This window comes from Pseudorca crassidens, chromosome 19 (assembly GCF_039906515.1).
Source record: "Pseudorca crassidens isolate mPseCra1 chromosome 19, mPseCra1.hap1, whole genome shotgun sequence".
Lineage (NCBI taxonomy): Eukaryota > Metazoa > Chordata > Mammalia > Artiodactyla > Delphinidae > Pseudorca > Pseudorca crassidens.
In genome coordinates, this window is record NC_090314.1 from 40,811,237 (window position 1) to 40,939,931 (window position 128,695).

At 52.8% G+C, this 128,695-nt stretch overlaps 2 protein-coding genes and 1 long non-coding RNA gene across 5 annotated transcripts; 1 reads left to right on the forward strand and 2 right to left on the reverse strand.

The window, feature by feature from the left end:
* Nucleotides 1–6,274: 6,274 nt before the first annotated feature.
* NGFR (nerve growth factor receptor) lies at nt 6,275–31,572 on the reverse strand. The gene is made up of 6 exons (XM_067717006.1): nt 31,350–31,572; nt 23,925–24,066; nt 20,245–20,604; nt 16,426–16,678; nt 14,828–14,988; nt 6,275–14,148 (listed from the first exon to the last, which is right to left on the reverse strand). The coding sequence occupies exons 1-6, from the start codon at nt 31,425–31,427 to the stop codon at nt 13,847–13,849; spliced, it is 1,296 nt and encodes a 431-aa protein (XP_067573107.1). The 5' UTR covers nt 31,428–31,572; the 3' UTR covers nt 6,275–13,846.
* On the forward strand, nt 26,589–116,121 carry PHB1 (prohibitin 1). 3 transcript variants are annotated; one of them, XM_067717010.1, is made up of 7 exons: nt 26,589–26,603; nt 106,615–106,731; nt 108,422–108,583; nt 110,952–111,094; nt 111,230–111,346; nt 113,538–113,633; nt 114,981–116,121. In XM_067717010.1, exons 2-7 carry the CDS (start codon nt 106,644–106,646, stop codon nt 115,191–115,193), a joined length of 819 nt encoding a protein of 272 aa, XP_067573111.1. In that variant the 5' UTR covers nt 26,589–26,603; nt 106,615–106,643; the 3' UTR covers nt 115,194–116,121. The 3 variants fall into 3 exon arrangements, with proteins under 3 accessions (XP_067573111.1, XP_067573110.1, XP_067573112.1); XM_067717009.1 differs by lacking the exon at nt 26,589–26,603 and adding an exon at nt 105,352–105,453 and having other exon boundaries at nt 106,617–106,731; XM_067717011.1 differs by lacking the exon at nt 26,589–26,603 and adding an exon at nt 105,403–105,530 and having other exon boundaries at nt 106,617–106,731.
* On the reverse strand, nt 49,704–54,812 carry LOC137212074 (uncharacterized). The gene is made up of 3 exons (XR_010937348.1): nt 54,619–54,812; nt 53,663–53,722; nt 49,704–49,995 (listed from the first exon to the last, which is right to left on the reverse strand). It is a non-coding gene; the product is annotated as an uncharacterized lncRNA (long non-coding RNA).
* Nucleotides 116,122–128,695: the final 12,574 nt, after the last annotated feature.

Sequence of the window (128,695 nt, forward strand, 5' to 3'; positions counted from 1 at the left end):
AATTGAATCCAGGGGCCTCGAGACCCAGGCCAATGGCTTTTCCCGGCCTAATTAGAAGGATTTTTTTGTTTTTGTTTTTTTTAACCCAGTTAACAAATCCATATGGTCTGCGATTCATTTCTCAGGATCTTTACCCTCCTGAAGTCGTAAATGCCGAGGGCGTTTTAGCACCCGAGGATTGGGAAGGGGGAGGGCCCACAGGCCTAGTTTTCCCGGCTGGAGCCTCCGGAGCCGGGTCCAGGAGGAGGCCCTCCAGCACCGGGGTCCTACCCTCCCCCAGCCGCTCAGCCACCCTGCTCCATGGGCCAGTCCTGGCAGGCGCCTCCGCCCCCACCCACGCCGGCCGCTGGGTCTCCCCAGGCCTTTCCTCCGGCCAAAAATTCCCGGCCCAGCCCTTCTTGCGAGCCCGTTTCGGCTCACACAGGTTGCCATCCCTCTGCCCACCCCACCCCTGCCCGGCATCGAGGCCCACTGCTCTTCCTCTCTCTGTCGACTCCAAGTGCGACCTGTTTCTGCCATCAGATTGGGAACTGACTAGAGACCAGAATCATGCCTTTCCCATCACTCTGGGGCCTTCTTAACAGTTGTTGCCAGGAATTTTTGTCTGCTCCAAATTGCAGAAGACACCGAGGTTAGACCTGAGGCGGGCAGAAGGGAGAGTGCGGCCCTTTGCTATTTATATAGGGATGGCCCTGGGTGCCAGAAAGACTGGAACCTGGGAGCCAGACCCGGGAGTCGCCTTCCACAGGCATCACTGGCTGGCTCACGGCCACCCCCCCCACCCCCGCCAAGGGCCTCAGGTCCTCCTCATCAGAGCCAAGGCAGGGAGGGAGGGAGACTAGGGGTTTGTTGAAAAAAATAGGAACGAGGAGGCCCTTCTGGCCAGTGGCCAGTGACCTTGCTCAGGGCCTCCAAAGCTAGGAGATGACTTTCGGAGACCTGGTGAGGCGGGAGATAGATGGGCTCCAGGTTAGACATTTACAAATGGCCCCCTTGCTTACATCTCCTGGGGCAGGAGAAAAGTGGGCCTCAGGCCAGACACTTACAAACTAGCCTCCTGTTTGCATTTCCTGAGACAGGAGATAGGTGGGCTCCAGGTAGGCATTTGCAATCAGCCTCCTGTTTACTCTCCGAAATGGAAGTAACAACAGGAACAGGGTAAACACCCAGGCTTTGTCTCCTGTGGACACCTTAAGATAACAGCCAGGGCAGGAACAAAGAGGGGCTAAACCTTGTCTGAGTAAAGGATCAAGAGATCACCTACCACCCCCCCACCTTGGGGCAAGGGAGACACTACAAATGCGCAAAAAAGTCTCCTTGGGGGTCAAAGATCAGGGCACGCCAGGCCATAATGAGTCTTGCTTTTCCCAGATGCCTTTGCGGCGAGATCCACCTTGGCTGACAGGTGTGTGTGCACCTGGGGTGGTGGGGTGGGTCCTGAGTCAAATTAGCCCGGGGGGGGGGGGGACGACAAAACAAGACAATTGGCCAGAGGGAAGACAAAGACCCAGAAAACTTCCCCTTTATAAAGGATTTAAACTTCCCAAAGGCATGACTCTGTCAGAGTTCGCCCGTGTGTGTTTCCCCACGTACTCTGCTTTTCCAATAAATGTTTTACTTTTCTCGTTACCTTCCACCTCCTAGTCAGAATTCATTCCTTTTTTTTTTTTTTTTTTTTTTTTTTTTTTTTGCGGTACGCGGGCTTCACACTATTGTGGCCTCTCTCGTTGCGGAGCACAGGTTCCGGACGTGCAGGCTCAGCGGCCATGGCTCACTGGCCCAGCCACTCCGCGGCATGTGGGATCTTCCCGGACCGGAGGGCGAACCCGTGTCCCCTGCATCGGCAGGCGGACTCTCGACCACTGCGCCACCAGGGAAGCCCTGAATTCATTCTTGTCAACACAGGCAAGGACTGGAGATTTAGGCCCTAGCCCCTGGCCTCTGAGGTCTAGCTTTAGGGCTCCTGGTCAGGGAACTAAGGTCTTGCTTCCAGCTACCGTTTGCTGCTGCTGCTTACTGTAAAGCTACCACTCACTGCTGCGTGCATCCGAAATCACTAGGAGTGCATGGGTGGGGAGGAAGGAGCCTGCTTTCTGCCCCTGAATCCTCCAGAACTTGCTGGCTTCAGGAGTTCGTTTGTAGAGAATATCTTGCCCTTGAGAACCTGCCCCGCAAAGGGGACTCTGAGAAGAGTCCAGAATAATGGAGGCCCAAGGTCACAGATGGGTTCCCATCTCTGCTGTGCATTCATGGTGTGACTTCATGAGTCACTATATGTCTCTGAGCCTCAGTTTCCTCATCTTTACAATGGGGTGATTGTACTAATAGTTGTTCATCAGGCACAGCGCTGGGTGAGGGGGTAAGAGCCAGTCCCTTGTTCTCAAGGAGCTTACAGTTCAGGTGAAACGAAGAAGGGACTTTAGTAAAACTCTGAAAGAGGTTGGAGTGGGGAATGGAGGGGGAGAGCAGCCCAGAAGGCAGACAGGTGTCTCATGCATTCGTCTCCAGTCCTGTGTCAGCTGCAGCCCAGCTCAGCGATCATCCGTGACTTTGCTCGCCTCAACCCTACAGCCTACACCTAGCCCCTGCATGGAGGCCCAGGCTCTGTTTGTCTTGCAGATTGGCGTCTGTGGGTGGCTTCTCCCGCCTCCACGTCAACAGCCGAGAATGGGGGAAGGTGTGAGCTGCTGGCCTGGTTGGAGCCAGAGGGACAACCCGTGAATGGCCTTTGCACAACCGTGTCAAGCTGGATTAAGTCACAGGGCTGACTCCCGTTAACATGCTGCTTTCTCCATCTTCCCGCTCTCTTTATCATATCCGAGTGCAGCTGGGTTCCAAGTTCCCTTGGAATGGCAATGCTCTGTCCTCGCTGGATGGTGTGATGGCCCCGTGTGGAAGTGGGTCTAAGGAGGCTGGCGGGAGATGGGCTGGACTTGCTCCACGGAGGAGGAACGCAGTCAGCACTCCATAGGCTTTCGGGCACCTACTGTGCACAGGCACTGGGGGGGGGAGGGTTGCAGAGATGAGTCAGCTTATAGGTTAATGAAAGAAAAAGCAAGGACCCAAAATGGAGTAGAGTCCATTCTCTGCAGTGCCAAGGAGATATCCTGCCTGCAATGGGAGAGGGAGATCTGGGAGGAATTCCAGGAAGAGCTGGGAAAGGGATGTGGCCACAGGCAGAGCTGGGGAGAGGGCCCCCCAGGACGCAGGCGCAGCAGTAAAAGCCCCAACTGGGAAGCGTAGGCTGGACTCAGGGGACACAAGTCATCCAGTCTGGCTGAAGGGTGGGAGATAAGCTGGAAGGGCAGGGAGGGTTCCTGTGGGGGCCTCTAATGCTGGGGTGGGGGCGGGGGATGACAATGATTCAAATATCTGTGAGCCAGGGTTGTGCCAGGTCTAATCTCACATATATATGCTTTAAGTTTTACAGCAAACCTCCAAGGGAGCTGCTACGTATTCCCACTCTACAGCTGAGAAACAAAGGCTCAGTGAGAATGTGTGACTGCCTTGCCCAAGATCCCAGTGCTCGTAAGTGGCCAAGCTGGGATTTGAACCCAGGACTGTGTGACTCTAAAGGTCACACTTGTGTCCCTTGGGTACTGGAGTCCAAACAACCAGCAGCAAAGGTGGGAAGAGTGTTCTGGCCTTGGGGCTTCATTTCAGGGACCCGGGGAGGGTCCCTGTGGGGTTACCCAGCAGGACCCAACAGAGCCCAGGGTAGGGAGGGGCAGGAGTGCCCAAAAGGGTGGACTTGTGCAAATCCCAGACTGAAACTCAAGCTCTGAGGACTCTCAGTGGCCGGTCAGAGAGGTGGGCAGTTGGGGATGGGCAGAGGGGCCCAGGCAGAGGTCCCCCAGGGTGGGCCTTGGGTTGCAGGGTGGTCAGGCTGGTCTTCTGCCCCCTCCACCAAGCCTGGCCCGTGTGGCTCTGTGCCAGGCTCCCTGTGGCGCCAGCCTCCTGCAGCCTGGATGGGGGGCCGGGGGGAGAGGGAAGGGGGTGCTGGTTGTGCATCAATGTGAATATACCAGGCTCTAAACGGGGATCCCCTTTCTTCCCCTCATGGGCTGCAGCTGTGCCTGCCACTCTTTGCAGGAGGGGGCAGGGGATTCTGGAAGGGGAATGAGCCTCTGGAAGTACCTAAATGGGGTCGGAGTTTATCTTCAGCCCCCATTCCCCATCTGAATTCCAGTCCCCACTCCAGCCTCCCTGCCTCCCCAGACCAGCCCCTTGCCCCCGCCCTTCGTCCTCACATCACCCCCAGCACAACCACCTCCACCCTCATCCCGTTGGCAGCAGAGGCAGCCTGGTGCATTGCGGGGGCGGGGGGCGCCGAGGTGGGGGCAGGACAGGAGACAAGGGCGCTGGGGGTAGATGTGGCTCCCAGGTGGGCTATGCCACTTCCTTATCAGGTGGCCTTGGGCAAATCTCTGGGGTTCAGTTGTCTCATCTGTAAAGTGGGTCCAATAATACCTCTCTGGGAGGACTCATGAGCCCATCACGTGAAATTACAGCTGTGAAAGTGCTTTGTCAACTTTAAAATGCTGGACGAATGTCATCTGTTATCATAAGCATGGTCCCCAGAGGCCCTGGCTAACAGGCAGCTGTGTTGCTCAGTTCAGCCCCCTCAGTGGCTCTGGTCGGCCCCTAGGCCCGAGGGTCCCCAGGGGCTCCAGGGCCTCTCCCCCACCGTGAGGCCAGACGTGGGGCCCCGAGTCCAGAGGATCGGGCTCTAGCTCCCACCGACAAACCTCAGCCCACCCCGCCTCCACCGTCATCCTGGCCGCAGGCTGGACTGTGGCTGCGCTTTGTCCTCAGTGGAAGCTCTTCATTGACAGGGGCTGCCTGGCGTTCAGGGCATCAACTCTGTTTGGTCAGCCCGAGATAGCCTCGACGCCAAGCAGACGGCCCTCCTGCCAAGGGAGGCACGAGCACGCTCCCAGATAGGGGGCCAAGCCCCTGCCCCTGGCGCCTGTGCTCCTTCCCCTTCCCCTGGCTGGCCAGGCCCCACAACCTGGCCTAGACTGCAGCCTTCCCTCGCCGCCCCGCCCCTCACCTGAGTCACCACTCTGGGTTTGCCCTGGTCCAGGGTTTCTGGCAGCCTCCCTGGAGAGGCGTGAAGCAGGCCCCAGCCTGACAGGCATGTGGCACTCTCTGGGCACGTGCCCAGCCCATGTGTTACCCCAGGAAGAGGTGGGGCGTGGTGCCCGGAGCTGCCGAGGTAGCTTCTGCATGAACCTAATGTAACTCTGGCAGCTTCCTCAGCCCTGGAAGGGATGGAGTGAGGCTCTCACTCGCAGGGCCTCACGGCTGCTTATTAAAGTCTCAAAGAGGAGGCATTTCAACAGAGGATCTAGGTTGTGGTTCTGCTGGCAGAATCCAATCCCACGTAGAATTGTTAGACAATTTCCCTCTTCGTTTTAACTGAACTTTGAACTCCTTGAGAACCAGGCACTGATTCTTGCTAATTAATCCTGCATCAGTGGCGATGAGCTGGAGGTGAGGGGTCTGAAGAATGGGTGGGGGTAGAGGGCAAAATGATCGGGGCAACAAGAGGAGCGGGACCCTGAGGACCAAAGCTGACCCCTCTTCAGCTGGCCTGGACCCTCAAGGCCACACAGAAGGGCTGAGCGGGTAGAACTAGGCTGCGGAGTCCAAGATGGGAGGGACGGCTCAAGGCAGCCTGGCTTTACCCCTCAAAGCTCCCTGAGCATGGAGATCACGTCCTCCCTCTCCCTCCCCCCAGGGAAGCCCCTCCTTGTCCCAGGGCAAGCCCTATCTCCCCCTCACGGCCAAGCTTCTAGGAGAGTTATACAGGGGCGTCTCTACTATCTCACCTGCCAGCCTCTCCTCGGACCACTGCCGTCCGTCTCCTGCACTCTCAAGATCCAATCCATTGGCTCTCCCAGCCTCTCCCTCCCAGGCCTCCCTGCAGCACGTGCATTGGGAATCACCTGCTGTTACTCCTAGAAACATGCTCCTTTCTTAGGCTCCCTTGATGTTGCAAGATCCAGGCCTTTCAACACACTGACTGGCCCCTCGAGATCATCTCTGCCTCCACATTCTCCTTGGTCACCTAAGCAGGACTACCCCCAAGGGCTCTCTCTCCCAGGGACCTCACCTAGTGAACGGCAGATGATTTTTAAGTATTCCACTGTAGCCCTCGAATTTCCCTGCTCCTGATTAAAAAAAAAAAAAAAAAAAAGCCACCTGCCTTTCTCTTCTGAATGTCCCACAAGCTTCTCAAGCTCAACATGGGAACTTTCTTCTCCCAGTTTTATTGAGATATAATTGACATACAGCACCATATAAGTTGAAGGTGTACAGAGTAATGATTTGATTTACATATGTCATGAAATGATTACCACGATAAGTTTAGTGAACATCTATCATCTCATATAGTTACAAAATTAAAGAAATAGAAAAAATGTTTTCCTTGTCATAAGAGCTCAGGATTTACTGTCTTAACAACTTTCATATATAACGCACAGCAGTGTTAATTATATTTATCATGTTGTATGTCTCTTTTTTTTTGTGGTACGTGGGCCCCCACTGTTGCGGCCTCTCCCGTTGCGGAGCACAGGCTCCGGACGCGCAGGCTCAGCGGCCATGGCTCACGGGCTCAGCCGCTCCGCCGCATGTGGGATCTTCCCGGACCGGGGCACGAACCCGTGTCCCCTGCATCGGCAGGCGGACTCTCAACCACTGCGCCACCAGGGAAGCCAGACTATTTCATGTTATAACTGAAAGTTTGCACCTCTTAATCTCCCTCGCCTATTTCTCTCCTCCTCTCACTCCCCTCCCCTCTGGCAACCACCTGTTTGTTCTCTGTATCTATGACTCTTGTTTCTGTTTCAACATGGACGTCTTGATCTTCCTCGAGAGCCTGGTCTTCCTCCAGGGATCTATCTCTGTGAACAGCACCATCATCCCCTCGGTTGCTAAAGCTGGAGACTGGGAGTCATGTACTCTCTCTGCCTTACTATTTCCCATCTGCTCCTGTGCCAAGGCAGGTTCATTCTCTCTTTTTAATATTTCCTGAATTGCTCCCCTCTTTTCTTCCCCACTGCTAGCTCCCTTGCCCGAAGCACCAACCTCGCAGTTGGTCTTCCCTGCCTCTCCTTCCAGGACAGACAACCTCCGTAGCTCCCTGATCAGTCCAAATTCCTCAGCCTGGCATTCAAGTCCTCGCATAGGATGTCCCTGCTGTTTCATGGCGATTCTGACCAGAAAGACGCACTCGGTCTGCGGGGGGTGGCGTCTCGCTCAGTTGCCTGGTGAAGAGGGAAGAGCCCAAGTGTTGATCTAGGCTGGAGCCTTACATTTGTTGTTTTTGGGGTCCCCTTTTGGTGACTGTGCCTCAGTTTCCCCCACTCTCCCAGTGCCTCAGGCGGGGCGACACCCCCGCTCCTGTGGATGGAGCATGTGACGTCCACCTTACCCAATCAGTGATCGCCATTCCCCGGATGGGCCAATCAGAACCAGGGACGCCTGGAGACTCGCCGGATGCTCACGGCATGAGTCTGAAGGTGCGCAGCCGTCTTATCACCGCAAGGAAAGAGTCTTGTGCGAGGAAAGGAGGCACGAGATGGACGGAGAAACTGGGTGGTAGGATGTTGTTTGAATCTCTGCATCAAGCAGTGCCTAGAGCCAGCCCTACCCCTGCACCTTTCACTTCAGACGGACAGTAAATTCCCGTAAACAACCCTGAGTTGGGTTTTCTCCCTTTTACAACATGAGAAATCCGAACTGGTACGCAGAGTGAAGAGAGGGGAGCTCCCAGGTGACTGGCTTCGGAGCCCTCGGCATCATCTTCCAGGAGGTCACCGTGTGATCTCCTGTGGGTCCAGGGTCGACAAATGGAGGCCTGGCTGCCCCGTGCCCCTGGCCCGCACATCTGATGTGGACCGCTGGCATCCCAAGGTGCGTAGGCGTAGAATGAGAACCATCTGGAGTGCTGATTGAAGCCTTAGGCCCTGGGGTGGGGCCGGGCCCCTGGAATGTGGACGCTGAGCCCCAGGCCCAGGCCAGAGAGTGTTGAGGGCTTCTCAGGAGGGCGACAGGCTCCTGGATGACACAGAAGGACCCCTAGATTCTATGAGTCACTAGAAGATAGGAGGGGGATGGGCGCATTCCCAGACTTTTCCAAAGGGAGCAGTCCCCACCCAGGGAGGAGACCCAATCCCACCTCTCCCAGGAGCCCTTTGGGAATGTTGTTGGAAACAGCCGGAGCAGGAGTTGCCGGGAAGGGAGCGCAGGAATGGGGAAGTGCCCAGATGCTGTGGGAAGAGGGCAGGATTGAGTGCCCTGGGAGGAATGGGGACTGAGAGTTGGAAGGTTCCTTAACGTCCTTCCATGACAGAGCCTTAGAAAGATGATCCTGGCCTCGCCTCTGAGATGACTGGAGGATTGGAATAGGTAGAACTGGGGTGTGGAAAGCCCTAACTTTCAGTGGGGCCTGGGAGGAATCACCCTGCGCGTGGAGATGAACAGCCCTACCCCGGGCCTGCCTGGAGAAGAAGGCCCTTCTCAATGAGGACGTTGCACCAAAGATCCCAAGGATGTGTGCTGAGAACTGGGGGTCTTTGATAGAGTTGGAGGGTGATCTGGAGCCTGGGGTGGGGCCCAGGGGAGCCTGGTGGGGTCAGCACGAGGGCAGGGGCGTTGGAGGGAGTCAGGGGGCTGGAGGCTGAAGGAGCCCTCCCGGCCTCAGCTCTTCTGAACCCAGATGCCTGGGGACTCAGTCCTGTCCTCTGGCCTTCTGCCCACCAGCTGCCACAAAACTGAGCGGAATCTGCTTTGCATTATCAGAGGAGCTGCCTCCCCCAGGCATATGGTCAGCAGACCCCACAGCCCAGAGCATCATGGGAGATGTCTTATGACCCCAGCTCTGGCTCAGCCCCTTCTTTCCCTGGAGCACAGGCTCAGTGGCCCCCATCAGGCCCCTCCCCTCTGGGTGGAGAGGCCTTTCCTATTGTTCCAAGTCTCATCTCAGCTTCATTGCACAGGATGAAAGAGGGGAGGGAGGCATTAGGGGAAGAGAAGGGGCCCTGATGAGCAGACAAAGATGGTATCATTCTGTAACCTAGAGAATGAAAGAGACAAAGAGTGGAGAGGAGAGAGCCTTGGGGATGGGGAGGGGAGAACAATAGGCCTCGGGCCCAAGCAGACTGATGATACAGGAAGAAGCCAGGGAACACCTATCTGTCCTCTGAGCCCACTGGGGGCTCAGAATGAGGTCTGACTCTAGAGCTAGCTGCCCGACGTGGCAGCCATTAGCCAAATGTAGCTACTGAGCACTTGCAATGGGTCTAATCCGAACTGGGTTGTGCTGTAAGAATAAAATACACGCTGGATTGTGAAAACTTAGCAGAAAAAAAGTAACATATAATATCAATAATTTTAAAATGTTGATTATATGTTGAAAAGATATGTTGGATATATTGAGCTGAATAAACTATATTATTATGCTCATCTCACCTGTTTCTTTTACTTTTGTAATGTGGCTACTAAAAAATTGAAAATCACATATGTCACTTGCAGTATATTTCTATCGGACAGTGCTACGTTAGACCACATTCATTCATTATTCAACAGATTTTTATTGGGTGCTAGCTGTGCGCCAGGCAAGGTGCGCAGGATTAGATGGTGAGCAAAACCAGACCCTGTCTCTGGTTTCCTGGAGTTTACAGTAATCAAATAATCACTCAGACGGGTGCCTAATTGCAAAGAGAGATAAGTGGTCTAAAGAAAAGGAGTGGAACTTGATGTGCTCTGAACCTGGACTCAAGAAACTTGATTTGTATCCAGAGTGTGGTGAGAGCTTTTCCCCAAGGAAGCACTGAACTGGGAGGTAACTTGAGAAAGAAGGGGGAAAGAGTCTTACAGAAAGGACAACCTATGCAAAGGCCCTGTGGCTAGAGGGCCCTGTGGCTTGAAGCTTGGAGAATTGTGAGGGGGCTGGTTTGGGGAAGAGCAGAGACTGAGGAAGAGGACAGCTGGAGCAAGGCGGTGAGTCTGGAGGGATGGGCAGGGGCGTCACGCAGCCTCCGGGGCCACATTAAAGATGGGGAGCCGATGAAGCATTTTTGCCCTTGCAGGGGAATTAGAGAAGGAAGGATGGAGGTTAGGCTGAAGGAGGGCAGAGGGGGTTTCTCCGCAATGTGGTGGGGGAGGTACGAATCTCTGGTACGATGTCTTTCAGGCTCTCTGCTCCGCTGCCCCCAGAAGCCCGAGGCCAGTGTCAGTCACCTCCACATCTCCTACCCAGTCCTGCATGCTATGCGGAGCTTTCTCAATGCCCTCTTCTCGCCATCCCTGTGGCCCATACTTTACCCCTGACTTCCACCTCCTGGCCCACCTATCCTGCCCACCCTCACCCTCCACACTGCAGCCAGAGCTGGTGCTTTCTAAGATGGAAATCTGTCTACGACACCCCCTGCTTAATCCAGATGCTTTAACATGTCTCTTTGTAAGCCCTTCCCCATCTGGCCCCACTGACCTTCCACTCACTCTCTGGGCTGCAGGCACAGGAGCCTCCCCAGGCCCCATGGGCTCTATTCTCTCTCTTCAGGGCCTTTGCTGCACTGATTCTTCTGCCAGGAACTCTCTCCTCCCCTGGCTTGTTGACTCCACTTCGATAGGGCTCAGCTTCAGTGTCTCTTTACTGGCAAACCTTCCCTAACCCCTGGTAGGGGTGAGTCTGGGTTGGGGCCCCCACTCACCCCTAGCATGGCGCTGCACACCATACAGGGGCTGTCTGCTGCCACCCCCTCAAGTATATAAGATTGTGGAAGACAGGAGTTTGTGTCTCCTTATTCCCACAGGCAGCGTCCAGCTCTCCCCCACCTAATTAGAGGCATTTCCCCCATGAGAATGGGGGCTCTTCTAGGATAGGAATTGAGCCTCCCCCACCAGATTAGAGGGATCTTCAAGTCTGGGGCTGTGTCTTCCCCATTAGGTGGGAGACTTCCTCAAGACAGTCTGTCTCCCCCATCACACTGGGGGTTACCCAAGACCCAGGATCATTTCCTATACCGGCTCTAAATCACTGCCCCCTCCCCGCCACCTTCCTCACAACCCTCACAGCCTGGGGGTGGGAGATGGAAGACAGCTTCCCTCCACCTCATGCCTAACTCTTGGCTGGGGCCCGGCTGGCCCCTCCCAGGATCCCAAGATCAGGAAGGCTTGTTTGCTGTTCTTTCTGGGAAAGCAAGCCTCCCGTGGCATTCCCTAGCAACCACGAGTCAGGCCCATCAGAAGACCTGGCCAAGCCACCAGCAGAGGCCGAGCAGCTCGGACCAGCTGCCAGGCCAGCCTGGGAGAGGGACACAGACCCGGGGCCTGGAACCCTGAAGCTCCCAGACCAGGCAGGGCTCAAAGCCAGGCTGGTAGGAGCTGGGGTTGGGACCTGCCTGGGAGAGCCACAAGGGAGGGGCCTGCCCAACTCCAGGCCGGACCAGCCAGGCTCCCGCCAGGCCATCTGGAGCCAGACCTTGTGTGTGTGCTTGTGTGCTGGGGGGTGGTGTGCCTCCCAAGCCGTGTGGGTGGCTGCGAGCCGTGGGGTTGTGACCTGGCCCTCCCAGCAAGCCTCTGGCTCCCCTGTGGTCAGTTTCACTTCTGACATCTGGTCAAGTTCACAGCTGGCCAGCTTCCTGCATGGCCGTTTTTACTTTCCCTCTCCAAAGTCTGGCGGCAAGGGCCCCCACTCCCTCTCTATCCCATTTAAATTAACTCCATGGTGACACGTGTGAATTTGCTGGATTTCTGTTAAAACTTCCCCATTGTGTGTGGGGAAAATAGGACAGGAACTCACTGAGTTGGAAATTATACCCGGGTCCCTGCCCCACACACATAACCCCCCACCAACTCAAACCACGTGTATTTCCAGAAAATCTCTGCACGATTTTCCTTTCTTTGCTATTTAATGTTCATCATTTATGTTTTATGTGTAGGTTTCAGGAGGGCCCAAGAAATGATTACACAGGATGCAAGGGGCAGGTGACAGGGAGGGTGACAAGGAGCCTGGAGTTCACAGCCCCCAGCTGGCGGGGGGAGGGGGCAAAAGGGTTCCACCTCAGCCCAAAGGGAGGCAGGAGGGGCCGCAGAACCAAACACATGCTGAAACATACTTGCAACCTCCGACCCCCTCCCCCACTGCTGGGGAGGAAAAGAAATACCTCAGACTCTGTCCCACTCCCCACATTCACAGGTGAGGGGCCAGCAGGTGAGTTTCCTCCTCCCATCACAGATTGAGGTCAAAGAAATACCATCTACGTACAACATTCCCAGTGCCTTACACAGGGCTGAGAGACCCCTGGGCTGGGGAGGGGGTGGCTGTCCGTGCACATCCTGGTCAGGGCTCGTTCATGCTAAAGAGACAGGGGCGGGGCACACTCATTCCAACATCAAGCAAAACAGAACAGGCCAGGAGGGGCTCCATGGCCCCTTTCCGGTACCAAGCTAGGGAAAAAACAGTCCTTTGTAGGGTTCTCTAAACTTGGGAGAGACCCTCTATGGGCCACAGTCTAACTCAATTCCTTCTTGCTGCATTCCCACGCTGGTCCACTTGTCTTCATTGCAGCCTCCAGGGCCCAGCCAAACCCGTGCTTGCAGGGAAGGGGTGGAACGGGGGAGCATTCCTCCACGTGCAGGCCCTTGGAAGGCAGGCGCCAGCCCAAGCCTCAGCCGTCCTTGGCCTGCCAAACCCGGGGGCGAGGGAAGACAGCGAGTAGAGTTCAATTCCCTTCAATGCTTCTCTGGCAGCTGCCCCAGGAGGATCCGGCCACAGCCCAAGAGGAAGAACTCTTGGAGAGAAGCGAGATTTCTCATCCTGTGTGTGTGTGTGCCTGTAAATCTGTGTTGCAGGTGGGGTTCCTCAGTCCCCCAGGGCTGACTCCAGGGGAAGATGCTGCCTATACTGGCTCTGGGTCTGTGCTGGGATGGTGGGTACCTACAGATGAGCCACAGCACGGATGCCACACTGACATGCCTGAGGGGACAGGTAGAGGGAAGCAGCACCCCTTGCCACAAACCCCAAACCTGACTGGGGTCAGGATGGGTCAATGGGCCAGGCCTTGGGTGACGCATCCCCTCTCCACAGGGGCTGGACAGGCCTGGAGATGGTGAAGGGCAGACTGAGTTTGGCTTCGAGACATTTCCCGGAGGGTCGCCTGGCCCCCCACTCCCTGCAAACCTGAGGCCTGCACCCCTCGTTTCGGGAGACAGCCCATCTTTGGCCTCCCCATTTCTGGGTGGCTTTGGGCAAATCGCTGCCTCTCTCTGGGCCTCACTCTGCTGTTCATAAAATGAGGGGGATGGACTAGATTTCAAGCCCCTCTTCCAGCTCTATCAAACCTCTGATCCTCTTCCTGTTAGGCCAGAGGGGAGGGGGGAGGGGGGATGAGGAAGGTTGAGGCCACGAAGGTGCTCCCTCGTTCCCCAAGATCACAGTGCAGAGCCCACGGCTCTGGTTCCTCAGTCTCTCCCTCTGAGTCTCTGGGACCCTGTCATGCCCTCAACACCATCCCTGGTGTCAGCCCCCCATATATGACAACCTGCTAAGGTGGGAGGGGCTGGCCCCCCTAGAAGTGGGGGGAGACGGCGGCAGGAGGCCTGAGATGGCGACAGGGCAGGGCAGGGTGGGAGACGCGGCAGGGGCACTTCTGGCGCTGGAGAGGGAGTGTGATCGGAAGCAATGGGGCCACACAGGAGAGTGACAGGGCTGTGGTTTGGGGGCCCGGGCTCCGAGGCCCTGCCCAGAGGCGCGCAGCTCTGACGCTGGCCTGTGGGGTTGGCTGGAACATCAGTCTTCGGAATGTGGGGGCAGGGCAGGGGCTCCCGGGCCGGCTCACACCGGGGACGTGGCCGTGGACTCGCTGCACAGGCTCTCCACAATGTCGGCTCTCTGGATGCGGCGCAGGGCGGCCAGGAGGGTGTCAAGGGTGGCGCTGTCCTGGGCGGCCCAGCTGGCCAGCAGGGCGCGGACCGGGCAGGCCTCCTGGGTGAAGGAGTCTATGTGCTCAGGCTGGTAACCCAGCTCACCGGCCAGATGCCGCCAGGTGTCCCCCGCAGAGCCACTGAGCAGCTTCTCCACCTCCTCCCGCTTGGCCAGCGGCAGGCTGCTGTAGAGGCCTCCGTCACCCTTGAGGGCTGCCAAGAACCCAGGGGGAGTCAGGCGCTACCCGCGGGACACCCTTTCCCCCACCGTGGGAGTGGGGGCCTGGAGTAAGACCCAAGAAGGGCTGAGGCATTTCTCCTCCCGATCTGGGGAGGACCCGAGGGTCTAGAAGCAGAGGGATGCCCGAGATGCAGTCGTGGATGTGGGCAGGGCTGTGGAGGCACCTGGGGGATGCTGACTCACCCACAGCTCCAGAACCATCCCTACAACCTAACCTCCTCCCTGCCCACTACCTCCCTCCCGCCCCCAGCAATTAATCAAGGCTCAGGAGACAGGACTTCTGATCTCAGACTCAACTGCAGCAAGTGTACTGGAGCTGGGCTATGGGCCACCGATTAGGGGACACAATTAACTACTTGTTCCCCAGAAGTCCTGGGCAGGAGGCTAATTGCAGCCACTTTGGGGAGTGATTAGCCCTGGGGGACAATTAGCTGGATGAGTCTAGATGCTCCGATTTGTCAAAGCTTCCGTTTCCCAAGTCATCCCCACCAGAAAGAGCCTCTCCTACCCATGCCCTCAGCCCGCCTCTCCCATCCTTCCACACAGCAGCCCGCAGCCAGCCCCTCTGCCATCCCTCCTATAGCCTAAGCTTAACCACCCCCGTTCTCCCTGCCTCGCCCCCCCGGCCCGCCGCCCGGCCCCACTGCTTACCCTGGCCTGCAGCTGTCTGTGTGTGGGACTGCTGGTCATGCAGGCTCTGGCTGTCCACAGAGATGCCGCTGTCGCTGTGCAGTTTTTCTCCCTCAGGTGGGGGCGTCTGGTTCACGGGCCGGCTGTCGGCTCCTTGCTTGTTCTGTTTGCAGCTGTTCCACCTGGAACCAGAGGACAGCCCCAGTCACGGGGCTGAGGGGCACACAGGCCACGCCGCTGAGGTATCTGTGCTCTGGCGTGTGGGTGCCGGGAGCCCAGGGGGTGCCCGTCTGTAACCCCGCGCGCCACGGGAGGCTCTCCTTCCTCTACCTATCTGCCCCTGGCCCACACCGGAAACGCCGTGAGGGCAGAGGCACCAGGGCTTGGTGTGTGCGGCCGGTATTCAGTAAATGTCCATGGGATGAATGGTGCACAAATAAATGCCTTCCTGGAGCTCCACTTTTCCCAGGCTACCCTTCTAAAGTGCCCCCACGTGTGTGCAGGGGTATGCACATGGATTCCCTCTGCTGTTATAAGCAATAAGAAGAAATGAAAAACAAAGCAAATGGCCATCGATAGGAGACTGGTTACATAAATTATGATCCGCCCGTATTACTGAACGAGCAATTATAAATAATCAGATTATCTATATGCTCTGAGGAAAGCTCTCCCGAGGGAGATGAACGGAAAGAGTAAGATGTAGAATATGTATAATGTGATCACATTGATGCTTTAAAAAAAACAAAACCCTGCACGTGTACGAATAGGTTTTCCACACACGTGTTTATAAATGCATAGAAAATGGCTGCAAGGGATCCATTCCAGACAGATTCCCAGGAGGACAGGGTAGGATTTGGGGAGATGAAAGGAGGCTTTACTGCTTTTTGCTTTACAAGACATTGGTCTTCTTTGCATTTTCCCCAATAAGCACGTTATTACTTTGATGATTTTTTTTTTTTAAGAATGGAAAATGCACTTAAACATTTACAACGCATCCTAGGACTTATCCACATCCCGCATTTCTGGCTATGGGCGCCATCAGACCCCACGTGTGACGTGGGAAGGAAGAGATACACGCACACGTACACACAGGTAACGGGGTTCAGGGAATGAGGACACAAGCTGCTGGTAAAGGAAGCTCTGTGTGCAGGGAGGCAGGTGGGGCAGAAGAATGGGGGCGGGGAGGTGCTGGCACCAGGACAGGACAGGGACGATCCCCTTCCGTACCTCCTGTTGACCTGCCACACCCTGGAGTGGGGAAGCTGATGGTAAGTGAGGATGAGCTTGGTTTGGGGTTGAGTTAAAAGCGCGTGTGCGGGGCCTCCCTGGTGGCGCAGTGGTTGAGAGTCCGCCTGCCGATGCGGGGGACGCGGGTTCGTGCTCCAGTCCGGGAAGATCCCACATGCCACGGAGCGGCTGGGCCCGTAAGCCATGGCCGCTGAGCCTGCGCGTCCGGAGCCTGTGCTCCGCAACGGGAGAGGCCACAACAGTGAGAGGCGCGCGTACCGCAAAAAAAAAAAAAAAAAAAAAAAAAGTGTGTGCGTTTTCAGGTCATGGTCGCAGCAAAGCCCTCCTTGAGGGTAAAGATCTGGCTCCCTGGCTCCCGTTCCCCCTCTCACCTCTTGAAGGCAATGTAGGCCACGAGGCCCACAACCACAGCAGCCAGGATGGAGCAGTAGACAGGGATGAGGTTGTCGGTGGTACCTCGGGTCACCACGGGCTGGGAGCTGCCCATCACTGTGGTCGCCACATCTGACACCGTGCTGGTTACGAGGTCTTGATCCGGAGGTACCTCAGGCTCCTGGGTGCCGGGGTCTGTGCTGTCTGAGCCCTCCGGGGGCGTGGCCCGTGTAATCCAACGGCCAGGGATCTCTGGGAGAAAGGGCTACAGGAGTGAGGGCCCACTCCCCCCGCCCCCTCCTATGCTCTGACCCTCAGAGCTTCTCCCCCAGCCCCCTCCTTGCCCCAGATGCTTGTATGTCCAGTGGCTACACACAGGAGAGAGGGCTGGGATTGGGTGTATGATGTCACGATGGTGGAGAAGAGCAAGGGCCTAAGAATCGGGAGCGCTGGGTCCCCTTCGGCTCTGCCACTGACTTGCTGTGTGACTCTGGACCAGTCCCTTCAACTCTCAGGGCTTCAACTTCCCCATGAATGGGGATATGAAAAGAGACGGTCTTTAAGTTCCCTTCCATCTTGGGTATAACTGTGATCCTAGAATTCTACTCTGCCTACCCTGGGTACCCAAAAACCCAGCATGGAGGTAAACACACAAAGAAGAGAGTGGGCCCTAGGACGCCTCCAGCTGGAATCAGGCTAGGGAAATGTGTAATTTCTCTGGCCACAGGTTGCCCCAGTGGCGCCAGTCACCCCTGTCCTAAAGAAGGATGAGGGTAATCAGGTCCGGCAGAGGGGTACCTTCCCCGGCACCGGCCCCTGAGAATTGGCATCCAGCCTCCTTTCTAGTCTCTGGTGTCCTGGCTCTAGGCTCGGGCAGGGTGGGGAGGTGCCCAGCTGGCTTGCTTCCCTCTAGCTGGTCCGTGGATAGTGGCTAGCCTCTATTTCCTGCCCTGCGTGGCCCCCACCCCGTCTGATCTTGCCACCCAGAGATGACAGTGTCAGATAGCCCAAACCCAACTTGGGAAGGTCGAGGACTGCTGGTGGAGAGAGGGCCCACAGAGCAGGCACTGCCACTGCCTCAGGGGAGGGAGACTGCCCTGCCACCCGCCTAGGTTCTCTCATGCCAGCTGGGCACTGCCAGCCTCCCTGGCAGGGGACCCAGCAGCCCCTGGCACAAGTGGGTGGGATTTTCCATTCTGCCACCCAGCCGGGGGCAGTACCTGGGGTTGTGGACTCTGGACGACCTGGGGGTACCTGTCTGGGCAAAGTTGCCTACCCCTTCCTTCCTCGCTTCCCACGCCTGGAGCAGGGAGGGAAAGCAGACAGGACAAGCTGATGGGGTGAAGGGCAGGCACTTTGCTCCCCAGCTCTGCCTCACCTAGCCCCCAGTTTGCCCACCCAAGCTGGAGTCGAAACTGCCCACCGGTTTCCTAGGCCTCCTTGGCTCAAGGCAAAGATGCTTCAAAGGCCCCCATTTTCAGCACATTCTGAGGAGTAAGGTCCCCACATGTGAATCTGGAATCCATCTGGTTGGCATTTGGGAGGGGGCTGCCATCTGCTGCCCCATCCCACCCCTCCCCCATCTCAGTCCTGGGAAGGAAGGCGTGGAAGAGGTGGGGCAGGGAGTGGAGGAAACACAGCCCTCCTTCTGGCAGCCCCAGACAAGGCGCTGGCCCGGGGAGGGTCTTCTCTTGCCCGGCTAGGGGACTGGGCCAGCTGGAGGGGCAGCCTGAGCCCCGAGGCTAAGGTACAGCTCTGCTCAGCTGACCCGAACCCAGAGGCTGAAGGCGTGGCTGGGTGGAGGGTCACCGAAATCAGGCATCACAGAGATTTGAGAGCAGTGGGGAAAAGCCGAGAGACGGCCCAGGCTGAAGACAGCGCCTTCCAGGGCGCTTTCTCCTCGTCTCTCCGATCCCCCGCCCTGTTTGGGGGTGGGGATGAGATCCAGATGTGGCTGTGTCCACTAGCATTCCAACCCACTAAGCCCTGGCAGGTCCTGACAGCCGTTTCCAGAATGGGAGCTGTCAGACTTGGGGGTGGAAAGAGGGGCCAGGTTACTCCTCCTAAATCCAATTTTTTCTGCTTGGGGAGGGGGGCAGGTTCTGCCCCCAGGGTGGGTGAGTCACCATGTTGACACCGGAAGCGTTTATGCAAGGAAGTACCCTGCAGTGGAGGGGAGGGGGGCAACCAAGCCACCACAAATCAAATTCCATTTCCTGAAATGTTCCCTCTGCCCTGGAGCTGACATTTACCCGTTCAGAGGCTAGAGGGTGAGGGGAAGAGGGGCAGGGATAAACGCACCCCTTCAGGGTGTCTGGGAAAGTAGAGTGGTATCTGGAAGGAACGTGGGAACGCCAAAAGGCAGAGCCCACCCCTCCCCCAGCCAGCACCTTTCTTTGCTCTAACCGCACCCCTAAGTCCCCCCCACTAGCTGGTGCCGACTTGCCCACAGAAGCGTGCCACCCACCTGCCTGCTGCAGGCGCTGAAACTCCCTCCCTCCTCTGCCCTGCGCCTGACGCTACCTGCCTGTCTCCTGGCCCAGGGCAGTGGCCACCGGAACCACCACGTTCTGCACCCCACTTCTCCACCCTGACCCCACATCCCAATGGAGCAAGCTTCACACACACGCCTGGCCTCAGTCCAGCTTAACGGCCCTTTGCACCCTGAGCTCCCTGCGCCAGAGATCACAGGATGTGGAAGGCAGGCATGCGTGTGTCAGACTGCAGGCTCCCCACGGCAGGGGACCTATCTCTCCCATCCAACTGGGGGCTGACTGAAGGCAGAGGCTGTGCTGCCCCCATCAGAATGGGGGGATCTCTTGGGAACTAAGTGCTGGGACTGCGTCTCCCTCATCAGACTGGGGCAAAGGCTGTCTCTGTCCCGTCCAACTTAGGGCTCCTGAAGGAGGCACTGCACTGCCTGCTCGGAGTGAGAGCACCCTGAGGGTTAGGCCCCAAGGGGAAACAGCTGAACGGGGGATAGAAAGTAAAGGCATTGTCAATCTCTCCCCCAAGATGGATGTCACCAACCAGGAACCAAAACGGTTCTGCCCTGACTGCCACAGTGCTTCCTCCTCCCATCCCAGGAACTGCCCCTTCTGGCTAAGGAGGGCACACCCAGCTCCCATCCACCCAGGAAGCTGAGGGCCCTCCATGTGCACCTGCCTCATCCTCGGGCTCACAAGCCCCAGGCTTGCTGTTCCGCCTCTATCTGTCCCAAAGCCCCTGTCCGCACGACCTCCTTAGTGTTCCCTGGGTCTAACTTCGTCCTTGACTAAACTGTACCAGTGACTGCTGACCCCTCCCCCACAAGTTGAAGTGAGCCAGCCCCCGGCCCAAACCCACAGCAACAGTGGAAACCGCGTGCAGCGAGGAAACTGAGGTCCAGAAACTGAAGTGACCTCCTTGACGTCGCTCAGATAGTAAGTGACAGGGCAGACTCCATCCCAGGTCCCAGAGCCATAAACCACTATGGGCCTCAGAGACAAAAGGTCCCAACTCCTGAGGGTCTTCAGACCCCCTTCTCCAGTGCAGAGAGTCTGCCTCAAGGATCAGACGTGTCCTATCTGTCCTATTCGTGCCGCTCATCTACCACCCGTCCAATTCCCAGCCGGCAGCCACAGATTAACAAAGCCCTGGGAAATGAGTGTGGCCTGGGAGGATGAGGATGGCTTAACAAACAGCCCCAAAGGGTAAACAGTGGATAGGGTCCATTGGTGGGAAGGATCGGGAGGGTGTCCACTGGCCCCGCAGGCCACGGCAGACCCTTGCGGACCCCGGGGCGCCCCCCACCCCCACCCCGCAGCCCCGACGCTCACCCTCGCACTCGGCGTCGGCCCAGCGCGTGCACTCGCGCAGCTGGCGCTCCGTGTCCTCACACACCGTGCAGGGCAGGCACGGGTCCACGTGGTTGGCCTCGTCGGAGTACGTGCCGTCGGGGCACTCCTCGCACACGGTGTTCTGCTTGTCCTGGCATGAGAACACGAGCCCCGAGCCCGCCTCGCACACGCGGCACGCCTCGCAGTGGCCTGTCGTCTCGTCCTGGTAGTAGCCGTAGGCGCAGCGGCACACGGCGTCGTCGGCCTCCACGCAGGGCGCCGACATGCTCTGCAGCCCCACGCACTCGGTGCACGGTTTACACGGCTCCGTGGCGCTCACCACGTCCGAGAAGGTCACGCCTGAGGACAGACGGACGTGCGGGGGGAGCCGCGCCCCGCGTCTAGCCGCTTGCCCTGGGGGCACTTGGGACGCAGGGGCTGGAGGCCTTCCCGCCGCATCCCGGGACACCCTCGTTCTACCTCGCCCCCTCACTGACTCCCCCGCTTTTCCCTCCGGGCCCGGATCCCCGGTGTGTGAAAGCTGGTGGCACCCGACTGGGAAGGAGGAAGGGGTCCAGGAGCCCGGTGCTCCAGGCCCCGGAAGCGTTGGCGCTGAGGTTTCAGGGGGTAACCCAGCTGGTGCCGGTAAATTTCTTGGCGGATTCTATTAGAGAGTTCCCAGCATGACTGAGGAATAATCTGAGAGTGGTTCCCACCCAGCCCTCCCCACAGGCCAGAGTTAAGCTGTGAACCCAGCCCGGGCAGAGCCGGCCTTCACCAGGCAGGCTCCCACCTCAGCTGCCCTCCCATGCCTCTCTGCACAGGTGGGGGCTCAGGTGTGGCCTGAATGGGAGTGACTAGGGATAGACAACAGAATTTCCCACCCGTGGCGCTACCCCAGCTGCTGAAGGTCTTGGCTCTAGAGGGCAGGGATGGGACTCCTGGCAAGAAAGGTACTGCAGGAGGGATTGAAGTTAGAAGGAAGGGAGGACTTGCATATATCGTCCTCTGCTCTTTCAAAGGACATGAAGGGAAGATTTCCAAGCTCACTCTTGATTCATGCTCTCTTAATTAATGGATGTGAGCTCCAGAATAAGGGGAGGGATGCCAGGGTCCTCTCCGCCTTGTGCAAAGAGTGGGGAAGGCACAGAGCCAGATCTTCTTCACCCCTTCCAGCCCAGGGTGGAGAACTCCATGCCAAATTGAATCCAAGAGGATGTATCCTTGCTCCCACGGCAGGAAGAGCACAGATTTAGAACCTGAGAACTGGGGAGGGAGGATTGCTCAGAATGTGGAAACGGGTAGAGAGATTGGGATCCCCATGGACGGAAATCGAGGCTCGCTGTGGGGGTCCTATCTTAACTTTCTTTAATGCCATCAAGAGACAAGATGGAGCACAGGGTCATTATCTTGGAGGCTGGGGTTGGAACTGCAGAAGCAAAGAAGGAAAAAGCAGAGAAGTAAAAGGGGCAGCAGTTGGGGGGGAAGAGAAGAAAAGACAGAGATGGGCCTGGAGGAAGACTTCAGTTTCAAGTCAGTTCTGGCAGAGGGACTCCTGTGTTCCTCTTCCTAGGCATCAGGCAGATCTGGATTCAAAACCTGCTTCCATCACTTTATTAGCTGTGTGACTCTCGGTGTTTTACTTAACCTCTCTGAGCTTTTTTCTTTCTCTGTAAAACAGGGAATAATGTCTCCACTCACAGGGTTGTGATGAGGAATAAGTGAAATTCCTCAGTAGCACGTGACACACAGCAGGGATCCTGTAAATGTTGGGCCCCCTGGGGTGGGCAATGATCAATTCAATGAACTTCAGTAGCAGGGATATTAGTCAGACATCAGAAAGGACTTCCAAACCAAAACAGCCAAGGCAGGAGGTCCAATTTATACCAGAGGCTCCTATCTGGGTGGCATGTGGCAGCAGGGGTGGGTCTAGTCACATGGGAGGGGAAGGGGAGGGCCCTGCCCATGGGAAAATACAGAAAATTAGCAGCAAACTCCTGGGAGAGGGTTTTGGGGGGTGGGGAAAATGTGGTCTTTTTTGGGCAGAGAATGAAGGCAGGAGCTTAATGGGTTTCCTTGCGGAAACGTTTTGAGGATAGAGGGAAAGTCCACTGGGGTCTCCATCCCATAAAGCGGACTTGTAAAGGCAGCCTGTTAACACAGCTGGGGTGCGGGGAGGGGGGTGAGGGGGAAGGGGGAAAGGGAGGGGAGCAGAGGGTGGAAGTGGGAGGGAGCATTCCGAGCTGGTCTCTGCTCCTGTCTCCCCTCCCCTTCCCCAGCGATGCCCTCTCTCAGCCTCTTCTATCCCACCGCTTGTTTTGACAGAAGGGACTGGGGTCCCATCCTGGGAGACTTCGGGTCCAAAGAGAAGAGGCCCTGGGTGGAGTCTAGGAAATAAGAGAGGCAAACGTGGGAGGTTCCAGGGTAGCTGATGGTTGGCTAACCCTGCCCTGGGATGGAAAGAAACCCTGTTAGGCCAGGACCAGGGAGGCGGCCAGATGGCAAGGTAGCAAAGGCATTATGGGATGTCCAGCCTCCCTACCTGGCATCCCTCCGCTGGGGGATGGAGTTACAGGATCCACTAGTACAGAAGTAGGACAACAGAGTGTTTGGGACACCAAGGAGTTGGGGCTGCCTGCAGGACAGATGGGCTGTGTGCAGTGAGGTGCCGCGAGGTAGCGGTGGTGGCGGCGAGGCATTCAAAGGTAAGACAGGCTGGCGGGGGCGTTCAGAGTTCCCAGTTCCTGTAGCCTTGTCCCCAACATGATCAAAGAACAATCTGGGTAGAGTTCCCACTGGCCCTCCAGGTGGGCATTGAGTGCCAGGTAGAAGGCAAGATCTAACTGTCAACAGGAAAGGTTTCCAGGCAGAGTCAGGAAAAGGGCCCATGGCCTGAAAGCAACAGAAGGGGCGGAGTGAATCCAGCAGAGATGAGACTCCTGGGTCAAGAGCAAACAATTTCAGACCCCAGACCTGCCATCTTCCTGCCTCCCTCATCCAGCACCTCTGGAAGATGGGGTTCTCTGCCCTCCCCAAGGAAATCCCAGGTAGGAATGGCCACAGCGCCCCTCCCGCTCTCGCACCCGACATCACCCCCCAGTAAGGACATCCCTGTGGTGCTCCAACCGCCGTCCCTGCTGCCTGGGGAAAGCTCTGCTTCCCCCCCCCCCCCCCCCCCCCCCCCCCCCCGTCAGAGCTGGAGAACAGTTGGCCCCGGGGGGAGGGTTAGCCACACCCTCCCAGGATCCCCCAAGGTCAGTGTCCAGGGCAGCCAGGATTTGACCCTCCTCCCCTCCCCACAAACGCACCAAGGGTAAGTGGCAGCCATCGATTTTGCAGTGCAGATGATATTTTTAGCTGGTTTTAGCATCAGCTACTCCTCCCTCCTGGCCACACTCTTCTACCAGGCCTCTCTACTTGGGGGCTGGGAAGGGGCACAGCCTGGGGATCCCCCATCTGGTCCCCCTCCTCCCTCCGCATACTTCCCTCATCCATTCTGAGCTTCCCCTCTCTGCCTCCTATGCTGGGTCAGACCCACTTCTGGCACCCATACGGTTGTGGGCAGGAGTCCCTGCCAGGGCGCAGAGCACTTGGAAGGCCTCTACTGGGCATGCCCTCCAGCCCCCTTGCCCCCCCCTTCCATTCCGCTCCCCTCGCCCCACCGGACACCCTATACTCACTGTCCAGGCAGGGCTCACACACGGTCTGGTTGGCTCCACAAGGCTGGGCCACGCCCTCGCCCAGGTTGCAGGCTTTGCAGCACTCACCGCTGCGGGTGTACAGGCCCGTGGGGCACCCCTCCTTGGCACCTCCAAGGGACACCTGGATGGAGGAAGATCAGAAGGTCAGACTGGCAAGGGAAAGGGGACAGGGTGGACTCCGAGGGAGCAAACACCCCCTCCTGCAGCCTTCTATTGGAACCACCTGGGCTGGGATGAGCTCACTAGGGAGGCATTTGCCACTTGAAAGCTGATGGGGAAGAAAGGCAGAGCGGGAGAGCACGGCCCTGCAGGCTGCTAGGGGTGTGAGATCAGAGCTTCAGATGCTGACCTTCTGCAAAGTTCATCTTGGGGTTACAGTAACTCCTGGAATCCCAAGGATACACCATGTGGGGAAGGCAACCTGAGGCCCAGCAGAGGGCCTTTGGGCAGCAGTCAGGACCCAGCAGGCAGGTTGCAGCTTACACAGGGCTCCCAGCCAAGGGGCCAACTAGAAGCTGAAATCTAGCCCAAATGCCACTTGCTAAGCTGCACATCTCCAGGGATGCGTCTACCCAGAGGGGAGTCTTTTTCTATCAAAGTCTAGCAGGGCTCTACTCCTCACCCTTAATCCTACCATTCCACGTATTAAGTATCAAATGGGAGGTGTCCAAGAACAGAAGCAGAGGGGTGGGACCTTGGGTTCAAATCCTGGTTCTGCTCTGGGAGTTCTGACCTTCTCGGCTTTCCTGCTCTGAGTCTTCATCTCTCTAGACCGATAGAGATGGAGACAGCTCAGGGCCAAATCAAATGACCAGCCGGTCATCGAGAGTCTGGCGCCAAGACTGGAGAAAAGTACGCCTGTTACCAATATGAGAAAGTGGCTGCTCTCACCACCCAGCAACCCCGCTCCCCCAGGGTTTGATTTCCGGCCACCAGCCCTCCCCTCTCCCTGCGCCCCATGCAGCCAGTGGGAACAACACTGCAAACAGGGGAAAGGAGAGTCAGATTCCCGCCGCCGAGGCATCTTTGCTCATGGATGGAAGGATTTAGCACCAGATTCCCTAGAGGGAGGGGTTGCTGGCAGATTGCTTTATATTTCTGTTCCTTAAAAAAAATCTTAATGTCTAATAAAACTCCAAAGCCTGTTTCCCTGGCTCCAGACCGCGTAGCTCCCATTTGATGCTCAGAGGAAGTATGGTCTCTTGGATCATGGGACTAGAGAGGAGCTGTAAGGGTAATTTTGGGCATTTCTCTGCTTCCATGTTGGCCAGATCATGGCCCAAAACACTCCTTTCCCTTCAGTCCTTTCTAATATCCTGAGGTCTCAGTAGGGTTTGGTGGAGGCAGGGGGATGGACAGGTTGGATCAGTCTAGGAGGCAGCCTATGGTCCTCAAGAAACCGGTGGGGAGGGTGCAGGCAGCAAAGGAGGGGAACCTTGGGTGCTGCCACCATCTCCTCCCAGGTGGCAGGAACACAGTGCTGGGAACATCTGTAGACCAGAAGCCTAGGGGCGGGGGGTAGTCCCAGATACAGGCTTTCCCCCAGGAGGTGAGCAAGGTTCCAGAAAGGTCTGTTCAGATTTCTTTTCATCCTTCAGGGCTCTGCTTAAATGTCACTTCATCAGGGAAGTGGTCCTGTGGCCCAGCCCCTCCCTGATCTGACAAATCAGGCAGAGTTGCCCTGTCACATGTCCCCCCTGTTCACTCTTCTTGTCTGGTCTGACACTCTACAGAGTCCCCCACTGGACTCTCAGGTCACTGAAGGCAGGGACTGTGGTCACCTCAGTGCCTGAGACGGTACCTGACACGTATTAGGGACCCAACATGTATACTTATGGAATTTAAGAACATAACACAATATGGCCTCAATTAACTAGAACTCCAGGGCCTGACTTTCTGGATACCTGAGTTTCTGGAAAGTCATGGCTTTGCTGTTCTTCTCACCTAATGTTTTTCACTTTAACCACGGGGGCTGCACCTTCCTCTGTCTCTGGAACGTACCTTCACGGTTTCCCCATGACTCAGGGACTCAATATTTACATCCGTGAGTATTCTGGGATGCAGTGCAGCGGAGCCCTGTGTTCTTTATCCCAAATTACCACACCTTTGTCAAGAGAGTTCTCCTGTCAGCTTTTCTTATAGTTTTTTCTGCCTCCTCCCTTCCTGTTAAAGTATCAGTTTTCAGTTCTTCCTGCTGCCAGTGTGACCGGAGCGGCCCTCCCCAGTCTTATTTATTAGGTCTAATTGAATTTTAGAAAGTGTGTAACTAGCCCTGGGAGGAAGGTGATTAAAGTGAGTGTAAGGAGTATGGGAACCAGGAGGGGGCCGTTCTCAGAGTAAAAAGTCTACCTTCCTCCTCAGCTGCCTTCATTGCTCTGAATCCTGGTTCACAGCTTAGAGCTGGGTGACCTGGGACAGGTTTTGAATTTCTCTGTGCCTCAGTTTCTTCATCATTAGGTAACCATGACAGTACCTGCCTCAGAGAGTTGCGGGAGGCATTAAATAAATGAGTGTTTATTCACTTTGGGACCCCTCTTTCCTCTTTTCCAAGGTCTTCTGTGGCTTTTGGCTGTGTTCCAGTTAGTTGAGGTCAGTAGAGACCTGGGCTCCAGATAACTGAGGCAATCTGACTGTGGCAGTTGTGGGCAGAGTGGGAGCCTCGCGCAATCCCCTCTTCTCAAAGCCTGCTCTCCCTGCTGCAGCCCGTGGTCCTCTCTCTTCTCCAAAGTCTTGCACTTGGGAGTCCAGGCCACATAATTAGTAACCATGTGTTTCCTGTGCTTGTTTTGTTTTCTATTTCAAAACATTCCAGATCTGCCACTTAGTAGTATGCTACTTGGGGTAAATTCTCAATCTCTCTAAGCCTCAGTTTTCCCACCTAAAACGTTGGGTTGGTGATACCTACTGTCCAGGTTTCTGTGAAAATTAAAAGAAATAATTTATGCAAATCTGTCTGATGCATAGTTGGATTTCAATAAATGTTGGTTATCAAAGAAGTATCTTTTTTTTTTTTTAAAGAAGATGTTGGGGGTAGGAGTTTATTAATTAATTTATTTATTTTTGCTGTGTTGGGTCTTCGTTTCTGTGCGAGGGCTTTCTCTAGTTGTGGCAAGCGGGCCCAGCTGCTCCACGGCATGTGGGATCCTCCCAGACCAGGGCTCGAACCCGTGTCCCCTGCATTAGCAGGCAGATTCTCAACCACTGCGCCACCAGGGAAGCCCCAAAGAAGTGTCTTGTCTTAGGGAGAGTGAGCTGGTGAGCCGGGGGGTAGGTAGTGGCAGAGGAGAGTTGAGCCATCCCCAAACAGGGGAAACCATCTCAGAGTAGGCAGGATAGAAATGAAGAGAGACCCACCAAGAAGCGTCTGAAGAGGGTATGGGGACCAAAGGAGGATGGAGAACTGCTAACTAATTCAACTACTGACTGAGCACTAAACTAAGAGTTTCCAATGAGACATCGTCCCTGACTCCTGAGATGAGCCACAGTCCCATGAGGGAGAGGAAATATCACCTCGAACAACTGCTCCAGAAGCCGAGGAGGAAAGACTTGAGGGATTGCCTTCATCCCCTGTCTGACAGCTGTGGAAACTGAGGCCCACCTAGGTCATTCTGCTAAGTGGCCTGATGCACCAATCTGGCCGCAGCCTCTGTGGGTCCAAGGCCAGGCAATCTTGGGAAGCAGGGAGGGATGACTAGGATTCAGGCTAATTGCTCCAAAATGATCAACTTATCAAAATGATAGGCACATTTGCCTGAAAGTTATACTTATTACACTTATTCCATTGTTTAGAATGTTTGCAATTTTTGGGGGGGGGGGTTGCCATATCCAGGCTTTCTAGAAACTAAGGTGGAAATAGCCTTCGGTTAATTGACTTTTTTAAAAAATAAATTTATTTATGTATTTAATTTACTTTTGGCTGCATTGGGTCTTCATTGCTGCACGCAGGCTTTTCTCTAGTTGCAGCAAGTGGGGGCTACTCTTCGTTGTGGTGCGTGGGCTTATTGCTGTGGCTTCTCTTGTTGCAGAGCATGGGCTCTAGTCACACGGGCTTCAGTAGTTGTGGCAGGCGGGCTCAGTAGTTGTGGCTCACGGGCTCTAGAGCGCAGGCAGTAGTTGTGGCGCACGGGCTTAGTTGCTCCGCGGCATGTGGGATCTTCACGGACCAGGGCTCAAACCCGTATCTCCTGCATTGGCAGGCGGATTCTTAACCACTGCACCACCAGGGAAGTCCTGAATTGACTTTTAATAATTAAATTTTAAAAACTGGACAAAACAGAAAATACACCAAAATAGTTGAGAGAATTTGAAACTATAGGAAGGCTTCAGTGTGATGAGTCCTATCCATTCACAACAGCTTCAGCAAAAGGTTCCTTAGGTGAATGGAGCCACTGGCCACCATCATGGGGTTGGCGAGTTTTCAAATATGCAAAGGGTCTTTTGAGACCCATGCAAGCCCTGGGGAGGCACTGGCACATGTCCCCCACTCCTTTAGATGGGGTGGATTTGGGGTCGGAGACAAGAGCTAATTACTGAGGAGGAGGATGCATAAAGACTTTGAAAGGGGGCAGGGGTCTGAGTGGGCGGTGAAGGGGCTCAGTTCTAAATTTGTGGTGCCAGGAGCATAGGACACGATGTAACCTCCAGGTCCAGTGGTGGTTCAAGGCCACGTGTCCTTCCGTGATCTGGAAGGTTGGGTGGGGGTATGCCTGGCATAAGGAGGAAAGAGTAAACTCCAAGCCAAGCATCCTGGGTTCCAACAAGGGCGCCACCACATAGTAACTGGGGGGCTTGGTTTCGTGCCTGAAGATTAGGGAGATTCAGCTCCCTCAACTGTCAAATGGGAATAACTAGATTTACTCTGCTGGGGCCTTATACGGATTAAATAACACAAGCGAAATTACCCAGGGCAGTGCGTGGCACACGGTAGGCACTCAACCAGTTTTATTATTCCCGCTTCCCCACCCCGCACCCCCAGGGAAGAATCTAGGCGCGGGAACGGGATCAGACTGGTACAGCAAGGCGGGGACCCCTTCCCTCCCGGCGTCGCCTCCCCCACCCGGCCGCTCCCGTCCTCGCATTTGCTGCCCTCGCTGCATCCCTATTAGGCGCATTAGCCAGCCCGGCGGCTCCGGTTACAGACGTCTGAATGACAGAGTGCCTCCATTACCGGCGTGGCCCGCCAGCCGACCCGCCGGGACGCGCTCTGGTTTCAGCACTCTCGCCGCGGCCCAGGAAGAAACTCGGACCGCTGCGGTGCGCAGCGCCAGCCCATAGACAGCAGCCCCGCGGCAAGGCGGAGGCGAGAGCCGCAGGGGCTGCAGGCGACAGATTCTGCGCTGGGTCCACCTTCCCGAGCCCCCAGGCCCTCCACCCCCAGATCCCCTCCTTCCTCGCCTTTTCTTTATTCGGGGCACACTCTCCAGCCCAGATCCGGAGCCCATGCCCTCGCCCCTCCAGGATCCTCACAACTGGCCGCCCCAGTCCCCCCCTCCATGCCCCCCCCCCCCCGCCCCAGACGAGATGCATCTCTAACCCGTGGCGTTAGTCAGCAAACGTGCCCGCAGTCACTCCCAAATCTCCGGACGAAGCCGGAGGTACTGCTATCCCACGGAAACCAGGCTGAGCTTCGGGGATGGGGCTAGTGCCCGGAAGGGGTCTCTGCCCATCCCAGCCCCCATATTCCGCCGGCCTGACTCTGGGGCTGGTGTCACGCCCGCCTGCCGCCGAGACACGCAGCTCTTATCCCGAGCTGGATCGCCGGGCTGCCCCTTAAGAGGTACGGGGAGTACTGAGCTGGGAATCAGGTGAGGGGCAGTCTAGCTAGGATTCTGTCTCAACTCGCTTGTGGGATCTTGACCAATTGGTTTAATCTCCCAGAGCCTCAGTCTCCTTGTCTGTAATGGGGATTTGGGAGCGCAATGCTCAGATGAGAGATGAAGATGGCAGGGAGAGTGAGGACACCTCCTCCATTGCCAAACCTTCCAGGGCACTCCCTTCATGGCCACACAACGGGTCACATCTCCTGAATGTCTTGTCAGAACTACCGGGCGGATTTCGATGCTTACGAGGACCCACAGTCCTTTGCCGAGACAGAATCCGAGGCGCCTGAGCGCCTCCGTCTTGTTCGGTGCCCGGCGTCCTTCATCGAAAGCTGGGCGGGGCGCGGGCGGAATCCCGACCCGCCTGGGCGCGGAAACGGAGCCAATCATCAGCGCGGCGCTCGGGCCGCTTAACTGGGGGTCTGGGTGGCGGGTGCGGCGCGCAGCCCCAGTCGCGCGGGGAGCTGCGATGGTTCAGCCCTCGCGCCGCAGCGCCCCCTGCGGGTTGCCTTCGCCTGCGCGACCCCCGGCTGCGCGCTGCCGGGACCGTCCCCACTTTGCGCGTCCCGCCTCTCTGCACCCCGAGAAGTGGTGGCGGCGAGAACCCGTCGGACGACGCTTGCTCCGTCCCATCCGGTCCGTGGCTTTGCTTCAAACCGCGAGAATAAGTGCGTAGGAGAAGCCCACTAGCCGCGGGGGAACCCGGGAAGCGGGTTCGCCCCGGCGAAGTGGGCACTCCCTTCCCAGCCTCGGACCCCAAGCCGCAATTCCCCGACCCCGCTAGGCCGCGAGAAAGAGCGCGCGACACGCGCGGGAAGCAGCTGTGCTTCAGCTCTCTCTTCTCGTCCTACTGTCTCTTGGCGGACAGGTCGGGGTCCGCTCTCCCTTCTCCGTCCCTTCATTTTGCTTCCATCTCTCTACCTCCCTCGCCGTCGTCCCTTTTCTGCCGTCCCTAACCCACTTCTCTCTCTTCAACAGAGCCCCCCTCCACGAACCTCCCCCTCCCACGCCCCTCCCCCCCATTGTCTGGCCGGTCCTCATTGTCCGATGCCCGGTCCCCTTTGCCTCCAGTCCCTCCATCCTCCTCTTACATTGTTCCATCCCCTCGTCCCCCGTTCCCCACCCCAACCACACTCTCTCCTCACTTCTCTAGTTCCCGTCCCATTCCTCCTGCTTCTTTAGCCTGGGTTCCGTCCCACGACCCTCCAGAAATCAAGATGCTCAGGGGGAAAGTCGCCTCGAGATCCCAGCATTCAAGCGCCCTCTTCCGAAGAACCCAGGCATCCGAGAGCCCCACGACTCCCTCCTGAGCGACCCCTCCACACACACACCCCCATGGTACATGAGGACCCGCATAGGTGCGCCCCTCTTGTCCGCATCTCCACCCTGAATCTCAGGGTCGCCTCTTCGTTCTGAGAACCTTAGGCGCTCCTCCGTGGATACTGGCATCGGCGCTCCTCTCCCGCCATCCACCCCCAGCATCTGGGATCCCAACGCTCTTTTCTCTTTTCCCTCGGGAAAACCTGAACTCCTTGGGGTTCCGGTCCCGGGAAAGGGAGCGGGCTCCCCTCCGGCTAGCACTCACCCCCAGGAGCAGCAGCAGCAGCAGCAGCAGCAGCAGGCGCGGCCCGTCCATGGCGCAGCCGGCAGCACCTGCCCCCATCACCCGCCTCCCGCGGCAGCGCTCGGCTTCCAGTTCAGCCCTCTCAGCGGACAGACACGGCTGCGTTGCGCTGCGCTGCGCTCCACCGTCCGGCCCGCAGACCTGGCGGAGGCTCGACTCCCTCTGGATGCTAGCGGGAGGTGCTGGGAGAAGCCAGTGCATCGGCCCCGCCTCCTCCCCGCCCAGCCCGCCCACCCCCCGGAACCGCGCCCGCCCTCCCCGCAGTCTCCGGGAGGGTAGAGGAGGGAAGGGAGAACGTACGGGGAAACGCTCCCGCGCGTCCCGGCCCTCAAAGCCTATCCCCCACCCCGCCCAGCTACCCCGCGCCCGGGCCGCGCTATTGCGCGTCCGTCCCGCATGCTGTGGGCTCGAGTCGTCCCCACTGCGGCTCCCTTGGGCTGCGGCCCCTCTCACGGTTCACTCTCTTGCCCATCTTCTCCTGCCTCCGGCTTCAGCTTCTTCCCCGGTGCCCTGCTCCCTACCCAGCTTTTATCAGCAATAATGCCCACTGCCCGCCCGCCTTTCATCTCCTGGTCTATACCCCACCCCTCCCTCTGCCCCAGTGGGGGGTTCTCTCTCTGCAGAGGCCTAGGGGAAGGGGAGGGGAGGAGTAGTAGGTGGCCTGACCCCGACCGCACGCAGCGGGACGTTCAAGGTGGAGACATCATTTGAATTCTCAAAAGGTGGGTTTGAGGGGGTCGCAGGTGTGCACACACACAAAAAGGAATACACACACTCCCAAGCTCACATATATATGTGCTTGTGCATTCACCTATGCCCACACCATCCTCACGCAGTCCTGCAGACCCGTGCATTCTACACCTGCCTGCGCACCTCCATATATGCACACTCATCGCCCATGTGCTCATGACATTCAGACCTGTGTACTCACCTACACATTCACACATACATGTGTATGTGTGCAGTCACCTCCTCGCAAGCCCTCACATGTACAGTCTCTCACACAGTGCACACACACAGTCATGAACACACACACTCACACTCATATGCACACACAGATGTATCCTCAACAATTGGCCTTCACTAGATTGTGTTTCCATTAGCTGATGAGCTCCCTGCAGGCAGGGACGATGGTTTCTTATCTGAATGCGTGGTACACAGTAGGTGTTCAATAAAGGTCTGTAGAAGGGAATAAATGTAAAATTGGTTGGATGGACTCACATTCATGTACCTGTCCATGTACTATGCAGGCACCCCCAGGACCACACTCACCAATGCCCTAGAAACCTTGGCAGGTCCAAATCACAGGCCCTGGCAGCCCAGAGAGCGCGCCACCAGTCTTTCGGTGGGAAGCTTTTCCACCTCCACCTTGATGCTCGCTGCCTGCCTGTCCCCACCCTTTCCTGGTTCCCAGACAGGAAAGCCTTGGAGCACAGAGCTTTGGGGTGGGGGGTGGGGGGCAAGTCTACAAAGCCCATCCCCTCACCCTGATCTTGGCCAGGTGTGGACCTCAGTTTCGAACTGAAGATAAACTGAGGGTGTAACTGTAGATACCCTCCCACCTTACGGGAAGAAGAGGGAGATAGACACTTGTGAAGAGCTTACTGCTGGTAGGTGATTTCCCAGATCAGCTGAGCTAATTCATCCATTCATGGGGGAAAAACTCTGTCTGCCCTGTGAATTTCTTTCCTGTGTAACCAACAAAGTCCAGTGGATATCCCAGAAAGGACAGGTAGACATCACTGTGGCCTTGACCATGAGCGTGAATTAGCCACCTCCTTGACTGGGCATAAGAGGCCAGGCAGCTAGCCCCTCTTCAGAAATCCCTGAGGATTCCCTCCTCCCAGACAGGGATTGCCTCTAAGCTGTCTCCTCCTGCAGCTTTTAGAGCCCTGCCTTTCCTCGCAGCTGAATTCATGGAAGGCAGGAAGGGGCAACATTAGTACTAAAAGCAGTGTTGAGCTGCTTACTACCAAGGGTATCGACAGTATGGCATTAATTTAAATACTCTTTGTTATTAATTTATGATCCCGGTTACTATTATTGCTAAGGTTATGCAGCTCAACACAATTTAATATGACCCACGCCACCATGGCTGGGCCTGGGTTATTAAGAATTTCCGTGGTCTTGATCATTTAAGCCTTACTCCAACAATTACAAACAGCAATTGTTACTATTATTATTACAGTATTTCTATGATTAAGCCCCAGCACAAGACCACGATGTAATGCTGAGTGCTGGTGGGGAGGCAGCTGTGAATTGTACAGAGAAAAGAGCACTGAACTGAGAGTCAGACAGGCCTGGCCACAAATTCCTACACCTCCCACCCCACTCCACCCCCACATCAATTACTCCTGCATGGTCTGAGTTTACGTCATCTTTCTCAGCCTCAGTTTCCTCATTTATAAAATGGGAATTAAAAAAAAACTTCTATCTTGAACGGCAAATAAAGTTCATCAAAGAAGAGACTCAATCCCCTTCATTCAACATGTATTTATTGAGCACCTACTATAGGCCACACCCTGTTCTAGGCACTGGGGATACAGCAGTGAACAACAGCAGCTGCCTTTATGGAGCTGATGTTCTAGCATGTTAGTGATTTGATATGAAGGATTATTTTATAATGTGCCATTAGATAGATGGCATGGCTGTGATCAGAGTGCTCCTTTGCTGGGACCACCACCATCACAATCTCCACCATCGTCACCATCACAGCCACCTATACCAGAACCAGCACCACCATGACCACCATCACCACAACACCAGCATCACTACAAGAAGCACCACAGCTACCACTGCCATCACTATTGCTCCCCCAATCATCCCCATCACTATCACGATTACCACACCATCATCACCACCATCACCATCACCACCACAGGTGCCAGGGCCATGGCCGCCACCACTTACCTTTTGACATCTGCACCATAAGCAGCAGGGATTCCTGTTCCTAATGAGCGCTGAATACTCGGGTCCATCCCTCTTCCTTGGAACATTACTGGAGGCTCTGTGACGCCACTGCCTGCCTGACCCTAACTCCCTAATTGTCATGATTCCTGGCCACAGACATGAGTATCCTTCAGAAATTTCTCTCTGACCCAGCTCCCTTTCCCTTAGTCCTCAGCACTTGCAGCCACACTGTGGGAGGGGGCATGGGGAGAGGGCTTTGAGGAGCTGGCCAGCAAGTAGGACCAGCCAAGCAGCACCAAGGGGGCAGCAGTTTTCATTGGAGGGTTCCCCAGAACCATCTCCTGTAACAGAACTGCCTGTATAAAGGGCCCCTCCCCCCACCACACACACACCAAGTCCTCCTGGACCTAAGAGGGACCCTAAGATGAAAAGGTGGAGAATCTCAGTGCAGATCTACATGAAGCTGGGAGTGGTAGTGGTGGGTCAGACTGCATCTTCAGGAATTGAAGTGGGAGGGGTTTGCCCCTCCCCTCTTCATCTCACCATCCCTCCATCTCCCTGCCCCTCCAGGACGGCAAGCTCTTAACACACACTCCCAGTCCTTCCTTTCCACTGGGACCCCTCACCTCGGGCACCTGCAGGACATTGCTCACAGCTCCCTGTGCCTCTGGCCAGCAGCCCCTGGGGAGCCAGCCTGCAGCCCCAACTTACTTCCAAGCAGAAATGTGGGTGCAGACAATGAGAACTCACATTTATTGAGATGTCCTGTGAGCCAAGAGATCCACACAATTATCTCCCTTAATCCCCACTGCAATCTCATGAAGGAGGTGCTGGGTTCACCATAAACAGATGAAGAGACTAAAGCTTGAAGAGGTTAAGCCACTGGCTCAAGGACCCCCAGAAGGAGGCAGTGGTGCCATAAGTGGCCCTCCAAAGCCACACGTCTCAATGTTAATCTCCCATGTCCCAGCCACTCCTCCCCTCCAACGCAGCCCCTCCAGCCTTCACTCCAGTGAGTTCGGGAGATAGAACCTTCATCTCAGAGGGGCTGCACTCGGCCCTTCCGTACAACTGCTCAGATACCCACTCCTGACACACATTCACAGAATCTGGGTTTTGGCCGGGGTAGGATGGGCTGAGGCAAGCCAGGGGATGATCTCCGTCTTTTGATTGAAGACGTGATTTCCAAGCTCTTCTAGCGAGCACGCACTTTTCCTGCTTTGGGAAAATCACCTCCCCTGTCCCTCAGTTCCAGTGTCCAACCAGAGAAGCAGTGAAGGGAGATGGACAAGAAGAGAACAATTCCTGAGGGCGAGGGGGAAAAGGAGGTGCCAGGCCTCCCCCAGCTGCATCCCATCTGCCCCAGGCAGGCGGCCAGGCAAGGTAAGTGAAATCCGCCTGCCCCCATTAAGAGCTAGCTCAGTGGCTTTGAAGCGTGATGCGGTGATTACCTCTAAGCTGACTCCTTCTGGGCTGCAAGGGAGACCTGGCCAGTAAGGGAGCAGGGTCGGGGCTGGGGACTGGTTTGGGGTCAGCCCAGTTGGATTCTAGAACTGCATCAGTAGTGAGAGGAGTGAGAGGAATTAATCAATTTTGGAGACCAGTTAGATTAACTGGAGCATCAAAGTGGGCCAGTTCCACGGTGCCCTCCCCCACTGTCTGCTCCAGCCTCAGAGGCTGGTACTCCCTTCCTGCCTCCACCCTGTCCTTCAAGGGGTCCCATCTGATGCACATTACTCAGCTTCTCTCACCTCTGAGCCCTTCTGTGGGTTATGCCCCCATGAGAGTTGCCTTCTCTCTTCCTTCAAGATAACTGTAGAGTTGGTCAAAGTCTTCCATTTTCCCATCTGCAGTCTTTCCTTCAAAGGCCACCCTCCCTCCCACATGTCCTGGTCTGTACCCATACCTCTTGTCAAAAGATTCATCAAACATAGGCAGTAGGGACTTTTTTTTTTTTTTTTAGCTGTGTTGGGTCTTCGTTGCTGCGCACGGGCTTTCTCTAGTTGTGGTGTACAGGGGCTACTCTTAGTTGCTGTGCGCAGGCTTCTCATTGCGGTGGCTTCTCTTGTTGTGGAGCACGAGCTCTAGGCGCACGGGCTTCAGTAGTTGTGGCTCGCGGGCTCTAGAGCACAGGCTCAGTAGTTGTGGCACACGGGATTAGTTGCTCTGCGACATGTGGGATCTTCCCAGACCAGGGATCGAACGCCTGTCCCCTGCATTGGCAGGCGGATTCTTAACCACTGCGCCACCAGGAAAGTCCAGGCAGTAGGGACTTAATTTCCCCAGACTTTGTGTCTTGGAGGACAGGTGCCCAGAGAAGGCAATGCTATACCCAAGTGCCTGAATGGAGAGAGTCCCAGGCTTTGTGGTAAGGGCCTGGGGGAGAGTTTGGGTACCCCGTGCCTCAGGGCAGCCATCTTCCCTGCTGACTTGGGGGCCTCCCCTCTCTGCAGCCTCTTCCTTCACCTCCGTGGCACATTTCCCCTCAAGTACCCAGCCTTTAGGAAATTCCTCTGGACCCTCCACTTTGATCCTTCACAGCCCTGAAGGATTGCAGAGTTGCCCTGTAGTTCTGAAGGATTCAATCATCCCTCTCACTTTTTTTTTTTTTTTTTTTTTTGCGGTACGCAGGCCTCTCACTGTCGTGGCCTCTCCTGTCGCGGAGCACAGGCTCCGGACGCGCAGGCTCAGTGGCCATGGTTCACGGGCCCAGCCGCTCCGTGGCATGTGGGATCTTCCCGGACCGGGGCACGAACCCGTGTCCCCTGCATCGGCAGGCGGACTCTCAACCACTGCGCCACCAGGGAAGCCCCCTCTCACTTTTTATCCTGCATCCAAGGACAGTTAAGACATTTTAAAGAAAACCTGCGGAGGGCTACACCCTGCTGGCAGAGCATGAAGGTGAGAGGATGAGGCATCAGAAGGCCCAGGCCTACCATTTATTCGCTGTGTGGCCTTGGACCAGTTCCTTCCCCTGCTCTGAGCCTCAGTTTCCTTCATCTGTAAAATCGGCATAAGATTCCAGTCTCAGAGTTACTGTGAGGAATCAGAGGTCTTGAGTGTGTGTGTGTCACGGGAGCTGGGCAGATGTCAATTATGCTCGTTCTATTTGCTGCCGCTGCTGATGGTGGCATCTGGCCTGCAGGCTGGAGACCGGATGAGGGGTGAGATGACATTTCAGCACTGGAGAGCCAGGCTCGGGGGGCCTTCCTGCTGCTGATAAGAGCCAGAGCTGTGACAGGACTTGGGCTCCGGCACAATTCCCACGGGAATTGCTGGGGGAGGAGACATCCCAGGCCCCAGCTTATCTGCACTCTGGCGCGTCTGGGAAGTGGGGTCAAGTGCGATTGTCTGGGTTGGTTTCCAGCAGAGGAGGGTAAAGGGCATAGATGCACAGTCTGTTAAGTCTCGCAGTCAAGAGAAGACCCCCGAGAGGGAAGGGAGAGGAGCTGCAGAGGAGGATCCCTTCCCAACCCCACCCAACCCACAGCCCGGTCCGCTGGGCTGGGGGACCCCTGAGACAGAGCTGAACAGTTAAGAGCAGAAGGCCTGGGCCGCTAGCTCTTCTCGCACTGACTCTCTCAGTCCCACCCACTCCACCTGCTGACTGAGGAGACCCCAGTCTGACGGGGAGATAGAGCCCTCGCCCTGGAAGTCCCTCCACTCTGAGGAGAGGACACGGTCTCTAGGCTGCAGCCTCCTGTCCCCCAGGAGCATGTCTAGGATGTGGAGAGGGGCCGCCATCCTCTCCTATCATCTCAGGGGCCGGGGAGAGGGAAGATGGCCCAGGGCCGTGAGGACCTCCTAGTCTAAGGGGTTCCCCAATCAAACAGGAGTGTTTCGCACCTGAGGCAGGAGCACAAGCCAGTTTCCAGTTACTTGCTCTAGGCTGGGACTCAGTTAGAAGTGGAAGCAACCCCCCCAGAGGCCATCTGCCATCGGGGAAAGCGAGACCCAGAGACGCCCAGGAAAGGCTCCAAGTGGGTCCGCGGCAAAGGAGGGAATTAATGGGCGCAGTTGAAGCAGCTGCAGCACGGTGTAGTGGAGAAGGCCCTGGGCCGGTAGGTGGGAGATAGCGCTCTCACCTCAGCGTCGCCCCAGCCCCCTCGTGGAACCTGCGACCACTCACTGTGCCTCTCCAGGCCTGTTCCCACCTGTGACATGAAGAAAGCTGTCCCTCCCAGGCTGCCCCTGCTCCCGCACCCTGTGGAGTCTGAGGCCGGGTTCTTGTGCGGCCCAGCCCACAGGGAGCCCTGGGGAGGGGAGGCAGGGGCGGGCGGGGCACCTCCTGGAAGAGCCGGCAGAGGAAAGCGCTGAGTTGGCACTCAGAGTCCCGGCCACGCCCACTCCTATTCCATTATTCATCCCTGTAAGAGGCTCTCCCTCCTCCTTCCCAGCCCAGGCCCACTCTCAGGAAAGGCCTACACCCCCCATTCAAAATCCCCCTCGCAGCATACCCCCCTCAGCTGGAAACTCTTAAGCAAAAAGGTCGTCAAGATGATTAAATGCGAACAGATTTTCAGCTCTTTTTCCACTTTAATTAAAAATGGGCTCTCCATTCAGAGGCAGCTGAAAACGAGAGAGCAGCTCCCCGAAGACCCCTGGGCCGAAAAGTGGGGGAAAACTCTCAGAGATGTTTGAGGGTTGGCCTGCGGTGGCCTGGGGTCAGGGGCCTGGCCTGGAACGGCCACGTGCCCAGAGGCCCTGGCCACAGAGGGCACCAGGAGCCCAGAGGCCTTGGGCACTGGAGACAGAGCAAAAACAGAGGCAGGTGGGTGGGCCAGCAGGTCTGCACCCTGGGGCGGGGGTGGGGTGAGGGGCAGAGGGAGTTCCATTTCCACAAACCCTAACTACTGGGGAGCCCCCAGTCTGGGGCGGGAACAGGTTGCTATCCTCAAGAAGGGCTGGGGTCTGCACAAAGAATTTAAGATGGAAAATGACAGATGGATAAGTACCTCCCAGAACAACCTAGAAGCAAACCCAGGAGTCGCCCAGTGTACCTATGGCTGGAGATGGAGACGAAAAGAACTAGGGCTGCACGTGAGAGGGCAGCTGGGCAGCCTCAGCGGCTTCCCGGAAGAGGACTTCGGATGCCAGTGAAACAACGAAACGGCTGGGCAGGCAGTGGTGGGAAGGCGATGGGCAGGGGGGTGAGTCAGGGACATAGCATGTCTTATTATGAAGATGGAGAGCAGGGAGAAGCCATCAGGAGAATGAGGAATCTCCCCTCTCTCTCTCTTCCTTCTCCTGTCAGGGATCAGAAGCTAGGAGAGAAGGGGAGGAACGGCAGAGGAAGGGATTTGGTTGAGACACCTGAGAACATCCGCAGGGGGAGGAGGGAAGGGCGGGGGAGCTGGCACAGGCTGCAGGAACAGGAGCCCACGGCCCTTGGTCACTGATCTGATCCCATTTCCGGTCTGGCCCCAGTCCTTGGCAAGCCCTGAGCAGAGCTTCCCTCCGAGAGCATAAGGGAGGATGGTTGCATTTGAAATTCCTCTCCATGTTCCGGATGGCCTCTGTGCTTCAGGGGTGGAGAACACTGCAGGAGGGACAAAGGCCTCTCACCACTTCCTGTACCTGTGCTGGGTGGTCCCACCTGCCCCCCACTGGAGGTGGGAGGGTGTTGAGTTGGTCTTTATCCTGGGAAGAAAAGTGATCCCTTCCTGGTAAACCACCGTGGTGTTGGGGGGGCAGCCTAGAGCCCGCTGCCCGGCTCCCAGGCAGGGAAGCAGTTGCCGGCACCTGCGGGGAAGGGCTCACAGGGCCCTTAAGAGTCCATCCCCAGGTCTTTCGAGTCCCATATTTACCACCAGCTCCCAGGGTGAATTCCACCAAAGTTAGGAGAGCAGGAGGAGGGGGAACCACCAACTCAGCAAGGCTCCCAGGGGAGGTCACGTGTGCACTGGGCCTTGATGTCACCAGAGCAGGGAGGGGAGGACATTCTGAGCAAAGGGGCCGTCTGAGTGAGGGTGCAGGAGCACGGAAGGAGGCGGTGCGTGTGGAAACGCTGAGCCGTCAGTTTGGGGCAGCATAAGGGATGGGGGAGCAAGTGGATTGAGACGGAGCTGGGGGCGTTCTGAAGGCCCCTTTTCTTTGTGGTGAGGGATCGCTCTCTCTCCTTGAAATGCCCGTCCTGCCCTGGGGGCAGGCTGCAGGATCCAAGTCAAAACTTCCTGCTTCTCTGAGAATCTCTCCCCATCCACCCGCTCTCTCCTCCCAAACCTGGTGTCTGACTGTCTCTGGCTGTCTCTGGTTCCCATCACCCTTGTCTGCAGGCCTCTCTCTCCCCCGCAGCTTTGGTAGAACGGGCGTCTATGCCCAAACCTCAGGTGTGCAGCCTTCCCACCCTCCCGTGGTTCCGTGGGCTACCGTGTAGCATGCAGCCCAGACCAGCAGCCTGGCACCTGCTGCTCCAGGAAGGAAATGTGGCCAGGAGTGGGGAGGGGTGCTGGCCTGATGCTGGGTGAATGGGAGAGCTGACCCCAGACCATCCCCCAGTCTGAGTTCCCCACTTCTCAGAAATAGAAATTCACCCAAGCATCCCCTAGGCCTTTGGCCTTACCTCCTTCCTTCTACTTTTAGAAAAGCCAGGGATTCCGTGGCAGGGACTAGTCTATTTTGACAGAGTCCAAATAGAGCAGAGTGGGGAGGGGTAGCCGAAGGGGCGGGAAGCGTGTCTCTGTTGGCCGGCACTGCCTCGCCCGGAACTCGCTTTTCCTCCCCAGTGTTAATTATCAAAATTAACCGAACACTATAAATAACCCAACTCGGAGACTTGGAGAGCCTCACTTCTAATTAATTCATTTCCAATCAAGACACTTCTGCGCCCCCCTACCCTAGAATCTGAGGGATGGGAACCTCATAGTGCAGCTTTCAAATATTGAATCCCTTGCTCCTGAGATGTGAAATCTCAAAGAGAAAAGAGAGAAGGAAAAACACTCGCCTTTCTTGGAAGGGGGTAGCCTATAAATAACCCCATATTGGTGCATTTGATGGGCGACATTCGTGTCTAGATTGGCTTTTGTGGGGATGAGGAGACATGGAGGGTGGGGGTGGGGCACGGAGACTTCCATCTGCCGCCTCCTTTACTGGGCAATAAATTTAAAGCAAGACTGTGAGCACCGTCCAAAGCCTCCGTGTTGGCTAGAGCTGGGGAGACCGATCGATAGAGGAGGAGAAGGAGGCAGGGAGAAGGGGGACAGAGAGAGAGAGAGTGAGGAAAAGAGAGAGAAAATGCAAGCCCTAGAATGAGTGCAGGGAAGGGGAGAAAGAGGAGGGAGAAGGGGAAGAAAGGTAAGAAAAAAGGGCAAAAGGGAAAACGGTGACAGGGAGGAGGGGGTGGGAGGGTCATTTCCATCCCCACCTTGTACCATGACCTTTGCTGGAGACCTGGGGAGCTGCTTCAGGGCTGTCCTGCCTTGTGTCCAGCTGCCTCACTCCAGCATCCCCCTGTGTCTCCTTTCCCAGGCCGTGGGCATCCCTGGAGGAGTCATGTGGCCTACGTGCCCCACCCAAGTGCCCTGTAGCCCCCTGCAGGCAGGCACTGGCTCTGGCTCCCGGCCTTGGAAGAAGGGACCCAGGCCAAGAGCAAGCCAGCCTCCCGTGGGGTCTGCTCATTGCCTTCCTGAACCAAGTGCCCTGCTGGACGGTGGCCTGGCGGAGGGCAATATGGGGCAGAGATGGAGTAAGACGAGAAGCGAGGAGGGAGAGACGGAAAAGGAGAAAAGGAGACAGAAGCCGAGGCAGAGAGAGAGGGAGAAAGAAGGATCAAGTTCGAGAAGAGATGAAAGGAAGGAGAGAAAGGCCGAGACTGAGAGGCAGACATAGAGACAGAGGAGGAGAGGGGAGGGAGATGGCTTGGGCTCAGGGGACCCTGGTCCCTTGGGGTGCAGATCACAGGGCCTGCTGGAACGGAGGCCTGGGAGGCCAGTGCTGCGTGGGCTCCCTGAGTGCTGTGACCTTGCGCAAGTGAATGCCTCCTCTGCACATCTGCAAAATAGTGGTCATGTCCGCCTTTCCTCCTCCTGAGGTGGTCGTGAAGATTAAATGGAGTTAAATGCTTACCAAACTCTTAGCCAGGGCTCCGGCCCGAAATGAGCGTTCAGTTCAAGGTGACTGTTGTTATTACTAGCAACTTCTAGTAGTAGAAGTACTAGTCCTAGTAGCAGGGCTGGGCTTTCTTCCTCATCTCACCCCGGGCTGTGAGCGCCTCCAGGTGGACAGACCATCCTCTCCCGCAGCAGGTGGGCTTTGGTACCGGCCTCCCCGCCCACCAGACTGGGGCTCCCGAGGGCAGGGCTCTGTCTCCCTTCCCAGAGTGGGGGCTTCCTGGACTGTGTCTCTTCGGGTGGGCTGGGAACCCCCCGGGGGCGGAGGAGGTGCAGCCCAAGTTCCCTTCTGCCCCCTGAGTGCCCACAGTGGCCCTTCATGGCCAGACGGCCTGGGACTTGGGGCTGGTTGTTGACCGACTGACTGAGTGGCCTGTGAAACCTAGGGCCGAGGGGGCTGACTCCAGCTGGCCTCTGCCCTCTCCCCTGACCCCGGCTGCCTCCCGTTGGAAATGGTCCACCTGGTGTTCCTCCTGCTGTGGCTTCCATCCCGTCAACTCTAGCTGAGATTAAGGAATGGACCAGGTGGGGAGAGTGGCCCTTCCCAGCTACATCCTGTCCCTGGGCCTCTCCTACGGCAGGCTGGGGAGGGGGCTGCTGGGAGCCAGAACCCGGGCAATCTGATCTCCATTAGCCCTTTCTCTGGTTCTCATTATTGCAACCCAGGCGGCTTCGGAAACATGTAATTTCCCCGGCAGCTTTGCTCTCCTTCCTCGGCCTTTTGAGGTCCCTCTCCCACCCCGGTCCTCCTTGGAGGCCCCTCCTCCAGTGGACCAGCAATGGGGTATAGATTCACTTGAACTTTATGGGGGTGCCTATGATGTGAGCCTCTCAGTCCAACTCTGGAGCTCTGGGGGCAGAATGCTGCCTTTCCTCCTAAATAAAAAATAACTCCCTTCTCCCCTCTTCCTTCCCCTTGGGTCCCTGACTTTCCCCACCCCCACTTGCAGCATACACCCCGGAGTGTGAGAGAAAGGGTTTCTGACTGCTCCACTGGATCTCCACAGAAGGTCTCTGTCGGGCTGGACACTGAGGGAGGCAGGCAGCAATGAATGAGCTGCATGAATAGTCAAGCAAACAAAATGAATGAAGACATGGCAGCAGGAGAGGGGAACGAACTCAGCCAAGGAAAAAACCCCAAGCCAATGATGCTTATTGCCCCTGTTTATTTCTCCAGCATCATCACCCCACCCTGTCTCCTTTTAGAACTGCCTCATTCCCTTCTACTCATTCACAACTTGGCATAGGAATTGCCTCTTCCAGGAAACCCTCCATTTTGTTCCAGCCCACGTGACCCACGTGGACCTCAGGCACCCTGCTTCCCCGCAACCACCAGCACACTGAACACGGTCGGTGATTGTCTTCGCACTCTGTCTGGATGCTGAGCCTCTTGGGGAGGAAAGTGAGTGTGTCTGTTATCCGTCTGGTGTCCTCCTCGCCTAGCACAGGCCTGTGAAGCAAGTACTCAATAACTGTGGGTGAATGAACGCATGGATAAGGAATGAATGGAGGAAGGAGCAGATAAACCAATAGCAGCCTAAACAGCAACTGGGAGAGGATTGGGGAAGTCAAAGGCGCGCCCCTCCACAAGCTTAATGCAGCCGTTAAAAATTCCAATTAGGAAGCAAGGGGCAGTGTCAGGAGAGAAATAAGTCGAAAAAAGTGGAATCGCAACTCTATCTAAAGTGAACATGCTATGTGCTCAAGGACCAGAAGGGAGCAATTGTATGTGTTTTTTCCTTTTTGAAAAACCTCCCTGGGACTTCCCTGGTGGTGCAGTGGTTAAGAATCTGCTTGCCAATGCAGGGGACACGGGTTCGAGCCTTGGTCTGGGAGGATCCCACATGCCACGGAGCAACTAAGCCTGTGCACCACAACTACAGAGGCTGCGCGCTGGAGCCCGCAAGCCACAACTACTGTAGCCCACGTGCCTAGAGCCCGTGCTCCGCAGCAAGAGAAGCCACTGCAGTGAGAAGCCTGCGCACCGCAACGAAGAGCAGCCCCCGCTCGCCGCAACTAGGGAAAGCCCGCGTGCAGCAACAAAGACCCAACACAGCCATAAATAAATAAATTTATATATTGAAAAAACCCTCCTTTAATGTCAGATTATTATGTTTACAATTCACAAGTGACTTTTTAAGGATATTCCGATGCCGTTGCGGGCAGGGAGGAATCCCCAGATGAACAAGAGAGATTGTGGTGGGGGGTTCCCCGTTGTCGCCTTCTCAGGTCTCTGGCTCCTCACTGTTCGCACCCCCTCCTCCAGGACTGGACTGTGGCCTGGCTGAGCCCAGATTTGCTGGAGGAAGGAGAGAGTACCCTACCTGCAGGAGAGGGCAGCTGCAGAGCCTAAACAGCATTGATTAAGTGTCTGAATGGACAGGCCTGGGCAGTGTCCAGATGGAGTGTGGCAGACATTGTCCCTGCCCTCTGGGGCTTCCAGGGTGATCCAGACACACAGATGGGGACAGACATGGATGGGCAGCCAGGGATGAAAATAAAACAGAATGTAAAATCAGACTCTGTGTGTGTACACAAATATATAAGGTGACCCTCTCTCTTCTCTCTACCGGGTGAACTCCTATTCACCCTTCAAGGCCCCATTCATCTATCCAATCATTCAGGTATTCACTTGTCATGGACATCTATTGCTGAGCACAATTTGCCCTTTTTATCTTATGGGAAACCTCTTCTCGCCAACTCTTTTGTGGGGAGAAGCTTACTTTCACTTTACCTTCAGCCCTCTTCCCACTCTGGGAATGGTCATGTGACCAAAGCCTGGTGACTTAGTGTATATAATATCCCTAATGGTTCAAGGATGGGTATATCACTAAACCCATCCAATAAGAGTCAGCCCCTGGGGTTTCTTTGGGACTGCAGGGGAAGAAGTACTTTTTTTTTTTTTTTTGCGGTACGCGGACCTCTCACTGCTGTGGCCTCTCCCGTTGCGGAGCACAGGCTCCAGACGCACAGGCTCAGCGGCCATGGCTCACGGGCCCAGCCACTCCGCAGCATGTGGGATCTTCCCGGACCGGGGCACAAACCCGTGTCCCCTGCATCGGCAGGTGGACTCTCGACCACTGAGCCACCAGGGAAGCCCAAGAAGTGCTTTCTTTGTGCTGGGATGTCAAGCTAGAATACAATAAGCTTTCTTACCAACCCTTGGGGAGAGCCTGAAAGAAGGAAGCAGAGCCTGAAAGAAGGAAGCAGAGCTCAATGGTGACAATGAGAACCTGCACCTAGCTTTGCTTGGATTTTGACCCTAACACCCCACCTACTCCAGGGAATGTCAGTTATGTTGACCCATATTCTCTCTCTCTCTCTCTCTCTCTCTCTCGCTCTCTCACTCTCTTTTTCTACTTAAGCCAGTTTGAGATGACTTTCTGTCACTGACCGCCCCAAAGCTCCTGACTAACGCATCATTTCTTTTATTAAACACTCACTGTGCTCCTGCCCTGCGCCAGACTGAGCTGAGTGGTGGCCTCTGAGGATGACCAGGGCACAGCCCCTGCCTTCCAGAAGCTCAGAGTCACCTGAGCTTTGTCCAAATGCTGTCCCTCTGTGCTACCTGGCCGGCTTCCACCATGGGCCCCCTTCTCCCCTCTGCTCCCCAGCGGTAGGTTCACATTATTCATTCAACAAATATTCATTGGCCACCTGCTGCGCACCAGGCTCTGTGGCTCCTCCTGTCGTCCTATTGTAGACCACGTCTACATCCGTCCCCGCCTCTGCCTGTTAGACTGTGAGCACTTTGATAATAGGTACCACGTCGGTGAATCCCCCGTGCCTGGCACCTGCACTTGCTCCTGTTTGTTGAGTGAATGAACAAGTGTGTGCCTCTCTGTGTGTTTCTGTGTGTTGGGGGGAGGCGGTGGACGGCCAAAGATAAGGACAAGAGGATGTAGAGCCGAAGGGCCTGGAGGGTTCTAGATCCAGTTAGGGCTGTGCCAGAAAAGCCAGCCCCTGCTCTGATCCATCCAATAAGCCTTCCTGCAGAAGCATTCCACACAGGCATCCCTGTCTCGGTACGAATCCTGGAAATTCTGCCCTTCCCTCAGCCCCGCCCATAGTGTCCCACCTGGCCACTCCCTGGAGCCCTGTGAGGTGTCACTGCAGCCTCTCCTTCTTGGGCCCATCCTTCATGCCGCACCCCCTCACCAGCATGGGGATGGTGCCTCCTCGGGCCCGTGGGGAGGCAGGAATCCCTGGACTGACTCCGACTGACTCACTCCTTCTCCAGACCCCTTGCGTCCTTGGTCCTCTTGTGTCCCTCGTCTCCTTTTTCTCTTCCTATCTCCCCTTCGTCCTCCTTTCTTTGTCCTTTTCCCCATCTACTTCTCCAGCTCTCCCATCTTCCCACTGGGTCAGTCCTCCCGGTCCTTGTCTGCAGCTGGGTAAATTTCTGTAAACAATTAAGTTTGTAATAAATTCAATTGTATCACATCCTTATTGGAAGTTTATAGCATTTGGAAAGAGGGGCTCGGGCGGCTAAGAGGCTGATATGCTCTCTGACGGCTGAGTGCCTGGAAGTGGAGTGCTCCCATTTGCAAATTAACTTGAGCTTCACATATTTCATTATCTCCGCCCATTTCCCCCTGTCGAATCATCCTGAGCCTTTCTCTTTCCTTCCTGTCTGCCTGAGAGAGTTTCTCCTCCTTTACCTTCCTCCAGTCCCAGGAGATATTCTCTTATGGCAGGAAGGATGCAGGCTATACAGCAAGAAGGACTTCCAGTTGGTAGTGCATTAAAAGAATCCTTAGAGAGAAGGAGAGGAAGGAAGGAAGATGAAAGAGTCTCCTTCCATGGAGAGTTGTGTTTATGGGTGGGAGAAAGGGAGGCTGGCCCCCTTAGCCCCAAACCTGGGGATCTGGGACCTGCAGAGCAGCTGACATGCTTCTCTAACCCAAGACTCTGGATGCAAAGTGGGAGAAAACAGCTGCACACATCTGGAAGATGCTTGCCCAGCTCCACTAGCCCATGCACTGGCCAGACCGTGTTTGATGTTTGATCTTGCCCTCAGCGCAGGGAGGAAGCCAGTGAAATGTCAGGGACCACTCGTGGAGCTACCCTCTCCACCAGGCTGGATCCCCTCCCCAGATCCCCTGACAGCCCAAGCGAACTTCCAAGGCGGAAATGAAATGCCAAACACTGACCGCACCCCCCCCCCAACCTCACAAGAGTGGAGTCAAAGCCAGTTCCCCATGGGTGGGGGTGGGGTGCTGGAACTGCTACCCACTTGCACCCCTCCCCAAGCCTTTCTTTCTGTCTCAGGCCCTAGGAGAGAGGCTGAGTGCCAGACCACAGTCACACCTCATTTCGGTTCTTTTTTTCAGAGGGCAGGTAATTGATGGAGACTTTTTTAGGGCGGCGGGAGTGAATCCTGAAGAATTATTTGGAAGAGGAAGTGCTTGTGGATAGCAAGGGAACCAGCAAACTGCTATTAAGTGGAACCGGAGTGTATAGCAGGAATGCAAAGCTAAGGTGCATTTATTGAGTCCCTACTACATGCATACATACAGAGGTGAATGAAATGGTCCACGGGGGAAGCAGATGACAAGTAGGGTGACAAGGACAGTTAAGACACCACAAAGCAGATGGGGGCACTACTTCCACCAGGAGAAGAAGCAGAGGGCTTCATGGAGGCAGCGACACTTGAACTGGGCTGAGAAGGGTGAATAGGAGCAAGCAAGTCAGAAATGAAAGAGAAGAGACTCCTAGGCCGTTGAGGGGGAACTAACATAACCCCTGGGCGGCGGCAAAGCGTGTGAGAGTCTGTGGGGTGCAGTGGGCGGAGACAGTGTTGGAAAAAGCTATCTAATGATGCTTCACGTTTACACAGCACTTGACAGTTTGCTAGGTTCTTCTCAAAGTCACAATCTCATCTAACCTTCCCCACAACCCATGGGAGGCAGGTTTTATTGAATAGATGCCCAGTGCAGGAATGAGGAGCCTGACGCTCAGAGAAATCATGTGACTGACCCGAAGTCCCACGGCTGCTGCCATGGCTCCATCTGAGCTGAGTAAGCCCCGTGTAGAGTCTCTGGCCCTCATGGGACCTTTCGACTGGGAGAGACGGGGTGGGGTGGGTGTCCAAAAGGATGCACCCGGGGCCTCGGCCTAGACCCGGGAACAGAGGAGCAGAGAGGAGAACAAAGGGGACAGTTCGGGCAGGCTTCCTGGCAGAGGGAGACATAGAGTTTCATTGGGATGGAGGGAGGTGGAGTTTGGGAGAAAAGGAGAATTTCAACTGGCACAAGGGAGGTACCAGAACTTGTGTATTGGATCAAATTGAGCCAAAGTGGGATGAGTTGGGATGACAGTGAGGGAAGGGGCTGAAGGTAGTCCTGAGGGACCCCAGACACAGGAGGCAATGGCGGCTCCACATGGTGAAGTGGCTGGGAGTGGGTTTGGAGAGGGAAAGAGCTGGGTTCAAATCCTGACTTCACAACTTTCTAGTACCCACCACCTCAGAGGAGTGAGAATGAAGTAGGCTAACACTTAGCATAGTCTCTGGTACATGTATGTACCGTGTATGGTATGTGTGTTCCTTATAGGAAGTCCCATGAAGATAATGGTAGAATCAGAACTTAAAAAAAAAAATTAACAGTTCTTGAATAATTACTATGTGTTAGGAGCTGTGTAAGAAGCGGGTTAGAGTTTTCCAGAGTTGTTGGGTCATAAGACTCACTGGGGTGGTTTAAATCCTCTGGGGGCACTAAGTGTTTTTTTTAATAAAGTTTTTTTAAAATTTTTTATTTATTTTAGTTTTGGCTGCGTTGGGTCTTCGTTGCTGAGCGTGGGCTTTTCTCTGATTGCGGCGAGCGGGGGCGACTCTTCGTTGCGGTGCGCGGGCTTCTCATTGCGGTGGCTTCTCTTGCTGTGGAGCACAGGCTCTAGGCACGTGGGCTTCAGTAGTTGTGGCTCACGGACTCAGTAGTTGTGGTGCACGGGCTTAGTTGCTCGGCGGCACGTGTGATCCTCCCAGACCAGGGATTAAACCCATGTCCCCTGCATTGGCAGGCGGATTCTTAACCACTGCGCCACCAGGAAAGCCCACTAAGTGTTTTTAATAAGGGTCCCAGGTGGTTGTTAAGTCGGACAAGTTTGGGAAACACAGGTGAGCAAAGCAAAAGAAGGCTGGTTCTAGCATTGAGGGTGTGGCAAAAATGGGATAGAGGGACCCAAGGCTCATGGATGAGGAGAGCAGCTGCTGGTGGGGTCCAAGCCAGAAGGATGAGGGACTGTGGGCTATATTAATTATCTATTACCGGACAACAAATGTACCCTAAAACTTAGAGGCCTAAAACAATTTCATCCATTTATTATCTCATATAGTCTTTGTGGGTTAGGAATTTGGGAGCAGCTTAGCTGGGTAGTTCTGGCTAGCGGTCTCTTGAGACGTCATAGTCAGATGTCACTGCCATCATCTGAAGGTTTGACTGGAGCTGGAGGGTCCACTTCCAAGGTGGCTCACTCGCCTGATGCTGGCTGTTGACTGAGGGCCTCAGCTCCTCGGCACATGGGCCTCTCCACAGGGCTGCCTGAGTGTTCTCACAACGTGGCAGCTGGTTTCTCCCCAAGCAAATGATCTAGGAAAGAATAAGGAGGAAGCCACTTGTCTTTTATGACCTGACCTCAGAAGTCACACTCTATCATTTCTGCGATATTCTACTGTTCACGCCCCTTGGCCCTATTTAGTAGGGGGGGGGGCACTCAGAACATGAAAACCAGGAGGTGAGTTTCGTGGGGACCGCACTGGAAGCAGGCTACCGCAGGAAATCTGATCACTTCCATTTTGCGGATGGAGAAAACTGAGGCTCACCAGAGTTACCTCCCAGTCACCCAAAGCAGAGGCTTGAACCCTGTTTCTTGTACTCTGTGAACCCAGCAACTTTCCACCACCCCCAGGCACCTTGGAGAAGAAACCGCTGGTGGAGAAGCCTAGATCTGCACACCCCCAGATGGGCAGGGGGAGGGGTGACAATCAGGGCTCCCAGGCCTGCGAAATAAATATAATCACATGTTTGCCTCAGCAGAAAGAAAGCTTCCAGGCAGTGGGGGAGGGAGGGGGTTCTGCCCTGATGAGCTGTGTTTTCCATTTAAAACCACACTCGAGATGGCTGGGAAAATATGCTTGATCCTGGTGCACTTTTCAGAAATTCAACCTGTTGAGGTCCCTGCCCCTTTCCCAGTGCCTCCAAGAGTGGACTTATCCCACCACCACCCACAGCCTTAGTGGCTCTCTCAGGGTGGTCTTAGACCCTTGTCTCACCCTCTCTAAGCCCCCAGGAGCTGGGGCAGCTGCCACGTCTCTCCTGGTATTACAGCAACATCAGTCTTCGTGTCGATGTCAGTAGACTTCGGGGAAGAGATGTCTTAGGCCAGGGAGACCTCTGCTTTCCAAAGGACCTGAGGGCCGGGGCTGGGCCTCCCGCATTAGACTGGGGCGCCCAGTAAGTGGTAGCTCCTGGAGTGGGGGGCTGACACTAGAGCCAGATGGGGAGGTGACTGGGGGGTCTTCCCATCCCCTCTGCTGCTTTCTTCCATAGCCCTCTCCCCAGTTTTCCTTCTCCCAGTTAGTTAGCAGGGCCGGGCTTGGGGAAGAACAGGGTCAGCAAAGAAATACAATGAGGAAGACCAGAGAGTGGCCAAGGTGATGAGTCTCAGAATGGCACTACAGTCTCTACCCAGCTCCCCTTTGTGGGCACACCCCATCCTCTTGTCTGTGCATTGACCCCCGCCCCCCAGATCTCAGCTAGATGGATTTCACAGAGTAAAAAGCTGCAGAGTTGGGAGAGACCCTCAGGCTCATAGCAAATGGAGAAACTGGGGCTCAGAGAAGGCACAACTGGGGAGCTGCAGCCTCCTAGACACTGGGCAGAGCCAGAAGCGGCCACCGTCAGGATCCAGGGTCACCTCATTCCTTCAGAAAGCACAATCCTCTTGAAGGGAAAGACGAAGAGAGGAAGAAGTACAGGAAGCATCAGAAATCTCAGGGGACCCTCTTGGCTGGTGGGGGATGGGGTGGGGCGCAGGTCTCTTGCGGAAGCTTGAAGTTGGAACCCCTGGGGGATGGGGCAGGCAGGAGCAGCAGGAGGAACCCGGTCTTCCACTTTAGGCAGGTGGAAACAAGCCTCCAGGCCTCAGTTTTTCCATCCAGAAAATGGAGATTTGTTTCTCCAGCCTGGCCCCACTGCTAATTGTAGATAAGAGCCTTTCCCTGCTGGCGCTGGCCTCTAAACACTGAGGACATGAACTTGACCTCCTCTCTCCTGACCCCTGACCCCCGGTTCCTACTGTAGTGGGGTCAGGGGGCAGGAAATAAATCCTGAGGAAGGATTAGGGTCACTCAGGTCACTTGAGAGCTTGGATTGCAGCAGAATGGTTGGATACAAGGTTAGAAGGACTTCCTAACCTAGCGGGCGGGGGGTGGGGGGGTGGGGGGGTGGGGGTGGGCAGTGGCCCTGCAGGGCGTGACCATACCCCATTTGGGAGGGGGATCCTCTCCCTCAAGGCAGCCTCCTCCCTGGGGGCAGGGAAGGGGTGTTGTGGCGTGGAGGGGGCTAGACTCCTGGGCGCTTCTGGGATGCCCCTCCCTTCCAGCTTCACGAACCCACAAGCCTCCTGTCCCATTACAAAGCCACAGAGAACGTAAGAAGGAGGGACCACCCTCTGGTGACCGCCCTCCCTTCACAGTTCTGGCCCTAGGCTTCCTGCTTGGCGGAGGCAGTGGGGTGAGATGAGGGGAGAGATGGGGGGTGAGATGGGGGGAGAAAGAAGGAGTCTGTGAAGAGGACAGAATGGCCGTGAGGGGCAGCTGTCCAGCTGGGGGGGGTGGGGAAGCATGGAGAAGATGAACGTTTCCACAAAAAGGAAGACGAAGAAAAATATTCCACTAGGAAAAGCTGGTGGCAAGGCCCTGCCTTTTGAGTCCTTCATTCAACCCTCAGATGCTGGGAGAGACCCAGACACCCCAGAAACCAGCAGCCAGTGCAGGGAAGGCCTAGGAGACAGGACTCCGTGATGCAGGGCAGATTTTTAAACAAAAAAGGAAGTATTAAGGGTTTGAAAACAATAAAACAAATTGATGTGATAGCGAGTGCTTGGGGGCTGCAACAGACGGAGTGGTCTTGGGGGGCCTCTCGGAGGAGGTGACATTTGAGCTGATACCCAAAGGCCAGGAAGGAGCCAGCCATGTGCAGAACTGGAGGGAAAGTATTCTGGGCAGAAGGAACAGTCAGTGCAAAGGCCCTGAAATGGGAATGAGCTTGGTAGATTTTGAGCTGGAGCAAGAAGGCCAGAGTGAGTGGGGTGACACTGGCCAGAGGTGGGGTCAGGGAGGTGGCCAGGGGCTAGACCATGCAGGACCTTGTAAGGTAAGGCAAGGGGGTTGAATTTTCTGCTAAATGGGAGTGACAAGGTCTGATTTATGTGTTTAAAAGATTGGCTGCTGGGTGGAGAATGGATTATAGGTACCAACGTGGAGGCTGGGAGGGAAGGTCAGACCCGGGCTGTTGCAGTGTTGGGCTGACAGCCGCTGGCGGCAGTGGAGACAGAGGCAAGAGCCCGAGGCTGGGTTTGGTTTAGAATTCGAGCCAGCAGGCCCTGACTGCTGGATGTGCCTTAGGGTCAATGGGAGGAGTGGAGATGACGCTCGGGAGTTTCGCCAGGGCAGCTGAGAGGCTAGTGGTGCCTCGCTGTGGACTGCATTCTCCATTCATCTTCTGCTGCCAGCCCAGGCCTGCCTCTGCAGAGGATGCAGGACAGTTGTTCATTCATGGATTCCCACAGGAGGTATTTCTGGAGCTCAAACCAGGGCCCTTCCAGCCCCCAACCCTGCCCCGTCCAGACTCTAGCCCACTTCTGACAGTAGGGGTGGACAGCTGCCCTTCCCTCCAGCCTGCTGGGTGTGGGCTTATATACTGCTACCCAGATGTGGGGTAGACATTAGAGGCCTTGGAGAGCTTGAAAGTCTCTGTGTAGTGAGATGTTCTGTAGGAGGATAGGGAGAACCGAGGGAGTGTTCCTGTCTGGGGATGGAGTCCCTACCAGTCCCTGTACCTGGGAGGACAGGCCCTGATAGACACTTGTTGTCATTGTGGAGGGTAATGAATGACAGGCACTACTCAGAGGTGTTGGGAGCCTGGACCAAGACACTGCCAGAGGAAGGTCCCCAAGAGTGCCTGTGCCTGGGGGGTCATAGTTTTCTTCTGAAGGTCCTGAGCTGTGGAGGCTCAGACTGGTTAAGTGACCTACAAAAGTTCACAGCAGTTTCTCAGGCAACGTCTCGGGTCTCTTTGGTCTTGCTCTGGGCAACTTAAGAGGAAGCTTCGGAGTACTATGCCACACAACTCTGCTTTGAGTCACCAAACCTCAGCTCACAGCCCAAACCTCACTTGCTTCGAAGCCCTTGCCCAGCCTTTCCTCCTGGCCCTAACGTTCTTCCCGTTTTCCAACCGCATCCTATCTCCCCTCCTCTGGAAAACCACTCCTCACCACTCATCTGCCTGGATATCCCCATGTGCTGCTGCCTAAGTCCCAGCCCCGTGCCCCCGCTGCCCTCAGCTGCCCCTCTGTGGCTGGGGCGGGGTCAGAAGCATCAGTCGGCAGCTCCGTGCCGGCGTCCCCGCCCCCACCTTGGAGCCCCAGCCTGCGAGCAGTGATGGATGCTGGGCAGCGGTCCCTTGGAACGGATCCTGGATCTAAAAGCCTCACGCAGCCATCCTGGGCGGGAGGTAGGGGAGGGACACGGGGGTCCCCCAGAGCCCGGCTCCCTGCCATGAATCAGGCGGCCAGCAGAGCCAATTAGCGCAGACAAGAGCCCAGCGATGAATCATGAGCCCATTAGTCAGGCCGGCTTGCCCCTCCCCCTCCAAATGGGGGGGGGTGTCCTTCCTCCCTCCGGACAGCCTCCTCCTCCCCAGAGTCCCCCCCTCTCAGAACTGCTGAGAAGACCCTCATACCCCAGAAGCATGTCATTTGCTAGGCACAGGGCACTGGATGCTCCCAGATGGGGCACCCCCCACCCCCTACCACCAGCCAGGCTGGTTCAGCATGCATGAGAAAAGACCTGGTGCATGACCCCTTAGCCTGGCCCTTTCCCCCTTTTCTCCATCTTCCAGGCACAGAGGGCTAGACCTGAGCTGTCAGGTTATAGGAAAGATGTGCCCTGGACCCGGCTTCAGACCCAAGTCAGCCCCCAAGATCCAAACCTGCCCCTCCTCTCACAGCAGGCAACCACACCCTGTCGGCCCAGCCAGTGCCTCGCCACCTCTCCTGAGGCCATGGGGGGTCTCTGTGATGACGTCAGTCACAGCAGGCTGAAGCCTCATAGCTGGACTCTAGTGACTGAGTCACTGAGTCGATGGTTGGCATCAAGTCCACGTTGGGCAGCGGCAGAGGAGAAAAGGAGTGTCTGTCTGGACACTCTTGGGTCGGATCAGAGAGAATTAGTGGTTGCAGTGGGTGAGTCAAAGAAGGTGGGGGGAGAAACTATCAGAGCTTTGGTTGCCTCGTGACAAGTATTAGCCAGTGGCTTGATCTCATTGATCCTGCTGTTACTCTCTCTGCTTTACAGATGAGATCACTAAGGTGAGAAGAGGTTAAGGGACTTGTCCAAGGTCCCAGAGCAAGACTGTGGGAACTGGATTTGAACCCCAGTCTGGTTGACTTCGGTGCTTGAGCAGATGCCCTCTGACCCACATCTGAGACTCTGATTCTGTCCTGAACTTAGCCTCCTTTATCCCACTGCCTAGCTGATATCATCAACCAGCTGTCTGGTAGGGGCCTCGAACTCAACATGCCGAAATCTGAGCTCTTTATCCCTTACTATCCAGCCCACGCCGCCCTCCTGCAAAAGGTACCTGCTGCCCATGCCAGCACCACAGGCTATTCCTCCCTCCTCCCTTTCTTCCTCCATGTCTGGCCAGGCACAAGAGTATGGAACCTGGTCCATTCTGTCTATGAAATGGGCCTGTCCCTAGTGGGCCCCTGTGCCCCAGCTGTGAGGTAGTGGGGTGGCTCAGCCCCTGGGCCCCTCTCACCTGCCCAATGCCAGGACCTTCCCAGTGGGCCTGCAGCCTCCCTGCACTCAATTCCTTCCTCCATGTTGCTGCCAGAATGCATGTCTCCAAATACAATCTAATCCTTCACTTCCTACTTTAAAGATGTTGGCTCCCCCTCACTTTCGAGATAAAGCATTAAGAAGTGGGCCCAGCATACCTTTCTAAACCCACCTGGGACCACTTCCCTCTCACGTCTAGTGAGCTGCTGGCCACATGTGACTGTTCACCTCGCCTAGGATTTGCCAAGGTTTTCACTCCCCTTAGCTTCTGCTCTCACTGTACCTCTGCCCAGAATGCCCCTTTCCCCATCTCCACCTGGCAAACTGGTCCTCCTCCTTCCAAGATCAGTCAAATGTCATCTTCTCCCCGTGGCTTCCCCTGCCCTGCCCAGCAGGATGAATTGCTCCCTCCTCTGTGCTCCCACAGCACTTTGCTCAAACTGCTAGCCCAGCACTTCCACACCAGCAAAGCAGTTAGCAGGTATCTGCCCATCCCTGCCTGAGAGGAGGGGCCGTGGCTTGCTCGACTCTGCTCCCCTGATGGGGTCTAGGGCATTAGAGATATTTAGTAAAGGCTTGAGAGATGAATGGACGGCCCTCCTCTCACCTCTTTCTCTTGTCTCTAACTTCCTGTTCTTCTGGCCTTGCTCCCAAGACCTGAGCTGTCAGGTTATAGGAAAGATGTCAGGTTATAGGAAAGACTCCTTGAACCATCCAGTTCAAGGAGTCTTGCTGGAGGGCAATCCTGGGAGTTGGCCCTGGTCTGCATGACCCCTGGAACTCAAGTACCTGATCTGGACCAGAAAACAAATTGCATATGTATACGTATAGCTGATTCACTTTGTCATGCAGCAGAAACTAACACACAATTGTAAGGCAATTATACTCCAATAAAGATGTTAAAATATATATATATATAAAATAAAATAAAAAAGAAAACAAATTGCAGTCAGGGAATCTGGACTTTGAACCAAACAACAAAACTTGAACATGTCATTTCTCTTCTGTGGGCCTCAGTGTTCTTTATGTTTCTTTTAATTTAATTTAATTGTAATTGAGATAACATTGACTTATAACATTATAATAACATTATATGAGCTTTATGAGTACAGCATTATATTTCTACTTCTGTATACCCTACAATGTGCTCACCACCAAAAATTTATTTTCCATTTCTCACCGTACAGTTGATCCCCTTTACCCATTTCATCTTCCCCCTGCTCCTTCCACTCCAGTAACCACTACTGTTCTCTGTATCTACGTGCTTGTTTTTTCATTTATTTTGTTTTTGTTTGTTTGCTTGTTTATTAGTTTTTTATATTTCACATGAGTGAAATCATACCATATTTGTCTTTCTCCTTTTGACTTATTTTATTTAGAGTAATACCCTCAAGGTCCACCCGTATTGTTGCAAATGACAAGATTCATCTTTTTATGGCTGGGTAGTGTTCCATTGTGTGTGTGTGTGTGTGTGTGTGTGTGTGTGTATGCATGTACCACATTTTTTTCATTGAAGTATAGTTGATTTGCAATGCTATATTACTTTCAGGTGTACAACATAGTGATTCAATATTTTTATAGCTCATACTCCATTTACAGTGATTATAAAATATTGGTTATATTCTCTGTGCTGAACATTACATCCTTGTATCTCATTTATTTTATACCTAGTAGTTTGTGCCTCTTAAGCCCCTACCCCTATCTTGCCCCTCCTCCATCTCTCTCCCACTGGTAACCACTAGTTTGTTCTCTATATCTGTGAGTCTGTTTCTGTTTTATTATATTCATTTGTTTTATTCTTTAGATTCCACATATAAGTGAAAACATACAGTATTTGCCTTTCTCTGTCTGACTTATTTCACTAAGCATAATAACCTCCAGGTCCATCCATATTGTTGCAAATGGAAAAATTTTGTTCTTTCTTTATGACTGAGTAGTCTTCCATTTTAATATACACCACATCTTCTTGTCCATGCAGCTTTTTTTTTCTTTTTTTTAACTTTTTCTTTTACATTGACATATAGTTGATTAACAATGCCATACCAGTTTCAGGTGCACAGCAAAGTGATTCAGTTATACATATATGTGTATCTATTCTTTTTCAAATTCTTTTCCCATTTAGGTTGTTACATGATATTGAGCGGAATTCCCTATGCTATACAGTAGGTCCTTGTTGGTTATCCATTTTATATATATATTTTCTTGGCCATGCCTTTAGTTCCCTGACCAGGGGTCGAACCCATGCCCCCTGCAGTAGAAGCACGGAGTCTCAATCCCTGGACCACCAGGGAAGTCCATGGTTATCCATTTTAAATATACATGTCAATCCCAAATTCCCTAACTATCCCTCCCCGCCTCCTTCTCCCCCTTGTAATCACAAGGTCATTCATGCATCTTTTGATGGACACTTAGGTTGTTTCCAATCTTGGCTATTGTAAATAATGCCGTGATGAACATAAGAATGCAGTTATCTCTTTGGATTAGGGTTTTTTTATTCTTTGGATAAATACCCAGAGGTGGGATAGCTGGAGCCTATGGTATTTCTATTCTTAGTTTTTTGAAGAAACTCCATACTTTTTTGCCATAGTGGCTGCACCAATTTACACTCCCACCAACAGTGTTTGAGGGTTCCCTTTTCTCCACATCCTCGTCAACACTTGTTATTTCTTGCCTCGGTGATCTTATGTTAAGTGAGGGTACGAGTAGAGGGCAATGAGAAGGTTTTTTTTAAAAACCTGCCAGCTCTGATGTTGTATGAATTTATTGCTTTATGAGTTCATTGCCTGTGGAGGACCCTGCATCATTGGCACGATGTGTGAATGAGAAGCAAGAGCTGTATCTTTGGGGTGGATTATCCAGGGAGGTAGTGCCTAAGAAAAAGAGGGATCCGTTGGAGAGAAGGTCAGGGCAGACACACACTGAGAGGATGGCTCTAGCCCTTCTGATTCAGTTAACTGAGAAAATCAATGGTCTGGCCGGAGGCAGGAGCCAGGGAAAAGCCTGGGGGATGGACACTCCCAGGGAATGAATGGATGAGGTGTGGCATCCTTTCCGCAGCCTCTCCCAGGGCTGACCCAGGGGTTACTATAGACAGAGCAAGGTTGGGGAGGGCTGGAGTTCAGGGAAGGAGGAATGCAAGGGGAAAAGCCTGCTATTAGAATTGGTTGGGGGGGGAGGATGGGGAGAATTGGGATGCAATAAAAATATAGTCATCATATGCAAATTAAAGAGAACCTCATGGCCACACATTTAAATGCACACATGATGCTGGAGACAAGGCCTCTCCAGCCACCGACCCCAAATCCAGACCTGGGATCTAGTCCGAGCTCTGCCACTGGCTTGTGGTTGTGGGGCTTTGAGCAAGTTCCTATTTGCCTTTGGGCCTCCGTTTCCTCATCTGTAAAATAATGAGGTGTTCTTCAAATGAACTTATCTACGAAACAGAAGCAGACTCACAGACATAGAGAACAGACTTGTGGTTGCCAAGGTGGGGGGAGAGGGGGAGGGATGGATTGGGAGTTTGGGATTAGCAGATGCAGACTATTATATATAGAATGGATAAACAACAAGATCCTACATAGTCCAGGTAACCATATTCAATATCCTGTGATAAACCATAATGGAAAAGAATATGAAAAAGAATATATATATGTATAACTGAATCACTTTGCTGTACAGCAGAAATCAACACAACATTGTAAATCAACTATACTTCAATAAAATAAATTTTAAAAATACTAATAATGGGGTGTTCTTGACCATCTCTGAGGGCCGTGGGCCTGACACACTAACTACACGTTACCACCAAGGGTCCTGCCAGCCCCAGCCCCCAGCGCTTTACCACCTGGGACTCCTTGACCTGGGTGTCTACCGCCAGGCCCTGGGTTCTTTCCATGCCTGGCTGGCTTTTCCGGGCTCCTCTCCAAAGCAGCCTCTGCTCACACCGCGCCCCCTCTCCCCTCCTCCCCGCTTCCCCACTTCCTCCTTCCAGGCAGGCCTTCTAGCCTCTCCAATATCCCGTTTTTTTTGTTTTGTTTTGTTTTTTTCTGCGATACGCGGGCCTCTCACTGTTGTGGCCTCTCCCGCTGTGGAGCACAGGCTCTGGACGCGCAGGCTCAGCAGCCATGGCTCACGGGCCCAGCCGCTCTGCAGCATGTGGGATCTTCCCGGACCGGGGCACGAACCCGTGTCCCCTGTATTGGCAGGCGGACCCTCAACCACTGCGCCACCAGGGAAGCCCCAAGATCCTGGTTTTGAATCAGTCAGCTGGCACAGCCAACTGATTTTGATTTTCACTGTCAGACGGGCAGAAGTACAGGTCGTTATAGGCCAATCTGACCTCCTACCTTTCCCCTCCTCATCTCCCCACTGATAGCACCCTGATCCTTTCTCACTCTACAGGAGGAGACGACAGTGCTGGGTGTCCTTGGGGAGCAGGGAGAAGTGGGCCCTGGTGGTGGCGGGCAGGGAGGAGGAGTAAGGAGCTGAGATAACCCGCTCTCCTTCGATCGGCAGCCTCGGGATGAGATACCCATTTGGTGGGGCAGAAAGGAGGTGCCAATGTTGACCCAGAACCTGGAAGGAGCCATTCCCCAGGCAAGAAACCCCCGACCCACCACTTTGATCGACCCTCACCCGCCGTTAACATCCTTCTTTACGGGCCTGGGGACATAGCCAAGACTGTCACCTCATCTGGGGCCCCCGGTGGATGCCTTTGTACTCCTCCCCACGCCCAGCGCCTGCCATGGGGGACCGACTTGGCCCCCTTCCATAAGGACTGCAAGTGAGCCGCCCTCAAGCGTGGAGTAATTAGGTGATCTGATGGGAGGAGCGAGCTCTCAGCCTGATGGGGGGCAGGTGGGACACCCACCTCCGCTGACAGCAGGACAGAGCTGAGTGAGGGCCTCGGGTGGGCTTCCTGGAGGAGGAGGCAAGGAGAGGCCAAGGAACAGAGGAAGCGTCAATGGTGAGACTGGGAGAGGGGAGAGGGGCCTACCGGGGAGGTATGGGTGGTTTGTCCATCTGAGTGTGGAAGGGGTGGTAGGCGGTGGGGCAGGAGGGCAATCTCAGAAGCTGAGGCGGCGCTGCTGAGTCTCAGTTGACTCATCTGTAAAAATGGGCCCGGCGCCTGCCTTCCCAGTTGCCGTGAAGATTAGCCAAGACCCTGTCTACAAAGGCCCTGGCTAGAGATCACACTCCCTCCTCCCTCACTTCCTGTCCTTCCGTCATCCCCGGAAGGGGTCAGGCCCCTCCCCATTTCTCAGTATCTGGCCTCATCTGGAAACATCTGAGGTCCCAGTTAAGGCTCCGAAAGAAGAGACAGCGGAGGCCACGGCTGAGGCGGGGGCAGCGGCTGGAAAGAGCAGGAGATGCATCTTCTTCACCCCCACCTCCCCGGGGCCTCATTCAACACAGATTTACCCTTAATCTCCCATTCCCTCACTCCCGCTGCCCCCCAACACACACCTGTTTTCTCTCTCAGCTCCTCGTGTGGCCCCTCCAGGGCCCCCTGTAGGGCCTCCGCTTTGCTTCCTCCAGCTTTTCCTTCAGTGGCTGCCGCACAATGGATTCTGCAGTTTTGTTTCCAAAATTCTAGCCAATTTTGTATTCTACTCCATAGCATATCCATGTTGTTCTAAACGAAAATATTTTATTTTCAGTTAAATTACCCAACTTTTCCCTGAAAAATCTTTTCTTTAAAAAATTTATTTATTTATTTATTTTTGGCTGCGTTGGGTCTTCATTGCTGAGTGCGAACTTTCTTTAGTTGCGTCGAGCCGGGGCTACTCTTCATTGTGGTACACAGGCTTCTCATTGCGGTGGCTTCTCTTGTTGTGGTGCACAGACTCTGGGTGCGCAGGCTTCAGTAGTTGTGGCACACGGGCTCAGTAGTTGTGGCACACGGGCTTAGTTGCTCTGCGGCATGTGGGATCTTCCCGGACCAGGGCTTGAACCCGTGTTCCCTGCATTGGCAGGCGGATTCTTAAGCACTGCGCCACCAGGGAAGCCCTCCCTGAAAAATCTTTGACTTGAGAAGCAGTGCATTTTTCACCCCTTGGCTTTGCCCACTCGAGGCACTTGACGAGGCCCTATGTCCCCGTTTGAGCCATGCCGCAGGGCTCCACGGGGACACAGAATTCCCAGACAGAGCCCCCTGTCCTGCCCCAGGAGAAGACGGCAAGGACTCGAGGGTGGGAGGGGTCCTAGGAGCAGCAATACTTCAGCCTGATGGGGGGTGAAGGGGCTCTGGGGAGAGTCAGAGTTAACATTAGAGGGAGCAGGTGTCACCTGGGGCAGGAGAAGGAGATGGTCCTCCTGTGGTCTGACCTCACTCCCTCCTGCTTCAGGGGCAGAACCTTGGGCTCATAAAATGTCCCCAAAGAGGACCTTAGGGATCCTGCAGTCCCATCCCCTGATTACAAATGGGGTCACGGCAGTCTCATTTGAGACTCCAAAAACCTTCCCTCTTCCCAAACTGATCCATTCTCAGTTTCCAGGGTATGGTGAGCAGAATAATGTCCTCTCCCAAAGATGTCCACGTTCTAATCCCTGGAACCTGTGAATATGTTACCGTCCATGGCGAAAGGGACTTTGCAGGTGTGGTTAAGTTAAGGATTTTGTGATTGGGATTATCACGGCTTACCTGTATGAGCTCAATATAATCACAAGGGTCCATATAAGGGAAAGAGGGAGGCAGGAGAGTCACAGACATATGACGACAGAAGCAGAGGTCAGAATGATGTGAGGAAGGGGCCATGACTCAAGGAATGCAGGCAGCCTCTAGATGCTGGAAGTGGCAAGGAAACAGATTCTCCCCTTTCAAAGCATGGAGTCCTGCTGACCCGTTTAGACTTCTAAACTCTGACCTGAATTTATATTTTTTAAACTACTAAACGGTGATTAGTTACAGCAGCACTAGGTAACTAATTACTAATTAATTACTAATTACACAGGGCTTTGTTGGCTCAACTCTGATGAGCCCTCCCCTTGAGTTCTTTCATCCTTCCTCCCCCGGCGTTAATGGCACACCTATTTTGTGACAGGCACATAATAAAATAACAGTCCCAGCCTTCGAGAAGCTTACAGTTTAATAGGACTACAGACAGGCAAGCACATGAGAACTATTGGTGAAAGAGTGGAAATTTATGGCTACCAAAGGGGAGGGGCAGGGGGAGGGACAAATCAGGAGTATGGGGTTAACAGATACACACTGCTGTACATAAAACAGATAAGCAACAAGGATTTACTGTATAGCATGGGGAATTATACCCAATATCTTGTAAATAACCTGTAATGGAATATAATCTGCAAAAAAGACCCAACAACAATCAGGTGCTGCCCACCTGAAAGTAACACATAAATCACTGTAAATCAACTACACTGCAAGTAAAATTTGAAAAGAGTGGCTTTTAGGAGACGGGGTGGGCGAGCACAAGCTGCAACCTGCATGCGGACAGCAGCTGCAAGAAAGAAGTGAGCAAGTAAGCTCCGATCCTGAGCTTTGTGACCTGGGCAAGTTGCCTGTCCTCTCTAAGCCTCAGCTTGCATATCTGCAAAGCAGGACAAATTATAACACTTACCTCCTGGGATTGTGAAAAGTAAATAGTGGTGGACAGAGAGTGCTTGGCACAGAGCCTGGCACATACATGGTAAACGCTCAGGAAAAGGAAGTCTTTACAGAGGAGTCAGAATTTGAGCGCAGAATTGAAGACCGAGTAGGAATTTGTTGGGTAAACCGCTGGAGGAAGCTGTTCTGAGCAGAAAAATAGCCTGGTGGGGTGGGGCATGGAAACTTCAGGGGCGATTGCAGTGAGATTCAGGAGAGTGGAGACCAAAGTGGCTGAGAAGCAGGAGAGATGCTTGGAGAGTAGGCAGGAGCTGAACGACCAAGGGCTCTTGGTGCCATTTCTAAGGATGATTTTATCCTGAAGCCAATAGGGAGCCACTGAAGGTTGCTGAAGGAGGGAGTGACTCAATCAAACTTTATGTTGGAAAATAAACCTGCCTTCTGAGTTGGTTCTAAAGAAAGAAGAGAGACTGGGGGAGGGAATCCCATTCAAATTCAGCCTTTGGGGCAGGAATGGGAAGGTGCTTTCATTGCCCCCAGCTGTGAACCCAGAGAAGACCTCCAAGGAGGAGGGGGCATCAGGATCTCAGCAAGTCAGAGGACAAGACCCAAATGCCCATTGTCCTTATGAGGTCCAAGGTACCCTAACAGCCATGACAGCTGGATGGATATCCAAGCTGGACGCAGAGACTTAGGTAGAACTGTCGTCTCCCACATCAGCTCTTTGGAGGGATGGTAAAGGGAGTCTTTGTTCTTATCCAGTCTTTCTGGGGACCTGGTTGCTGCCTGGGGAGGTGGGTGCTGCATTAGCCCATTTCCCCATAACTGGAGCTGCAGAGTGGGTCCAGGGCAGGGCAGAGGTAGGGAGAGGGGAGGATGCCAGTGTTACTGTGTTCTGCTCCCCAGCCCGGCTGAATCTAGGCTGTCCTCAGTGCCAAGGGATTGGACCTTTGACAACATGATAGACTAAAACTAAACTAGGCATTGCAGCTTAAAGCATGGAACCAAGTCTCCTGATTTGAGTTTCGAGGCCCCAGTGAGGTGGTAAGCTGAGCCCATGTTGGTTTTGGGGATGAATGCTGAGACCATTTTTCACCCATCAATGAGGTGGAAAAACAGCAAAGGACCCCCTGACTTAATCTCAAATAATTTATTGATTCTTGAAAAGAGGAAGGAGAGGAAGCCAGCCAAAGCCACCGGCCGCCATTTGAATAAGTCGTCAGGACCCTTCTTGGAGTGGAGATGTGGTTCAGTTTGCGCACTTAGCATCTTCTTCCCTAGAGGCGAGTTCCTGATGGGACCTCAGCCTCCCACACTCAACTGCAAGCTCACTGAAGACAGGGCCTTTGCTTTGGCATATGGTGCCTGGCTGGCAGGAGGGCTCTGCCCCTCTTTTGCACACTGTTGATTCAGCCTCCTCGGTGCTTTCTCTGCTTGGCTCCTCTAGTGCACCCAACAGTCTCCCCTAAACACAGCTTAGATTCTCTGACTCTGCTTAAATGCCTCCGGGGACTCTCCACAGTTGCAGCAATAATTCCCAAAGTGTGCCCTGGGGCATATCAGTCCCAAGTGAAGCTCCTGAAGAAACGGTCTTGGGGGCCTCATAAGTTTGGAAAATGCTCTTTACTGGAGCTTCCCACCCCTTTGAGAGTCACATTCCACATGAACATAATAAAGGCTCTGAAAAGTCCTGCAAAGTTAGCGTGTTTGACACAGCTTCCCCAAACTTATTCTATCACGCACAATATTTTTTTGCAAGAAATACCTCTAAATGGCCCAAGAAACAGTCCCATATTTTGAGAAGCAGTGAACTGAATGGTAAGTCCATTCGGGGAGGGAAAGGGCAGCTGTGACATGACAAGTTCCTGCCCGCGGGAGCTGGGTCTGTAGGAGCAGTTGAGGAACAACGCTGGCCCAGGATGACAAAGGGAAGGTGTGGCTGTGGGCGGGTGTGACGGAGACCGTGGGTCAGGAGACTCCAACAACAATTCTCTTCTCTAGGTTGTTTCCTCATCTGAGCATGCGTGTCCTGGGCAAGTGCGTGACCTGGCACATCCCAAATGAATCATGTCCTCTCATTGGACCCAGAAGCCCCTGACGAGGGAGTCACTGAGATGGTATGCAATTATGCGATCTCCGCCCAAAAGAATATTCCAGCTTGTCAAGTAGATAGTCATGGAGGCCATGTCCCAATGGATCCGCTACAGCAGGAACCTTCTATGGAAGGAAAAGCACAGGTTTTGGAGGCAGAATCCCAGCTTCCCATCCTGATTCCATCACTTACTAGGAGCAGTGAGGCCGTGAATAAGTCGCCCGATCTCTCTGAGCCTTTTTCCTCGTCTGTAAAATGGGAAATAGCTGATTGCAGGGAGTCGGGATTCAAATGGAAATCTTGATGTCTCCAAAGTCGGTTTGGTTCATTGCCCTGTGGTTTAAGTCTCATCACCTCCAAAGTTCTAGACATTCCCAAGGGTAGGATTAAGTTGCATTATTCATTCATCCATCATTCATTCAATCCAAGTATTTACCTCCAGTGGGGCAGGCACTGGAGAAACAGCACCAGGAAGAGCAAATCAGGTCTCTGCCTTTGTGGAGCTCAGTCTGCTGGGGACCAAATCATTCACGCATTTATTCAACACTGAGCCATCACCACGGGCCAGGCGCTGTGCTGGGCTCAGCCCTGTTGACTGTGATTACAGAGGACCCTCACTGTCATCCTTTCGTTTGCTCCCCATGACAGCTTGATGAGAAAGGAAGCACAGGGATTGCGACCCATTTTGCAGACAACAAGCTAGAGATTCAAGAAGACCAAGTGGAAACCTGAGCTGGGGACCAAAACCTCTTCCCTCCACAGCGATTCACCAAAGGCCCACTCTGGGCTGAGCACTGTGTCACAGGGCGGTTCAGATGTCCAGTCTGGCTGCCTTTGTTTACCTGTGTGTCATCGTGGTCCCTGTTCCTCTCGAGGATCTGACTCTCCTCCCGCCAAGCCCTCAGTCGTGGACCTTCCACACAGCAGGGTGCACATGAACTGATTCCTCGAACTGCAGCCCAGGAACTCCTTCTTGCGCTTGAACTTCTATACCTTACAGGCCAAGGCTGGTTCCTCCTGGGGGCCTCCTTTGAGTGGAGCAATGCTCAGGGAAGATGAGGATCTTCAGTTCCTTCCCAAACGCCAGCATGTGAGCCAAAGGCAGAGCAGACCCTGCACCATCAGCCAAGTGGGTCCTCACTCCGGGGCCTCCCTAGGACTGCTGGGAGAAGCAAAGTGGGAGCAGGGAGTCAAGCGTGCAGATCTCCCAAAGCCAGTGGCGCTAGCAATCAGAGTGGGAGAGGAGAAAAGAGTAAGGGGGGAGGGAGGGCAAGGTAATGAGACCACCATCATTTTACCAGGGGTCTGGAAACTGACAGCAAGGTGGGATCCTGGACGGAAACACTGCATGGAACGGGAGACGATATCACCTAACACCCAACTCGCTTTCAACTTAAATGAGTACATCCCGGCTGCACCAGAGAAGGCTGACAAATCCAGCTGTCCCAAAGCCGCTTCTGAGTGCCCCGCCTCCTCCACTTCCACCTCCTCCAGGAAGACTTCTCAGATCGTCTGCACCCCACCAGAGTGTTCCCTGTGTGTCTGCCCAGCTCCTGTACCTACAGCCTCCATCTCTCTATTTCCTGGGTGTGCTCTGCCTCCGTCAAACGTGGGCTCCAGGCAGTGGGCCAATGCCTGTGGCCCGTGAGACTGTGGAGGTTTCTGGAGAGCATCTCCTCTGCAGGTATAGAGTACAGGATCTCCTTTGAAGCTGCGTCCTGGGCCAGCACCAGCTTCAGAGACCACCGCCTCATCTCCGCCAGATCCTGACTGTTCTGCAGCTGTTTACAGCCTCTCTCCCGTGCTCCTAGCACATGGTCCTCTGCCTGGATCCTGTCTCCTCTTTTCACCCCCTGCCCCTGGTGCTTACCGACTTTCCTCTAGCCCCACTGGCAGCGAGCAGTCTAATCTAAATCACGCTCACTGTGGTTTAAGGTGCGCATCTTCTTACCTTTCAGGTTCTCTAGGGGTATGGGTAGCCTGAAGGATAGATCCAAGGTACAACTCTCTGGTTGGTGGAAGCAAGCCACGCTCTTCTGAGAGTTCACTCCAGTGCCTTCCTGAGAGGGAGAATTTTGGTCTCCATTAATCCACTTATTGCCAGGAGAAAGTTGAGCTGCTCCTTCCCTCTTCACAGGTTGAAAACCCTGAAGGCAGGAATCCAGGAGTCTTCCTGTCACCAGCCTCCCCGCCTTACGAATTCCCTGCCAACTCTCAGTTCAAGCCGCCATCAGCTCTTGCCTGGACAGCTCCCAACATCTTCTAACAAGTTCCCCCACTTCCATTCTCATTACCCCCAATCTGGAGCCAACCTAAGATGATTGTGTCACCCCTCCAACACCATCCCAGAACGCTAAGTGGCCGCCACTGCTCTTCAGTCAACGTTTTAAACATGACCCAGAAGACCTTTTGGGGTCAGTTTCTGCCCACCTCTCCCTCTACCTGTCCCCTTTGCTCTTTCAAATCCAGCCACAACTACCTTCTCGCAGCCCCTTTTACATGCTTCCTCCCACCACAGGGCCTTTGCCTACACTGTCTTCTCTGCTTGGAATGTTCTCCCATGCCTTCAGCTTTCAGCTTGGGCATCACCTCCTTGGGGAAGCCCCTCAGTTTCCCTGGATGATCAAATGCCAGGGAAGCCACCTTTTCTTGGTCCTGACCACGCTTGTCATTGGGACTGCCTTTGCGCGGCTACTTAATGAGTGTCCACTCTCCACTAGATTGCATCCTCCACGAGAGCAGGAGCCGGGCTGGCTTTGCTCCCCCTGTATCCCCACGGCTAGCACAGTGCCTGACACAGAGTAGACTCTCAACACATAGTTGCTGTTTAAATGAGTGAGGCCCAGAGGAACGATGCAGCCGGTGGAAAGTCACCCAGGGAGGCCTTAACCAAGCCAGGACCAGGAACTCGGGGCCCTCAGGTTAACTCCCAGGGACTCACTGGGGAAGCCATAGTGCCATGCCCTACTGGAAGAGGACACCTCCATCTCTCTGCTTGGCCAGCAATTAGTTGCTCTTTGAAAACAGAGTTTACTACATGACTACCAGTGCCCCGGAGACTGGGTGCAGAGGAGGGTACCGATTAGAGTAATGAATCCCACCACGGTTCACACTGCCGCTCCACCTCAGAGCTCTAGTTCTTGGCCTTGGGAGCCCAGCGCTTGCTATACCTTTATGTTTGAAACAGTTCTCCCCAGGCCCATCCCAAAGCAGAGAGGTGGGAAGCTTTAGTATCTTCCTTAAAGGGTGGAGACCTAGTGGGAGGAAGAAGGAGGAAGAGGAAGGAAAGGGAAGACAAAGCATCCATGAAAAACTCAGGGTGATGGGAGAAAGGCTCGTGGGAGGCAGGATGTTGGCTGCTTTGGGGAGACACTTTGGGAAAGTGACTCACCCTCTCTGGTCCTTGGGCTGCCCAAGGGGGAACATCACAATCTTCCTCTTTCGCATTGCTTCCCTGAAAAGGGAAGAGACAGAGAAAAGGCCATCTACTGTCCAGACAGAGCCAGGCAGGCTCCTCTGAGCAAGCCTGGAGGGCTTCCTGGAGTAGAGGGGCTTTACAGAAGCCATAGGCAGGCTGGGAGAGTAGCTGAAAAGCAGGAGGCAGGAGGCAGCAGGCAAGGAAAGGCAGTGTGACCAGAGTGGAGGGGAGCATCCACGGGTGGCAAGAATGACTGTGTTACATTAATACGTCTGGTCATGTCACTCTCTGCTCAAAGCCGTCCAGAGGCTCCCATCTCACTCGGAGAAAAGCCAAAGACCTGCCTCCCTGTCCTCACCTCCTACTCCCCTCCTGCCCCGACTCCCACCGCTCAGCCACACTGGCCTCCTCCCTGGTCCTCAAACACATGGCCAGCCTCCTTAGGCTGCTCCCTCTCCCCAGAACCATTGCCTCAGCCCCACGGCTCACTCCCTCTCCCGCAAGGCTTTGCTCAAGTATCATCTTCTCAGTGTAACCTGCCCTGCTAGTGTTATTTAAAATCCCAGCCCTTCCACAACCCCGCCCTTGACACTCCTCACTCCCTTTTTACCCAGCTCTCTCCCCCTCTCCGTAGCACTTACAACCTTCTAACTGCTCCACAATTTACCTATTCTCTCTCACAGAAAGCGAGCTCCATGGGGTAAGAAAAACTTGTCTGTTGGTTTGCTGCTATATCATCAGCACCTGGGACAGCACCTGGCACATAGTAGGTGCTCACTGCATACTGACTGACTAACTCACTAAGAGGGTAGAAGTGGGGCTGGGAGCCTGAGAATGGAGTGGAAACTCATTTTGCCAGGCTCCTCAGTCAGCTAGGGGTGAGGAAGCCCAGACTGGGCGGCCAGCTCCAGAGTAGTCACCCAGCATGCCCGGAAGAGAAGAACTGTCCCCATCACCATCACGTCTGTCCTGGCTCTCCCTCCTCCCTCCCTTCAGGTTCTTCTCTGGGTGATTGTGCTCCTGGCATCTGGCATCCATCAGTCCCTTCCAGAAGCCTCTGTGAAACAAGGAGAAAGCGATCCCAGACTGGGGACAGGCGGCAGTGTGTAGGCGAGCCGTCCCTTGTCCGTCCCAGCGCTGCCCAGAGCTGCCAGACCACTGGCTTCACCGCCCCCAACACCCCATGAGCCTGGAGGAGGTTTCTGCTAACCACACACAACTCCTGGCTCCGGATTTGAGGGAAGAGGAGGGGAGCTGGCAGGAGGGAACAAGGGCCAGCAAATGGGACCTGACAGGCGCCGGGCACCTCAGGCAAAGAATGTAAATAAAATTCAGTAAATATCTAGGGGAAATGAAATGGGAAGTGGGAGAAGGAAGGGTGGAGGGGATGTGTTGGATTTCCAGCAACATCTAGAGGGCAGTCCCCTCCACCTCCTCCCCCGCAACCCATCCCACCCCACGTGGGGGCCACAGTGTGACAGAGGTGCTGGCTCCCGGGTGTGTGTGTCTGCACCTGGCTGTCTGGATTCGTGGGGGTGAGTTTGATGGTCTGCGGTGCTTTCCTGGCCAAGTGCACACAAGGCCAGCCTCACAAGTCCCCAAACGAGTGCTTCCCTCTGGGTCACTCCCATCTTGCCTTCCACAAGGCCCTGCTGTGAACCAGGCAATGTGCATTCTGGAATGAAAAGATAGTGTCCCGGGGACTTCCCTGGCAGTCCAGTGGTTAAGATTCCACTGCAGGGGGCTCAGGTTCAATCCCTGGTCGGGGAACTAAGATCCCACATGCCATGTAGCAAGGTCAAAAAAAAGATAGCGTCCCTATCCTCAAGGAACTTCTAAGTGAAAGAACGATGACAACACATGAGGAGGGCCTTGACAGAAGTCAGCTCAGGGGCTATGAACCCAGGCCAGGGCACAGTGACGTGGAGATCAGGGAGGGCTTCCTGGAGGAGGGGGATTATGAAAGTGCAGAGAGACATGGGTGAGAAAAGAATGGGTGTGTAGGAGGGGAGGTTTATCTTCAGGGAGAGTTAGGAATATGGAACATCTATGGGCAAAGTGGCAAAGGACGATGGCACAAGGGGCAAAGAAACTTGGCCTACCCCCAGGAGAAAACCCAAATCAAGGACCCAACTGTGTAGCCAAGGGCATGAGAGGGGACGTTGCCAGGCTCCGTCTCACCATGCCTCTCCCATAGCTTCCAGATGAACCTTTTCCTGGGCAGGGATCATGTCTCTCCCTTTCTCTGTAGCCTCCCCTGGCAAAAAAAAAAAAAAAAAAAAAACCTACCTCTGGCCCCACCCCTGCCCAACCCTGGGAGCACAGCTCAGAACCCCACAGCCTGGAGCGTCTCATTAGTCCTGTTCCATCAGTTTTACAGGGGAGGAAACTGAGGCCCAGAGAAGGGAGGTGACCCCTCCAGGGGTCCCTGGCAGTAAGTGGTAGAACCGGGGCTAGAATGCAGGGTCCCCGGCTTATGTAGGAGGATAAGGTTAGGATGGTCCTCACTGTTCTGGGCCACTTCAGGCTCTGCCTTGGGGACTCGATCTGTGTCTGGGCTGTTGGCAGATTCTGTGCAATAACCGGTGTCCAGCCCCCCTGCGTGCTCTCCTCCACTCTGCTGGCTACTTCAGCAGATACCATTGATGTCCCTTGCTGGGGCCCTTCCCACCTGGACATTGGATAACTCTGGCATAATCAAGAGGGAGCCCCCGAATTGGGGCTGGACATGCCAGCATCCCAATTATGCCTGGAGCAGGGGGAAGTGGGAGAGGCCCCAACCCAGGCCCTTAAGAGAACCGAGAACAAAATCTCATAGTCCATAAGTGAGGGGATGGAGACATTGACTTATTTACTTAGCAACTAGGTTTTAAGCACCTACAGAGACCTGGCTCCTGGATGCACAGGGAACATCATGGAGCAAAGAAGTCTAAAAAGTGGTTTTCAAACCGTGCTTTGTGGATGCCTCCAGCACCAAGATACTGCCATAGGGGGAAGGTGGATGGGAAAAGGGGCTTGAGGGGATCTCTGCCTCCCACCCCACCAATCTCACCACTTCAACCAAAGGGAGGGCTTTGCTTCCACTTTCATCTTCTTTACTAATCAGACTTCTAGGAAGATTTCACTGGAAGGCTCCCAATACTGTTGGAAAAGAAATATTGAAAACCACTTCTCTCCCCGGGAATAGATTTCCCACCCGCCTCCAAACAGAGGTCACTGCTGGAACTAAAGAAAGCCGAGAGTGTCTGCTTCTAAGTTCAGAGCAGTGACTCCACTGTCCCAAGATTGAGGTTAGACCCTAGGAAGGACTTCTTAACAGATATTCCAGGCTTTATCTTGACATCCAAGTTGGGTCAGCCTCCCTCCGTGGGGCCTGCCTCACTGCACTACTGAAGCAGCATCAGCTAACAGTGCAGGGTCTTTAAAAAGGGTCCGAGGATTAGAGTGTCGTCTTCCTGCCTCCTGCTTCCAGGCCAGGGAACAATTGGGCCCTTTGTCTAACAGGAGGATGCCCAAAGGGTGAGGTCACCCCCAACATGGCTCTCTTTGTCCTAGAGCCAAGGAGACACCAAAGCTAAATCCAGGCATCCTTCCCCTGTCCCCTGTCTCCAAACCCCTTGGTACCCCCCCCCCCGGAGAAGGGCTTCCCCAGGGGCACAGGAAGGAGCACTAACGAGGAGGGAGGCTGGCGCAGCAGGCACTGGTAGAGGTGTGGAAGGTTCGAGATGGGTACACCCAGGGAATGGGGCTGAGGAAAAGTCCCCAGCTTAGAGGGTGACCCTTTCTCACAATGATCTCCAGACTCTCATGTGGCTTGGTCTACAAAGATGGTTCCAAACCCGAAAGGAAAACCTAGGGGTCTGATCCCAGACGCCCCAGTAGCTTGCCTCAACCTTTGACCAAGAGGCCTTTGTGAAGGGGGTGAACTGGGAGTCTTACAGGTACAGTCACGGGAGGCATTGCGTGGAGCAGAGGGAGTCTGGGGCCCAGAGCACAGGAAAAACTGGGGGTGCAGAAGACAGGGGAGAGTGTCCACAGCCTGGAAAGGCAACAGAGCCAGAGTCTGAAGTACTGAGATGGGAGGAGCTGAGATGGGGGGCTTTCCTGAGGCTCTGCCGTCAGGATGGGGTGTGGCGGATAAGAGGGCATGCCAGAGGAGGGGATGGTCTAAGTGGGGTTTGGAGGAGGCGTCCTCATGGTGTCACTGGGCACTAGGCTGGGAATCAAGGGCGCTGGGTTCGGTTCTAGTCCTGGCTCTGCCTCTAACTCACCCAGGAGCTCTGGGCTGGTTTTCTTCTCTGGGTCAATCTTCCCCATCTGTGCCATGAGATCCTTCCAGAGCCAAAGTTCTAGTAGTCTGGACTAAGAAGCGGGGTGCAGGGGGTGCAGATCTGGGACTCAAGCCAAGGGGGCCTTTGTGGTCACTGGATGAGACATGGTGCAACGTGGCAGGGCAGGGAGGCACCCCCGAGAGCTTCAGCTATGGGAGCAGTTGCCCGGGGAGGAAGGGGCAAAGCTCTGCAGGAGCGAGCCAGGACGATGCTGGCAGGGAAGACGGCGGTGCCATTGGTGGAGAGTGTGGCTGTCCAAAGGCCACCAACGTTGGGAGCGTGGAGGGATGGGTCCACCCGCAGGGCTGAATGGACGGCCAGAGAGGGCCAAGGGGTCAGTGACGTCAGTGACAAGACAAGGAAGGATTCTCAGACTTTGGGAGCATCCTGCCTCCCTGCCCCTCCTCACCCGAATCATTCCGGTGCAGGCCCCACCCCATCTTGGTGGAATGTTGTGCTAGCTGAGAATACTCACCGCTGTGGTCAAGGAAGGGAGGGTCACCAGGGACTAATTGCCCTAAATAAATGACCAATTAAGGCTGTTACAGGAAGTACACAGACCCCCCCCCTCCACCCACCACCCTGAAATATCACCATGGCAACCACTGCTGGCTCCACCCCAGGAAAGTCTGAGCCACTTGGTTGGCCCACATGGCTGTCATTCAGAGAGGGTGTGGCTTCAGCCAAGGAAAGTGGAAAGGGTAGAGGTAAAGACTGAGCTGAAAGGGAGGCAGAGGGATTCCTGGGGTGACCTCTAGCTGAGGATTATGGGTGATTCCTCCAAGTCGGTGGGGAAGCACACCCCATGACAACAGCCTGCAGATCAGCTGCCCCTGTGGTACGGGCGGTAGGTGTGATGGAGGGCGGTTGCCAGGAGAAGTAGACCTTGCCAGGCCCCGATCTCCCATCAGCACCCCGGCCCCTCCCCCTGCACTTCCTGTAATGGCGTCTCCAATGTGGAGGCCATTAGTCCTGCTCAGGGCAGCGCCTAAGTACTGTGGCTGATAAATATAACATGAGCTCATCGATTAGAATCCTCTAGTCCTGCAGTAACTCAGCTCCCTAATGGCTCCCCTCCCCTCCACACACTGACTACCCACCCCACCCCGATGCTTACTTGGGGGCTGTGAGGCAGCTGATGCTAGAGGAGCAGAGTGAGCTGACAGAGGCAACACCCAGGGCCCAGTCAGAGGGGCTGCTGCTTGGAGACAGGCTGGACCAGTCTGGGCGAGTCTGGGCCCTAAGGCACCTTGGAAGATCCTGTGTCAGCTGGGGGAGCAAGGGGAGGCATGGCCCTGGCCCAGCACACAGGACACAATGCAGAATGACACAGTGCCCTCTGTGGGGTGGATGGTACAGCTCTCCTGAGTTGGGGCTCTCCTGGTGACTGTTGAAAGAGGTCCACAGTGAAACCAACTTACGCCCTGTCACCACACCTTCTCCCCTGGCAGCTGCCACCACCACCAGCCCTGGCCACAACTATCCCAACCCAGCCCAGCAGTCCCCTCCCTGTCTCCCCCATCCTGATGTTCCCACCTTCATTTCACGCATCTCCAGAGGTGACCATACTCCCTCATCCCTGAGCAAAGGGGCTGTGTCTCCCCAATCAGTCTGGGACCCTCTGAGAAGCTGGGACTTTCTTCTCTAGGGTAGGGAGAGGTATGAAAGTCTTGAGCTATCTCCCCAAACCTCCAAATCCAGACTGGGAACTGCAGACGGTGGGGTGTACCCTCCATAAGGTAGTCAGACCAATTAGACCTTTGGACTTTGCTAAGTATAACTGCTAGGAGCTGAGACAGCAAAACCAAGACAGCTCTGCACACCTTCCCCCAACCTGAGACCCCTCAAGTCTCTGGCCAGCTGCTCAAAGACATCTGGAAGGTCTCGGCAAGAGGCACAGGAACAGCTCCTGCGTGGGTGCCAGTGGGGGCTTTGGTGCGTTGGTAGGGGCCCAGGCCTGGAAGGGGGCTGTGGTTTTTCAGAGCCGAGTGTCTGGGCAGAGACTGCCCACAGAATCCTCTAAAAGGAAAGCTGAGCCAGGCTGGCTGCAGCCAGGAAGTTAATCCTTAATGTGCCTCTGGCCTCACTGCTGTGCAAACTCACCACTTAAACACTCCAGGCTGATGGGGATGAGCCACAGAGCCCACACTCCTCCAGGTGGTATTTGGTACCACAGCAATCTGAGCTCCAGGAATGCTGTGTGTGCTTTGGAGGTGCCTGTCTGCTACAGTGGTTTTGTATGAGAGCAGTGGGTGTGCACGAAGCCAGGAATGGGTGCAACCCATTCTCTGCTGTGTATCCCCCACCACCACCTCTGTGTCTCTCTTAAGCCTCTGGTAGGCACTCCAACAAAGAAGTGTGGGGTTTTTGCAGGTTGGAGGTTTGAGCACCATTCTTCCCTCCCACGTGTGTAGTTACAGCTGTAGAGATTGTGGCTAGATTGCAAGATGAACTTCCTCATGTGTTCTGGGTAGGAGACTAGAGTAAGCATCCTTCAGGGAAGCTAAGGATTCCCCTTTGAATAAATTTCTGGAAGGGAAATTGACTCTGGGAGAAATGGATGAAAGCATGGTAAGGGGTTGGACAGGTAGGTTATGCTTCCAAGATGTCCTAGCTCTAGCCACCATAACAAAATACCATAGATTGGGGGGCTTAAACAACAGAAATTTATTTTCTCACAGTTCTGGAGGCTAGAAGTCCAACCATTTTGGTTTCTGGTGAGACCTCTCTTCCTGGTTTGCAGGTGGCTTTTCTTTGGTGCATGCGTGCAGGAGGCCAGAAAAGTGACAAATTCTCTGGTGTCTCTTTTTATAAGGGCACTAATCCTATCAGATCAGGGCCCCACCCCATGACCTCATTTAACCTTAATTACCTCCTTACGGGTTATATATATATAATCTCCAAATACGGTGACATTAGGGGTTAGGGCTTCAACATATGAATTTCCAGGTGGGACACAATTGAGTCCGCAACTCAAGGTGAGGAATCTCCTTTTTTTTCCCCACATTGCACCCCCATTTAAAAAAATATTTATTTATTTATTTGGCTGTGCTCGGCCTTTTTTTTTTTCTTGGCTGCATTGGGTCCTCGTTGTTGCACGTGGGCTTTATCTAGTTGCGGCAAGAGGGAGCTACTCTTCCTTGCGGTGCGCGGGCTTCTCACTGTGGTGGCTTCTCTTGTTGCAGAGCTCGGGCCCTAGGTGTGCGGGCTTCAATAGTTGCAGCACGCGGACTCAGTAGTTGTGGCACGCAGGCTCAGTCATTGTGGCTCGGGGGCTTAGTTGCTCCATGGTATGTGGGATCTTCCCAGACCAGGGATCGAACCCGTGTCCCCTGCATTGGCAGGCGGATTCTTAACCACTGTGCCGCCAGGGAAGTCCCATGCACCAGGCCTTAGTTGCAGCACGTGGGATCTTCGTTGCTGTGTGCACAATCTTCTTTGCGGTACGTGGGCTCTTAGTTACGGCAGGCATGTGGGATCTAGTTCCCTGACCAGGGATTGAACCCGGGCCCCCTGCACTCGGAGTGCAGAGTCTTAACTCCTGGACCTCCCGGGAAGTCCCTGCACCCCCATTTTTGAAGACGATCTAGTTCGGATTTCCCCTTCCAACTCTCTCCCAGCCCACCCCACCTCCTGGGAGGCCCACACACCCAATCCCACCCCTACTCCCTCCTTGCCAACATTTTCTTCTCCAGCTCTCTGTGGCCTGGGCCTGGGCTAGAGCAGCCAATAGGCCTGTTCCCTCAATAACCTGAATTCAGCCCCCAGCCCAGGCTATAATTAGCCTTGTGCCTCAAACACTGGACAAAGCCACTTTCCAAGGAGCTAGTGGGGACAGAGTTGAGAGGGGGCTGCCCTTCCTGCCCCTGCCCCTTCCTGATATGGCTACCCCTCCGTTGCCCTTCTGGAGTTACCAGGAATGCTGTTCACGGGGCCATGGGCTGGGACTTCGTGTGACTTGCATTCTATTTCTAGTTTCCTCCCTGGGAAGGGAGTTCTGAACCCCCTGCTCCAGCCTGAATGGACACGTTCTGGAGCAGTTTTCCTTTCATGTCCTCACTGTGCATCGGAATCATTTCGGAAGCTTTAAAACTGTGGATGCCCAGGCCCTACTCCTAAAAATTCTGATTTAAGTGGGCTGGGGTGGGTCCCTGGCGTCCTTTTTTTCTTTTAAAAACCTCTCCAGATGACTGTCAATGTGCAGCTGGAAGAGCCTGGCCACGCCCAGTGTGGCTCCGCGGCAGCAGCGCTAAGGGGGAGGGGAGGCTCATTAGAAATGTAAATTATTAGGCCCCGCCCCAGCCTGCTGAATCAGAATCTGCATTTTTTTTTCAACTTTTTTTTTTTTTTGCGGTACGCGGGCCTCTCACTGTTGTGGCCTCTCCCGCTGCGGAGCAGAGGCTCCGGACGCGCAGGCTCAGCGGCCATGGCTCACGGGCCCAGGTGCTCCGCGGCATGTGGGATCTTCCCGGACCGGGGCACGAACCCGCGTCCCCTGCATCGGCAGGCGGACTCCCAACCACTGCGCCACCAGGGAAGCCCCAGAATCTGCATTTTAACAAGATCCCCAGGGGATTCTAAAACAGGCTAAAGTTTGAGAGTCACTGTTCTAGAACCTTCCAATGTAAGTGGGCAAGACTCCAGATCTGTGCTTCTAAGTTGTGGGTAGACAAGGGTTTCAGTCAGGCTGAGCAGCCAGAGCTTCCGGTGCTCATCCTCCCTGTCTCGGCTCTATTCTTAGGAGACGATTCTGATTTCTTGGGAGGGTCCACCTCTCCCAGGTCTAAATCATGATTCAGAATGGTGTCTAGGTCTTTCCTTCACTCTCCCATGTGTCCTCACGCTCATACATGTGTGTGCACGCGTGCACGCGCACACACACACACACACACACACCCCAGATCTCAGCCCACACCCTCAAGGCAGGCAGGATCTCCATTACCCACAGTCCATGCTCAGAGAGCCCCAGAAATGTGTCTACTCTCATTTCCACAAAAGAGCTGTCCACTTTCTCCTTCAACATCAGCAAAAGGCTCCCATATTTCCCATGTAAGAAACCCCAAGGTCCCCAATCATCAGAAATTCTGTCTCACGTCCAACCTAAGTTCTCAGGATCTACTTTACTTTACTAAGATTGTCTTATATGTAATTTGTGTCTTGCCTTTACTTAAAACCCTTCATGGGTTACCCTTGTCTGTAAGACAAAACATCAAGTCCTGGGAGGAGCATCAAGGTCCTGCCCGTTTAAGAGCCTCACTTCCTGCTGCTAACCTGCCCCACACTCAATACTAGAGCCAGACCCAGCTCCTTCTGCCTGCAAAACACACGCTGCTCCCTTGGTGATCCCCTGTACAAGAGCATTGCTGTTCCCTTGCTGGACTGGCTTTTATCTCTTCTTTGCCTATCTCCCTGACAGGTTCCTATTTTTCCTTCAAGTCCCAGATAAGGTGACCTCCCCCGGGAAGCCTTCCTTAATATTCCAGGCACAGTAAGTGGCTGTTTCTACAGGCCATTCTCCCAGCACCTGTTACATTGTCTCTCCACCTCTATCTCTTCCACTAGTATCTTCAAGGGAAGAAGCAGTCCCATTCATCTTTTTAACTCTGGCATCTTAGCCCAGCACCTGGAAAGGAGTAGCAGTAATAGCTAACATTTACTGAGTGTTCATTCTGTACTAGGCACCATACAAACCACTTCCTATATATTATATCGTGTATTATTCACAACAACCCTACAAAACAAGTACTTTTATCATCTGCATTTTATTGATGTGGCGTCTGAGGCTCAGAGAGGTGAAGCAACTTGCCAATGTCACACAGTGAATCACGGCAGAGCTGGGTTTGGACTCAGGCTGTCAGGCTCCACGGCTCACATTCTTTACCACTGCACTCCACAGAGCTCCTCGGATGGATAACGGAATAAATGAATGAACAACTTCATGACTCCCACGTAGGACTTTCCTAGAAATCAAACCTCTTCGTCAACAGATTCTTCTTCTTCATTGATACCAATCTCATCTTTCTGTCCTCCTTGTTAGCAAGAACCCTTTGTAGGAGTCAAGCAACCATTGGTCCTGGCACAGCTGGCCTGGTGCAGGGATTAGGGTGTCATTCCCTGGCTTCTGCTTCAAGTGACTGACTCTCAGGGGTCAGACTGCTTGGGTCCAAGTCTTGGCATGCTACTTCCTACCTGTGTGACCTTGGGCAGGTTACTTCACCTCTTGGGGACAGTAATGGCCCTAGGCTGTGAGAGGACTAAATGAGGTGATGTTGTAAAGTCCTGGCCCGTAGGGACAGCGCAGCTCACGTTAGCTGGTGAGCTAAGGCCCGAGGGGAAACGGAGCTGCTAGGGGAAGGTAGACTTCCTGGTTCAGACTTACCTTCATCCTGCCAGAGGTAAGGGAGGTGGCTACTTGGATGACGGGCGAGGGTTGACACACAGTGTTGGAATTCCTTTCCTTACGCTGAGTGGGGCTGAGTGAGGCCTTCGCTGCTCCCCGATTAATTCAGGAAGACCTGAGGGGAGGAGGGAGATTTTGAGAATGATGGAGATGTTGTCCAAGAGATGGTCCAGGGGGCTGAGGATTGAGGACGTGGGGGCTACCACATGCTCCAGCGGACTCTCTCCCTTGGGTGGCTGCCTGCCCGGCCTCCCCCTCCCCCCACAGCGCTGTGGGTCCTGTATGCAAACCTGGAGGTGACCCTTGCCCCATCCCAGCCTCATGCCTTCCTTCTTGGCCCTGTTGGCACCAGTTCCTGGGTGGGCACCAAGAGGACAGAGAGCAGGAAGAGGGGACCTTTGTGCAAGCCCCCAGCAACAATGGCTCCTTGGGTCAGGGCCAGGCCGAGGGGCCGATGCCCAGCCCCCTCCCCTCGTCCTTCCCTGCCCTGTGAGGAATGTGTCCTCGGAGGCTCACCAGATTGGCGGTCGGTTCCGGTTCACAGAGGGGGCTGTGTCCTGCCACCCGTCCCCTCTGAAGCCCCCATTGTCAGGCCGGGGGGTGGGGGGTGGGGGGCAGGCCGGGGGCATGTCTCAAAGGCCCAATGTTCTCAGAGGTGGGAAGGCCGAGGGGCCTCCCGGAAGGACCAGGCCATGGGGACACCTGGCTCTTCTCCACCTCTGCCCCGAGCCCTGGCTGGGCAAGAAGGGTGCCCAGAAGTGAGACAGTGGTGGGGGCATCCTCTGCCTGCCTGCCTTGTGCCAAGCTCTTCCCTAAGCCTGGCAGACAGGCTAGAGAGGATTAGGAAAACAAAACACAAGCAGATGGTTAAAATAATACAAGCTAACTTTGTAAAGTTCTACGGAGGACCAGGTGTCCTGCTGTGGGTCTTACAGCCATCACAGCCCACCTTGAAGTAGATGTGATTATTTTCATCGTCCCTACATTGCAGAAGAGGAACGAGGCTCAGAGATATCAGGCAACTGCCCAAAGCTTACACAGGCAGTAAGGGCAGAGCCAGCTGAACCCGGAGAGCCCACGTCTGCAATGACTCTGGGAACCAGGGCCAGAAGAACACTTACAGGGGAGACTAAGGTAGATGATGGCCATTTCCACCCTGAGATAGTCCCCGAGGCACCTCTAAGGAGCCCACAGTTCTCCCGATCACAGATGAAAACCCTGTTCTAAATCTTCTCCCAGGATCCTGCCCTCAGGGGGGTCTCCAACCCACAGCTCTTAGATTGGTTTAGTCTGGGACCCACTTGGGGCCAAAGGACAATGGACTCATCTGCCCACCTGTCCGCCTTTACTGCAGCTCCACCACATTCTACCAAAGGCCCCTCCAGGCTGGGTGGAAAGTACTAGTGCATTTTTTCCTTGGGCTCGAGGCCAGCACTGCTGGAGGAAATAGGGACCCTGAAAATAAAGCACAAGATGTCACTGATGGTTTTGATAAAAGCACATCATCAAACCCCACTCATCAAACCACGTGTGGTCCCTTTCAAAGCCATCTTCCTAGGAACCCCCTCAGGTTTGGGGAAACTCTTGCTCTGGGCCAGCCTTAGAGCTAGCAGCTCGGGCTTCTGACTCTTCAGAACAAAGGCAAAGCTTCCTGCTGTGAGGGGTGAACTTGAGTTTGGGGGCCCCTTGAGTCCAGCGTGGTGAGTGAGAGGTAGTACCTCCAACCGGACAGGTGAGCATCGCACAGCACACGGCCAGTGAGCAGGCACTGACCCAAGGTGCAGTGCCGGGCTGGGGTAGGGGTGGGAGGGCCCAAAGATGACCAAGGGATCCGGGTTACTCGCTGTTCAGTGGGGAAGAAAAGACCCAAGCAGTCCAGGGCAATGTGGACAACACATGTGGGGCCTCCTGCAGGGCAGGCCTTCCCTGCACAAGGGGCTCCGGGACAAGGGGAAGGGTGGAGGAAGTGCCACCATGAGGTTCAAATACACCTCAGAGATTATCACCAGCACGTGGAGAAGGGCTTATAAAATCCAGGATGGCTTCCTGGAGGAGGCAGGCTTTGTCCTGAGCTTCAAAGAATGAATAGGATTTGGACAGAGTTAAATAAGAAGGGGATTCCAGGTAGAGAGGACAAGTTCGTTGGTACTATTTTGACTAAAATAAATCAATAGATAAAACAAACCCTAGCCTAGCATAATTGTCACAGGAGGGTGGAAGGCACTCTAAAGAAACATTTAAAGTTCTGGCTGAGGACTTAGACCTGAGTTTACATCCAGCCTCAGTCATTTGCTAGCTGTGTGTCCTTGGGCAAGTGACTTAATCTCTTCCAGCTTCGGTTCCTGTCTTCTGAAAAATGAAGTTAATAATAGTGGTTTCCAGCTAGGATTCTTTGAGCATGAAACAAGTTCTCAGAAGCAGACACTCAATGACTGGCCTGTGGTAAGGGCCCAGCCAGTGTCAGTTCTTGTGACAATGGCAACATCTCCTTAAGACGCTCCTAGAGAGACCAGAAGCGTTAGTTCTCAAACACAGATCCCCAAGCTGTTCTGAGCCACGGAAAACATGTGAGATGCCACTTGCCCAGCTCCCGAGCACGGCGATCGAGGGAGGGGATGACCCCTCGTGGGTTCCACCCTTAGCATATGGTCCCCGTGGATGACTTCTACTTCTAATGGGTCAATAAATCCTGCAGATTCCTCTAAAATGATTCTCCCACTCTTCCCTCTCTCTATGTCTAACCCCAAAGCAGCAGCCACCTAAGTGGTCTCCCTGTCCTGGTCTCTCCTCACCAAACCTCATCCTCCCCGTGGCCCCCAGAGCAGAGGAGATCAAGCCTCTCTCCAGCTCACAAACCCTCCGTGGCTCCCATTGCCTGGAGAGTGAAATCCAACTCCTTAGCCTAGCGCCCAAAGCCAGTCCTCCACAATCCGGCCCCTGCCTGCCTTTCCAGCCTCCTCTCCCACCAGCCACGTGCCGGGCCCTGCAGTCCCATTGAGCCAACCACCTCCAGGTCCCTGGATGGCTTTTGTGCAGCCCTGCCTTGGAGCCTTCTTTTACAAGCAGCCCTGACTTCCCCTCTGCCTGCAATGTCCTTTCTCCCTTCTCTGATGGTTAAATCCTAGACATGCTTCAAGGCCCCTCTCAGACAGCTCATCCTCCCTGGAGCCTTCCCAGACTCTATTCCCCAGCAGGAACCATGGTTTGCTCACGGCCATCTCCTTCTATAACTGGCTGTGGAGCATGATTGAAGGCTGGGGCCACACTCTGCAGCTGCCCAGAATGACTGTTGGGGACCTCTCACTCTCAGGGCAGAGCTCACCGTTGAAGAGATGCTCTACCCAGCAGCCCCCTTGAATAGAGCAGGGTGGGGCTGCAGAAACCTCCACGGAGCCTTGGCATGGATGCCAGCAGCCCAGATAGAGCCCAGGCAGTGGCCTTGGCACAGCTCTGCTGCCGGAGATGAGAGTGAGACAAACAGCAATTAGCCACGCACAGGCCGGGCTCTCAAGGCTAATTACCAATTAGATGGGCCCCGGAGACTAGCGACATGAAAGAGACAGTCAGCAAATAGTCACTGGCGAGGCAAAGTGGAAGGCTGGGGGCGGTGTCCCTGTTGCTGCAGCAGGCCTGGCCTGCTAGTGGCCAGTGCAGTCCTGTTCTCAGGGAAGAGAAGGTTTTCAGCAATGGAGGAGCTGAGCCTCCTAGGGGAGCTTGGGCAGATTTGCCTTCTTTTCGATTCCCAGAATCAAAGAGAGTGTGGCTCAGAGCCTGCGTTTCTAATGGGTGTGGGGTGATCAGTGATGAGTGATTTGACACCCTTGGCCAGGTTGGCCCAGCAGTTTGGAGTCTGTGCCCAATGGGCCACATTTTTGTCTGGAGCATGGCCGGGCTGGAGGAAGGAGTGGGGAGGGAGGGTGGGAGGCCGATAGCTTCCTTCCTCCCATCTCTTGACTCAGCACTTCACTACCTCTCAGTCTCCTCTACCCCCTCCCCCCTTCCCTCTGCTCATTTTCTCTTTTCTTTTCTTTCCTCCTCCCTCTCAGCCCCGTCTCTCCATTGCTCGCTGTCTCTGTCTCTGGCTCCCTGGGTCTCACCCTTCCTCCTCCCTGAGCTCCATAGCCCACAGGTCCTGCTTCACCTGGGGTGGGACCTCCACCACTCCAGGAAGGATTGAGACCAGGCAGATACAGTGACTTCTTGGCCGCCAAGACCAGGCCACTCCGGGCTGAGCTGTCCAGGGTGGGAGTCGGGAATGGGCCTCCCTCGCTTTAGGAAGTTTGGGGAGAAATAGTGAGGGAGGCTGGATCACAGAACCCCACATCATACAGGTTCAGAGCCAAAATCAAGTTCAGCCTACCCCTTGGCCATTCACTTCTCTTGGGTCCCTGGTCTGCTTAAAGCCTGGTGGGCCCTGCTGGGCCAGGAGGCCCAAGCTGCTGACATGGCTGGTGCCAAACCTGCCCACCTTACGGGCCCACACGAGCCCTTCACAGGCTGGGCCTGTGTGGTGGTGATGGGCGCACTGGGTGGGGGACTGGGCATGGGCAGACCGCTGCAGACGTCTCAGCCACCATCTGTGGAGTTTGTGTTGTAGACCAGACCCTCTGGGGCCCACAGAGATTAGAAGGAAAGGATGCCACTCTCCTCAAAAGGGGGACTCAGGTGGCGGTGGGAGAGGAGAGGAATTCAGTGAGGAAAGAGAATTCAGTGAGAGGAGGGGGGTTCCATAAGGGAGGCATTCAATGAGGGGGAGAGGGTTTCATTACAGGAGGGGGCTCTAGGGGAAGATGAGGGCTCAGATCTGGAAACGGGCTAAGAACGCAGACGTGGCCAGAAGACCTGGTTTGTGCATCTGTGTTAACCTCGGCAGCACCAATCATAAGCACACTCGGACAGGAGAGCAAAGCCTCTGGGGTCTCCGCCCAGTGTGGGTGGGGCTCCAGGAGCTACCCCCGCCCCCAGGGACAGGTGCCACAATCCCGCTTCCCCCTGTTGTCGCTGTGTCCGGAGCCCCCTGGAAGATGGGGAGAGTCTGGCTCAATAGTTCCTGGAAGGAAAGAATAGAGCATCTGCTGGCAGGAATGTAGGAAGAGGAGAGGAGGGGCTGTCATCAATGCTACTAGGCTGTCCTGAGGACAGGTGTGTGTGTGTGTGTGTGTGTGTGCGCGCGTGTGCGTGTGCGTGTGTGTGTGTGTGTGTGCGCGCGCGCGTGTGTGTGTGTGTGTGTGTGAGTGAGGATAGCAGTGTCTGTTTGGGCAATGGCTCCGTGTGCCCTGTTGTGTGTACCAATCCCTTTCCCCAACAAGCAGCCCAGCGATTCTCCCTGACTCCCTCCTGCTGTGGTTCAGAAAGCCAGTGACCAGCCCAGTGGTCCACATCTCTAGGCTCTGAACTCACCCCTCAGCTATGCCAACGGGACAATGGGGCTCTTTCTGCACAAGATGGGCACGAGGGACCCTGTCATGGACTTGTGACCTGAGGGACAGTGCTGCCCCAGGGCACATCCCAGCCTTGGTCACACTTGTGGACACTGACTGGCCTTGAGCCAGGGTGGACCAAAGAGGAAGAGAGGCTGTCCTGCCTGCCTGTCCCAGGAAGGCTCCCTGGAGGAGGGGTCAGTGCTCCCCCAACCCCCGGCTCCCTGACACACCCACATCTCAGGTTCTGGTGGGTGTGCCTGGTGGGTGTGGGTGCACAGGGCTCCCCTCGCTGCAATCAGAAGCCTGAACAGGCACCTGCCCTCGAGCTGACTGTGTCCCAGAGAGCCAACACGCCAGTCCCTGTGGGTCAGCACCAAAGGGCCGAGAGACCCAGCTAGAGGAAGGATTCAAAGCTAGGTCTGGTGGGAGAGACACCACCCTATGGGGCACTGCCCTGGGGAAAGGAGATGTGTCCCCAGCCTCCAGCCTCCAGGGAGCCTCTAATCCAATGAGACTTGGCCCCTGCCCTCTCCTTGCTAAGTCCCCTCCCTCTCTCAGAGCCCCCACCCCTCACTGAAGGAAGGGTCAGTCTGATGGGGCCGTTTGCACACACACCCCCCAGAAGAGAGACCAAGACGACCCAGGGAGATGAGTGTGGTGACTGGCCTTCGAGGGTGGGAGGGGCCAGATGAGGACAGGACCCGTCCCACCAACATCTCCAAGAGAAGACTAGAGGGCTTCGCAGCGGGTGGAGCTGGGCAGGGAATGTGGGCAGGGAATGTCTGGGGCTGGGGAAATACCTGCTTGGGGCTCAGAGGAGGGTGAGGTACAGGGAAGAGCTTCTGGGGTGACTCCCTTGCCATGACCAGGAGCACCCCAAAGACTGATGTAGTGGCCAGTCTCAGCCCCAAGGTAGCCCAGTCCAGGAGAAAGAAGGACATAAGGCTTTTGCCCAGGTCTCTGACTCGCGCCTAAAGCCCTTTCACATCCTCTTCCCCCTTCCCTCGCAGCCCACAGCCCTGGGTGGCCGGAGAGATCAGTGGGGGGCAGGACAGGAAGCGAGGTTCCAGCCCTCCACGCCCTCAGCAGGGACAGCTGTTCTGTACAGCTGCTGGGGGCTCTGGGGGCTGCTGGCGGATTTGATTTGATTCAGGCCCCAAAATAGCCCTCATAGCAGGAAGCAGCCCCCTCCCGGGACCCCTCCAGGACTCTCTGTCCGGGGGCTGAATTGACACCTTAGAGGTTCTGCCCCACCCTCCCCCTGCACTCACTCCCTGGTCTCCAGAGACCCACTCCATGTTTTCTCCCCTTAGCCGTCTCCCCTCCTCCAGGAAGCCTGCCCTGGTCACCCCTCCCCACAACGTGCCTGTAGCAGCTCTTTGCCCACACATGATTCCCAGCCCTGCTCTTGTGGGGGGGGTGGCGGGGGGGGGGTAGTCTAGGGCTGAGGGCCTGTGGCCAGGCACGGGCGGGCTGTGGAGGGCACACAAAGACGGGGGCTGCCCTGGTCTTTGATGAGTAATCACCATTCCCTGGAGCCACGATTCCATTCAGCCCCCTGCCCCTGCCCCCACTCCAACTCCTCAAATAAGACTCGTTTTTGTTCTGAGGACACAATGCGAGAAAATGTCACCCAGGGGGCGTGCCCCCTGGCCCCAGCCCTGACAACCGGAGCTCTTAATCACCAGGCCTCCTTCCTCCCCAGCTTCCCTCTCCAGCAGCTGGCTGAGCTGGGGGAGGGGGTGAGAGTAGGGGTAGGGGGACAGCTACCACCTTCTAGGGTTGAGACTTATTCCAGCTTGACATCTAAGGCGTTCATTTTCCTCCCTCCCTGGGTGCAGCGCCGGCACCAGCTCCTCACAAAGCCCTGGACCTCTGCTCAGTTCTTAGCTTCCATCAAACCTGCCAAGGTCCCCAAAGCAGGGGAGATAGAGAGGAGCCTTGAAAGTGCACCAAAAGCTCTAGAAAGGGGCTACACGGGAGAACTATGCCAGCACTTTGATAAAAGCTCCAAAGAAAGTAAAAGCATGGTAGAGAGTGATGGTGGGGGAGGAGGGCAGAGGTCCTTTCTCCAGCAAGGCTCCAGTGAGAGCCTTTCATGCAAAGGCCCTGTGGCCTGTGATGGTGTTAAGAAGTGGTTTGGAGGGGCAACACCCCCCCCCCATTATCCCCCAAGATCCTTCTTCACCTGCCCCAAATAAATACAGTCTAAATAAGAACAGGGGCTTGCTGTGCACACAGCTTCCAGATGGTCCCTGGCCCCTCTTCCAACAACATGACTGCTCCCAAAACCCTTCTATATTGAAATTCTGGAAACTTCACTACTGAGTCCTTCTCTCTCTCTCTCTTTTTTTTAATTTTTATATTATATTGGAGGAGAGTTGATTTACGCTGTTGTGTTAGTTTCAGGTGTACAGCAAAGTGACTCAGTTATACATATACATATATCCATTCTTTTGCAGATTCTTTTCCCATATAGGTTGTTACAGAATATTGAGTGCTATACAGTAGGTCCTTGTTGATTATCTATTTTATATTTAGTAGTGTGTGTATGTTAATCCCAAACTCCTAATTTCCCCCTCCCTCCTCTTTTTCTCTCTTGATCTTCACAACTCATACACCAGCCCTGCTCTCCCTCCAAAACCTACACCGACCCGCCCACTTTCTCTGTCTCCACGGCCACCCTCCAGCTAACACCATCGCACATCTGTGCCACTTCAGCGGCCTCTATCCGTTGTCCCAGCTCCACGTCGTCCCCTATGATGCATCCTCCACAGAACAGTTTTTACGAAATGAAAATCAGATCACATCACACCCTCACTTAGAAACCTCTCAAGACTTACTGCTTTGAGAATGAAACTGAAATTCTTCTGTAAGTAGAAGTAGGGAGGATGGAAGAGTCACGTGAGATGCATGTTGGCGGGTTCTCACTGTGTGTGAGGAAGAGACCAAAGAAAGTCAGATGAAAAGGACAAGGATAGAATGAGTCTACTACATCATTCTCTAAGGAGTGTGAGCTAACTGATTAAACTTGTGGAGCTGAGATCCAGTAAAGAAAAAAAAAATCCAAACTCATTATTTTGACCCACAGGCCCCAGCTGGAGTGGCCTTCCCCGATATCCCCACCTCGTCTCCTACCACACTTGCCTTTCCTCTTTGCTCTGTGGGCTCCAGCCGAGAAAAAAGGAAGATTTCACCCCAGCGTGCAGTTTCCCAGGCCATTCTTATACTTATTCATTCATTAAACTCCTGTATTGAATCACTGCCACACATCAAGCATTGATTAGCTGTGGAGATACAGAGCTGAATAGGAGCTTACCGTCCAGTGGGGGAGGCAGACAGATAGTAGAGATGTACAAGAAGTGTGACGGGAACCCTGCCTGGGACACTTGGGGCAGGCTTCACAACCTTGAGCTCAGACTTCAAGGCGGAGTCCAGGTTCACCAAGCAAAAATCAGGGTCAGAATTTTCGGTTGAGGGGATGATGTTTGCCAAGGCAATAACCCTGAAAGAACATGGCTTGCTTGGTGGGGAGAAGGGTGCTGTGGATGGATCAAGGAGCATGCTGGGAAATGCACTTGGCTGGGGAAGTAGGGGTCAGACCATGAATGGACTTGGAAGCTTATTAGGACTTTGGATTTATCTTTAGGCCACAAGGCTAAAGCCAAGATTTTAAAGCAGAGATGTACATAATCAGATTTGTGTTTTAGAAAGAGCTCTCTGGCAGCAGCATAGATGGATGATAGATTAGAGAGAGGACAGACTGGAGTCAGAGAGACCGACCGGTTCCGGAAAGAAATAACATAGGCCTGAAACCAGGACAGGAGTGGCGAGAGAGTGAGAGGTGGGCACGTTCCAGGTAAGACTGTCTGGACTTTGGGCCACGTGAATATGAGAAAGGGAATGTGAGAAGAGACAGGTTGAGGCTGATACCCAGACTTCAGGACAGGGTGATTGGGAGGGTGGCAGAGCCGCCCCTGGGAGGGAAAGCCCAAGAAGAAGGGCAGCCTAGGATGGGAGGGTTCAGCCTGGCTGCATTCGGATGCAGGCCTGGGGGTCTGGCTGTCCGCTGGGAACCAGGTTGTCCTTGCAAATAAGATGCAGATCGAGAGTGTGGCCCAGGTAATGCTGAGAGCATGGATCTCAGCGGAGGTTCCCCAGTCTCCCAGGGACTCTGCTTCTCACATTACCCGCCCCGCCACCAGAGGACTGCCCCTGAATTAGGGGCTGGGGAGGGGGAAGTAGGGGCAGAGAGCTCTGCAGTGCACACCAGCAGAAATCAGTGAAGGCCAAGGGTCCAGGGGAAAGGGAGGTGCCGGGAGCCACAGGTGGCAGGAATGGTTGTGGAATCCTTCCTTTAACCGTAGCAGAGGGCCTCGGAAATCATCTGGCTGACCAAATGCTCACATCTTACCGATGGGGAAACTGAGGCTCGGGCGGGTAGAGTGGCCTGGCCAAAGCTGATCCCCAGGTTGCTCCTACTCTGGGTTGGGGAGGTGAATGTAGATTTGCTTCTGATTTATGTGCAATCTGCCTATTTCCGCAGAACCTGGAACCCTACTCCCCCCACCACCCTGAGGGTGGCAGAGGAGATAGCCAGAGCCCAGGTCAAAGAAGAGGTGTTTCTGGGAGACCTGGAGACCTCTGGGGCTCTCCCTTCCCACCTACTGAATGTTCCCTCTCCCTAGAGAGAGCCACCCTGCAGTCCACTCGAGGACACTGGCTCCTCCTAGTGGTCACAAGGAGCATTGCTCTTGGTCCCAGGTCAGCTAGGAGTCCGTCCGTGGAGCATAGGACCTCAGTTCCCTCTGACCGATCTCCAGAATGGGCCCAGTCCCAATTCCTAGTCCCCCCAACAGACACTCCGCCCGCAACTATAGGAGACATTCACTCTCACCGGAGCTGAGGCCTCACCCCAGCAAGATGCCATCTCTTCCAGGCCAGACTCCTGGGCCATGACTGATGTGTTTCCACAGCTTTTGATCCACAACCCGCCCTGTTATATCCAGATGTTTCTACCAGACTGAAAGCTCCTCGAGGCAAGAACCATGCTTACTTCACCTCTGTTTCCTTAGAGTCTGACACAGGGCCTCACACGTACTGGGGGCTCAGTGAACACCCATCCCTGCTCAGATCCCCTCCCCCTCCCACACACTCCCAGGACCAGCATCCTCTCCTCAGTTTCACCTTATCATGAAATTCCCCCTTTAAAAAAAACCTGGACTGCTCTGTGTGACTCGTGCCAGGTCCCTCCAGGCTTCAGTGGAAATGGAATAACACCTCCGAGAACCACATCCAGCTGTCTGTGAAGGTCTATACCTATCCCCCGGCCCTCCAGGCTCCAACCCCCTCCCCATCTCTTTCCCTGCCCCTCCATCCTACCTCAGAGACTGAAGGTGAATCAGAGCCCTCCTCAGGGCTTTGTCAGCACTTCCCAGGCCCCATCCATCTCTTTTTCCACATGGTCTTTTATTTTTTTTAATTTTTATGTATTTATTTTTGGCTGCGTTGGGTCTTCGTTGCTGCAAGCGGGCTTTCTCTAGTTGCGACGAGCACGCTTTTGCGGTGGCTTCTCTTGTTGCAGAGCATGGGCTCTAGTCGCGCGAGCTTCAGTAGCTGTGGCTCACGAGCTCAGTAGTTTGCGGGCTGTGAGGCACAGTCTCAGTAGTTGTGGCGCACGGGCTTAGTTGCTCCGCGGCATGTGGGATCTTCCTGGCCCAGGGCTCGAACCCGTGTCCCCTGCATTGGCAGGCGGATTCTTAACCACTGCATCACCAGGGAAGCCCTCCACATGGCCTTTGAAAAGTTGAAGATTTTTGCTTATTCAACAATCCTGGAAAAAAAAAAAAAAGAAAAAGAAAAGAATGAAAAATTTTAAAACAACTCCAGGGCAGGAAAGGTGGTGTAATTTTCATGATTTTTTAACTCTCTTTTTAATGTAAAGAGTTAGTTGTGTGTGGCATCCAACCAGGGTGAAATGTTTTCATCACTCCTGGCTGTGACTGCATTTCTGAGGGAACAGGAAGAAAAGGTCCTGCATGAGGCGGGCATCCTGTCCTGGGGACAGGGGTTGGATGTGATTATAACAGCAACTAATATTTGCACAAGTCCCGAGGTGCTTTTTTTTAAAATAAATTTATTTATTTATTCATTTATTTAATTTTTGGCTGCATTGGGTCTTTGCTGCTGCACGCGGGCTTTCTCTAGTTGCAGTGAGCGAGGGCTACTCTTTGTTGCAGGGAACAGGCTTCTCATTGTGGTGGCTTCTCTTGTTGCAGAGCACAGACTCTAGGCACGCGGGCTTCAGTAGTTGTGGCACATGGGCTTCAGTAGTTGTGGCTCACGGGCTCTAGAGCGCAGGCTCAGTAGTTGTAGCGCACGGGCTTAGTTGCTCCGTGGCATGTGGGATCTTCCCGGACCAGGGCTCGAACCCGTGTCCCCTGCATTGGCAGGCGGATTCTTAACCACTGCGCCACCAGGGAAGCCCCCTGAGGTGCTTCTGTGTAAGACTTTTGAACATGAGAACTGTGTTCTCCCATGTCCATTTAGCAGAGGAGGAAACTGAGGCAAATGTGTCGCGTCAGAGAATTGGCAAGAGTGACAAAGCTGGGACCTAAGCCTCCTGATTCTCAAGTTCAGTGTCTTTTCCCTACAACAGAGTTGCCCCCTTTCCACAATCTGTGACCTTTCAGAGACCTGTTTGGTTATGACCTGAGGCTTGGTGACCCGGAGAGGATGGATTCACGCACTGACTCGGACACAAGGGCTGCAGGATGCTCTGGGTGAGTTGGGTGCTGGGTGGGAGGAGAGCAGGGGAATATTGTTACCAAAGTCCCTTGAGAGAGAGAACCGTAAAGAGGGTTTGGACCTATGTGGCAGTCATGCCGCTGCCAGAAACACAGCCCAAAGCTAGGGAGGAGCCCTGAAGAACTACTTCAGTTTCTCTCTCTCCCCATCTTCTACCAGTGCCTCCCATTGGCCTAACCCACCCAGATGTAGTGGGCAAGTGAGCTGGGTTGATGCAGGCCAAAGGACTGGCCTCCCCACCTACGGGGCAGGACAGAGAATGGATCTGGGGGTTGGGGGTTAAACTAAGATGCACCAGCATGTTCATATACACTTAGTATTCCAGGGGTCTAACATAGCATCTGATACACAGCAGGCACTCAAGAAATACTTAAGTGAATACATAGAATAGGTAGGATAGGTAACAATATGTATCCAATGCGGTGTTAGGAGGATTCAATAATAACCCTTAACATTTGCTGAGTGCCAGGGCCCCGCTAGGGAAACCACAAGCATGATTTTAAATGGTCTAACATATGCCTAGATGTAGAAGGAGCTCATTAAGCATGCCTCCCTCCCCTCTCCCCTCCTGAATGAATCCAGTTTAATCAAACACAGGCCTGGGAAGCACCACCTCGAGCACGGTATGGTCTAAGCGCAGGATGCTCAAAGGGAAATCCACGTGGCCTCCAGAGGTTTCAGGGAGAGGGGGACAAACAAGCCAAAATATAAGCAAATCTAGGGCTAAGTCAGCTCCCTTCCAAGGGGAAGGCACAACACCTCCAGATTCTGCTGCAGCACAGAAGACAGGTGAGGGCAGGAGAAGGAACAGGAGACAGAGTCTGGGCGCCCCCATCAACAGGATCTGGGAGCTGTTGCCAAGGAAGGCCAAGCCACCGAGGGAAGGCAGCATCAAGATGGGAGGAGACCCCCACCCACCGCCATCTCAAAAGCCCCACACCCGTCTCCCCCTCCTCACTCCACTTTCACCCCCATCCCCACCAGAAGTCACCACAGGTCTCTCTGACTCTCATCCCTCTGCATCCCTCCAATCTGACCCAAACCCCTACCCTGGCCCCCAGTCCTCCCACAGGGACCCCTGCTGCTCCCAGCCTGTGACTGGCAAACTCCCTTCTGTCTTCCCCTCTGTCAGGAACACCCAGTCCCACGTGGAAGTCTCTCCAGAAGCCTGTTCAATTGAAGGCTTTTCTTCTCTCACACACTGAACACCTTGGGGCTTGGAGGAGAGATAAGAGTCCTCCCTGCTTTCCATTTCTTTTTCCTCCTTCTTCCCTTCTTTAAAAATCCCAGGTCTGAGCCTTCCCTGGTGGCGCAGTGGTTAAGAATCTGCCTGCCAATGCAGGGGACGCGGGTTCGAGCCCTGGTCCGGGAAGATCCCACATGCCGCGGAGCAGCTAAGCCCACGCACCACAACTACTGAGCCTGCACTCTAGAACCTGCGAGCCACGACTACTGAGCCCACGTCCCACAACTCCTGAAGCCCACAGGCCTAGAGGCTGTGCTCCGCAACAAGAGAAGCCACCGCAATGAGAAGCCTGCACCCCGCAATGAGAAGCCTGCACCCCTCAATGAAGCACAGCCTCTGCTCACCACAACTAGAGGAAGCCCGCGCGCAGCAACGAACACCCAACGCAGCCATAAATAAATAAATTTAAAAACAAATCCCAGATCCTTTGAAGCTCCTGTGATCCATGTAGGTACCTTCGCCACACTGTGTTACTACCTGTTCCTCACCAGGAACTATACCTCCTCTGAAATCTCTAACTCCAAACACCACCCCCTGACCACTACCTCGTGTCCTTCCACCCTGCTTGCTTGGGTCTGCCTGTGGCCACACTTCTGCAAGCTCATTGAGACCTCCTTGTCGGGTACCACTTCCTCACTAGCCATCAGCCCTTCCTGGCTTCCCTCTTCTTGTCCAGCCTAGATTCTAAGGTCCACCCCTTGCTATCCCTCTACCCATCCCCACCCTTCTCCTCTTTCTGTTGTCATAACCCACCTGACAAAACCCTAACCCTGGATTTAGTCAACCATCCACCTTCCCCGAGCCTGGCCTGAGTAGCTGACCCTGGCCGGAGAGAATCACGAGGCTGAGTACGTCACTGGGTACTGGTGCTCAAAGACTTCTCGTGGGCTCGACTCCGCCCAGCAGTCCTGCTGTATTTCTCTGGTAGTCTTGCTTCCACTTCCCAAGACATCTCGTGCCTCCTCTTCCACCTGCCTCTCAAAAGATGATCTTACACGTACTGAGAAACCATCTGATGTGACTCTGCCACTTCCCACCACCAAACCCTAACCCTCCTGCATCCTGCATCGCACCACCCTTTTCCTCCTCTGCCAGAGATGGCGATGCCTCCACTTCCACTCCTCGCCTTTCCAAAGACTCTGCTCCTTCAGTGAACCACCCTCTCGAATCATCATTCTCACCACCCGATAATTCCTATTGGTCTGCAGACAGGATTGAGTCTCTCCCGTGGGTGGGGGGACCCATCCCCCCGCTTTTCCTATGTCATCCTCCAGCTTCTACCTCATTTCTCTTCTCCTCTTCCCAAAAGAATTGTTGACACACTCAGTTTCCACTTCCTTGCTTCCTATTCTCTTTTTCTTCCCCCATGCTTACAAAGAAGAGTTAATGACAGGAAAATTCTCACACGAGAATGTAAAGTGAAAATAGGTCCGATAGAAATCTGCATATTCAATCTGATTCCAATTATTTATACATTAAAAATGAAGGAAAGAGCAAACTTCTAACAGTGATCATTTGTGAGGGTTGGGGTTAGAGGTGATTTTCGTTTGCTTTTGTATATGCTTTTTTCTTATTTTCTACAGTGAACACATTTTACATTTTTTATAATCCAAAAATTAATATATATACAAAATACAAAAGAAATCTCCCTTTAGCTAAAAGTCTGTTGTCTCTACCACATCTTTCTTTATACCATCTTTCGTTCTTCTTTTAATTTTTATTTTAATCAGAGATACATATATATATGTACATCGTTAAACAACTCAGAGAATTCCAGAAGCCTTACAAAGACAAACAGAAGTCCTTGTATTTTTTCTTTTGGTATTTCCCTTCATGTTTCTAACAAAATCCCAAAACTGCTGAATTTTTAGCTGTAAGTATGACTTACGGAAGTTGAAGATTTAGCTCATACACATACACATCATCTCCCTCCCTCGTGTTCCCAATACAGATGCTGTCTCACCTTTTACGAGATCGTTAAGTACTTGTATTATTATGACTATGAAAATGTTATTCACAGCTGAGCCATGTTGTGTACTACGATACTGTTTCCTATCTTGAATAACTTTATTTTCTCTGGAATTAAACTTGTCTCGGGCTTCCCTGGTGGCGCAGTGGTTGAGAGTCCGCCTGCCGATGCAGGGGACACGGGTTCGTGCCCCGGTCCGGGAAGATCCCACATGCCGCGGAGCGGCTGGGCCCGTGAGCCATGGCCGCTGAGCTTGCGCGTCCAGAGCCTGTGCTCCGCAACGGGAGAGGCCGCAACAGTGAGAGGCCCGCATACTGCAAGAAAAAAAAAAACAAAAAAACACATGCACCCCAATGTTCATTGCAGCACTATTTACAGTAGCCAGGACATGGAAGCAACCTAAATGCCCATCGACAGACAAATGGATGAAGAAGATGTGGTACATATATACAATCCATAAAAAAGAACAAAATTGGGTCATTTGTAGAGACGTGGATGCATCTAGAGACTGTCATACAGAGTGAAGTAAGTCAGAAAGAGAAAAACAAATATCGTATATTAACGCATATACGTGGAACCTAGAAAATGGTACAGATGAACCGGTTTGCAGGGCAGAAATTGAGACATAGATGTAGAGAACAAACGTATGGACACCAAGGGGGGAAAGTGGCAGGGGATGGGGATTGTGGTGTGATGAATTGGGAGATTGGGATTGACATGTATACACTAATGTGTATAAAATGGATGACTAATAAGAAAAAATAAAAGAATTTCTCCCTCTCAGTGTTTTTATTTTTGTAAAAAAATCAACCCTATTAAGGTGTCTTTTACACACAATAAAAGGAAACTATTTAAGTGTGATAAAATTTGACAAATTAGTAACCCATGTAGGGACTTCCCTGGTGGCGTAGTGGATAAGACTGTACTCCCAATGCAGGGGGCCTGGGTTCAATCCCTGGTCAGGGAACTAGATCCCACATGCATGCCACAACTAAGGAGCCCAGGAGCCGCAACTAAGACCTGATGCAACCAAATGAATAAATCTTTTTTAAAAACTCATGTAACCACCACCACAATCAAGATATAGAAAATTCTCACCACCCCAGAAAGTTCCCTTGAGCCCATCTGCAGTCAATCACCCCCTTTTCCTGGTCCCAAGCACCCACCAATCTGCTTTTTGACACTATAGATTAGACTTGTCCTTTCTTGAGTTTCATATAAATGGAATTTTACGATTTTCACTCTTTCGCACCTGGCTTCTCTCACTAAGAATAATGGTTTTGAGACTTTCATATTGCTGCCGTATCAGTCATCTCTTCTCGTTGCTGGGTAGTATTCCACTGCACACCACAGATTTCTATTTATTCACCTTGTGACAGACAGTGGGGTTGCTCCCAGTCTGGAGTTATTAGGAAGAAAGCGGATATGAACATTTGTGCACAAGTCTTTGTATGGACACAGGTTTTTGTTTCTTTGGGATAAATATCTAGGAATGAAATTGCTGAATTGTATAGTAAATATATGTTGAATTTTATAAGAAAATGCCAGATAGTTTTCCAAAGTGGTGGTGCTCACAGTTCCACCAGCAGTGTTCCAGTTACTCTATATTCTTACCAGGAGTTCATATTTTTAGGCTTTTCCATTTTAATCATTTTAGAGGGTATATAGTAGTAACTTGTTATGGTTTTAATTTGCATTTCCTTGATGACTAATGATACTGAGCATGTTCTCGTGTGTTTGTTAGCTTTTTTTAATTTATTTATTTTATTTTTATTTTTTATTTTATTTTATTTTTTTGTTAGCTTTTTGATGAACTAACTTTGATGAAGTGTCTATTCAAATCTTTTGTCTATTTATTTTTTTTTAATTGGGTTTGTATTCTTGTTCTTGAGTTGTAAGAGTTCTTTCCATGTAGTGGATACAAGTTCTTGGTCATATAAATACATTGCAGATCTTTTCTCCCAGTTTGTAGCTTAAATTTTTTTTCTTAACAGTCTGTTTCAAAGAACGGAAGTTTAAATTTTAATGGAGTCTAATTTATCCATTTTTTTCTTCTATGATTTGTGCCTTTTTTGTCCTATGTAAGAAATTCTTACCATGGTCATGAAGATTTTGTCCTGCTTTTCTTCTAGAAGTTTTATGGTTTTAGCTTTTTTCCCCCCTAAATTTATTTATTACTTTATTTATTTATTTTGGCTGTGTTGGGTCTTCATTGCTGCGTGCAGGCTTTCTCTAGTCGCGGCCAGCGGGGGCTACTCTTCGTTGAGGTGCATGGTCTTCTCATTGCGGTGGCTTCTCTTGTTGCAGAGCACAGGCTCTAGGTGCATGGGCTTCAGTAGTTGTAGCACACGGGCTCAGTAGTTGTGGCTCTCAGGCTTTAGAGTACAGGCTCAGTAGTTGTGGCACATGGGCTTAGTTGCTCCATGGCACGTGGGATCTTCCCGGAGGACCAGGGCTCAAACCCGTGTCCCCTGCATTGGCAGGCGGATTCTTAACCACTGTGCCGCCAGGGAAGCCCCTGGTTTTAGCTTTTATGTTTGGGTCCATGATCCACTTCAGGTTAATTTGTGTGTGTGGAGTAGGATAAGGGTCAAGTATTTTCATTTTTCCATCTGGATATTCACTTGCTCCTGTGCCATTTTTGAAAAGACTATCTATTTGCCATTGAATAACATCGTCATCTTTGTAAAAACAAAACAAAACAAAAAACCAAAAACTGACCACAGATGTGTGCGTTTATTTCTGGATTCTCTGTGCCTTTGAGAATCAATACCACGCCTTCTAGATTACTGTAGCTTTATGGATGAATGGACACTATATCCTCTGTGTACACTAAACCTTCCAACCTTGTTCTCTTTTTCAAAATTGTTTCACCAATTCTAGGTTCTTTGCAATTCCATATAAATTTTAGAATTAACTTGTGAATTTTAACAAAAAAAAAAGAAAGAAACTTGCTGAAATTTTGTTTGGGATCACTTTGAATCGATAGATTAATGTGAGAAGAATCGATCTTTTAATAACATTGAATTTTCTCTTCAATGAATATGGTATATCTCTCCATTTCTTTTAGGCCTTTAAAATTTTTTCTTAGCAATGTTTGTAGTTTTTATCAGACAGGTGGTATTGAATTTATCCCTAAGTATTTCATGGTTTTGGTGCTATTGTAAAGGGTGTTTGTGACTTTCAGTTTCCATCTTTCAGTTTGTTGTTCAGTTTGTGTATTAACCTTACTTCTTTCATCCTTGCTAAACTCACTTATTGATTCTAATAGTTTCTTTTTAAAATTTTTAGGATTTTCTACATACACAATAAATAAAAGCAGTTTTACTTCATCTTTTCCAATCTGTATGCCTCCTATTTATTTTTCTGTGCCTGTTGTAACTATCATACTGGCAAAGATCTCCTAACGTTGAATAGAAGTGACAGAAGTGTGTATCTTTGCCTTGTTTTTTAAATGTATTTATTTATTTTTGGCTGTGTTGGGTCCTTGTTGTTGCACGCTGGCTTTCTTTTAGTTGTGGTGCGTGGGCTTCTCATGGCGGTGGCTTCTCTTGTTGCGGAGCACAGGCTTTAGGCACGCGGGCTTCAGTAGTTGTGGTGCATGGGCTCAGTAGTTGTGGCTCCATGGCCACGTGGGATCTTCCCGGACCAGGGCTCAAACCCGTGTCCCCTGCACTGGCAGGCTGATTATTAACCACTGCGCCGCCAGGGAAGCCTTTGGCTTGTTCTTGATTTTAAGGGAAAACATCCTTCATCTCTACTTATTTTTCTTAATAGCATCTTGTTCTAGTTTCATGCATGGTAGAATCTTTCTCTTTATCTGAGTATATCAATTATAGGGTTGGTTGGTTCGTTGGTTGGTTGTGGCTGGTTTAGATTTTCCATGCTCTTTGCCTTGTCTCTGATTCTGCCAAGTTTTTTGTTTGTGTTGCTTTTGTTTTGTTTTTGTTTTGCTTAGTTGTTTCTGTTTGCTTTGTTGTTCTTTTTCATGTTATGGCTTTTCTCAAATGGACTTACGTCACTTGTCTGTTCATACTTGAAAGTGAGGTACTGCAGACTGCTGGTTAGTCCCCAAATCCTTTCTTCCTTGATAATAAATAAATAAATAAATTTATTTAAAAAAAGCAATGCCACTCTTCTTATTAAATCTTTTTATTTGGGAAACTATATTTATTTTTTATAAAAACGTGTTAAAACGATGAGTTTACTGTTGTTATTTTTCAATGAGTAAGTAAATATTTAAAATTTTTTTCATTTTAACTTGACTGTATATAATCCATCTTTTTTTTTTTAATATATAAATTTATTTATTTATTTATTTTTGGCTGCGTTGGGTCTTCATTGCTGCGTGCGGGCTTTCTCTAGCTGAGGCAAGTCAGTGGGTACTCTCTGTCGTGGTGCGTGGGCTTCTCATTGCAGTGGCTTCTCTCTGTTGCTGAGCACGGGCTCTAGGCGTGCAGGCTTCAGTAGCTGTGGCACGCGGGCTCAGCTGTTGTGGTGCATGGGTTTAGTTGCTCGGCAGCATGTGGGATCTTCCCGGACGAGGGCTCGAACCCATATCCCCTGCATTGGCAGGCAGATTATTAACCACTGTGCCACCAGGGAAGTTCCCACCTTTTTGTTTTAATTGAAGTATAGTTGATTTACCATGTTGTGTTACTTTCAGGTGTACAGGATAGTGATTAACATATACACACTACTATATATAAAATAGATAATCAACAAGGACCTACTGTATAGCACAGGGAACTATACTCAATATTTTGCAATAACCTATAAGGAAAAAGAATCTGAAAAAGAATATGTATACATTATACTTATATATGCTTATTTCACCATTGTAATGTTGGGTAACACTCCCAGTCCCATTCACTAGTTATGCTTCAGCCACATTTGTTTCCTTCAGTGGACCAAGGTCCAGCCTGCCTGAAGGTCTTTGCACTGTAGGGAAAACGCTCCACCGTGGCGCCCTGGCAACCTTACGGGTCTCAACATAGTTCATATCGACAGCGCTGAAACTTCAGTGGAATTTGTCTTACAGAGCACCGTGTGATCCTCCTGGGACAAAAGGGAGCTTGTGAGGAGCTGCTACAAGGCCATTTCTCACTTGCTTCCCTAGGCACGGGAAAGCTGTCATGAGACAGTTTCTCATAGCCTCTGGGTTCTGGTGAGGTCTGAGGCTTTCTGTCTCACGACCACCACCACCACCACCACCACCACCACCACCACCCCACCCCCATGCACCAAGGATACAGCAGCAAACACTAATCCTGCTTAGCTGCAGCAGGGCACTGGCTCCTCAGAAACAGAGTGTCCTAACATTAGCCCCCATTTGTTTCAGCGTCGCCCTACACAAGGGCCAGGACGAGCTGGCTCCTTCGGCTACTCTTCCTTCTGGTGTCTGTAAGTAATAAACTGTCTGAATCTAAAAAGGGCTCCTCATCTCTTTACCAGCCAAATCTATTTGCACATGCTATTCCCTCTGCCTGAAGGCAACCTCCCATCCCACACAACCTTTTTTTTAAAAGTAAATTTATTTGTTTATTTATTTATTTTTGGCTGCATTAGGTCTTTGTTGCGGCACGCGGGCTTTCTTCAGTTACGTCGAGCAGGCGTACTCTTCGTTGCGGTGCACGGGCTCTAGGCGCACAGGCTTCAGTAGCTATGGCACGCGGGCTCAGTAGTTGTGGCACACGGGCCTAGTTGCTCCGCGGCATGTGGGATCCTCCTAGACCAGAGCGCAAACCCGTGTCCCCTGCATTGGCAGGGGGACTCCCAACCACTGCACCACCAGGGAAGCCCCCATGCAACCTTTCATGTCTAACTCCTTTACATCTTGCCCTAAATGTCATCTCCTCATGGAGGCCTCCTTGACCAGCTCACTCAAAAGGGACCCTTTGTGTCAGACACGGCTGGTTGCAATTCCAACATCCATCCTCCCTTGCATCCAGTTCCTTGCTAACAAGAACCCCCATTTTGATTTGTTAGCATATTAGGCAGTCATGTGGTTTAGGAGAAGCCAGCCCTCCCCAGTCCCAGAGGTAAACTCTTGGCTCATCCAATTCCAACATTGCAATGCCATTCCTTTGCCAATGACTTGTCTAGAAATAGGCAGATGATACAATTCTGCCTAATAACTCATAGGTGGATGTCTGGTTGGGTGCTTCTGGGAAACTTTACCTAGCTCTTATAAAGGGACCCAAAACGTGACATGTCCTTTTCCTGCCTTCTGACCTTTGGTTATTGCTGTGTGAGAACATCCTGTGACCTTGCGGGGGCAAGCATGAGAAAGAAGTCAACATCTGAAGATGGCAAAGCTGAAAGATGGAAAGATTCTGCAGCATTGATGGCCTTGGTGAGCCACTAAATTAACCAACCCCAGACCTGCTCTCTCGTGGGACTTGTTATTTGCTATATCTCTTTATTGTTTGTCAGTTGAGTCCACTTTTCTATTACTTGCAATCAAAGCCTTCTTTACCGGTTCACCGTCTTCCTGTTATCTGTTTGTTTCCTCATGAAGCTAGTCAAAATTCCATATCATTTATTTCTTTGTGTACTTGTCTTTCTCTGTATACACCAGCCTCCCTTTAACCCAGAATGTAAACTCCATGAGGACAGGGGCCCTCTCCATCTTCTGCATCACTTATCCCCAATGTCTAGCGTGACACAAGAGGCCTCCAAAATATGTGTTAAATGAAGAAAAAGAGATGCTTTTCTATAATTATTTGCTTTAATTACCACCCTTCCCATGTTAGCAATGAGCCTGGCAGTAGAATCAACCTTTGTTTACATATTACTTACAGATCACACATTCCCACAGCTTGGAAAAGCACTGGCTATGATATCATACATATCTGCCATTTACCAGCTGTGTGACTGTAAGCAAGTTACTTGACGTCTCTGAATCTTCATTTCTTCATTTCCAAAAGGGTAATGTGAAAATAGGGTTAAATAAGATTATGTCTTTATGAAGCAATTGGTCCACAGGCAGTGTTCGAGATGTATTTGTTCTTATCTTCAACCTGTACACCAGTCTGGGAAGAAGAGCTGAAGGGGAAAATGCTCTGTGTAGCAACAAATTGGATCCACTCCTAAAGCTGGTGCATCAGTGCTGCTCTGTCCCTAATTTCTGCCTCAGCACAATTAAATTCTTCCCAGATATCCTCCTCATTATCCTTATACTTCATCCTCCCCACCTCTCCACCCACAACTAGCCCAGGTCCACACGATGCCCTCATGTCACGTGAGCTTTCCTGTTGCCTTTGCTTCCCAGGACACAGTGTGGGGAAATGGAAAGAATATAGGGCTTAGACCTAGAAGACGTGTGTTCCGGTCCAGTCTGGCTCTGGCTAGGTGAGTGACCCTGAGGAAGGGTCATTTAACCTCTGAACCTCGACTTCCTTATCTGTAGAGGGATAACAGACTGTAATGATACTCAAGCGGGATGCTGTAGATACACAGACTTGAAAGTTATAAAACATTCAAAAACTGATTTCTTTTCCTATTTGCAGCATTCCTGCTCGTGAGGTTAGAATAGAAGCAGACAATACTAAGGCTTTTCTTACAGGATTCCAGAGCATCCTGCCTTGCGTTTCCTGGCCACAGCCTGCCTAACCAGCTACTTCAACGCCCTTCATTATTCATTCATTCAGCAAATACTTATTGAGTGTCCACTGTGTGCCAAGCACTGTTGTATGTTCTAGGAATAGAACAATGAGGACAGCGGACTAAACACTCAGCTCTCATACAGCTTGCATTCTGGTAGGCAGAGGAAAAGACTGTGGGCAGTTAGGGCAAACCCATACCACCTGAAGAGAGCTGCCACGTATATCTCTGGTCATTTGGCATCCCACTGGTGCCAAGCGGAGACAAAGAAGAGGGACAACCGCAAAAAAAAAAAAAAGAAAGAAAAAAAATTGGGCTTCCCTGGTGGTGCAGTGGTTGGGAGTCCGCCTGCCAATGTGGGGGTCGCGGGTTCGTGCCCCGGTCCGGGGGGATCCCACATGCCGCGGAGCGGCTGGGCCCGTGAGCCATGGCCGCTGAGTCTGTGCAACCGGAGCCTGTGCTCCGCAACGGGGCGGGCCACGGCGGTGGGAGGCCCACGTACCGAAAAAAAAAAAAAAAAAAAAGAAGGGGGACAGAAAGGAAAGGAATGCGGGAAAAAGAAGTTGAAGGAATCCAATCATACTAGAATCCAGAAATGGGCCTGGTTTCATTAAAATTAAGTGTCCGTACACCACTCAGCTACCCCAGCTAAGAATGCAAAACAACAAATCTAATTATGAGGGAATATCAGACAAACTCAAAATGAGAAACATTCTTTTTTTTTTTCTATTTTAATATAATAAAGGCAAGGAAGGCTGAGGACAAATTAAAGGAGACTAAAGAGACATGAAAAATAAATATAGTACCTAATCTTAGACTGCTTCCCGTATTCGGTGGTGGGAGGGGGTGAGAAGACTGCTATAAAGTTCATTATTAGGTCAACGGAAAAAAATGGAATGCAGAGGGTAGATTAAACTTTTTCAAGTTACATAAAAGGATATGCTTATTCTTAGAAAATACAAAGAGAGAGAAGAAGAGAGGGAGGGAGAGAAGAAGGGAACAAATGGTAAGATGTGAAAATGAATAAACAGAAACCTCATTTTAAATTGAGTCAGGAGGCCAGAAGGGGGAACTCTCACACCCTACCAACAGGTAGAAACCCAACAGGAAGAGATAGCTTTGCATCTCCAACAGGAAGAAGGTTACTACTTTACTATCCAGCAGGGAGAAGGAAAATTTTCCCTTTGCCTGAATTTCTCCTTGCCCAGCAACAGCCCAGTCAATAAGAGACTGTCACAACTCAGCCAATGAAAAGCCACTACACCTTCAAATTCCCAGTTTCCTCCAACTCTTTGTTTATGACAGCCCCTCTCAACTCCCCCTTCTCCACTATAAAAGAAAGGTCCTCTCCTTTGTTCTGCAGACTTGCCTGTGCGTTGCCATAGATTACGTGTCCAGAATTGCAATTCTTTGCTGTTCCCAAAGAAACCCAATTTGCTGATAAAATAACCTGCTGTTTTATTGTTTTAGATCAAAAAACCAAATGGAGCAAATTGTTAGCAATAGATGAATTTGAGTAAACATGTGTTCCCTGTACTATCCTTGCAACTTCTCCAAATAAGACTTAAAAAAAAAAAGAAATGTCACCTTGCACCAGCCAGAATGACCATCATCAAAAAATCTACAAACAATAAATGCTGGAGCGGGTGTGGAGAAAAGGGAACCCTCATACACTGTTGGCGGGAATGTAAATTGATTCAGCCACTACGAAAACAGTATGGAGGTTCCTTAAAAAACTAAAAATAGAACTACCATATGACCCAACAATCCCACTACTGGGCATATACCCAGAGAAAACCATAATTCAAAAAAACACATGCACCCCAATGTTCATAGCAGCACTATTTACAATAGCCAGAACATGGAAGCAACCTAAATGTCCATCAGCAGAGGAATGTATAAAGAATATGTGGTACATATATACCATAGGATATTACTCAGCCATAAAAAGGAATGAAATTGTAGAGACGTGGATGGACCTAGAGAGTGTCATACAGAGTGAAGTCAGAAAGAGGAAAGCAAATATCATATAACAACGCGTATATGTGGAATCTAGAAAAACGGTATAGATGATCTTATTTGCAAAGCAGAGACACAGAGTAGAGAACAAATGTATGGATACCAAGGGGGAAAGGGGTTGGGTGAGAGGAATCGGGAGACTGGGATTGACACATATACATTATTGATACTATGTATGAAATAGACAACTAATGGGAACATACTGTATACCACAGGGAACTCTACCTAATGCACTGTGGTAACCTAAATGGGAAGGAAGTCCAAAAGGGACGGGATATCTGTATGTGTATGGCTGATTCATTTTGTTGTGCAGTGGAGGCTAACACACCATTGTAAGGCAACCATACTCCAATAAAAATTAATTTAAAATAAATGAATAAAATTCAGTAGAAAATTAACCACCATTTTTAGACAAAAAAAAAAAAGGTGTCCACAGGACCCAGACTCAGCCCAACCCCTTTTTTAATTGGTGCATGAACCTGAATGACTCCCTTCCTCTCTCTGGGTCTCATTTTCTAGTCCAGGTGGTCTCTAAGGCTCTCTCTGGTCTGGCAATCAAGGTCCCACAACTCAGGTCGCTTCTAGATAGGTCTTTGGAAAGAAGCCAGCCCTTCAATCTCTCAGCCCACCAGTTACTTCACCACGACTTTCTGCAGCGTGCTCACCCGCCCTCTTTCATCAGCCCTAAACTTGCCCTTGCACTTCTCTGCCACCAGCCAGCAGGCCCAGCCCCTCCTTCCGAGGGCTTTAGCGCCCACCTTCTCGCAGTCTCCAAATCTGCTCAGGACAGGCACGTGCATTTATCCCTCAAGAAACTACAGCACCCAAAAGGCTTTGCGGCAACCTCTGGGCCTTTAGTACCACCAAAGAGAAAGGTTTTTCAGTGCGGGCCAGCCGCTGCATGGCTTTTTGGATATTGTAGTTCATCTGCGAAGAGCCCGGGAACTAGGGTAAGGCTGCAAGCCACCCTTCCCAGAATGCACAGCGCTCGTCCCCACCAATCGGAGGCACGGATCTTGGAAGGAAGGCGGGGAAGAGGGGGAGCTGCCCGGCGCACGCGCAATATGTTTGTCTGGGGAATTCATGTGGAGGTCAGAGTGGCAGCAGGTGAGAATGCAAAGGAATCGCCGCGGCCCGCGTCCGGGCGTCTCCGCAGTCCCCCTCTGCACTCCCATTAACCCCAGGTTTGGGCGGGCGGGGTCCATGCGTGGATCCGCCTCGTGTCGGAGGGGAAAGGGGGTGAGCACGGGAGGAGCCAGGGGTTGCGTAGAGTGAGGTAGGTGTGTATGGGGCCAGAGTGAGGAATAATCTAGAAGCTCTTAGGAATGGAAAAGCTGAGGGGTCGGGACTGGGCATCCTGGTCTCAGGAAAGATTTAAGTGCACGGGGAGAGATGAAGGTAGAGACGTCGAGGTCTGGGGAGCAGGTAGGGAGGCTGAAGTGGACGACGGCAATGGGGCGGAGCGAGACAGAGTTCAGTGGAGTAGATTCTAGTGAGGTCAGCCGTGCTCGCGCCCACCCCGCCTCAGCCCCCCTTCCCCCACCCGTGCCAGGGCTCTCCCTCGGGGTGCAGCTGTTCAGGGCCTTTCTGGCCCGATTGATTCTCGTGATATGTTGACCCCATTCTTAACGCCTGATGTTGAGAAGCCGCGTGGTGAGGAGTTAAGATGTGCCTTTTAGAATTAGACCTCTAGGTTCTAATCCTGGTAGCCCTCCTCATAGCTGCGTGATCTTAGGCTCCTGGTGTAACTTAACACTTCTGTGTGCCTCAGTTTCCTCATCTGTAGTTATCTACTTCATACGGGTTGGTGTGAGGATTAAATATGGAAATTGCTGTTAGAAGACTACCTAGTATAAAGGTCAGCTCTTATTGTTATTTTGTTCTTGGAATCACATGCTTTTCTGAACCAGAATTGCACAGAACCAGCCTCGCAGCCTCTGTCCTGGGGCCTGACTGTCCAGGAAATGGGAGGGTGTTTGGTGTGGGGCTAAGTTCTCTATGGGTATCAAGCCCATGCCTCCTTCCAATTTTGAACCAAGGACCCCAGACCCTTTCTCTTAAGTAGTAGAGAAAGAAGAAAAGCGCAGAGGAATCGAGTGTACATTTATACAAGCTGCAGAGTGTTATTTATGAAACGTCCTTCAGTCGGTAATTCAGAGCTCTCAAGAGTGGGGGAAGAAACAGCCAACTCGACAGGTACATGTGATGCCTCAGAGAGGGCTTTACTCTGAGGATTTTGGGATTGAATTGTTTTGTTTTTACCCACTTAGGTGTGAGCAGGCCCAGCAGAAGGAGACATGGCTGCCAAAGTGTTTGAGTCCATTGGCAAGTTTGGCCTGGCCTTAGCCGTTGCAGGAGGCGTGGTGAACTCTGCCTTGTATAATGGTGAGGCGCTGAGGGGTGGTGGGTCACTGCCCTTTGCCAGAGGACTTCTATTGGTCTGCATAGCCTGTGTGACACTCCTGTTGGCAGCCGCTGTCCGTGAATGTGTTTGTGACCAAGAGGGCTCACCTGCTGCCATCCTGCACCACATGGTTGCATCAGGGCCTCTGTCCTTGTAGCCATAGGTTCTCCCAGAGCCTTTATTCACCAAGAGCCTCCCAGCCCAGTTGGACGTTTCCACCTGCTCTTGTGAATTTAAAGTGATGCTGCAGCAGAGTGCCAGGATTTCGCTGGCCAGCTGAAATGGAGAGCTCGTTGGTTCTCTTCTGCCTGTGTGTGGAATAACTCAGCAAGGGTTCTAGCCCTTCGGTGACCGTGTCCTGAGTAGGAGTTTTGCTCTGGTGTGGTTGAGTCTTTCCAGAGAAAATATCTTTGAGATGCACTGCCCAGCTTTTAACAGTGTGCTGGGTGTTTAAGCTGGCTTTTCCACTTTCCTTTGTGACCATAGGCAAGTCACTTTCCCCTCTGCAGGCCTCAGCTTTCTCATTGGTCAAGCCACAGGATCGAACTGCTTTATGTCTAAGACCCCCTCCACCTCTGATACTCTCTAGCTTTCACTGTTGGAAAGTAGCAGTAGATCGACCCACCTCATGTGTGACCCTGACAAGAGGAGGATTACTTTCAGAGTGAAGGTGTTTGGGCCAACTGTAATGTCTAAAAAGGCAGAGACAGAAAACAGCTGGTCAGAAAAGCCTGCTCTTGGGCTGCCCTGGTGGCACAGTGGTTAAGAATCTGCCTGCCAATGCAGGAGTCACGGGTTCGATCCCTGGCCCAGGAAGATCCCACATGCTGTGGAGCAACTAAGCCCATGTGCCACAACTACTGAGCCTGCGCTCTAGAGCCCGTGAACCACAATTACTGAGCCCGTGTGCCACAACTACTGAAGCCCGCGTGCCTAGAGCCTGTGTTCCACAACAAGAGAAGCCCGTGCACCACAACGAAGAGTAGCCCCCGCTCACCACAACTAGAGAAAGCCCGCGCACGGCGAAGACCCAACGCAGCCAAAAATAAAATAAATAAAAATAAAATAAATTTATTTAAAAAAAGAAAGAAAGAAAGAAAAGCCTGCTCTCCTTCTGTGGCGCAGCTTTATACTCTGATCTTTTTGGCCACCCGTGCATGGCTAAACAGTAGTCACCATTACTAATTTCTTTCTGAATCATCAAGACAGCTCTGTAACCCCTTCAAACCTTAGAGAAACCAATCTATTGGAAAGAAAAAGTGGGGCCTTCCATATTTTAGGATCGCCATAGGGAGGATGCTGCTTCCGGAAACACTGAGTTAAATTGGAACCAGGATGGACTGTGGTAACAGTGAAGACTGTGGTGAGTTTTAGAAAGAAGTTTTGGGAGGTGGTTCATCAGAACATCAGCAGCCAGTTGTTTCAAGGAGAAAGGATGCTGAGGAACAGATCCTGTTACCGAAGTCCTTGGGAGGACATGTGGGATGGGAAGTGATTGCTTAGTTTTATAGCTGTTCAGAGGCCTCTGGAGACCAGAAGTGTAGGAAGAAAGAGCAGGAGAGGGGAGACTTAATAAATGAATGGAAGGCACCAGGGATCTTCCAAAACCATGATCCTTTTGGTTAGAGGGTGAGGGGATTTTTCTGACCCATCATTATTCTTCATTCCTAGTGGATGCTGGGCACAGAGCTGTCATCTTTGACCGGTTCCGGGGAGTGCAGGACATTGTCGTAGGGGAAGGGACTCACTTCCTCATCCCTTGGGTACAGAAACCAATTATCTTTGACTGCCGCTCTCGACCACGTAACGTGCCAGTAATCACTGGTAGCAAAGGTGAGTCTTGTCTGTGGGTCAGGTAAAGTAGAGAGTGTCAAGGGCTGCTGTGGGATCCCGAACGGGTTGAACGTCTCGTAGTACGAATTCCTGGCATATTTTCCGTGAAGAGTTTTATGTGGCTACAGAGAAAGAAATATACAGGCGTACCTCAGAGATGTTGTGAGTTCGGTCCCAGACCACCGCAACAAAGCACATATTGTGATGAAGCGAGTCACACGAATATTTTGGTTTCCCAGTGCATATAGTTCACCCCATACTGTAGTCTGGGTGCAATAGCTTTATGGGTGCGATAGCTTTATCTCTAAAGAAACAATATATATACAATACCTTAATTAAAAAATACCTTATGGCTAAAAAATGCCAACCATCATCAGATCACCATAACAAATATAATAATATCGGGTAAGTTTGAAATATTGCAAGAATTACCAAAATGTGACAGAGACGTGAAGTGAGCAGGTGCTGTTGGAAAAATGGTGCCAATAGACTTGTTTGACACAGGGTTGCCCCAGACCTTCGATTTGTAAAAAATGCAGTGTCTGTGAAGCTCAAGAAAGTGAGGTATGCCTATATACTTAAAATACGCACACAGTTGTACAAATTTAGAGAAATGAACAAAGATATATTTCAAGAGTTACACAGCAATCCAATTTTAAATCTAAGTGTGCCTTTGCTCCCTCGGTTGACCCTTCCCATCAGGTCTTGTTTCCCAGGGTGACTGTAAACGGATCTCCAGCCGTTCTGTTTGCCTTCACAGCTGACTTGCCCTTTGCCTTGCTTTCCAAGGCCTCTGTTTCCAGCAGTGCTGCCCTCACGTTGTTATCTCACAGGCCAAGGCCCACATCCCTGAGAGCAATCTGGTCTGACACGCCACTGGCTTCCCAGCTGGAGCCTGAAATGAATTGCTGTCATGGTTCTCCCCCCGTCGTACACACAGAGGTGCACAGGCAGTAGATGGAACGGCAGGTGCTGTCTTGGCCGTGACGTTTCTGTGCAGCAGGAGGAGGGGGTTGCATGGGTGTTGCTGTTCCTCAGCAGATGTTTGCTTTCTGTCATAGTGGCAAGCTTTGTGCTGGGTCAGAGGGTGGGGTAGTTCAAAGTTGACTAAAGTGGGAGCCTTTAGGAGCTTGGCCTAGCTAGGCAGATAGCCATGTGGACAGGCATTAGAGTGGGGCGCGGGGACTGCAGCATGGAGGGGAAGCCGAGAAGAGGGCTCCTGTGAGGAACGTGCGTCTGCACTGGCACATTAGGATGAGAAGTGCGTCGGGCAGAGGCGGGGAAAGGGTACATTGGTGTTGACTGATTTGTCCTGTCGCTCCTGGCCAGAGAGAGGAGGAGCCTCCTGTGAAGGGTCTGGCCTGCCTGCTACATCAGAGGAAATCAGTGGTGGGGTGGGGTTAATCAAGAAACATATTTTAACTTAAAGGCCTAGTTCTGAACTTTCCTCCTTTTGGGGATTTCTTTCTCTACTGCTTTGCAGTTGTTCTAAGGATACATTATACACCTATCTTCAAAACTTGATAGGAACTTGCAGAGGTCAGGGACGGTGTATAACCATTTCCCACTCTGGTGCCTGGTTCAGAACTCATCTCATGGGCGTTTGGTCCATATGGTTGATGACTGCAAGCAGGCCGTGACAGTGCCTTAGCTCCAAGTAGGACTGCATTGTCAGGGGAAGTTGTAATTCCCTCCCTGGATCCTTTGACTCGGCCAAGTAATGAGAAACGGCCTCTAGATGAGTCTGATAACCCCTTACATCTGTTGCGCATTTGACAGAGTGCTTTTATATCTGTTCCTCCTTCGGTTTCTCCCAACATGCCTGGGAGGCAGATGAAATCATGCCCATTCTTACATGTGAGGAAATAAGCTGAGATGGGCTAAGGCTTAGTGATCCCGCATAATTAGTAAACAGCAGAGTTGAGGCTGCAGCCAGGCCTTAGACTGCTTGTCTGCTGGGCCCACGGTCACCTCTCTGAGGCACACTCCTTCCTTGGGCCCCATTCACTGGGCCTTGGAGAGGCCTTACCCTAGAATTCTTGGCATTGGCCTATCTGTTTTCTTAAAATATTCAGTGTTCTAGGCATATCCATGGCAACTGTTAGACGTACAATCTGAATTTACTTATATCAGAGGGCATTCAGGACACACTGAAAAGCTGTCATCACCAGAATCCTTGGAGAAGTTTTTAACGCTGATGCTGTGCTGGGTTCTCTACCAAGGAGACCACGCACAGGTGCGCCTCACCCTCTAGGATCTGATAATCGGCAACTTTACTTATAAATTATAGCAAATTTGGGGTAGGAGAGGTCATAGAAGGCCACTTTGGTTTCTACTTTTAACTCCAGCACTCCTCCCCTACCCTAAGATTTACAGAATGTCAACATCACCTTGCGCATCCTCTTCCGGCCGGTTGCTAGCCAGCTCCCCCGCATCTTCACCAGCATCGGAGAGGACTACGACGAGCGCGTGCTGCCGTCCATCACCACCGAGATCCTCAAGTCCGTGGTGGTGAGTGAACAGGGCCTCAGCCTCGAGCCCAGCCCCCAGGAGATCGCTAGGTGGCAGGAAGAGCTTGGCGGTGACTGGTTGGGACTCTGCTTCCTCATTATCCTGACCGGCTCCTCTGCCCTCCCTTGGAACCAGGCTCGCTTTGATGCTGGAGAACTGATCACCCAGAGAGAGCTGGTCTCCAGACAGGTGAGCGATGACCTCACGGAGCGAGCAGCAACCTTTGGGCTCATCCTGGATGACGTATCCTTGGTAAGGGTCTTGGGGTGCCTGCAGGGGAGGGTGCCTGTTTCCATATCTGGGTAGACGCTGTGAGGTCCTACCTTCCGCTTTCCTCAATGAAGGCTTGAAAGCATGGACCCTTCTTGGTGGCACGTGGCAGTCTCCTCGGGTTTGTTTTCAGAAGAAGGTTCTTTTACCTCCCCTGTGCCACAGACATTTTTCTTTTAACTTTTGGCCCTGACCACTAGATTTTTCACCTTCCCCAAACTGAATGTTCCCCCGAGTTCCCCAGGAAGTGATGTCCTGCTAACCCTGTTGGACACAGGCAGAAATTGCCGGGTAGAGACTAGAGAACAGCTGGGATAGTCTTTCTCCCTAGCACAGACCTCCCAGCCTGACCCCGAGGAATTTCCTAACACCTAGGGTCTAAAGCACAGTCAGGTGAGCTCTGGGGCCTCCCCATGAAAGGTGACAGAGTGGAAACGAATGGCTCTGTTTCCCAAAGCCTGGTATGGGGGGCAGGGGCATCTCTGAGGCACAAGCTATCCTCTTGAGACTGTGCGGTCTGTGTATTTATATGACACTGAATGCCGCAGTGCACACAGAAAGCAGTACAGGCAGGATAGCATTTCAGATCGAGGAGGGTGAGGGGAAGGGGTCGTGTTTCTGATTCTCTGGGGAAAATCATTTGGAGTGATTTGTTCAGGTAGCGAGGTAGAGTGTTTCCCATTCCGTTCCCCTGTGCGTCGCTGGGGAAAGGCGCAGCTTCCCCCTCAGCACCTGTGCAGCTGTTTAAACAGTAACATTCTACATACCGTGCGCTCACCCCGGGGCACTGCTCCACTTGCAGCAACTGCCTTCCAGCCGTGGAAGGGCTCGTGGGCTCCCTCTACTGGCAAGATGCCAGGCTGCAGCCATTTGGCTCCTTGGACCAGAGTGGTTCCTCAGGCTCTCCCACTTAGTGTTAAACACTGTGGCCGTGAGAACACACTAAGTAAAAGCCTGAGGAGAAGCTTGACATTTTGCTAGACTTTGACCACATACTCCATTCTGGGGAAATGGGGGTTGACCACAAGAAACCATATCTAAGAGGTGTGAGAAGAAAATTAGGTTTCATGGGGAATTTGCTGCCCTCAGCTGGCCCTTTTAGAAAGAAATTTTATTCCTTAATTACGCATTTCTTTTTCATTGCTCAGGATTGTATTTTCTTTCCCAAACTTTGAACAAGAGTCCAGAAATGGAGCAGGCGAGCTAGAACAGCTGCAGTTTAAGAGTTAGGAGGGTTAAAAATTCTGGAAGACATTGGACTGGGATTTACTCTTCAGGAGAAGTTTTGAGCCGCTTATTTTCTTTTTTTAAAGCAGAGGTTGGGAGGGTAGTGGAGGAAATGAAACAAGTAGAATTTGGTAGCAAAACCAATGCTGTTATCCCCTTTATTCTTCCCTTTTAATAAAAAATATAGATAAATTAGACTAGGCATTAGTAGTGCTGAGATCTGTTTCCGTTGTTTGCACTGTCATTACAGATACATCACTTCAGCAAAGTCTCGGTCACTCGTGTTGTTAGGGAAGACCTATGCATAATCAGAATTTTAAACCTTCTCCCGAATCAATATCTTTACCTGCCTTCTCTTTCTTTTAAACCCTTTATCAGAAGCACTCACACATAGGGAAAACCATGATTTGCAAAATCATGGTTTGGAAATCGTCCCTCTAGTCCTCTTCCTGTTTTGTGGTGGAGATGCTGTGAGAAAGCAGTGGCCTGGTTAAGTCATAAGCAGAGAGCATCACACTCTTGAATCCCTGAGAACCAGCTGCATCCCTCACTCAGGGGCTCAGTTTTCCATCTGGCTTCCTGGGGGCTTCAAGCAGGCCATCAAAGGACCTTGGAAGAGCACTAGTCAGTGGTGGGGGTCCTGGAACCCACAGGTCTCCTCCCCTAGGGAGGTGGTCAATCGAATAGATACCTTCTGGTGCCCGTGGGCTGTGTTCTACCTGAGGGGTGCCAGAATGAGGTACAGGAGCACTTTGGGCAGCCAAGGATTCTGGGGTGTGAACTCAGCTTGGGCACGGATGTGGAGGTGGAAGGGCGTTCTGACCTCACATTGTCTCCAGCTGCTAGAGCCATTCGTGGCCTCTTCCTCCAGCGGCCGTGCGGGCCCTGCAGCAGCGCTGTCGAAGCCATTACTCTGCCTCATCTCGTGCTCACTCTCTCCCCTTAGACGCATCTGACCTTTGGGAAGGAGTTCACAGAAGCGGTGGAAGCCAAACAGGTGGCTCAGCAGGAAGCAGAGAGGGCCAGATTTGTGGTGGAAAAGGTGAGCACTCAGCCAGATGGCAGGTCCTCTCTCCCCTTTCTCCTTTGCTCAGCCTCCCTGTTTGCTGGGTGGCCTGGAAATTCATCATCTGTCATCTCTTCCGGGATCATCGGAAGGGGATTGAAGGGACTGTACTCCTGCAATTGGTTCCAGAGTCTTCGGGGTCTAGTCAGGGATATGTGAAGTTATGTTCTTAAATCACGGAAGGGTAATTTTTTTTCCACGTCCCTATGATCAAAAACAGTCTTCCACAAATAAAAATGTTTCTTCTGAAATATTTTCAGCTTCACTGAGAGGTCATTTTTAACTGTGGTTACATAGTGAAAGCTGACAGCAAAAGGGATCAAACGTTGCACCAGGTGCACTGTCATCACTGGGTTTTTTTCAAGCACTAAATCCATCCAGATGTGTCAGAGTGTGCTGGGACGCAATATAGTTGCGTAGGGCCTGGTCTTTTGGTCTTTGCAAAGGCGTATTTATTTCATATATTCCCTTCTCCCCACCACTAATTCTCTTGGATTTTTATTCCTAATCCAGGACACCTTAGTCCTTAGAATCAGGCAAAAGAGAGGTATATGGGTAGACATTTAACTTTAGAGAATATAAACTCCATGTGGATGGAGACTTATTTTTTCTTTTTCCACTTTTTTTGCCTCTCTCCAGCACCTAGAACATGTCCCAAACCATGCCTGGGATAGATTCTAGGTATCAATAAACATTTGTTGAGTGGACAGTCCCAGAACCTCAGTTGAACAGCTGTCTGTTCATCTCAGACAGGCTCCACACTGTGTTCTCCTCCCGTGCTTCTGAAGGTCATGCATTGCAGATAGACGTCCTCCTGTTGGTAAGGGTAGGGGGAGCCAGGAGGCCTCGTTCTGCGTGCCTGAGTTCCTGGTCGGGAACCAGTTTAGCCCAAGAGCGACTTTAGGGAGCGTCCCGTGCCTGCCGCTCCTGCTTAGCTGCACTGGTTTTGATGAAAGTCGCTTTGACTTGGGGCTGGAGGGAAAGATGAGGATTAATTCCATCTTTCTTTCTCTCCTGCTTTCCTTGGCCTGGAGTCCTCCTGCCTTGGAGTATGTGGCTGGACTGGGTTGCTATTAATATTATTGAGGCCTTTAAAATAAGACAGCTATTTACATAGCCAACAGAAATATGTCCCTACAGTGGCAAGACAGGAGAGAGGAGGATTGGGTGGACGGTGCTTGTTGACCCCGTCTGGAGGGGGAGGTAAAGTCCCAGAGTTCCTTCGGGACCCGGTGAGGGTGCCTAACGTGGTCCTTTTGAGGCCGTAGCCGCCATCCAGCACCCCAAGATGTGATCTTGGTCTTTCTGCTTCCACCGCCGTAGGCTGAGCAGCAGAAGAAGGCAGCCATCATCTCTGCGGAGGGCGACTCCAAGGCAGCGGAGCTGATCGCCAACTCGCTCACCACTGCGGGCGACGGCCTGATCGAGCTGCGCAAGCTGGAGGCGGCGGAGGACATCGCGTACCAGCTGTCGCGCTCCCGGAACATCACCTACCTGCCCACTGGGCAGTCGGTGCTCCTCCAGCTGCCCCAGTGAGACCCGCACCTCCTGGGCCATCTGGACCACAGCCCCCATGATGCTCACCACCACCTTCCTTCTCCCGCCCCAGAATCACTGTGAAACTTCATGATTGGCTTAAAGTGAAGGAAATAAAAGTAAAATCACTTCGGATCTCTAATTACTTGATCAGGTGAAGCTCTTTCACTCTTCTCATTTCCATCCCCTTTTTTGATCCGCCTCCCTACCCAGAGTTGCCAAGTGCCTACACAGACCGGCTTGGCTCCCGTCTTTGGGGCCTGCTTGGCGCTCCAGCCGAGGCACTGGCAGTGGGCAGAAGACAGGCAGGGCCATGTGTGTGATGAGCTGGGAGTCAGTGGGCGGCCTGAGTAGACTGGTAGCCTCCAGCCTATCTTTTATTCATGATTTGAGGAAGACGGCATGCGCAGCTGAACAACAACGAACACTGGCCTCGGTTTTTTCCAGTGGTTCCTTCACATACCCAGCTGAAGAGAGGTGCTGGGGAGGGTCAGAGAGGAAGCAATCTGTCTCTTACCATAGGCCGATTCTCTTTAGCTGCGGGGCCAGCGGAAGCACGGATTGAAGAATTGCCCCTGTGAAGGTGGGTGGGCTGATTTGCTGCCCTACCCCCACCCCAGGGTCCTAAAGCTGGAATGGACTTGGATAATGAGAAAGCAGGCCTGGACCAAGATGTGAGTCCTCTGGCCTCCCTCTCCACCTCCCACCTTGGTGTCTCAAATACCTGGCAGATTTCCAGCTTGAAGGATTGCATCCGGCCGGGACTACGTGGGCCTGCCAGAGACGTGTGCATCCTGAGTTCCTGGCTTCCCTTGTTCAGAGACTGCCCTTTCTAGAGGGCTCTGTGCCTGTGCCTTGAAGGAAACAACCACGGGAAGAAAACAAATGTGTGTAAACTGCTATCAATAAATGACACCCAGACCTTCCAGCTCAGTCTTACGGGGTTTTTTTTTTGTATGTGTGTGGGAACCGTGGGATCAGAACAGAGCATTCTAGCAGTTTTTGTGTGCACGTTTGTATCGCCAGCTAGGACAGAACCTCCAGCAGGGCAGAAAATGCTTTGGTTTCAGAAAACACTTTGTGCCGTGTTCCAGATCCAGCCCAGCCTGAAACGAATCAGTGGTGTCAAGTGAGGTTGGTTGTTACGTGGGTTCTTAGGCAGTGAGGGGTGGTGGAGGTTCGTTAGCTTCCCCCGTGGCTTTTGGGGCCAACTGGAAAGTTGTAGGCCCGCCCCCTAAATGAGGGGTTGACAAAATGCAGGTGTGCCAAGCCCTCGGCGCACTCTGGTTAGACTTCTACATACATGAGGTGGCTTCGGGTGCCCTGCCTGTTGCGGGCTTGTATTGCTTATTCTGCTTTGCTTTGATGAAGAAAGGCCTTGGCCTTTGAAGGGGGGCCAGGTTTATGCACTTTGAGTGGTGGGGAGGGAAAGCGGACCTACGATTGAGAAATGGGTCGTGCCAGTCACCCATCTCAATCCTTTTAGGAATAAAATGGAAATGACGTGCAGTGAGCACTCATACTGACTGCTTCAACCTCTGCTCTCAGTTTAATCCCCAGCTCACCACCTGGCCAAGGAGAATGGTCCTTTTTTTTTTTTTTGCAGTACGCGGGCCTCTCACCGTTGTGGCCTCTCCCGTTGCGGAGCACAGGCTCTGGACGTGCAGGCTCAGCGGCCATGGCTCACGGGCCCAGCCGCTCCGCCACATGTGGGATCTTCCCGGACCGGGGCACGAACCTTGTCCCCTGCATCGGCAGGCGGAATCTCAACCACTGCGCCACCAGGGAAGCCCAGAATGGTCTCTTAAGAGGACTCTGCAGGCTGGTCTCTGACCTGGATTCTGCATTTCCTCTCCCAGAGTGATAGGGCCAGCTGTCAGCTGGGAAATGGGACGGGTGCCCAGATTTCGGGTGGGCTGGGGACTGAGTTCTCCCGGCACCGCGCTCCCCTCCCAGGCCCTCTCCCCAGGGATCTCGTCCTTTCCCACCTGTTCTGTTTGCTGATGGGCGAGCCTCATCTAGCCCATCTCCTCACCACCTCCCTGGCATCAGTTATCTCCGGTTAGCTCTTCCCACTTGTGTCTTGTGCTGTAAGAGCAGTGAGACCTGCGAGCGGTGAGGTGCCTGGACTCACAAAACGCGTGAAAGACCGGAGCAGAAAGAGCATGACTGCTAAATAGATTCCAGACCGGCTTCCACTCAGCGGCCTTCCTCCTTTCCTCTGTTTATTGCTCTGGACACCCTTGGGAGGCGGGGCAGGAGGCTCCTCTCTTCCCCAGGCCCTTTCTAAAAGAGCAGTTTGTTTCTTGCATATGGCAGGAGATTGGGTTTCCCACCCAGGTGTGTGAGGTCCCCAGCTTCTGGGTTCCTTCTGCCTCCAGGTCAGCCCCTCGGCGTCAGGCCGGCCAGTTCCTGCTGGTTTTGCCTGTAACCTCCCTGCCACAGACAGTGCCAGTGGCAGACCAGGGGCCTCATTCTGCCTTGACTTCCGCCAAGTAATTCTTTTCACAAATGTTCAAGGGCTGTTAACTGGCTGCTTAGCCCCGGAGTCCCCCCGATGGCCTCTGGGTTTCTCTAGAAACTGCCACAATTGGCTTTTATCAGCTCCGGATCCTCTGGGCCCTGGATCAAAAGCCGTGTCCTGTCCTGGCCAGGGAGGGGGCCAAGCAGGGAGTGTCTCTCCTTTGGTCAGACTGAATAGTTCCCTTGTTCAGGCCCCGAGGGTCCCGGACTAGGAAGGCAATGGGCCCTGGATGGAGGGCGGGGGCGGGGTGGGACCCTCGAAGCCTCGCCATTTTTCCTTACTGCTGCATTTTACACAAGTTCTGCCGGTGTGGACTGAAGGGGGAGGAGCTGTGTCATCCCCACGTGGGTCGATTTGAAAGACAGGGAGAGACAATGGAATATTGTCAAAGTCTGACGTGTAGCAGATGCTATTCTAATCACCTGGTGGTCCAGCAATCAGCAGGGTGAGAGCAGTTAGGCCCTCCCCTCAACCTTTGCCCTCTGCCAATACTGTGGGCAAAGTAGCCCACCTTGACTGAAAATAACCTGGGTGAGACAGTCGCAGGAGACTGGAATTGATGTCCCCACCTTTCCTAGGCCTCCTGTCCATCTTGCACGCTGCTCCAAGCTTAATTTTTCTAAAGCAGATCTCATCCCCTTCCTCCTGAAAAATCGTCAGCAGCCACTCCTCCCTTGGTTAATAAACTGCAAATGCCTTGTCCTGGCATTCGAGGCCCTCTGCTCACTACCTTTCTAGTCCAAATTTATACTTTACTGCTTGCCTTCACATACCTACCTGGTGGCTCCCAGGGGATGGGGAGTGTTGTCTAAAAATGCAGGTGGAAAGGGGCAGCGGCTACTGGCATTAGGTGATGGGAAGCGGAGGTGGTGGGGATGTTATGAGACCTGCTTTGTGTGGGACAGACTCATGCAACAAAAAATGGTCCCAAACGTAATGCCAATAACACTCCTCATTGAAAACACGCACCGAACTGAGTTCCTTGCTCTTGTCTGCATACCCCCCAGCCCCACTTTCACTGCATCCCCTCTGCTCGCACGGTCACTTCATCCCGGACAGCCCTTCCCCCACATTTCACAGGTCCAGATGTCCCCATCCTTTGAGTGCTAGCTCCAATTCTTTCTTTAACACAAAACTTCCGCTGAGCCACAGTCCCATGAGGCGTTTAGTGCTCATTTGGGTTGCAGGTGTGTGTGTGTGTGTGTGTGTGTGTGTGTGTGTGTGTGTGTGTGTGTGTGTGTACATGTGTTCTCCCTCCAGCCCTACATTTATGGAGGGCAGGACCCTTATTTGATTAAACGTTTCCTCTTCCTCTTCTCCCCCCCAACCACCCCCTTGATCTTTTCCCCCAAGTCAAACATGGCTGGTTCTTGGTGGGAGTTACTGAATGTTTGTCAGATGAAGGAATAGACATACAGGACTGAAGTTAGAAGTGAGGTGAGCGCTGGGGGTCGAGGCCCCTGATTCTCCTCCCCTGCCATTGTGTTAAGTAGCCTCGAGCTGCTCTGAAGCAGGGTGCTCAGGGTCTAGCAGACTGACCCACCCACAAAGGTCCTACCCAGATCGCTTTCCCAGCCTCACCACCCTCTCGCTTCCTGTGGCCTCCACGTGCGGACTCTCCCCTTGCTGTCCCCTGCCCACAGCTCACCCTCTCCCGCTTCTGCCTGGAACACCTCTCCTCTCTCGCCTCCCTCTTTCAATCCCGGTCCCTCTCTGTCTCAGGCCCAACTCAAAATCCTTCCTCTCCTGTGGCTGACTTCTTTCCGCCTTTCCTTACATTTAAGGCCTCCCTTACATAAATGTAAGTTGCCTTACATTTAAGGCAACTCTGGCAGCACTGGGGTTGAGAATTGAACAAAAAAAGGAGTGAAGAGGCCTGCCCCAGCCAGTAGAGGCTGGGATGTTTGACAAGGCCCAGATGCACATGGCTGGAAGAGGGAATGGAAAGGTACTGGCCTGGGGAAACCAGTTTATAGTTGAAAGAAAATGACTTTGCTCAGGACACTGGGTGGAGAGGAAGGAGGGTATATTTCCAGCTCCCTCCAATCAAGCTACTTTGGAAAAGAGAGTAAAGCTGAAAGGGCAAGGTTACTTTGAAGGAACTTAAAGCTGCTGTCATCCAGGGAAGATAGGACAAGCCATGAGGATTAGCCAGAAAAGCCTTCCATCAATGACAGGCTTGGACCATCGAAATGTGGCTGAACGAGCTGCAAACACTCAGGTCAGAGACTGGCAGACGATGGCATGCAGGCCACGTGCAGCCCACTGCTTGTTTTTGTACAGCTCACGAGCTAACAGTGGTTTTCACACTTTTAAATGGTTGGAAAACAATCAAAAGAATACTATTTTGTGACATGAAAATGATATGAAATTCAACCTTCGGGGTTCATAAGTAGAGTTTTGTTGGAACATGTCTATGCACGTTTGCACTATAGCAGCAGGTTTGAATACTTGCAACGGAGATTATATGGCCCTCAAAGCCTAAAGTATTTACTATCTGTCCCTTTATAGGAAACGTTTGCTGACCTCTGACTTACGGGCATTAGACAGCCTTGGAGAAGGGATGAACCCTGGGATATGGAAGTCTCAGGCACCAGGGAGGGGCTGAGGGCTTGAAGTCAGATACAATGTAATTGTTGCCGAAGTCCTTGACTGTGTCGGAGGCTACAGTAAACTGGGAAGCAAAGTCACATTGAGGCCCTGGCACACAGGCTTCTGACACCGTCTGTCTCCGTGGCTGCAGATGGCCCTGAGCTAGGCAGAGGGGGGGAATGGGAGGAGCAAACAGATGGGAATTAGGAAGAAAGAACCCAATGGTCCCCCAGAGGTCTGAGGATCTCCAGGCCTGGGGTGAACCCACTTCTTTTCCACTCCTCTGCTCTCCAGGTAGGACTTGCTGCCGGATTGGACTTCCCAAGCCACAGCCGAGGAAGGGAGCCCAGTGCAGCAATGACCCCCAGAGATGGGGACTCTGGGACCGTTAGCCTCTGGGTGGAGGATCTCTTGGTTAATGCCGTGTCTATCCTGAACAGTCAGAGACCCCAAAAGAACACACAGATGCTCCTCATTGTAGATTGTGCCAACCCTAATCTCCACCAAGCATTCAGGAGCAGAGGAGCTTGCCGTCTCTGGCTAGCAACGACTTCTTTTCCTCGCTTGCCGTCACCATCCTCCCCATGTGAAATGCTATTTCCTTAACCCTTCCATCTCACTCACTTCCTCTGGGGATCCTTTCCTATCTAACTCCACCCCCACTGGAGTCACAACAGCACAGAACTGAGTAGCAGGTTTTCAGATCCTCAGGAACAACCCCTTCATTTGGGAGAGGAGGGGGAGGAGACTTGCGCAACGTCCCACAGGATGCGGGTTGCAAGGCCAAGGGTGGAATCCAGGTGTCCACACTCTGTCTAGTACTGTTTTCATCCCATCTCTCAGCTTCCAGGATTCTATATCCGGGCCCCCTTGTCCTGTAAATCCTTTGCACTCACAGGTGGGCTTGTGCATGAGGGGTCTTCATTCTCTTCGTAGGCACACTTCCATCCCCAGCTAGACCATAGCAGGCAGAGACAACACCTTCTCCTTCGTAAGGCCCTTCCCTCCAGGGCACTGCAGCCATCCTTGCTGACACTGTGAAACTCCAAGCTGGCCCGGGCATCCCAGATTTATCACCCCAGAAGGCAACTAAGTTTGTAGAAAGAACATGGGTTCTAGAATTAGAAAGATTTGTGTTTGGATTCTGACTCTGCCAGTGACTAGCTTGGGAGACCTTGGGTAAATTACTTAGCTGCTTCAATCATCCTTTTTTTTCTTATCAAAACTAAAGATACGAATATCCACGTTGCAGTGCTGCTGAGGAATAAATGAGTTGACAGTTGAGAAAATGCTCAGCACAGGGCTCAGCCCACAGGAGATGCTCAAAATAGTCTCGTTCTGTCCCTGTTTGTGTTCTAAGGGGCTGCCTGCCTCTCCCTGATGTCAGAGATCAGGAAACTCCTTTGGAATTCTGAGGTAGCAATGGGCATCTACGTGCCCCTGATTCCATGCTTATAGCTATTGAGAAGGGGGCATAGGGACCATCATGGGTCTAACCCTGGTTTGATTCAAACAAGAAGTTGAGTTCCAGGCTTCTCCTCCCAGGAGCCCGGATGTCTTGGGGTAGGTGGCTCGATCTAGTACTCAGGAAGCTGTGTTCAGGCCTTCTTTATTTGAGGTTGAGGGTACAGGTTGGCTGCACAGATTCCAAAGTGTGCCTTGTACAGAGAATTTCTGCAAGTCCCTTTATATCTCCAGGTCTCCGTTTCCCCATCCTTACAATGAAGGGGTAAACACCCTATCAGCTGTTTGCCAACTGAGCTCGGGGGAGTGTGGAACGGGTCCAGTGTTTCCCCTGCTACAGCCAGAGCAGCGCTGAGTTTAGCAGTTTTACAGGAAGGCCTTAGTCACTGCTGTCATTTAAAGGAAGGGCTCCACAGCTACAAAAGTTTGAAATCCACTGTCATAGAAGCTGTTCTCAAAGGTTCCTTCCATCTCTCAAGTCTGTTTCAGGCCCAGCCCGGCAAAGCTGTGGCCTCTCTTCTCCACCAGATGGCAGCAACCTTCCTGCTGCTGCGGGTGCCAGCCTGTGTTGACAAGCACAAGATGTTCAGAAAAATATCCTAGGGAAGGGACCAGGAGGACATTAGCACCAGCTCTAAGGGGAAGTAAATAGATCGAGGTGACCGTCTGCAGGCGACTTCCTGATACAAAACCCCCTGGGCATCTGTGGCTGTAAACATACCAAGTGTCCTGCCCCAACCACCAGCCAAACTGGTGCTGCCCCTCTCTTCGCCAGGTGGGAGATTGCCACCAGCTCAGCTTAACTCTTTCTAAAACCAGGGAGGCTCCAAATGTGCTGGGTAGTGAGGCTTTGGCAGCCTGAGGTCAGCTTGGGGAGCTCAACAGTTGTTAATGAATTTGTGAGACACAGAGGGGACATCACATTCTCCTTCGGAGGCCCCAGGAGTTTCCTTCCAGCTTCCCCAAACACTTGTGAGGAGGAGCAAAATCAAATCTGATAGGCTTAGGGGTGGTGTGACCTTCCACCTTGCGGATACTCTATGAATGAACAGACCTGAAAAGGACAAGTGTCATGTACACAAGTTGTTCCATTTATTCATCCAACAACTATTGAGCACCTACTGTGTGCAGTCCTGGGCTAGATGCTTCAGGGGATTAGAAGCTGAATCAGATACAGGTCCTTTATAAAGAAGCGAATACAAGTTAGTCCAAATGACAGGTGATCAGGTCGTGTGTATCGAAGTCATATTGTATATGTTCTTCTCCCTTCAGATTTCTGTTTCTTATTGTTTGGTTCAGCTCAAAAGTTAAATGATGAGGGCTTCCCTGGTGGCGCAGTGGTTGAGAGTCCGCCTGCCGATGCAGGGGACACGGGTTCGTGCCCCGGTCCGGGAAGATCCCACATGCCGCAGAGCGGCTGGGCCCGTGAGCCATGGCCGCTGAGCCTGCGCGTCCGGAGCCTGTGCTCCGCAACGGGAGAGGCCACAGCAGTGAGAGGCCCGCGTACCGCAAAAAAAAAAGAAAGTTAAATGATGAGGCCATGAAATGGGGGAAGACACAGGGAAAGGGAGTGGTTAAAGGAAACCAGAGACAGCTCAAACATTTGCCATAAGGAATCCACAAAGTGGAATGTCAAATGGCTCTGCTGTTACTGATGTGTACAGATCTTAAAGCAAAGCACTTTCCCCATCTCCTCCATCAGTTGTCCTGGAGAATGTATGATCCTAGCTCTACCCTGTTTCATCTTGCAAATGCACACTGCCCGATTCTTTAAATTGGCTTAAAAATAATACTTATTGCTTTGATATTTTTTATTTTAAATGATACAGAGAAGTACAAAGAATTAAACAGAATGGACCATAATCCCATTGCCCACAGGTAATATTTTTAAAATATGTATATCTATCTCAATATCATATATACATCACTTTAAAATGCAAATGGTACAGGAAGATACATAATGAACACTGAATGCCTTCCCACCACTTTTCTTTCACAGTTCCTCTCCCCAAAATAACCGCTGTTAGGTTACTTAAATTTCCTTCCAGTAAAAAAAAAAAAAAAAGTCACGCATTCTGGAGCACATACGTCTCTAAGCCGATATGAACATGTCCTCTGCTGTTCATTATTTGCAGAAAAGGGACCACACTGTTCTGTATCTTGCTGTTTTCATTTACTGAAATATCTTGGACATCTCACCACAGCAGCACAAACAAATCCACCCCATTGTTTTTAATGGCTACAGCGTTTCCCCCAGTATGGATCTATCATGTTTTTTTGTCACGAATCGGCTTTTGGATGACTTGCCGGTGGTTTTTCGTGTGTTTTGCTGTTGCAAACAAAACCACAATGAATGCTGCCCCATTTTTCAAAGGGTCCAATCTCTGCACAAGGTTTTCTTACAAGGCAAAAGGGTTGTGTCCAGGGTCCTAGGAAATAATCTTTGGGGTGGGGAGATGGCATTGCTTGAGCCCCTGGAGCTGCCCAGAGGCTTCCTATTATGAATGTGTGACTCTGACTTCTTTGGGGAAGTCATTACTCCACCTCTTTACCCTGCCGACCTGGCATGGCTGCTACCAGGCTAGCCCTCCAAGTGTGGCTGCCCTGGGATGGGTCTCTGCTCTGGAGTCCCAGATGGTTGAGGACTTGCTGGGTTGGTTGGTGGGTCTCCCTGGAACTCTGGGCTCAGGCTGGGCTTGTTCTGCTTAGCTGGGGTTCATGGCTGCACGGTGCTGCTCTGAGATTCACAAACAAACAGGAAGCCAGGCCACTTCCTCCTTGCTGGGGCTGGTCCCCCGTCCTTATCGCCCAGTTGGCCCAGAGGGGAAGGGGCAGCCCAGGATTCACAAGGCAGCTTCCTGGCAGAGGTGGCGGGGGAATTCTGGGTCCCACTGCCAGGATGAGCTTCCCAACCCTGGGCACTGATTTGTTCAGCTGGGACAGCCCTACTGAGAATCAAAGTTAGGCTCCAATCTCCCCATTTCAAGAAGACTTTTCTGATAAAGCCCACCCTGTTTGGCTCCCCGTTACCCCTTTGGTTCTGAGACGGAGTTCTTTTGAACTTGTAGTAAGCAGCTCTCTGGGTGTTTGTGGTGGGAGAGCGTTTTCTCCCGAAGGCAGCACCAACATTTTCTTGACTTTTCCCAGTAGCCACGCAGCACGGCACTCTGCTCATGCGGGATGCCCAATAAATGTTTGTGGACTGAATGACTGACCAACTCCAAAAGGGGTGCCAGGGAACGAGCGAGACGGAACAGGGCTGTAGTCCCAGCTCATGGTGGGGTCAGAAGGCTTCGCTGCTCAGGACTGGACCACGGGGCGTCTGACCGGCAGGAGTGGTGGGGACTGTTAAGAGAGTGTGAAGCAGAGGTGTGGCTGGGGCCGAGGCCGGGGTTGAGGGCTGCAGATACTATAGTCCACAAGTCCTGAAGGCCCACTAGACCGCCCGGAACATCAGTTCCCTGGTTTCCAATCAATAATCAGTTAGTTGCTATATACGCTACACCGGGGGTTGGGCGGGGGGGAGGGTGCCCTTTTTTTAACAAATTCAAATTTATAAAGCACAGTCAACATAAAAACAATGCTGACTATACTTTTAATCCTTCATGGTGACTCAGAGGGCGCAGTAGGACACCTCGGTGCTTGGGGCTGTCCTTACGCCTATCAATTACTTTAGAGAACATTAGCCGTGGGCCCAACAGCCTGCAGTGAGTCACTATCAGTTGCTTAAAAACAAAAATCTCGGCTATCAACTCGTTTAGTTGCCACTGTTCTCTTTTTTTTTTTTAAGAAAGCCAAGGACAGAACCCAAACTTAAAAACAAACAATAACTAGGAAACCCTAAAAGCTCAGTTATCTTCCCTTTGCCGTTGTTTGGGCTTCAAACAAAAGTTTCTCTGTTAAGCTCCCGTGGTGCAGAGAAGCCTGTGGAGGTTGGAGGCCATCCGTGAGGACTGAGCGATGGGGGGCCAGGCTGGGGCTGAAGCGGAAGGCAAAGCAAGAAGGGCTGCCTGGAGGTGGGGACCCTGGACATTACAGGAGGGCAGAGAGGGAGTTAGAGCTCCCTGAGCCACATCTCCGAAGCTGCAAAGATGGTGCACACCACGGACCAGCAGCTCCCCTGACGCCACCTAATGTGGGTCACACAGGTGGACCGAGAGGTGACCCTGGAGGCCTGGTGAGGTTCCAGCACTCGTGATCTTCACCTGGCTCCATATACAATCTTATAGCGTCGCGGGAGGGGGTCAGCTCCCTACGTGTCCTGCACCATTTCCAAAGCTTCGACCAACAGCCAGTTTAGGGTGTTTCCCCCGAAAGTAGAGAAGGGGGAGCTTTATAGAGATGGCTAAGGGTGAGGGCCAAGGCTGGGCCCAGCATGAGGCCACAGACTGTAGCCTCCAGGGCTAGCAAACTACTGGACAGTAAGAGATGAGTGGAAACCTCAGCTTAAAAATACCCAATCTTGTTGTAAAGAGAAAGAACAGGAAGGAAGCGTGGGCAGGCAAGGCAGAATAGACAAAAAGCCCCAGAGAAGAATGAGATATTATTAATGGCCAGAAGCTGATCAGGGAGAACAGGTGGGGAAAGCCCTCCAGGTGCCCGAGGGGCTGGTGGGCAGGGGAGGGGATCATGTGCGTGGTTCAGCCACACCCTCCCAGAGAAATGATTTGGACCTACTGAGACCAGGATTCAGATCCCCTCCAAAGAGCCCTCGGCCCAGGAATGGAGTGGCTGGGCATGGGGCCGCCCCAAAGGAGAGTGGGACGGGGGTGACCAGAGGCAGACTGTCATGTCTGTCCTTCCCTCTCGGGGGAGAGAGCCACCTGAGCCACCGGACCCTCAGCTCACACCTGGGCAGGGTGGAAGGGTGTTCAGTTGGCCTTGGAACAGCAGCCACTCTTGTGGAGGGAAGGGAGAACCGTGAGAGGGCTGAGTGAAGTGGCATGGGACCGACTCCACGCCACCGAGGTTAGAGTCAGGGCTCTGGATCCAGGGTGCTGAGTTTCACTCCTGACTCAGCCACTTACTAGCTGCATGACCTGGAACTGATGCATAACTTCTCTGTGCTTCAGTTTCCTCATCTGTAAAATGGAGATGCCAGGAGTGGCGACCTCATGGTGTTGTGGCGAGGAGAGGATGAAGTGAGCAAACATGCCCAAGCCTTCTAGAACAGTACCTGGTACCTAGTATTGTTTTTTAAGTGTTAGCCTTTGGGGGGTGGAGTAGGGGGCAGTGCAGGTGATGGGTGGGAAGAAGCTCCCAACACCTCCCGTCCGTGGGACAGCGCTTCACAGAGAGCCTGCACCACACCACGCTAGGAAGAAGGGGATAGAAATAAGATAGATGTGGTCTAAGCTCTCAGGAACCAGTGGTTTACGGAGGACACAGACAGCTAACCAATCACATTTCAGCATAATACAAGAGCATTTCATACCAAGTGCTGGAGCGCTTGGAAGATGGAGTAACTTTCCCTGCCTTCAGTGTTTGGGAGGTGTGGGGCATGCTAGCCTTAGAGGTTTAGTAACATAAGTCATCAGGCCGAGAAGGGAACATGGTATTCGAGGTGGGGCTCCTGGGCGATTGCCCAGGGGTCGAGAGCAGCAGGGAGGGTGGCTGGGAGTGAGCAGTTTGGAAGGGTCAGCAGGGCCTGGGCTGGCAATACTCGGCCAAGAGTTCGAACTTTAGCCTCTAGGCCTGAGGCAAGTGGAGAGGCTAGGAAGAGGGGACCCAAATCAGACTCTTGTATTTGCAAGAATTCTCTGGCAGAGATGTGGAGGGGAAATGAGCGGGGACGAGAACAGTGGCAGGGAGGCCAATTGGTTAAGTAACCCAGCAATGGTCAGGGCCAGAGACACCAAAAAGAGGGCCCTTAGAAAGTGGACTAATGGAGGGTAGGGATAAATTAGGAGCTTGGGATCAACATATACACACTACTATATCCAAAACAGACAATCAACAAGGACCTACTGTATAGCACTCAATATTCTGTAATAACGTATATGGGAAAAGAATCTGAAAAAGAATGGACATATGTATATGTATAACTGAATCACTTTGCTGTACACCTGAAACTAACACAACACTGTAAATCAACTATACTCCAATATAAAATAATTAAATTTAAAAAAATAAGCTACAAGCATATATAGTACAACACGGGGAATACAGCCAATATTTTATAATAACTGTAAATGGACTATAACCTTTAAAATTTGTGAATCACTATATTGTACACCTATAACATATCATATTGTACAGCAACTATACTTCAATTAAAAAATAAAATAAAAATACTGCTCAAGGGAAAAAACAAAAGAAAGAAAGTGGACTAATTTGGAAGGATGGCAAGCAGAAAGGAGGGGAAACTGACCCTGTGGTTTCTGGTCTGGGCAACTGAGTGTTTAGTGGTGTCCTTATTGGAGATGGGGAAGAAAGGGAGCAAGGTGGGCTTGACAAAGAAGGTTTAGAAAGGGTGAGCTTGAGGCAATTCCCCGGTGGTCCAGTGGTTAGGACCCCGCGCTTTCACTGCTAAGGGCCCGGTCAGGGAACCAAGAGGCCCGCAAGCCATGCATCGTGGCCAAAAAAAAAAAGAAAAAGAAAAGGAAAGAAAGCAAGCAAGCTTGAGCTTGAGGTGGCTGATATAGCCAGGAGGGGCTTGGAGAAAGAGGAAATGGTAGTGCAGTGATGGAAATGACGTGGGGTTGCAGAAGACTCCCTTCAGAGTGAATCAGGGAACCTTGGACATGGAGCCATGGGCGATGTACGACACGTGGGGTCTGCAGGGGGAAACACAGAAGCAAGGGTACCAGAGGGGCTGACAGGGGTCCCCCACTCCCTAGCTCATGGCTAGAAACCTGCAAATTATCACAGTTTCCATTGCCTAGTTAAATGACATTACGGATTATATTATCTAAATTGAACT

Excerpts from the sequence above, each read along its gene's own strand:
- NGFR (XM_067717006.1), bottom strand. The coding sequence starts at position 31,427 with ATGGGGGCAGGTGCTGCCGGCTGCGCCATGGACGGGCCGCGCCTGCTG. Across the intron at positions 16,679-20,244 it reads GGCCGACGCCGAGTGCGAGG|AGATCCCTGGCCGTTGGATT; the intron begins GTGAGCGTCGGG and ends CCTTTCTCCCAG. Across the intron at positions 14,989-16,425 it reads GCCTACATTGCCTTCAAGAG|GTGGAACAGCTGCAAACAGA; the intron begins GTGAGAGGGGGA and ends CTCTGGTTCCAG.
- PHB1 (XM_067717010.1), top strand. The coding sequence starts at position 106,644 with ATGGCTGCCAAAGTGTTTGAGTCCATTGGCAAGTTTGGCCTGGCCTTA. Across the intron at positions 111,347-113,537 it reads TCCTGGATGACGTATCCTTG|ACGCATCTGACCTTTGGGAA; the intron begins GTAAGGGTCTTG and ends CTCTCCCCTTAG. Across the intron at positions 113,634-114,980 it reads CCAGATTTGTGGTGGAAAAG|GCTGAGCAGCAGAAGAAGGC; the intron begins GTGAGCACTCAG and ends CCACCGCCGTAG.